At 43.8% G+C, this 144,179-nt stretch overlaps 2 protein-coding genes, 1 long non-coding RNA gene and 1 pseudogene across 3 annotated transcripts; 1 reads left to right on the top strand and 3 right to left on the bottom strand.

The window, feature by feature from the left end:
• The first annotated feature begins 32,780 nt into the window (after positions 1 to 32,780).
• On the top strand, positions 32,781 to 40,020 carry LOC125403876 (uncharacterized). Its single transcript, XR_007233099.3, has 3 exons — positions 32,781 to 32,888; positions 35,020 to 35,092; positions 39,656 to 40,020. It is a non-coding gene; the product is annotated as an uncharacterized LOC125403876 (long non-coding RNA).
• A 1,431-nt stretch (positions 40,021 to 41,451) lies between these two features.
• On the bottom strand, positions 41,452 to 49,181 carry Degs1 (delta 4-desaturase, sphingolipid 1). Its single transcript, XM_048439548.3, has 3 exons — positions 49,016 to 49,181; positions 44,306 to 45,048; positions 41,452 to 41,924 (listed from the first exon to the last, which is right to left on the bottom strand). The coding sequence occupies exons 1-3, from the start codon at positions 49,095 to 49,097 to the stop codon at positions 41,778 to 41,780; spliced, it is 972 nt and encodes a 323-aa protein (XP_048295505.1). The 5' UTR covers positions 49,098 to 49,181; the 3' UTR covers positions 41,452 to 41,777.
• A 2,087-nt stretch (positions 49,182 to 51,268) lies between these two features.
• Positions 51,269 to 74,185, bottom strand: LOC125403744 (transforming growth factor beta regulator 1 pseudogene; annotated as a pseudogene).
• Fbxo28 (F-box protein 28) lies at positions 73,162 to 105,380 on the bottom strand. Its single transcript, XM_048439547.3, has 5 exons — positions 105,093 to 105,380; positions 91,929 to 92,038; positions 88,777 to 88,915; positions 77,862 to 78,057; positions 73,162 to 77,512 (listed from the first exon to the last, which is right to left on the bottom strand). Exons 1-5 carry the CDS (start codon positions 105,357 to 105,359, stop codon positions 77,118 to 77,120), a joined length of 1,107 nt encoding a protein of 368 aa, XP_048295504.3. The 5' UTR covers positions 105,360 to 105,380; the 3' UTR covers positions 73,162 to 77,117.
• Between the last annotated feature and the right edge of the window lie 38,799 nt (positions 105,381 to 144,179).

Raw genomic sequence — 144,179 nt, 5'->3', positions numbered from 1 at the left:
AAAAGCCAGTGCTCTTAACCACTGCTCTCTCCAACCCCTTAAATGTGTCTCCCAGGCTGGCCTCGAACTCCAGCCTCTGCCTCCTTCAGCAAATCCTATTAGAGCGCACCATCACAACCAGCTAGGCGACATTCAAAGAGAGAAGAGGAAACTCTCTTGAAAGTACCCTCAGCATGAGAATTTCCCATCTACTGTCTCACCATAACCCCTACAGATCAAAGAGCTTCAGTAATTCCCCCCCATGTCCATCAAAGTAGAATTTGAGACACATAATTCTCCTCCAATTGATTTCTTTCCTTCCACTGTTCCCATCCACCTCCCTCCAGTTTTCAGTAGAGTTCTTAGCAGAGATCCAGCTGCATTCAGAGAGACAGCACCATGCACACAGAGATGGAGGAGGGAATGTAGCCACAGTGTTGGCCAGTGTTGGGGAGTCTCAGGCTGCCTCCAGCTTGCCGCTCCTGTGTCCTAACATGCAGAAAAGATGAAACAGAGGCATGTGGAGACAGTTCCTCTCTGGCCTCAGGGCTCATCGGGTGTCATCCTGACTCCTTTCATGGAAGTTCCTAGAGGAGCCTTATCTCTAGGTCTCCAGCACAAACCCTCAGGTTCTGGCAATAGCAGGACCGCACCTGTTAGGCGAGGTGTGTCTGAGCCCTCTGCACTGAGATGTTCTCTCAAGAACACCCAGGGGTGTTGGAAGGAGCTAAAATGACTTTGGTTTGTGTTGCATTTGAGTAGGCTTAGAAAGAGGCCTAGCTTTGAATGTCCATCTGAAGCCAAGGATGTGATTCTGTGGTTCCACATCCTACATCCTCCTAATTCTGTGACAAGGACCTAGCAGTTTTAGTATTTCAGGTTTTAAATTAAATTGAATAAAATTTAAATTAAAACCATGTCTAGGTTAAAGCTGTGACTGGCAAAAAGTCAGTAGGCGCCTCTATTGGCCACGGTGAGTCGGCTGGTCCTATCTGTGTCGTGGGAAATGGTCTCGAGTAGACATTAGGGAATGGTCTTCTCGTCATCCGGGACAGTCATGTCAGTGGCGGTGGCAGCGGGAGGTAGAGACTCCAGCAGTGTGTGTCTGCAGGTCAGAGGGCAGTTTTGAGGGATTAGCTCTCTCCCTCCACCGCAGTTCTAGAGAGCAGATGCAGGTGTCGGGCTGCGCGACAAACTCCCCAACCCTCACTTTTACTGTTCATATGTCTGTACATATTTAGGCTTTGAAACTAGAAGGAGCCATAGTGACAACACATGGCAGAGTACTGGTTCAAACTCAGATATCAGGACCAAGAAGACAGAACAGAGAACCAGAAATGAACTCACAGAGATATGACCTCTTAATATCTGAGAAAGTTGAAGAGAATAGACAGACTATTCAGAAACAGCATTGGCAAAAATGATATGTACCTACGGAAGAATGAAATTTGGATGTATAACTGAACACACAGAAAAATCAGCGTTGGATGAATCAAAGACCTTAATTTTAATTCTGAAATGCTCAGCCTGCCAGAGGGAGCACAGGGACTGCCTTTCAAACCCAGACAGGGGAAGCGGGAAAGCTGGGCTGTGGCAGTGCAAACCTGAAGTCTCAGTGCACCTGAGACAGCAGCAGGCACACCTCTGTGAGTTCAAGGCCTGCCTTACAAACCAAGTTCCAGGGCCAGTAGGACTACAGAAAGAGAGACTCTGGCTCACAGTTGGAAAAAAAAAAAAGACATCAGGGAACAGCTGGAGAGCTACTCAGAGATTAAGAGTACTGGCTGCCTTGTAGGAGGCCCGGGTTTCCTTACCAGCACCCACATGGTAGCTCCCAAATGTCCCTAACTCTTGGGATCAAGTCTCATCTTCTGGTCTCTATGGGTACCAGGCATACACACAGTGCATTTACAAACATGCAGAAAAAAATACACTCAACCAAATAAAAAAAATTTGACATAAAAAATTCCTGCACATTTATCTGCATAGGAAGCCATTCCAAGAATCAGGAAATGGGCTCCATGGAGTGAAATGTCTGCATGGCAAAGAAAGTTATGAGCAGAGTGAACATACAGCCCACAGAACGGGAGAAAGTCTGCCAGCTCTATGCCAGACAGGTGACCAAAACCAGAATCCATATTACACAACCAAAAAGAACAAATGCCCACCAACAAATGGGCTAATGAAATTCACGGAAACTCCAAAGAAGAAACACAAAAGCCAATCAGTGGTTTTTGTTTGTTTGTTTGTTGTTTTTTATGTGCTCAATCTTCTTAGCCATTAGGGAAATGCAAACTAAGACGACTTTGAGATCATTTTGCCTCAGTCAGCAGGGCAGTTCTCAAGGAAATGGACGCCACCAAATGCTGAGAGGACACGGGAAAGGAGGGAAAGGAGCCGCTGTGGTTCACTGTAGGGAGCGGGAACTAGAACAGCCGTGGGAATTGGTATGGAGGTTTCTCAAAACAATAAAACTCAAACTGCCAAAAGATCCACTCGGCATACATACTCGAATGGTGCTTCACACCACAGAGACACCTGCACACCCATATACTATTGCTGCGCTATTTTCAGCAGCAAGAGTGGGAATCTGCGGACGGAAAGACCGTAAACATGCCAACTGTGGCTGACATCCTTCCACCCCCTGTCTTTCAGGTGCCCCACACAAGTGCAAGCACACACCCGAGCCAGTGCGTTCCAGGAGAATACCTGCCTCCCTTGTCACAACCTCCTTTGAGTCACATTCCTGACTCTTGTCACAGTTTCTGAAACTTTCCTAAGAGCCTTTATTATAATAAGTTATGGAGGAAAAGTAAATTAGTGCGAGAAGATCCAAATGTTGCATTTTTGAGACCTACTTCAATTAAAAAAAAACTTTGCTAAAATATTTGCAATATTATATGAGCTCATGCATGCTAGACAAGCACTCTTTCATTGAACCATGTCCCTAGCCCTCCAAACTTTTAATCTGCCATTATAGGATGTGGTGACGCACACTGGGTAGATTAAAGTGTCTAGTTGTCATGGCAGGAGCAAAGCTGTTTTAAGGAGGCATGCATGTTCCTCCTTTCAGCTCTCAGATTACTGGCAGAATTTTCCCCAAAGAAGTATATTTTTTCCATGAAGCTTATGCTGGGAGGAAGATGTGGTTGGCATCAGATAGGGGAGGAGCTGGGCTGCCGGGAGCAGTTCTCACACGGTTCTCACAGCTCATCAGATTGTTTTGCAGGTGAGTTGGAGCCCAGATCTGATGGATCAGTAATAGGAGAGACCACACCTTGACCAGAAATGCTTAGTTATCCATATTCTTTGCCCTCTGTTTAAACCTAAACCTCATGTCAGGGCACAGAAGATGGCCTGGGGAATGAGGGGGCTTGTCATTAGACCTCTTGTTTTTCTTCCCAATGTGGAGACATTTGGGTAAATCTCCTTTTCTGCTTTTCACTATAACTTGCTTCTTCAATGGCCTCTGAGGTTTGACAATTGAGTATCCTAGATAGGGTTTCTATTGCTGTGATGAAGCACCAGGACCAAAGCAACTTGGGTTATTGGCTTACATAACACAGTCCATTGCGGGGAGCTGGGCAGGAACTCAAGCAGGGCAGGAACATGGAGGTCAGAGCTGATTCAGAGACCACGGAGGAGTGCGGCTTACTAGCTTGCTCTTCATGACTTGTTCATCCTTCTTTCTTATAGAACCCAGGACCACCAGCTCAGGAGTGGTACCATCCACAATGCAATAGGCCCTTCCCCACCAATCATTAATTAAAAAAATGCTCTACAGGCTTGTGTTGTGAAATATTAATTTAGCTGGCCAAATATGCATTACATTTGTTTATGCTGCATTTGTTTATTGATGTAAGGATATGTGTTTCATTATGTATTGATGTGTTACATCTATTTCACCTTGTCTGCCTAAGGTACCTGCCTGGTCTAATAAAGAACTGAATGGGCAATAGCTGGGCAGGAAGGGAAGGTGAGGTTGGAGGGCAGAGAGAACACACAGGAGGAGAAATCTAGGCTAAGAAAGAACAAGAAGACAGAGGAGAGAATGAGGGAAGGAAAAGAGACAGCCCAGGCCAGCCTGGCAGCTTCCAGTCAGCAGACTCTGAGTATGACGTACAGAAACAAAGGTAAAAAGCACCGAGGCAGGAGTTGGAGAAAGAGAATCAGGTTTATTTAAGTTAAAAGAGCTGGCCAGAAAGGAGCCTAAACTAGGCTGAGCACTCATAACTAATATTAACTCTCTGTGTCATGATTTCAGAACTGGTTGGTGGCCCAAAAGAAAAGGCCTGGTACAGGCTTGTGTGTAGCCAGATATTATTGAGGCTTTTTTTTTTTTTTCTCAACTGGGGCTCCCTCTTCTCCAATGATTCTAGCTGTGTCAAATTGACATAAAACTAGTCACTGCATTGAGCGGTGCCAATGATACAGCTGCCAGGCTCTAACAGACCAATCTGACTGCGCAGTGAGAGCCTGTCCTTTCAATTTCCATTGCTGTGGTAAAAACACCAGGACCAAAAGTAGCTTGGGGGAGGAAAGGGTCATTCGGTTATTTGGCTTCTACGGCCTGGGTCACAGTCTTTTGGGGGAAGGCAAGACAGGGATGCGAACATGGCAGAGGGCAGGCGTCTAGGGGGCGGGACTGATGTAGAAGCCGTAGAGCCTGGAGCAGTGCTTTCCTATGTGGTACCCAGGACCACCAGCCTAGGCGTGTCACTGTCCCAGTAGAGCTGAGCCCTGCACATCATTCGTCACCCAGGTTACAGTCCATGATTTCAGAGATGCCAAGGCAGATACGGAAGTAGCTAGTCACATGACATTCACCATCAGGAGCAGAGAGAAAGGAGAACACCCACACTGCCTGCTTGATATATCTGTGCGGCTCTTGTTTCTTGGGATTGTTGACTACTTGGTTCACGAGAGTGGAGAAAGTAGAAGTGGAGAACAAGGTTCGGACAGCCGTGGCTACAACAGAGACAGCCCTCCCTTGACAGACTTTAGTGAATCAGTTCAACTTTATTGCAGAGTATAAGGAATACATAGTATTGGGGAGCCTGGGGACAAACTCTAATTGGCATCAAGTTTCACGGTCCTGTTATATAACTGGATTAGTGAAAGTACGGTCTTATGAAAATGGCTACAACACTTGTCTAATTATCATCAGAGGAAGAACACTCACAGGTAACTGTGCCTTCAAGATAAGTCAGGCATCGTGGGCCTAGAGACATCCTCCAAGTAAGGCTAGATAAAGAGCAGGAAGCTTTTGCTGTGGACAGAGACTCCTCCATGTTGTCAAGCTTAGAGAAAGCTGCCAGGCTGTGGTAGATGGCAACCTCTGACCAGTCAGCAAGGTTTTCCAGCATAGTTGTTTCAATTTCTCCAGTCCTATGTAGTTTAAGTCCTATGTTCCTCGCTCTCCTGGGAACAATGCTGCTCACAGTGAGCTGGGTCTTCCTACATCAATTAACCATCAGAGCAGTCCCCCACAGACACGCACACAGGCCAACTCAGTCTAGGTAACCCCTCATTCAGGCTCTCTTCCCCGAACTCTAGTTTGTGCGGAGTTAACATTTAAAACAAATCATCCCAGCCTCTGTGTCTCCCTTCCCTATTCAATTGTGATGGTTCTATTGGAGAACAAATAGAAACCACTTTTTGTTTTCGCATTCAGTTGAGTCTTTAGGTTGTAAGGATAGAAGGATTCATCAGCTGCTTTTTCTTTTTCTTCCTTTATTTTTTTTTCTTTTGAGACAGGGTTTCTTTGTGTAGCTCGGGCTGTCCTGGAACTCACTCTGTAGCTGAGAGTGCAGTCAAACTCAGAGATCCTCCTGCCTCTGCCTCCTAAGTGCTGGGATTAAAGGAGTGCATCACCGCACCTGTCTTTACCAGCTGTTTTTTCTACTTGCAAGTTATGTTGCTGAAGCTGGAGAGTCAGCTTATTATAGAATGCACTCATGTACCCAATAAAGGGAAGTATGTCACTTTCTGTTACCTTATTTTTTTAATTACTTTTTTCTGAAGGGTAACTGTCCTAAGAATTAGAATACTTATCAGGTTATAGTGGGACACCCCTTTAATCCCAGCACTTAGGAGGCAGAGGCAGGCAGATCTCTGTGAGTTTGAAGCCAGCCTGGTCTACAGAGTGAGCTCCAGGATAGCCAGAGCTACACAATGAGAGCCTATCTCAAGAAATCAAAAAATAAAATAAAATAAAAAAGAAAATAATTTTTACAGAGAACCTCCATAATCCTTATGACTCTGCACAATTTGGCATGTGTATGATTAGAATCAGATGTATTATAGGAAGGCCGTGCAGTGTGTGAAATATTAGATGAGCCCGTCTATCAAAACAGACAACTGCCCTATTTGCCCCGGAGCAATCAAACTCCACCTTTTCTTGAACCCCATAAAACAAAGCCCCAAACCATCCTTGGGGCTCCTGGGTGCTCTTACTCCTATGCTCTGCCCTCGTTCTTGACAACATATTTCTTCTGATCAGTGCAATTGATTCACTTTTTAAGAACCTTTCCATACTGCTTTGAAATGTCTTTGTACCTTTATTTTAATCCTTGAATAAGAGGCCAAGAACCTGGAACACCCAGCCTAGACCCTACAGGTATAGAAAGCTGGTGATTGCTCTGAGGAGCACACAGCGATCTGCGGGACAGTGCCTTCAGTGAGATCCTGGCAACAATGCAGCAGGAAGCCTCTTGGGATGAGTCAGTGTGAGCCAGCCTGTTCTGAACAGTGAGTTCCAAACCAGGCAGAGCGACAGGTGGAGCACTGTCTCAACTTGCCTCCTCTCCTATCACCACCCGAACAAAAATAATCAAAGCCATGGTTGGAAAGGGCAGAGAAATGCTCTCCGCAGATCCTGGGGTATGAATGCCCATCCTCACCCAGAGTAGAGTTTAGGTATTGGGAAACACAAAAGACTTGTTCTCAGGTAATTTCTGGTGTGTTGGTTCCTTATGACTGAGCTTTTGTCTTAGACAGTTAGAGCCTTCGAGGTAAGGTCTAACAGCACATGGGATATACATGGAAGGGTTATATGCTGTGTGACAGTCGAGGCTGAGAAGCCCCCAACCCAGTCTCCTCCACTATTGGGCAGAGATTCTCACTATGGTGGTGTTAGCCACGTCATCTATCCACCTCGGCGACACTCGGAATGGTTCAGCCCTTCACTACAAATCCCCATGGCCCATGGTGTATTCAACACTGTGTAAGCAAGGTCCTGTCTCTCCAAATTTTCCATGGAATCACATGCTTCTCTGGATCAAATATCTTTTATCATCAAAACATTTAAAAGTTAACAGAGGTTAATGATCTCTCTGAAGGTCCACTTGGTTGTCCATCGGAACCTTCAGGTTTCGGTTTTCTGAATCCTAGAGTGATACCACCTTCTAATTGAGGCACAATACATGTACAGAAATATGGACACCCACAAAACGTTCAGCTTTACGAATTTCAAACAGTGCCTCAGGATCAAGAAAGGGAACATTACCTGTCAGACTGAAGGAAACTGACAACAGCAAGGACGGTGGCTGCAGCGAAAAGTAAGGAAATGAAGGAAGGGAGGGAAGAAAGGAGGGAAAGAAGGAGAGAGGGAGGGAGGGAAGGAGGGAGGAAAGGAAGGAGGGAAAGAGGAAGGAAGGAAGGGAAGGAGGGAAGGAGGGAGGAAGGGAGGGAAGAAACGAGGGAAAGAGGAAGGGAGGGAGGGAGGGAAGGAGGGAGGAAAGGAAGGAGGGAAAGAGGAAGGAAGGGAGGGAAGAAAGGAGGGAAAGAGGGAGAGAGGGAGGGAGGAAAGGAGGGAGGAAAGGAAGGAGGGAAAGAGGAAGGAAGGGAGGGAAGAAAGGAGGGAAAGAGGGAGGGAGGGAAGGAGGGAAGAAAGGAAGGAGGGAAAGAGGAAGGAAGGGAGGGAAGAAAGGAGGAAAAGAGGGAGGGAGGGAGGAAAGGAAGGAAAGAGGAAGGAAGGGAGGAAAGAAAGGAGGGAAAGAGGGAGGGAGAAAGGGAAGGGAGGAAAGAGGAAGAGAGGGAGGGAGGGAAGAAAGGAGGGAGAGAGGGAGGGACGGAGGGACGGAGGGTAGCGATGCCTTTCCATTGCCAAGGAGTAATGGATGCCCCTGAACTGGGCATTGAAAATGTTGGGATGGTAAAAGTATATGTGTGGTTTTGCCCGTCCTCTAAAATCAGAACCTGACCAGGTTCACAGAAGCTGCTCCTCTACTTCATTCTGCCCTTCGCTCATGCCCTCCCATCTGGGTGACCACTACTCTCACTGCGGGGTGTGGTGGTTCATGCCTGTCATCTCAGGACAGAGGCTGAAGCAGGTGGATTACTGTAAATTCAAGGCCAGCCTGGACTACATAGTGAGACTCTGCCCCCCCCCAAAAAAACCTTCAGAGAAATAAAGAGGAAAAGAAAAGGAAGAAAGTAAATGTGTAAATAGAAGCTTTTGCTTAAGCGCATTGCTCCCCCCCTCAGGTTCACAAGGTAACAATGAGCAGGATGACTGCCTGGCATCTCTGCCTCCATTTTGCATCAGTTTCTGTGACGTTAGGTCATGTTTAGGTTTGTTTGCTTGTGATTTTTCGTTTTTGGAGACAGGATTTCTTTGTATAGCCCTGGTTATCCTAGAACTAGTTTTGTGGACCAGGCTGGCCTTGAATTTAGAGATCCACCTGCCTCTGCTGAGATCCACCTGCCTCTGCTGAGATTAAAGGCGTACACCACCACTGCCCGGCCTCCAAGGTGGCCTCTTTAACTCACCATGCCTGGCAGTCTACAGAATCCCATCCTGGCAGTAAGACAGTAGTTTCAGGAGTGTTTGCTTATTGTTCTGACTCATGTTTTACATATACACTGTATTTTATAGCATGTGGGGCATTATGAATTAACTACTTAGGAAGAATCATGCACATACATTGTTCTAGGGAGCCCACTCAGAGAGTGCTTAGTTAACTGAAAGTCTTTATTCTGGCTAGCTGGGGTTACACTTCGGGACTGACATTTTACACTAAGATAAACTTAATGGTGTGGTGATTCGTGTTGTATCAAGTACAAGGCAGTGCAGAGGTTCCTCCATCTTGTATTCTTGTCAGGGCCATATTAGGCCCAACTCTTTCTCGTGTGCGTGCTTTTTTTTTTTTTTTTTTTTTTTGGATTTTCGAGACAGGGTTTCTCTGTAGCATTGGAACCTGTCCTGAAACTACCTCTTGTATTGAAACTAGCTCTTGTAGACCAGGCTGGCCTCGAACTCACAGAGATCCGCCTGCCTCTGCCTCCCGAGTGCTGGAACTAAAGGTGTGCACTACCAAATGCCTGGCTAGGCCCAACTCTCTTGAACTCCTTGATGGAGAATCCCATAGAAAATTACCTAACTCTATTCTAGAACCTTAGATCAAGATGCCCAAGTTAGCTTATCTTGGTTTCTGTTAAACTACTTGTTTGAGCAAGACCTCTCCCTGACACTATCAAGCAATATATCAAGATATAATTTTTGACTTTAAAAAACCTTTATCCTAAACACTTGCTGCTATACTTGGGTTCCAGATACCTGAGTGTAATCCCAGCTAGCCATAATAAAGACTTTTAATTAGCTATTAACTCTCTGAGTGGTTATCTCTGGTGGGCTCCCTATAAGAATGTGTGTGCATGATCTTCCTAAAATAGTTAATTCATAAAGTCCTACATGCTGTAAAATATAGTGTATATGTAAATCAAGAATCAGGATGATAAGCAAACACTCTTGAAACTACCATCTGACTGACATGCATTTTGTCCCTGCCAAATGTCCCTCCTGAGAATATGCTTTGTGTGTGTGATACATGCATTCAGTGTTGAAATTCGGGGACTGTTCTGATCTTCGTCATTTGTAGAATCTGATCTGATGAGCTAGGAGGGAATTGGCTCCAAAGTCAAGGCTGGGTTTTAGATGAAAGATCAAGAGATAACACATTGGGCCCAGGGCAGTTGGGGCTTTCAGAGCAGAGCTGGTTCCTCTGCGTCTCAGATGACTGGGCTCAGTCTTAACTCCCCTTCCTAGACAACTTTACAACGTTGCTTCCAAGCTGAGTGCTGCTTACGATGTCTGGGTTCCGTTTGAGAGTTAAGATGTTCAGCTCTGGTGGTTTTGTTCTTAGTGATGCGGAGTGATCTGTTTGTTTGTTTGGACTGCACACCAACTCATTCAAACTCACGAGCATTGGTGGCTGACCTTTACCTTTCCCACGCCTGGTGATGGTTTTCATCCTCATACCCCTGCGCTGAAATCTGTGGTATTCTACAGCACCGGTGTGGGAGGCAGTTCTATTCTGACTCAGCAGCCATTCCTCTTCATTAAGAATCTGTGATGTGGCTGGATGTGGTGGTGCACGCCTTTCATCCCAGCACTTGGGAGACAGAGGCGGGCGTGAGATCACAGCCAGTTGCCTTATCTCCATAACACGTCTCAGGACAGACAGACAGGGTTAGGGAGAGCGTTGGGAAGGAAGAAAAGACAAGAGAATCTGTGCTGTGGGTGGGGGTAGGGAGATGCTTGCTTTGTAAGCATGAGGACCTGGTTTTGAAATGTCAGCACCTCCATCAAAGCCAGGCAGAGCGGTATGAGTCTGTAACCCAGTTCTGGTGAGAGGAGGTAGGTGGGCCTCAGGGCCTGTCACTCAGTCTAGTCAAAACCATGCACGCCAGGTTCAGTGGAAGACCCTGCCTCAAAATGAGGTAGAGAAATGGTGAGACGGCTCAGGGGATCAAAGTTCTAACTGCACAAGCCTGAAAGCATACATTTAGTTCCCAGAACCCACGTAAGATGTGGTGGATACATCTGTAACCTCAGTATTTCTTTGGTGACTTGGGAGACAGAGACAAAATTGTCTGGAAGTTCAGGCGTCAGCTAGCTTGGAGTACCCAGCAGGGCAGAAACAAAGAAATTGCCTTTGCAAGGTGGGAGGAAAGAACCTACCCATGAAAGTTGCCCTCTGACCTCCACATATGGGTAATGTCACATATGCTCCCCACCACGTGTATGTCCACGTACACACACACACACACACACACACACACACACACCAGTAATAACAATGTTTAGTAATTATTAAATTGTTATTATAAAGATAATAATTAAAGTAATAAATATAAGATAAAAGAACAATTGAGGAAAATGTCTCAAGGGCAACCTCAAATCTCCACGTGGGCAAATGCACATGGGCGTATATGAGCATGCACACAAACACACACACACACCCAAGGTCTATGTATTGAGTGTGGTGGCTCACATCCTGGCATTTGGGCTGCAGAATGGAACCCTGTCTTTAAAAAGAAAAGTAACAAAGACTAAGAACAACCTAGGGGATGGCTTTGCGTGGGTGTTTAAGGGCTCGGCAAAGCTGGGTCTGATGTCCCGGCCTGGGATCCTCGCTCTTTGGGAGGCTGAGGCAGAAAAACTAAAGGCTTGAAGGGTGAGTTCAAGACCATCTTAGGCAACTTAGTGAGACCCTAACTCAAAATGAGAAAACTGTGAAAGGGCTGGAGACATAGTCCAGGGGTGGAGTGCTTGCCTAGGAGGTATGGGAGGGTCTCCATTGAATCTCCAGTGGGGAACAGGAGGGGAGCCCCAAAGAGGGGCATCAGAAGTAAATGTATAAGCAATGACTGAAGGTAACACATGGCACTTTGAGTTTTAAATGTGTTACCTCCCCCACCTACACACAACCCATTAGAAGGGGAGGGGCGCACACGCCGTTTCCCAGATTGTTGGAAAGTTAGATGAGGTGTCTATAGTGATATTTTATTTATGTCTTTAATAAATAAAGCTTGCCTAAAGACCAGAAGGGTAGAGCCAAGCCATGAGAGGCCAGGCAGTGCTATGTCGCACACCTTTAATCCCAGCCCTAGAGAGAATCTAAATGGGAGGCGCGAGGGGCTCAGGCTGCTTAGGCTGCTCGTCTGCCCAGTCTGCGCTCGTCCAGCCTCCACGGAGCTAAGACTTCTCTAGTGCCTTTGCTTTTTGGCTTTCAGGTTGAACCCCAATATTTGTCTCAGAGTTTTTATCATTCGTGCTACAGGTGCCCTATAGAGCACCCGCCCTAGTGTCTGGCGAGGCCTTGTTGATCCTTCAGAAATTCCTGGGAATGTCTCCCTCTCTCACAAGATGCCCCACTGCTGACCCTCCCTGACATGAAACTGAGGACATGTTTCATGACCAGCGGACAACTACCCTGGTGCAGTTGAAAGCGTGTGTAAGTGTCATGTCTTCCAACCCTTTGGACAAGTGCTCCCTGCGTGCAGTGCGGCCACCACAACCTCCGCTCGGGGCTGCCGTTAGCTCCCTTGTTTGTAGCTGCTGTAGTTCTGGTTTTTCTCCAAACTTTTTTGTTTGTTTTGTCTTCATACATTTTAAAGAAAATTTGTTGCCTAACTTTACCACTTTGGTATGGGGGGTGGGGGTGGGATGCAAAATCCCTCAAATTTAATTGAGAAATGCCGCCTCTGGCTAATCTTAAAAAGTCTTGATGATTGTCACTTGGGAAAAGAGCCAGGCCAAATCATAAGGGTCTCTCCAGCAAGAAGATGAGCATTTTCACCCTCAAGGGCTTCTAGGGCCTGCTGCCTAGCAACGTGGACCTAAATCAAGAATCAAGTCCTTGAGCAGAAAGATACATAACCAGTAATTTCCCGGCCTGACTGGGGACCGCCGCAGAACTATACATTCTTACGGGATCACCATCTAAGAATCTGCTGAATAGGTTTTAAGAATGTGTGACCAGGATATAAAGGTAGACCCCCTCTGTTTGAGGTGAATGGTGTCATTCTCTCCCACAAGCATTCCTGAAGGACAGGTCACATACTGCCTGGAAATCCTGCCTCTGATGAAAAGACAGTGTTCCTCAGTGCAGCTGGGGGAACAGTGTTCCTTGCCCCCTTTGAAGGAACACATCTCATCCCCTAATTGGGAGTCGAACCCATCCTAGTCTTTGATTAAATGATCTTCTTTGGGGGCAAAGCGTTCTAAGTGGTAGTTTATAGCTTCCCATGCTTTTCAGTTAGCGACAGGTAGTTCAGGGGCAGAAGTTTTTGCTGGCCAAGAGGTGCACGAAGGAAGTGACTCTTTACAAAGGGACTGGGTTTGCTGAGGGTACACACCACTGTCATCACGTCTGAAGAGGCACTGCCAACATAGCCTTCGGCTACCTATATCAGTTAAGGGCATCCGCACCCATGTTAGGCTTGATATCAGGGAAAATAAAGTCATTCTGAAGTAATGCTATAGGTTAGTGGCTAAAATGTAAGCTCTGTGCATTATTAGTAAATCAATAATTCAAGCTTCACATTTCCTGATATTCAAATCACATGACTAATGACACAATTGTTTGTGTGCTGGGGATGAAATCTGGGGACTTCCGAATGAGAGGTGAGTGACTTAGCTCCAAGGCTACAGCCCTAGCCCTTCCATTACTATGGACTTAATCTGAGGTCCACAACCAGAGTTTAGAACGATACTGCACCCTTTGGAGCCGACTATCAGCTGCAGAGAAGGCTAACATTCACTGAGTGTATAATATGGTTAGTAGAATCCCCCGAGTAGAGTACACAGTCAATAAAATTTAGGTGCTACTTCGGGGAACCATGGAGTTGGCTTAGCCTAGCTGCCCTGAGAAGCCTGTTAAAAGTTAGAGTCCAGGGCTCCTAGGGCACAATGTGCCTTCCAGTACTCTCTCAGGCAGTGAGGTGTTCACGCCACTTTGTGTTTCTCTGTCTGTTCCCTGCTGTGGGATAATGCTCTTGTACACTGTAAAGACTGTCACTCCTATTAGTTTAATAAGACACTGATTGGCCAGTAGTCAGGCAGGAAGCATAGGTGGGGCAACCAGATTAAGAGATTCTGGAAAGAGAAAAGGCAGAGAGAGTCAGGCACCAGCGAGACAAAGGGGAAGCAAGATGAGAATGCCTTACTGAGAAAAGGTACCAAGCCACATGGCAAACATAGACAAGAATTATGGGTTAATTTAAGTTGTAAGAGTTAGTAAATAATAAGCCTGAGATAATAGGCCAAACAGTTTATAATTAATATAAGCCTTTCTGTGTTTCTTTGGAACTGAACAGCTGCAGGACCAGGTGAGATAGAAACTTCCATCTATAGTTTCCTTAGAAGTCAAGGAAGCATGGAAGCTTGACAGGACAACTGGTCTCTTGCATGCCTGTATGGATTGCAGATGTCATTTTATCCTGATAACTACAATTCTACTGGTCCTGGCAATTGCCATTATATTCTGTTTCTGATAAAGGTCTAAAAAATTTGATTAATTTTAATAGAATTGCCACAGCTTAAGTTTTTCAGCAGACTCTCCAACCAGCCTGGTTTAGTTCCTCATGGCCATATCAGGTGACCTTGTCCGGATAGGTCAGGGAGGGCACTGGCATATTGTGATTGTTGTTTCTACAGCAGGAATGAGAAATGACTTGTGTTTTGTGGTTTCCTGAGAGAGTTTACTTCCACGAGTAGGAAACATTGATAATGATTGTACTGGTTACAGTTTTTAAGCTTTTACATTTCTGTTACTGTCCAAATTGTCTTTATTGCGGGTAGTAATTGCTTTGTAATTAAATTTTTAGTTAGCTTACAACATAATGGGTCTTCTTATGACATGTCCATGCATGTATATAACTACACTGTATTCACTTCCTAATTCAAAGGAGATTTGACCATTAAGTTAAAGCAATCACGGGGCAGAACCCAGTCAGTACCAGTGACTTCCACTGAGCTTAGTGCTAACACAGCTTAGTTATGGAATAATTATTTAAACAAAGGCTTATTTTCATATTTCCATTCAACCTCAACAATTATGTCAAATACATCAAAGGCTTTGGGGGCTTTGTATGTCCCCTTTCCAACTTGGAGCCCAAAGTGGCTTTTTGTGTAAAATTACTTTTGATATTCTATAATGTATAAACACTAGCATATATATATATATATATATACACACACACACACACATATATACATATATATTGTAATGTCAGCACTCTAACATAGTCTTTACTAAGTAAAATATTACAATGATTTATGTGCAGGCTTCTTCCTGCTGAATGGGTGTTTTATATTAAATTTAGCATGTACTTGTAAGAAAAGGTGCTCACTTCTTACTGTGTTGCTTCTTCCATCCATCTCATTCTTCCTAAAGGTTAAAAATATTTTAAGTAAAAACAGAAGGTCTTTCCTACTGATCTTTCTTAGATTCCCATGCAAGAGTCCCAGGTTTAATCTCCATTCAAAAATAAACTAATGGAGTCATTAGTCATATGTGAATCAAATATGACAAAAAAGATACATCGATTTAAGGAATTCTCTTTGTAATAAAATATCTATCTATCTGTTTATTTATTTTTATCTATATTCTGAGACAGGTATTCTCTATGTAGCCCTGACTGTCAGGGAATTCTCTCTGTAGACCACCTTGAACTTGAACTCAGAGATCTGTTGTCTCTGCCTCCCAAGTGGCTAACACCACCACTGCCTAACTCTGTAATAAAAGAATTTTTTGAATATTTGCTTTTATTTATGTGTGTGTTCTTGTGGGTTTTGTATGTGCATGTGTTTGTGCACATGCACGCACATACGTGTGTGTCTAAGTATGTGTTTGTGCAGGTTCTCAATAATCCTTATTGAGCTGGGCAGTGGTGGCATGATGGGGACCCTTATAGTAAAGAAAATATAATTAAAATATTTTGGAGTTATCCTGGGATTCTTTGACCTGCATCCTCACCCCTAAACTGTGGTACATGCCTTTAATTCCAGCACTCGGGAGGCAGAGACAGGCGAATCTCTGTGAGTTTGTGACCAACATGGCCTACAAAAGAGCTAGTTCCAGAACAGCCAGGGTTGTTACACAGAGAAATCCTATCTCAGAAAAAAAAAATCCTTATTGATTTGGGTTTTGTTTGTTTGTTTGTTTTGCTTTGTTTTGCTTTTTGAGACAAGGTTGCTATCATTGCCTAGGCTGGCCTAGAATTTACTATCTTCCTCAGCCTCTTGAATGCTGGGATTACCTGTGCTGCCTTGCTTGGCTTCTTGGTTGCTTAAAAATGTCATTTGACTTAGCGAAACTTCTTCTTGTACTCAGCCACCACAGAGTCCAGTCCGACAACATCTGGGTAGTACTAAGCCTGCACTCTGCCCTGACGGCAGGGTCAAGTGCCTGGAAACCAGCAGGGTCTGGAAGTATACCTGGAGAACTTGATCTGCCATGCCATCACATACATGGAACACAGCAAGTGCTAGGCAGTCACTTGGAGCATCAGGGATGGTTGTAGCCATGGACGTGGTCTATATGTTCAAGCAATAATGTCACAAGTTCTATGGCTTCAGCAGCTATGTCCACCATCTGCAAAAAGCCCTTTTCAGGACACACAAAAACTAAACAAAACAAAAGCCTTGTTTCTGGGCCTTAAGAAATATCTAAGAATGCAGAAAAATCGCTCATCATATTACGGGGAACATACCTCTCTGATTTGCCTCCAGAATCTTCTCTCTGCTCTGAGACAAGAAATACCAAGACAGTTGTGGGGAAATGGACCAGGTCTAAGCCTCTTGAAGATCTCTCAGTTCTAGTCTGTCACTTCAGATATTTTAGTGTGGACAAAGAGTCTTGTCTAGTGTAGATTTTCAGCATTAAAGTGGCATCCTTAGGGGCTGGAGAGATGGCTCAGCGGCTAAAAACATTAACTGCACTTCCGGAGGTCTTGAATTCAATTCCCAGCACCCACATGGTGGCTCACATCTGTAACAGGATCTGAGGCCCTCTTCTGGCCTGCAGGTGTACATGCAGATACAGCACTCATACACATCGCCCCTGTGTGTTTGACAACAATAGTAGCAAAGCTGTAGCTTCTAACAACTGCACTGTTCACTGTCACAGGCAAAGCCCCCCCCCCCACGCCTTCACCGTGAATTTGGTCCGCTTATCAATTCTTTTCCTAAAGTGATATGCACTTCGTTGTTAAGATTCAGTCTACATTTGAGAGGTCCCACAAGAAGACAAAATTGCAATCACTCTTCATATATTGAGAATTTTCTTTCAAAATATAAAGTTGGCTAGGGTGTGTTCAGTGGTGGCAGAACATTTTTTGAGCAGGTGTAAGGCTCCGAGTTCCACTTCTGTATAACCCTTGAACTCATTAAAAACCCATGTATTTCATCAAGTGGTGATTTGGGGGCCATTTCACCAGCCTGTGCCATCCCTCACATGTGAGAGCACCTCTGATTTTACTGTTGGGTGTGTGTCGTCAACATACATTTTGCTTGTGACTTTGCTTGTGACCGTATTCCAGTCACGCCATACACAGCCTGCTCAGCCACGGCTCCTGGAGCAGCCGTTTGCTCCCGCTGCAAGCTATGGCGTGTGCGCTTCACGAGACCAATGCCCTTCTCCACAGCTCCTGCGGGGACTTTAAGTGTGTCCTGATCTCTTTTCGTTCAGGAAATTTCTAAAAAGTTTCTGTCTGTGTTTGCATCATTTCCCATCCGCCACTTTGGCTTCCATGAATGTTAGAGCTGGACTTTGTTTGCAGTTACAGCTGTTATGCCCGCGTCATGAGCTCCCAGAGACCACCAAGGGTCCGAGTTTGTCTGCAAAAGCAAAGAAAGAGCTGTCATTGCAGGCTTGAGCTCGGGCTCTCTGTCCGTCCATTCTGATACAGCGGTTGGATCAGGGAGAGCCTTGAGCTCAGCTATGGCAGGGATTTTAAGGAGTAAAGGATGGGGGTAGGGGAATTCCAGATTCAGATGGGGATTGAACTCCTGATTGGGCAGGAGTGGGGTAACAGAAGTCTTGTCAAACAGGGATCGGTACTGGCGCTGCTACAAGGAAATTGGCCACCTATATACAAGTGAGGTAAGCTACCCTTAATGTTCTGGAGCATCTAGTACATGTTTGTCTCAATTCTGATTGGTCCCTGCAGGGTACAATTTGTGGCTTTTCCTGGCTATTGCAAGGGTGAGGCTTAGTCCCAATATTGTTAGTCTGCTGCCTGTCATGGCTGTACCAATGTTGAGGTGGGCATCTTCAACAGCAATATGTACTTAGCTTCATTATGAGTTCTTGAGTTTTGGGAGGTTTTGTTTTTGGTTAATTTTGAGATTTGATTATCTAGGGCTAAAGAAATGGTTCAGTGTTCAAGAGTATGTGCTACTCTTCCGGGAGACTTTGGTTCCACTCCCAGCACCTACATGGTGGTTCACAGTTGTCTGGAACTCCAGTTCCAAGTGGTCTGATTCCTTTTCTGGCTTCCATATGTACCAGGCACACACACGATGTACACACACATACACAAACACACGTAACATATTCGTTCACATAAAATAAAAACAAATCGATCTTAACATTTGTTTAGAAAGATTCAGTGATCTGAACTTTGTGTATCATACACTTCACGGAACTTCTTTTTGGGAACAGGTGACACATGAATAGACAAAATTAAAATACGCTATTTTAAAAAGTCAGCTTTATGCAAGGCATGGTGGCACACGCCTTTACTCCCAGCACTTGGAGGCAGAGCTGGTGGATCTCTGTGAGTTTGAGGCCAGCCTGGTCTACAGAGCAAGTTCCAGGACAGCCATGGCAACACAGAGAATCCCTGTCTCGAAAAACAAACAAAATCAGGTTTACTACCAGAGAGTTAAATATGATCGTTTCCTTGGTGTAGGTTTGGTGACTAAAAATCAATCAGTCCCTGTATATATACTAAAGCTACTACTAACAGTTTTCTCTAGATACTGTTTCTTATGAACACAGAAGAAACCCTGCAGGCCTGCTTCACAGCAGCTTTCCTTTCTAGCTCCATCTTCAGGGACTTGGCGCTGGCGTCAGATTGAAACTGAAATTGGAATGTTTCACTTCTGTTCGATATGTCCAATGCCAGTTTTATTTTATGTATGGCTAAATATACTGCCACAGCTTCCTTGCGGGGAGCTTGCTGCTTTATGGAGCTCTGGTATCACATAAATTGCCACGCTGATGTTCTAAACCACGTTGTGCTTGCTTGGCATTCAGCTTTTCATTTGTAACCACGTAACCAACAATGTAACCTTGTAAAGGATTCTAGCCGCCATCTAACCCAGCGTTGTGAGATTTTATATGTATATAAAATAGGCCATGATATTATAACTCCATAATGTCTAATTTATATTATTTTTTTACTTACTCTTTATAGAGCTCTGCTTTATTTTCAGTTAAATTTATTTGAGTTTTCCAGAAAAATAACCATTACTGTAAGTCGAGTAAAACAGCACAAAGAAAGACAACAAAGGGCGAGGGGTTTACGACTGGTGTGTCTCCTTGGGTGATACCGTATTAAAATCCAAGAGACGGAATAGATCTGATCTGAACTGTCACTTTTTGGGCAGGGGGAGACCAGATCTCTTTGTGTCTCCCTGGCTGTCCTGAAACTCACTCTGTAGACCAGGTTGGCCTCGAATTCAGAGATCTGCCTGTTTCTGCCTCTTGAGTACAGGGATTAAAGGCCTGCACCACACCGCCCCTCAGTCTCAGGGTTTTTATCGGGCATATTAGAATATTATTTGACCAGCTTTCTTATAATATCCAGAACCACCAGCCCAGGGGTGGCCCCACTCACAACGGGCTGGGCCCTCTCTCGGGAGACACTAATTAAGAAAATATTTTACAGTCTTGCCTACATCCAGACCTTACGGAGGCATTTTCTCAACCGAGGCTCCCTCTCTCAGATGACTCTAGATTGTGTCAGGTTGGCATAAAACTAGCCAGCACAAGCGTGGGATTTTTTCATTTGCTTATTGTCATCTGGATGTATTTCATATCTTTACGCTTTGCTCCTAACAATTCTGAGTTGTTTCTTTCCTTTGCCAGTTGGAATACAAGCTCTTACTTTGCCACGGACTGATAATCTTTTATCAGCTGTTCGCTGAGGCAATTTCTCCAGATCTGTAGTTCATTATTTTGTGCACTTTAGAGGCTCCTTTCAAAGAACAAAGCTTCTCTTGTAGATGAAGATCTAGTCACTGTTTATTTCTTGTGGTTTTTGTATCATAAGGAAATGTTACGTGTTCCGGGGGTAGTGAGATAGCTTATCAGGTAAAAAGTGCTTGCCACACAGGCCTGAGTTCTGTCCCTAAAAACCATGCAAAAGGTAAGGAAAGAACCCACAAGGCTGTCTTGTGACACCTCCTTATACACATCATGGCCCACCCCCACACTAATGATAGAAAAATTAATACATTTTAAAAAAGAAACTCGCAAAAGTTTTAATATGGCATTTTGGTGTGTGTGCAGGTGGATGTTGTTTTCTGTAGAAGTAGGAGATTTTGAACTTTTAGATTAAGATCTATGATCCATTTCAGACTATAGCCACCGCTCATAGTTTGGGGAATTGGTTCCGGAGCCTCTACAGGTAAAATCCATGGGCGCTAGCCTGCTATAGTACCACATTTGCAACAGCTTCTACAGAGTCCCAGCTGTGTTCAATCAGCTCTAGCTTTTCTGTAGGACCTAAGAGACTATGCGCATCTGTACGTCAGAGTCTCCTTTTGTTTGTTTGTTTTTGTTTTGTTTGAGTTGTGTATTTGAAAAGTATACTTTCTGTTGCTCTTCCTCTGTGTCTCCATCTGTCTCACTGGCTATAGAGAATAGCATCCTAGACTAGTTGGTTTCGAAAAGACAAGCACACATTGCCCATGGGTCTAGAGACTGAGAAGGCCAAGATTAAGGTTTGGTTTCTGACAGCCAGAGCTACAAAGAGAAACCCTATCTTGAAAAACAAACAAATAAAAAAAAAAGAAAAGGATCATAATAATAATCTTAGTCAAAGGATAAATGGCGGACGAGGAGAAAGAGCTGTTCCCATTACAAAGTGCTAGACATTGACAAGAAAATAACAGCTTAACCAGGAAAATGGAGAAGAGAACCAGGAGTGGGTGGCGCACACCTATAATGCCAGCACTCCAGAGGCAGAGACAGGAGGATCTATGTGAGTTCGAGGCCAGCCTGGTCTACAAGTGAGATGCAAGCTGTCCAGGGCTAAGAAAGTTGAGTCCCTATCTCAAAATTAAAACAAACCAAAAGTATAAAGAATATGGACAAAGTTAACAGAAGAGGAAGTGAACTTGTAGATCGACAAGGGAGTCTAATTACCTGTAAGGTCAGCAACTAAGGCGGCTTTTTAACCTATCAGCTGACAAAAGCTTTGATTTGGCTGTGATACGAGGAAGCCCTGGGCAACAGTTTGGCATGTGTGCCAATATTACAATCGATTATGAAATTCTTTGCTATTATTTTATCCCCGGAAATGTACCTGTAAGTACGCAATTATTAACTTGTTGGAGCGTTTTCATTTTATGAAAAATAAAAGACTCTGTAACTATGTAGCGAGTTGTGATGTAACTTTGGTAAAGAGACTGAATGACAGCTCTCCAAGACGGTTACACAAAGAAGTAAGAAGCATGTGTGGGATACGGCCCTGTTCATGTAAAAAGGAAGAAAAGAATGAGTTTTAGTATTTGGTTATGTATGCAGGGGACAATGTAAGGAGAGAGAGAGAGAGAGAGAGAGAGAGAGAGAGAGAGAGAGAGAGAGAGAGAGACTAGCTGGGTAAGGCTCTTTCATTTTTCTAATGTATGTATAGGGTTTTTATTGTTGTTTTGGGTTTTAGTGTTGGGAATGAAACCCAGGGCCTAAAACATGCTAGGGAAATGTTTTACTACTTCCAGACAAAATTTTCTTACTTATTTAAATTTTCCTACCCTAAAGAAACTTGAACATAATTGGATTTTTAAGAAACTTTTGATGATTGATAACATAAACACATTTTAAGTTTTTCCTTGGGATAAATAGGTGGGAGTAGCATTGCCGTCTAACGCTGGGAAAGGTCAATATGGTGACAGTGACCTTCTACTCCATACCTACTGGATTGACAGAACTTTGGAAGATTGGCTACAGCCAGGGGGTTGAGGATGTGAGATGCTAGATGTCTCATATTTTGTACTGGAAGCTGGAACAGTCATGTTGGGAGCCATTCTGGCAGTTTCTTGGAATGTTAACACACTTTAGAAGCGTTGGCTCTTGTCTCCTGTTTCCCTCCAGACTCAGGGTAGTTTACAGGTCAGTATCTCTGGGCCTGGTGTGCACACTTGCCTGGACAATGATGGAGATTGTGGCACATCCTGGAAAGGAGCAAAGCAGAATCACTGGGTCCACAGCTAGGGCTGCTGTGACCAGTGCCGAAGACGAGAGTCGTAAGCAGTAGAGATTGTGTTTTCTCACTGGTTGCAACCAGACATCTAAGATCAAGGTGCTGTCTCGTCAGAGTTCTGAGGTTTCCATCCCGCAGGTGTCGACTTCATCCTGTCTTCACATGTCCTTCCGCTGTGCATTCTGTGTGCAAACTTCCTCGTCCAATAACCACAGTCCTGCGGGACTGAGGCCACTTTCACTCTCTATTTTACCCTAACCACCTCCGCGGAAACCTGTCTGCGGGGACAACCACACCTGAGGTCCTAGGGGCTAGGGCTTCAATATAGGAGCTTTGGGGTTACTATCAGCAGAATACAAATACACTCTAGGACTAAATACCAAAAACTATTAAAAAGAAAGAAAGAGAAAACAGGGGGAAAAAACCATGGTCTTCCTTACAATAGCATGTTGGCTCTAACTACAAACTCTCTTGATGGAGGAGGGTTATCTGTCTATTGTGTTATTTTCATTGGTCAATAAAGAGACTGCCTTGGCCCATTTGATAGGACAGAAAATTAGGTAGGCGGAGAAAACAGAACAGAATGCTGGGAAGAGGGCTATGAGGCAGACGCCATGGAGCCAGCCACCAGGTCAGACATGCTGAATCTTTCCCGGTAAGCCGCACCTCGTGGTGTGATACAGATTAATAGAAATGGGTTAATATCAAGATATGAGAGTTAGTCAGTAACTAACTCTCTAAGAGATAATGGGCCAGGCAGTGCTTAAATGAATACAATTTGTGTGTTGATATTTCTGGGACTAAGCTAGCCATGTGGGAGCCGGGTGAGGCGAAAAGCAGGCCTGCCCGCAGTTCCTTACTACATATGGCGCCCAGACGTGGATAAATGAATCCACAGAAAGCCTGAGAAAGCTTGGAAAAGAATAGAGTAAAGTATGTTTTGTTGGTAGCAGCAATTTCTTGGGTCTACTTTGCTTGCTAGAGGCAAGCAAGCACTCTCATCTGAGAAAGGCTTCCTGACTCAGCTTTAGCTGCAAAACCTTGCAGCTCTTTAAAGAGGTCCTGCCGTGAAGCACTTAAACCGTGTTGATGAAAAGCGGAACACATGCTTTTCGGTTTTCAGTCGTAGCAGGAAAAAAGCTGCGCTGTTTTACAATGCCGGCTTTCTGGGCTGTCCTGACAGGGTAATCTCTGACTCTTTCAGGCAGGCAGTCTGAATGTGGTCTGTGAGCAGAATGCTGCAGCTTGCTTGCTGGCAAGGACCTTGAAACGCCATAGAGTTGTGGCAATGAACATAGCTCTGGCTGGTATCTCAGCTATGAGTCTGGAAAGCTAAGGAATGAGCTGGATCTAGCTGTCAAAGTCACAGCTTTCCATATTGCTTTGTAAATTAAAGGCTCATGTGGTCAGAAAAAGAGAGATAAACAATAAAGAGAGATTCAAAGAGGAAGAAAACCTCTAAATGGTTTACAATTTATATATGCAGGCTAAAAGTTAAAGTTCTTAAAGTTAAAAGGAAAGAAAGAGAATAGTTGGGTGTGGTGGTACACACCTTTAATCCCAATGCCTGGGAGGCAGAGGCATATTGACCTCTATGACTTCAAGGGGTAGAGGTAGATTGACCTCTGTGACCTCAAGGTGTGGTAGTACACGCCTTTAATCCCAATGCCTGGGAGGCAGAGACAGATCTCTGTGAGTTCAAGGTGTGGTAGCAAACACCTTTGAGCCTAGTACTGGGGAGGCAGAGACTGAAGGATCTCTGTAAATTCAAGGACAGCCTGGTCTACAGTGTTATTCCAGGACAAAGATATACAGAGAACCTGTCTCAAAAAGTAAAAGTAAAAATAAAAGAAATAGAGGTTAAAGTAAAGCCACACAAAGATGGAAAATACAAAGAGAATCTTGATACTGTATGCCATTATGCTCTCTTTGAATTGTTTGAATGCTGAGAAAGGAACAACAGCTGCTAAAGGACTGTTGTTTATAAATGTTACTGAACTAACCCAAAATAGGTATTTTGAAAATACCTTGGCTTCAAAATTGAAGTCAAAAGGTATGTTACTTTGGAAAAGAGATTCTGCTTTTGTTTCCACAGAAAACGAGAGGCTCTGGATTTATTCAGAGTTAAGAAAAATCATCTTTGACCAAGGGAGGCCACCTGAGCAATCTCCGACAGGAACAGATGGCCCAGATGTCTAAGTTCTACATCCAGAACAGATTCAAGACTGTTGCCTGAGATGATCAAGACTCACAGGATACTCCAGTCAGGACTTGATGATAATTCTAAATTTTCTTTAGGTCCCCATAAGATTATCAGCGCCCCCAACCAGCAGGAAGTAGCCTGAAATACTACGCCCACATTCCCAACAAATGGACTGTGGGTATTTTCCTTTGTTAAAAAAAAAAAAGAGGGAAATGATGCGGGAGAATTGTCTATATTCTGTCAATCATATTTTAATAAAACGCTGATTGGCCAGGCAGGCAGTATAGGTGGGAAAACCAGACAGGAAGTAGAGGTGATGCAATGAGAACAGGAGAATTCTGAAAAGCAAGGAGGTTCCTCAGCCACTCCTGCGCAGATCACTGAAGAGGCAGCATGTAACTTGCCCAGCTGAGAAAGATACGGAGCCATTATGGCTAACATAGATGAGAATAATGGGTTAATATAAGTTATAAGAGTTAACAAGAAGCCTGACCTAATGAGCCAATCAGTTTATAACCTTATGGAGTCCTATGTGTAATTTCTCTTTGGGATTTGCCGGCTGTTGGGGTACCGGGCGGGACGGAAACCCCAACAAGCTGGCCCTCATACTACACTCTCTGGCAGTTTAGTTCATTGCATGTTGCATAAGGGATGCTCGGGCCATTTTCTGCCCGCTCTGGTGTGGGACAAGTTGAACAGCTACTGAGCAGGAATGGGCCCGCTGATTCACAGGGGATGGTGCAGCTCTCTTGCAAATAGGAAGGAAGATGAACACTTTAAAGTATTCCCTGTGCACTACGGACACCCATCTATTCTGTTATGTATGCTCCCAATCCACAGTAGGACCGATGGCATTGTCTATATTTTAGCCAAAGGAACCAAGACTGAGATTGTTTAAAGTGACCTCCTCCTACAGAATAAATTATAATCTTTGCTGGTGTAAAAGATCCCCTCCTGGGTTCAGAAGTATCTGGAGTTACATCCATTGTGCTAGCATGGTCAAAGTCTCCCTCCCCCCCCCCCCCCCGATGTACTTTTGTGCTAAACATCGCTGAGGTGATGGGGAATGAATTCTGTTCCTTCTGCCCATTTTGGTGGGTGGGGCAGACATTGCCGACTGGACCCTGTCATCCATCTCCCGTTTCCCTAAGAAAGGCCCTTGTCACTAGGGCAGTGAGTGATGTCTGGTTGGTGTGACATGCACAGGAAAGATGGGAGCAGCTTCTGCATAGAAAACCCTAACATGGAATAACATGGAAGCTGCTCTCTAGCACTGACTGGAAGGGGCTAGTGCTACGTTCAGACACTGCAGTCTGTGGAGGAGAACCCCGCCTCCCTTTTCTTAAAGAACAACGCCTCCCTTTTCTTAAAGAACAACTTACAATTCTCCATCTGATCTTGCAAAAGCACTTTAAAGATTAAAAACAGAAAAGACTGGGATGTATCTCAGCGGTAGATTGCTTGTTTAGCATGCACAAGGCTCCGGGCTCAATCCCTAGCATTGTGGGAGAGATTAAAGACAACGGCTATATTAAGTGTTGAAACCTCTCCTCCCTCCATTCCCTCAGAGCGACAGACACAACGTTCATGCTGTCCTGGTGAGAAGATGACTTGGGCAAACATGAAGTGGCAACTGAACGTGGCCGGTTAAATCTCTCAGACCACACCATCAGTGAGTGCCATGCCATAACGTATGGTTAATTTTGCCCCAGCTTGGCCGACTTTGGAGACTGGTCTTCCTCTGATGTTCTGGCCAGCTCTACCCGACCTTCCCTTAGACTAAGGAGCCCATGTGCCCTAGGATGCTTAAGGCATTCGAAAGCAACTGTTTCTATGTGTCTGTCCCACAGGAGCCTTCTAAAGGCAGAGCGCCTGGAAGCTGAGAGGGTGGCTCTTTATTCCAACTCCAGTTCTAATTACCTTCTGTTGCCCAGACAGCCAAACCTGCTCTCCCACTCCCGCTAGGGGAGCCCAGTGGTGCACATGGACCTTCCCTCCAGGCTCCATGAGTGTGTGAGCTGAATTCACAAAAGCAATATTGCAAAAACCAAAAAGAGCATCACGGCAGCTAAGGGCTTTAGAAGGGGAGGTGCGGAATGACTGGCAGAGTTCAGGGAGCCTTAAGGGAAGCTGCCCCTCAAACTAAGAGGGCTAGTTTGTAAAAGGCATCGAGTCTAAATTAATTCAACACTTTCTGAGAAGATAGCTCAGGTCTGGTAGGTTTTCACTCCCTCCTTTATTCCCAGCTCGGATTCTTAAATCCTTCAGTTCTCTCTGCCTCGGTCTATAGTCCATTTTAGATTCATGTATTTAAATGAAGTTAATTGTGTCTGCTTTGATCTGGAGAGTCTGTGATTCCAAACTGTCAAAAGTCTTGCTGTTGTCTGGTGGCCTGGGGTCAGGGAAATGGAGAGAGATGGATTTGTGCCTGTTATCTTTACTAAGACACCAAAACCAAGGATTTGGTTTAGCTACTTTGGAAAACTAAACAAACAAACAAACAAACAACAACAACAACAACAAAAACCACCATTCCACGGAAGTTTACAGTGTTTGGGGTCAAAAGTCATAGAGGGAGGTTGTTATCTGTTACCAGATCCAGCATCCTGTGTCCCCACGCCCCAGTCCCTGCCTGTCTCCAACAACGACCGGCTCACACCCAGCTTTGTCCCTTTTGCTCCCTTCTCACTACGCCCCACCTTGGATTATTTCAAAGCAGATATGGAAGCTGTATCACGCAGCCCATGGGGTTTTCTTTTTTATTTCTTTTGGGGGACAGGAAGGGTTATGAGACAAGGTTTCTCTGTATAGTCCTGTCTGTCCTGAAACTCACTCTGTAGGCCAGGCTGGCCTTGATCCCAGATATCAGTCTTTGTCTCCCAAGTGCTGGGGTTAAAGGCGTGTGCCACCACCACCCAGCACCTGCATGTATTTCTACGTGACACATGCCAGAAGCGGTCCCACCACTGAGAGGCAGAAGAGGACCTAGGTTCCCACCCCTAATCTGTTTTCTCTAATGGAGTCTCACTGGAATCATTGTCCACACTCCAGGCAGGACCAGCACCAGGGGTGGTTGCCCTGCACAAAGCAAACTCACTGGTAGTTTTCAGATGTCTCACTTGACTTTGTCTGTCTGGGCACCTTTTTTTTTTTCTTACTGGTCTTTTGCTTGTTTATTTTGATTCCTATTTTGTGTGTGTTTTATGCTTTTCTCAATTTTTTTCTAAGAGAGACAAAGAACATAGAGTTGGCTGGATAGCAAGGTGGGGAGGGTCTGAGAGGAATTGGAGGAGGGAAAAAACATGATCAATATATATTTATACATTTTTTTCCAATAACAAAAAACTGTTTGTTACACAGAGAAAAAAAGTCTCAAAAAAAAAAGTCTGTAACTAACAGGGTTACAGTTTGTAGCGTGTCGCCTGTGGTTCAGTTGTCTTCTTATGGGAGTGTTGACTCAAATGCTGCAGAAGTCCTTCAGTCACCTATCTGTCAGCATTTCTTTGTCGTGTGTCCCAGGAATCTGGCCTCCACAAGTGCGACATGGCATGTGGCACTGGGTACACACACACAGATGAGAAGAGAAAATACATGTCAAACCTGAAAAGCCTCCCCAGGTGGCTGATGTCCCTCCACAACAGAAACTCCTGAGACCCCACTCTTCCAGTTTGAAGATGAGAACTATACCGAGGACCCAGATAGTGACCCCCCAGGAGCACACTAGCGATGCCCACACATGGGGAGCTTAGGCCCAGTTTCATGTTCCTTCTTGCTGTCTCCCTTCTATGCAGAGTTTTTTTTCCCCCTGATTCTGCAACGTGCAATGTGAAAGGAAGGTAGAACCAGACACGCAGGGTGTGGCTCCCGATGCCGCTCACGCCCTATGGGGACAGTCAGAGTGCAGTATCAGGACAGCGAGGGAACAGGAGAGGACCGACAGGTGTGGGCAGGGATGTAAAACTAGCTACGGGGACTCCCAGCATTCTCAGCGCTCACAAACAAGCTCCAATATATGGCTCTGATGTTGCTCTATAGTAGGTCAGGGGCCCAGGTAGGGGGTCTGATTCTTGGCCAGGACACTAGCTAACATGATAAGCACTAGATGGGCATCCTTTTTTTGTGGCACCCACACTGCCAGTCACACCGGCTTTTGATTACAGCACTTACCACTCCCACTGTCCATCTGGTGCTGACATAAATTACTCTAGACTCAATTCTTGACTCTGTGCTCTGAGACTCTGTCCACTTTGACGGGTTCTCTCCGAGTCCCGAGAGGAGAGGCAGGTCTGGGGCAGCAGGATCCATCCACATTCCTCCACCTCATCTCAGGAGGCCACTGGAGGATGCCTTCCATCGAAATGAGGAAGTGAATTGAGGGAAAAGGCAGAGAGCATTCCAGACAGACAGATGCGGATGCAGGACCTCAAGGGACACAGTTGCACTCCCCACATAAAAAGGGGGTCAGTGCAGAAGACCCCAAGTCATAGTGCAGCCTTGCTCCAAGTCATGGCCACCAAGCAACTGGCTGTTCTGATGTGTGGGTGCAAAATATTCAGGCGTGTCTGGTGTAGAACACACCCTGCTTCTTGGAGCACCTGAGGGTGCTGATGGTCCTTCAAACAATTGTTTCAGTGTCTCAGTGGTGACTAAGAAAACCCAAGACAGTTTTTGTCCTTTGACCAGATTTTTTTCCTAGCAGCACCTAGCTCATAGCACACACATCCTGGGGGTCTGAGCTCTTGGGAGAAGCCGGAATGCCAGAGGACTCAAACCTGGCAGCGCTTGCTCACTCAGCTATTCGGCCAGGGCTCCTCGCAGTCACCTTTCCCTACCTAGGGTGCTGTTCCCTGTGCTCCCCAGGCCCCGGGCTTCGCTTGGTAACACTCTCCCATGCACACACACATTTGACGCTCTCTCTGTGTTTACAGTTCACAATAAAAGCATTTTAGAGTTGAGCTTTACTCTTGGGAGATAACTCTAAACTTCCTGCTGAAATAACTGCTGAACGCGAAGTGGAGCGTGTCCTAAATTATCTGGATAATCTCGTGTCGCTGGCTGAAGTCTTAGCCCAGAGAAAGTAAACACTGGGCTTGTGAACCTTGGCAGCCTGCCAACCTTGACTTACTGAACAAATTAATCTTCAAGAACAAGGGCGATGTAGGTGCCCACTGGGGTCTTCCTAAGCACAAAATACACTTGGTGGATCCTTTAAGGTACAAAATAAAACACAAAACGGGTGGGTTTTGTGCCCACATTTTCCACCTTCCCTTTCCTTCTTGGCTTTTTCTTTCCCTGCAGCCAAGACTGTGAGCCAGTCCATGCTGCTGGCTGTTTTGCTGGGTCAACACATTACAAGAAAACGGCCCCATGGTCACCACAGGTGTTTCTGCTGTTGTTTCTTGCAGAAGGGATGGAGGGAGACCTTTATAGACTGGGAGTAAGCCAGGTGTGGTGACTCATTCCTTTAATTCCAGTACTTGGAAAGCAGAGGTAGGAGGATTTCTGTGAGTTCAAGGCCAGCTCGGTGTGCATAGTCTAGCAAGTCTCAGGACAGCCAGGGCTACATAGTATGTAGAGAAACTCTGTCTCAAAAAACAAACAAAAAAGAAAAACAACAACAACAACAGAACAAAAAAAAAGAAAAGAAAAAAAAAAAGAAAAAGAACGGGAAAAAGAAAGAAAGTCCAGAGTAGAGCTGCTCTGGCAGGAAGCATGAGCCAGTGAGAGGCAAGAGGGCAAGGGGCAAATCCCAAGAACCCCGTGTTTCTGCTCAGCATGTGACACAACTGGAAAAACTTCGGAGTGACTTTTGCTCCCTTGAAGAACTGCACCCCTCCCCCAACACATGCACCAGCATCCAGAACATTTGGGTAGCAGATTAAAATGAAGCCACCTCCATTTTTGGTGATTCTAATTTTTTTTTAAATTATCGCCAGGGTAAAACATTGAGTTCATAGTCCACCTCCAAATTGAAAGTAGAAGCAGGTCAGACAGAACTGGAAGTGGGAGGAGAGACTTCATTAGTTTGTTCAACAAATATTTAGTGACTGGCCGCTGAGGTGCTCGGCGGCAATGGAGCTACATAGCGAAGCAAAGTTCCTCTCTGATGGGCCCTTCTCCCCGGGGGAGGGGAGAGAAAGGAAAGAGGAAATGTGTGTATAGATATGTACAGACACATATGTAAAACGCAGCGAGTGTCACATGTGGTATGTACCGTGAAGCAGGCCTGGAGAAGCTGTACTGGAGCTGAGGGTGGTTGTGCTGCTGGGTCAGGACAGATCAAGTGGTGTCTGCAGGAAGCGAGGGATGATGCCCCTTCCGGTGCAGAAGCATGTTCAAGGTTAGCCTGGGCTATGTGGTGAGATCTCTTCTTGACAAGTTAAAAAGGGGGAAATACATTATAGGTGTCGGCGGTCTGCATGTTTGATTAAACCTCACAGCTCTTCCTGTGATGCACAGGGAAAAGCGCAGTGTTAGTGTTCCAAGGGGAAGGTTCTTGTCTTGTGAGGTCAGGAGGTGACTTTCCAGGTACCTGGACAGTCCAAGTCAAGGGTAGGTGTTTCGACCAGTTTGAACTACCACCAAATTCCTGAAAAAAAAAAACCAACTTATGTAACTATGACCTGAGGCCCACGTCCGAGGTGCCTGTCACGGCTTAACAACATAGCGGCTAAAGCTAACAGTGAAAAATAAATTAAAAGCTAGTGGAATCAGATGGCGTGACTGTGTTTTTCCTCAGCTTGGGTAATGCAAAGATGTCTGATGAATGGGGCATCTGCTGCTCATTGGTCTTTCTTGGGACCATAGGCACCACGAACATGAACACCTGACAGTTAAAGGAAATGCACTGCCTGGGATCGCCTCCTGGGGAGCAAGAGGGCCGAGCTGTATGCCACAGTTTTCATGTGGGCTCCTGGGGCAGCTCTAGGAGGGGTGAAGGACGGTGGTAGAGCTGGGCTGAATCCCAGCACTGCCGGAGGTTTCCTCCTGAGGCTCCCTTCACATCCTGAGGGTTGGGACTCCGTGCCTGAAGTGGGTGACTGAGAAGGACACGGCAAGGCGTCGACATATTCATGACACAAACCACCCATCTGACTAGAGACATCCTTAGGGCCAAACCTCACAAGAGGTCCAGTGTGGTCACTTTGAGGTTGGTTGGGCGTAACATGTACACCTTTTTGCTACCTCTCTGGGAATTCTCCACAGATTATCCACAGAGAATTGAGCGACTCTCCATGGGTATTCTGAGTGGCTCTCTAGAGCACGCACACTGGCTGCCCACCCTGTCCCCAACTCCCCACACTACAACAAGCTCAGGAGTTAGCATCGGCAAGAGAATGCAAGGTCCCTGTCCTTTCATAAGTTTCCCTCTCTGTTACTGGGCCAGGGTGGGGTTATATTTACACCATAAACCTTGACATTTTTCATGATTTGGGGTTTTTCCTTTAAGGTGGACCTTTGAGAGTCAGCTGTGAGTAAAGTCCCTCTACTGTCTGCTTGCCACTTTTTAGAAACCCACTATTTCAGGATGTTAGGGTCACCTCCGCCCCAGCGCCTCTGAGACTCGGGTAGAGAATGACATGGAGCAGACCCACTCAGGACAGGGACTCATGGTGCAGAGTCCTTCCTGGGTTTCTTTTTGTTTCTGGGTTTTCTCTGCTCTTGCCCCTACAGCACACCAGAAGTAACAGAGGGACAATGCTCAACAAAGAGGGGTGGAGCTTGGTGAGTGCAGGTCTCTTCTTCCACACTCCTCAGAGGCTGCCTTATAAGCATCTTGTAATGCAGGCTGGGGTGTAGCTTGATTGGTAGAGCACTTACCTAGTGGGTGTGAAGCCCTGAGCTGGTAATCCAGCGCTGCGTAAAACTGAGTGTGGTAAACCAGGCATTGGTGGCACACGCTCAGAGGCAGGAGTTTGAGGCCAGCCTGGTCTACAAGAGCTAGTTCCAGGACAGGCTACAAAACTACAGAGAAACCCTGTCTCGAAACACTAAACTGAAACAAAACAAAACAAACAAACAAAAAACCCAAGTGTGGTGGCCCATGCCTGTAACCTAGCATCCCAGAGGTAGAGTCGGGAACGGGAATTCAAGGCCATCTTTGAGTGCGCAGCTTGTTCAAAGCCAGCTTGAGCTACACAGCTCTGTCTTCAGTCAGTCTTATAAAGTACCAACCCAGAAAACCGCTCATCACAGAGAGCAGCTCAGTGAAGAGCTCTAAGCCTGTGTGACCACCAGGGGGACTGACCTGTCAGCGTCCTAGGAATTTCAGTGGAGGGAGCCCCCGTTGCCCACAGGGCCAGCCCTCCCTCCATCCCCAGTTAATCTGCAACTCTTGGGTGAAAGTGAAAGTCAGACAGTTGCTTAAGAAAGCCTCCTCCAAAAGACAGCCGAGAGCTGGGTGCTGGGAAGAACTCGGGTACAGGGCTGGGTCCAGGGTCCGCAGAGGAGGAGCTGAGGAGGCCCTGCCATGTCACAGTCTTGGGTATGTGGAATAAAAAAGAAGCTGCTGTGGCTGGTACACAGGGAGGGAGTGGCGGGGGTGGAGGGGTGGGGAGTGAGGGGTGGGAGTGGGTGGGGCTGTGGGAAAGGGGGAGCTGCCGCTCCCTGAGTGTGAGAGACCCTCCAGCTCACCACCTCACCGCTTCTTGACATGACTCTCACTCACACCAGCTCAGCTCTGAAACTGATTTCCTCAGTCTGATAAGTATCTATGCAAATAATGCAATTAAATAAGCAAATCAGACAAAGCCTGGCATGATAGTGCATGCCTATAATCACAGCAAAGCAGAGGTGAAAGCAGGAAGATTAGCTCAATGCTAGCCTGGGGTACGTGAAACCCTGCTTCAAGAAAACCGAAGCAATTTAACTAACAATTGCGTGACCATGAGCTACAGTGAAGAAACAAACATAAATGAGGAACCAGCTTTAATACACTTTAATATTGGCTTTAAATATGGAAGACTGGCTTCTACCCCCCACAGCTCAGCCCTGAGCTCAGAAGAGGGTGCAGGATCCTGAGGTCCAGTGAGCATCTCCCCCAGTCCTTCAACAGTGAGAGTAGTCAGCTCACCACAGATCACCACCTAGGGTGGCGGTGGGTGACTCCACCCAACTGCTACTTCTCCTTCTGACTGTGCATGTGACATAGGCTCAGTCTGTTACAGATGCAGAGAGACAAAGAGTTTAGACATCTTTAAAAAAAAAAAAATCCTCAGGTCAAAGTCATAGAAACAAGCCATACAACTTGGGTGGTTGCCAGGGGCTGGGGGAAGGAAGGCAAACTGTTTGATGGGAGTCCAATGTCAGTTTTATAAGTCCTGGGGACAGTTATTCAACTGTACATGCATGCACAAGTGTGCATGCATGCTTGTGCACATGCACACATAAGGTACCAAATGTACCCATGAGAGCCAGAAGAAGATCCCCTGTTACAGGTGGCTGTGAACCACCCAAAGTGGGTTCTGGGAATTGAACCTGGGTCCTTTGGAAGAGCAGCTACCAATTACTCTTACCACTGAGATCTCCAGCCCGTGCTATGCAGTTTAAAATGATAGCAAGTGTGCATTTTACCTATTTTTACAAACAAGATGTTCTTTTACAGACAAGAGTTGGGGCAGCAGCACTAACTGCTGTTGTCTGGTACAGCTGTGACAGATGTTGCTGTTGGTCCAGTTCTGCGGTCTAAAACTCCGATGCTCCCAGGGTCCATAGGACCCTGCACCTCTAAGGCACCTGCAGGCACAAAGACCCCAGTGACTTTCTCTGATCTCCAAGCCCCTGCAGTGCCCTTTGGGTAGCTGATAGATGGACGTGTGGCTGTGCTGACAGTCTAGGGCTCCACTCTAGGGCTTTTCCTAGGTTGGCCTGAGCAGTTGAGGTTCATCTTCCCTGCCTGAAGAGGATACCTTAACGTTAACTTAATGATCACCTTTCTTGCTCCTTGGCAAACTGGGCACCAGTTTGGCCTCGTTTCCCAAATGAGAATTGGACCATCTATACTAAGTTGAGTGGAGTCGTAGTCGTTATTGTAAAATCATTATGTGTCTAAGACAGCTCTGAGGGGAAAAAAAGTGATCATTTAAACTTGAACTCCAGGGCTGGAGAGATGACTCAGCAGTTGGGAACACTGGCCGCTCTTCCAGAGGACCCAGGTTCAATTCCCAGAACACACAAGGCTGCTTACAACTGTCTGTAGCTCCAATTCTAGGAGATCCAAGATGCTCATACAAATATACATGCAAGCAAAAACACACCAATGCACATCAAAACCAAACTAAACCCCTGAACTATAGGCCACAAGTCCCTCCTTTTCTGACTTTTAAGTCAGCATTTCCTGGCCAAAAGAGTGCAGAAAAAAACCGTGAAGTTCAGAAACCCTAAACCCAACTCGCTGCGGTCTACCCTTGCATTCCCTGGGAACAGCTGAATGGATACAAAAGACGGTCATGCGTTAGACTAATTTGGAGGATGTCCCTGAATTTGAGGGTGTCATTTGCTGTAAAAATTCTTTTCTACAAAGTTGTAGACTTTGAGTCTCTGTGCTGGATTTGAACTTGGGATGTCTGACTTTATACAAGTTATTTATTCTTTCCTGTTATTTTATTTTCTTGCAGGAATCACAAAGACAATGGCAAGCGGGCTCAGGACAGAAACCCCATCCTGTCTGTCAGTCGGGATTCTCTGGGGGTAAGCAGGCACATTTGTGGTCACTGTCCTTTAGTTTCTACGGTGTTTGACTTTCTAACATTATTCTGTGAGCTAGGTTAAAGTTCTTCCTCACTCTTGCTCCTGTTATTAATTTACAAGTCTTTCCAAGGTCAAGATCACCTTCGGCCAGGCCCAGACAGGTCTGCAGAAATGTTACCTTTTCCCTGGAAGTACAGACGTAAGCCTGAAGTGTGGAAGAGATCAACTTATAGCATTCACCTCCCCTCACCCTGGAAGCGGGATGGGTGTAGGGGAAGGGAGGGCCAAAAAGTGGAGAGAGCCAGCCCTCACTGTGTCTTTGCAATGATCACATCTCTGGCTTAGCATTCAGACCCAACAGGATTTACCACTGCCCAATTCCTTATTCCCTAGTGAGCAAGCACAAGTTTCCAGGTAATTGAAGGGCGGTGTTACAGGGTAGGGGCAGGGCTTGGATTGAATAAGAATGCTTCAAATTACCAGGGGTAGCTGGTTCTTCCACCACTCTGAGGCCAAGCTAACCAACTTAAGAAGTTACCTAATATCTTAGAGTCTCAGTTTGCTCCTCCTTTAAAGGAAGACCAGACAGTGTTCTTTCTAATGTGTGCATTCCGTGGTGATGGTCTTGCTAACTGGAAGGATGCCATTTCCCAAGACAAGATTGCACTAGTGTGAGATCCTTATCTATCACCATGCACAAAACTCAATGGATTAAAGACCTCAACATAAAACCAACCACACTGAATGAACCTCATAGAAGAGAAAGTGGGAAGTAGCCTTGAATGCATTGGCACAGGAGACCACTTCCTAAATATAACCTCAGTAGCACAGACACTGAGAGCAACAATTAATAAATGGGACCTCCTGAAACTGAGAAGCTTCTGTAAAGCAAAGAACATGGACAGCAAAGCGGTAGCCTACAGAATGGGAAAAATATCTTCACCAACCCCACATTTGACAGAGGGCTGATCTCTAAATTATACAAAGCCTCAAGAAACTAGATATCAAAAGACCAAATAATCTAATTAAAAAAATGGGGTACAGATCTAAACAGAGAATTCTCAACAGAGGAAGCTCAAATGGCGGAAAGACACTTAAGGAAATGTTCAACATCCTTAGTCATCAGAGAAATGCAAATCAAAACAACTCTGAGATATCATCTTACACCTGTCAGAATGGCCAAGATCAAAAACTCTGTTGACAACTTATGCTGGAGAGGTTGTGGGGTAAGGGGAACACTACTCCATTGCTGGTGGGATGCAAACTTGTATAGCCACTTTGGAAATCAGTATGGCAGTTTCTCAGAAAATTGGGACTCAACCTACTTCAGAACACAGCAATACCACTCTTGGGCATATGCCCAAAAGAGGCACACTCACACCACAAGGAAATTTCCTCAGCTATGTTCATAGCAGCATTATTCATAATAGCCAGAACCTGGAAAGAACCTAGATGTCTCTCAACTGAAGATGGATAAGGAAAATGTGGTACATTTACACAATGGAGTACTACTCAGCGGGAAAATCTTGAAATTTGCAAGAAAATGGACAGAACTAGAAAAAAAAAAAACATCCTGAAGGAGGTGGCCCAGAAAGACAAATATAACATACTCACTCATAGGTAGATAATAGAGAAAACAAAGGACAAGCAGCCTACAGGCCACAGTCCCAGAGAACCTAGGTAACTAAGAGAGACATACATGGATCTGCCAGGAAGGGGAAAAAAGACAAGAACTCCTGAGTAAATTGGGAGTATGGAGGGCAGGGGGAGGAGGGAAAGAGAGTGGGGAAAAATGTATAGCACATGCAATTAAAATGAGAAAAAAAGATTGCACTAATGTTGAAGTTTTTTAAGAAGGAGGTAATATAGGAACAAACAGACTGCACTGCCATGGTGCCCATTCGGGTAAACTCAGGGACCCTTCTGGCGCTCTCAGGCATGGTGGCCTGTGTCCGACCATCCAAACAGAATCAGGGCTCCAGGGTAGTGAGCTAAGAGCCAACTTCCTTTTCAAAAGAGCAGAGGTGAGTGTGTGGGGCTTCTAAAAACTTCCTTTCTCTTAGGCTGGAGAGATGGCTTAGTGGTTAAGAGCACTCACTGCTCTTCCAGAGGTCCTGAGTTCAATTCCCACCAACCACATGGTGGCTCACAACCATCTGTAATGAGATCTGGTGCCCTCTTCTGGCATGCGGGCATACGTGGAGGCAGAATGTTGTATACATAATAAATAAATAAATAAATCTTTAAAAAAAAAACCTTCCTCTTTCTTCCTTTCCACCCCAGTGGACTTGTGTGATGAGCTGGTGAGCTGGAACTGGGCCAGGGCTGAGTATGGGAACAAGGGCTCTTAGGGAAGGATGCACACGGAAGGTAACAGCCGCCATGCAGCAGGGACACAAGGCCTGATGCCTTCCAGGGCTGAGTACAGGAATGAGAGCTCTTAGGGAAGGACGCACACGGAAGGTAACAGCCGCCATGCAGCAGGGACACAAGGCCTGAGGCCTTCCAGGGCTGGCTGTAATTCGGTTTTTTACTTTGATGCTTGACAAGTTCTCTTATTTTTATCTAGTATTGCAATTGAAGGCCAACAGCACTGAACTAGAACCTGGAGTTATTTTAAATTCTGAGTCTTACAGCGGGGCGGGGACATAGTTGAAGGAGCTCCCACACTGGTTTATGATCAGATCTCTACGAAGAGACCCCATAGATGATGCTTGGGCTTCTCAGCACTCCATGGTCCTGCTGGTTGATGAGACTAGACAGGAGCTATGCACAGAAGCCTACTCCTAGCACGGAAGCCAGGACCCACTCTGGAAGACAGTAATGGTCGGAGGGTGAAGAACCTACGCTGGGAGGTCACATCCACAGTTCTTTAACTGGCCATGTAAGCGCTACTTGGGGCTTCAGCATCCTCCTGGTGCTGCTGGATCGTTATGTGTTCGAATCTGGAAAGCTGACAGGAAGTGCTTTCTCTGAAGACGACAACAGGGGTGAACGGACTTCCTAGCTGAGGGGACACCAGCCTGGAAGGGAAACGCGGATTCTGGCTAAGTGCTTATGGCCACCAGGGAGACTGCTGTTCAGAGTGTACAGGACACACCCACTCATGCAGGTGGAAAACCTAGCTACTCACTCTGATGGGAATATGAGCCCAAGCCACAAATTGGACAAATGAAGTTCACTTGCATCTTATTGAACCATTCCCAATGGCCAGGAAGTGCAGCCTTTGAGAATTACCTAATACAGAAGCAGGATTAGGGAAACTCTCCTTGCATTAGAGATTGCTGACCAGCAGGATCTGGAACATCGCAGAGAGCACGTCCATTCTTGCAGGCCTCGGTCACAAAGCACCCATTTATCTCTTTACAGAGGATTATATGTACAATGATGTGTGCCCAGTCACCATTAACCCATGCTTGACTACAAAAGCAACTTATATTTCTGTGGTCCCACCTGTCTTTCCAGAAGGTTCTGTTCCAACTGTTCCCACCCCATGCAGCCATGAATCACGGACCCTCTGGGACTCTGCTCTCACCCTTTGTATCTGTGTCCCAACACACACACACACACACACACACACACACACACACACACACACACTCAAGAGGCAGCATCTTCTGACCCACAGTGATGCTCGGATCTGATAGCTTCCAAAGCCTCCCCTGGAAGTATCACTGACTTCCTGACCCATCTGCCAGGTCAGACTGATCCTGGCACAAGCTAAGCTTTTGTATTTCGCGTGAGGATCCCCATTGTTTCCTCTGCTATGCCACTGCTTTTTCAAAGAGCTCACTGATCTGACCTGTGGAGCCACTTCTTGTCAAATCCTACCCCTTCCCAAGGCAGGACCTCCCGACCTGGGCTGTGCCCTGGTAGTGCTGACTAGCTCCAGGCCTCTCCCTTCAGGTAGCTGTCATCCTTTGCAGACTTAAGCACCTTTGCCAGATGCCTCAGCTGAGCTGACCCTAAGTATGCAGGGAACATTTATGGACGTGTTATGCTCTTTCCTTTCTTCTGGGCTAAGACTATTCCTTCATTCCAAATGACAATAGCTCCTAGGTTCTCTCTGACAAGAAACAAAATATCCCTTGTCCAAAGGACAACAACAAAAGTCTTCCAAGTCAGCAGCAGGTGGGATAACAAGAACACAGGCTTTGACAGTTGGGACAAACCCTCACTGTTACCATGTGGCCTCAGGCTGCTGCTCACCTGTGACTGAGCTGAACAGTAGAGATGGGTAAGTTACCCATCAGGCTGACGTGGACTAGAATGTCTGCCCTAGGTCTGGCAGAAGGGAGGACAGATAAATGTCCTCACCCCATCAGGCCACATGCTGACCCTCCTGCCTGTGTGAATTCTGCTGAGCGGGACATGTCTCCTGGCATGAAGTAACCAGCACATCTACCTGGCACTACACTGTCTTTTATTCTTATTATCCTGTGTGATGCCTGGTGAGGAATCTATAGAATGACTGCACCTTTGCTATGGATTTAAAGAATGTTTCATATTTAAACCTTACACTGTTGAACATTATCTTACTTTTATTTCTGTTGTGTTCAAAAGCAACACAGAAGAGGAAAGGCGTTCACTTGGCTTACAACTCCGGACTACAGTCCATTACTATGAAGGAAGTCAAGACCAGAACCTAAAGCATCGTGGACCCATAACCAATCTCTTCTAACTTTAGGTTTTATCTACAAAATGAATTGGTACTATGTACACATACACATCTCTATGTGTGCACAGAGATGCACAGAGATGCTGAGAAGTTATAAGAACACTGGAGATGGGGGAGTAGCTCAGTGGGACTTGCCTAGTGTACGTGGAGCTTTGGGTTCCATCCCCAGTGCTGCAAACAAGAATAAATTAAAGATAATGGATGGACAGCAAACACTGAAAAGATCTCAATAAACGTCCCTTGTTTTAAATATATTGCATTTATCTAAAGATTATAAACACACACACTGTCTTTGGTTTTTAGATAAAGCTCAGTAACATTCCAGAGCTCCAGTCTCATCCCATTAACCAAGACCGCAGCCTAGCACTGGGCCTGCTCAGTTGGTGGGACAGAGATGGAGTCGCCACCTCAGGGGAAGCTAATGGCACATTATACAGCATTAGAGCCATGAAGGAAGTGGCCACTGGAAAAGTGGCTCCTGACCTGCTGTGGCCAGGGCTGGAGCAGGGAAGGCTGGCCTAAGCCAAGGCAGACGCAAGAACGGGGGTGAGGCTTCCTACTGCCCCACTTGGTGAACTCTGGAAGAAGGGGAGTGTGAAGGCTTGCCCATCCCACAGAGGATTCTCTATTCAGCTGTCTGGGCACCCTTACCAATACAGTGGACATTCTAAAGCTATCTTCCCGTATCACATTGCATTTTCTCCATTGACACTTTTGGGGTAACTGGGGCTACTGGTCTTGAGGCACAGGATGTTAGCTACTAGAGACCAACTAGTTACCATTAACCCACAGTGTTCCCACAGCAATGCAAGAACATAAAGTTTGTCAGCTGTTTCTGATCTGAGAGTCAACCCAGCAGAAAGAGGAAGGAAGTAGAATATGGGTATGGTTAAATTTAGTAAAGACTTTATTCAGGAGTTATCAGGGCCTAATTTAGATGACATGGAGAATAGTAAAAATTGTGAAGAAATAACTTGCCAATTGGTACACACCTTTAGTCCCAGCACCTATGAGGCAGAGGCAGGTGGGTCCCTGGGAGTTCAATGCCAGCCTGGTCTACAGAGTGAGTTTCTGGACAGCCAAGGCTACACAGAGAAACCCTGACTCAAAAAAACAAATGAAAACTAACTCAGTAATTCACAGAGAAAACCATTTCATCTCAATCTTTTATGCTTACAGAACTTTCCCAAGGGAGACATGAACAAATGTCTGTTGATGACAGTTTGGGTACCAAAGGCAGATCGAAGAAATGGTTTTACCTGAGTCTAGCTTAGTAAACCAGTGAGTTTATTTGGGTTACTTAATTAGCAGCTCAAAGGCAGTTGCATCAATGAAATGCCCAGCCTGGGTGACAAAGTCACAAAATCCACATGGAATCTTTGGTGATCCCTGCAGGACTCACGGACAGCTCCTCCCTGCAGGACTCACGGACAGTTCCTCCAGAAAGTGCTTACTGCGTATAGATCCTTGAGGAGGGCTTCACAATGGAGGAGTCTATCAGCTTCCTGAGCCTTATAAGCCTCCTTTTTCCCCTCAGGAATAAACATTTGAATCAAGAAGAAAGTCACACAATGTTACATGAGCTCAAGTCAAGCCTTTAACAAAATTTTAAAGTTCTCCAACTTCTAGTGCTATAGCATACAGTTAGTGAAATACAAAAATGGAATGAATATTAACATACTGTGATTAACAGTTTGGTTTATTAGTTGTTTTAATAAAGTAAAACTCTATAGTGAAAAATAACACAATAGGCTTTTATGATACGCTTACAGTATGACAGACGCAGGTGGACACACCTTAGTAACAGTTGTACAACGCATGAGCACAGGCGAGCGAGCACAGGAGCCGGGCTGTCTGAAGGCTGAGCAGCCTCTGATACCAGAGATCCTAGTTTTAAAGTATGCCAGTGCAGCTTCTGAGGATCACTCATCTTAAGCTAACAAGATAAAAATTCCACTTTATCAGCTATTATGAAGCTTTGGAGAGGAATTCCTTTGGCTGTGATATTTAGTCCTGAATCTCATTCCCTTTTAGAGGCCTCTTCATCCGTGAGTAGGGACTTATTGTGTCGTCCGTCACAAAATCATACAGTACTTTGATCCAGGAGTTGTACTGGGGGAGTTTATCGTAGTACTCAGATGCTATTTTCCTTACCTAGAAGTGAAAAACACAGCAAGGTGAAGGCCTCGAGATGACAGACAGGGGGACAAACACCAACTCAGCCAGAGGGCACCGCCTTGCTCATGGTCCTCCCAGACTCCCTGCCGTTGTTTGTGAGACTGAGAATGCACTGATGGTCATCATTAACATAAGAAGTCGATGCACTGTAGACATTATAAAGACATAAAGCTAAAAAACTGAAATCCTGAATGCAAGAATTAAACCTTGGAATCTGACAGGTGTCTGATGCACACACTGACACATGATGGCTGTGATTCTTACAAAACTGTGAACAAACTGAAAAAAAAAATGCATGCTTAAAAATTGCTTTGGTCAGGTGTGGTGGTACACTCCTTTAATCTCAGCACTCAGGAGGCAGGCAGATCTCTGTGGGTTCAAGGCCAGCCTGGTCTAGAGTGAGTTCCAGGACAGAGCTGTTATACAGAGGAACCCAGTCTTGGGGAAAAAAAAAGAAAAAGAAAAAAGTTTATGTTGGAGCTAGAAAGATGGCTCAGTGGCTTAGAGTGCTGGCTGCTCTTCCACGAGGCTGTGTAGGGTTCCCAGCACCCACATGGTGGCTCACAACTGCCTGTAATTTCAGTTCCAGAGGCTCCAACACTCCCTCTTGGCCTTTGAGGGCAACAGACATGCACACAGTACACATACATGCTTGCAAACATACATACACGAAAAATAAGAATTACAATCAAAAATGCTTGTGAACTGCAGAACTCATTAAAAATATGTAAAAACCCTTTAAAAGTTAAAATACTAAACATACTGTCAGGTGATGAATGACAGGGAGTTATTGAATAAACAAGTTCTCAAAGACAGACATCGTAGCAAGAACAGGAAAGGCAGGGCTTTCAAACTCTAGGGCTGTTTATCATGTATTAACAAAGAATAAGGATACCAAGGAAGAGCAGGAAGTGAGTGTGCCAAGTACTGTTTCAGTTGCTTAAGGGTGGACTGACTCTTCTCCTTAAATCGCGATCCTTTTTAAAAAATATGAATTCCCTCATCACAGAAGAGGGAAGATGGGCCACAAAAACTGCCTGCCAGCACACCAGCAGCATGGCACCGAGGGGCGGGGACAAACGCCACCTGCGCTGTCTGCACAGACTTGGTGCTGCTTTCTTGCCAACTGAAAAGCCAAGAGGACAACACGGAAAACCTCATGTGCTCTTTACCTGTCTCCCAGCTAGCCCTTTGGCACACTTACCTCACATGTGTACCATGTAGGTAACAGAAGCACACTTCTGCTTTCTTCCTTTATGCCAACTCCAAATACTGCAACACTCATTTCCAAAGGAACTTGTCCTACAAAACCCTATCACCCTTATACCTGGGAAATCTAACCTTGACGTATATTTTTTACAGTATGGATTACCCACTGAGCCAGTATTTAGTCTTCCTTAACCAGATCCAAAGAAATAATCACATGCTACAATTGGTTGTCCTGTTGTATGCAACTTTTCAACAGTGTTTCAAACTTTGAGTGGGTAAGTATGACATCATGAAGTATTCGTTAGGATTCCCTTATATATAGCATGGCTTTGCTTTAAAAAGTAAAGAAAAACTAGTTTTCATATATGTTACCATCTTTTTTAGAATTATGGCAAGTTTTTCTCCCCCCCCCCCAAACAAAACAGGCTACTCACTTTGCTTTTGCTTTCTGTTTTTTTGAGACACGGCTTCTCTGTGTAACCGCCCTAGCTGTCCTAACTTGCTCTATAGACCAGGCTGGCTTCAAATTCATGGAGATGGTCATGCCTCTGCCTCCCCACTGTTGGGCTACTCGCTTTGAAGATGAAAAGGCTGGTGAGAAGGCTCAACAAGAAAACCACTGAAGTTAGGAGAGCCACTGGTTGTGGGAAAGATGGAAAGAATGAAGGCTACAGTGTCCTTTGTTTACCCCACACACAATACACTAAGGTCGGTCTACTGTCCAGAGGCCCTGCAGGGAAGGGTAACAGCATGGGCACTGATGCTGTCCGCTCCACAGATCAGCTGTGCAGGTCACCTCACCCATGTCACATAAGCAACACGCAGATGAGTTATGCAGGTCACCTCACCTTTGTGTGTTACAAAAGCAACACATCTTAGCCAAGTACAACAGCTTAACAGTGCTAAGTGTTCCGTGAAGGGATGCTTCCTGTACAGGACCTGTGTGCTAGTTTACCAGGTAAGAGGTTTGCACATTCCCCAACACTTCTGAACTCTAAGCATGACCACTAAGTCTAAGGACCCAGACAGATCTGAATCTCAGTCAAGTTAGGCTGGCAGACGAAGGATATATGTTCTCCCTTTTTTCAATCTGACAAAACAGATTAGACACCTTCTAAAATAAGCCAAGCACCAAGTCCTTCACTTACCAGGGGCAGGTTTTTTCCAGGAACGTTGGGGAAGTCATGGTGTTCATTATGATAGCCCACATTGAAGGTCAGCAGATTCAGAGGCCCATAATACGAGTATGTTTCGTGTCCCTTTAAGAACATGTAATGTTCAGCTATAAAATGCCCAGAAATTGGGTGCAAACCTAAGCCAAGCAGGGAGGCTGCCAACATGTAGACTAGAGATTTAATTCCAAAAACATAGTAAACTATAATGTCAAAAATGATCTGGGTCACGGTATTGATGATTTCCAGATAAGTAATTGGTTTGGGATTGATGAATAGGGGTCTAAAAGCATAAAAGAGAGGCTGAAGGACAACCCAGACAAGCTTCCTGAAGGTGGTGCAGAAGAACCAGCCCTCAAAATCGGTAGGAATATCCACATCGATGCCATCAGCTCCGAGGTATCGATGATGATCCATGTGGTATCTCTTAAATGAAACCGAATATGGAATTCCAATAGGGAGGTTAGCAAATATTCCAAACCAGCGGTTCCATACCGCCTTGTGGTGGCCGAAGGGGAAATTGTGGGAAATCTCATGGATAGCCAGAGTCATTGAGTGGTTAAGGCAGCTGCCAAAAACATAGGACCAAAATATGACCCATTTCCAGTCCAAGTCTTTCACCAAGTAAAGTGAGATCAGCTGGACGAGAAGCATCGCGGTTATGATCCAGATCAGATTGGGGTCAGGTTTCATCAAGGATTTTATCTCTGGATACTTTGCTGTAAGAAAAAAATAGAGAAAATCAGGAACAAAGAAAAGCACAAAACAGTTCGACAACTTTAAGTAATGCAATTTGATTTTTCCCTTTTCTAAATCATAATACTCCCCCCTTATAGACTTTACAAAATACCCATTTCTTAAAGGGAAGGACTATATTCTGGTAGTAGTCACAAAATAGCATGATACAACAATTTATGCAAGAAAAATTAAACAATCTGGACATTCCACATACTTTTGTATTAAAATAATCACATCTATGTTTAGACAAATAGGCACGTTTTCTTTTAATATATTTTTCTTATTTTATCTGTGTGTTCTGCCTGCATGTATGTCTATGGGTCATGTCAGCTCTGTCTACTGAGGTCAGGAGGGTATCGAATCCCCCTGACTAGTTACAGTGGGAGCAACTACGGAGCACTGGAACTGAACTGTGTCCTCTCAAGAGCAACAAGTGCTCTTAACCACTGAGCATCTCTCTGACCCAAGCCCTGGCATATTTGTCTTATATAAATGGTTAAATTAGCACAACCGACACAAGAAAGAACATAACACTTATTTTTATAGGACCTACAAATCTTAAAACTCATTATCATGGTTCTCTCAGACCAATCAACTTCCTTCAAGTAAGTCTATTCTGAATTTTCACAAAACTTTAAAAGCAACTGGGTACAGCGGCACACACCTAAAATCCCAGCATTCAGGAGGCTGAGGTGGTTAGTAAACTCCAGGCCAGTCTGTACTACACAGTAAGATCATGTCTCTTAGGACAGGGAACAAAGCAAAACAAACTCCCCAGACCCATATATAAGGGCCTCATATCTTCAGCAGGAATGCACAATGCTGAAACACGTGCTTACCAACATGAGAATAGTCAAGCCAGACCAAAGCCACACACCAAAGCCCCTAACCTGAGATGGATCATAGGTCTGTCTAACTAACAAAACTGTAGCACTCAAGAAAAAAGGAAAAATATATTGAAGCTGCATTAAAATCTTTTTTGTATATAACAATCTGTCAAAAAGCAGGTAACAATCTGACAGGCACACTTGCAATCGCCTACTTCATAAAAGAATCATATTCAGAATATATGAGAGCTTAAAACTATTTCAACTAATAATCCACCTTTTTCTTTTTCTTTTTTGTTTTTGCTTTTCGAGACAGGGTTTCCCTGTGTAACAGTCATAGCTGTCCTGGAACTAGCTAGCTCTTGTAGAACAGGCTGGCCTAGAACTCACAAGGATTCACCTGCCTCTGCCTCCCGAGTGCTGGGATTAAAGGCGTGCGCCACCACCGCCCAGCAATAATCCATCTTTTCAAAGGCAAAAAAACCCAAAAAACAAAAAACAATAAAAGACAGAAACAGCTCCTCCCCCAAAAACCACATGAAAGATATTTGACATCATTAGGAAAATATGGAGACCATAAAACCACTGTAATTTAAAGACAGCTGTAGCTCAATGGTAGAGCATTTGGGTTGCATGTCTGAGGTCCTGGATTAAAATTCCAGTAGAAGGGAGGGCTGGGGCCAGGAGGAGAGTTTAGTGGGTAACCCTGAATTCACACGAAAGCACGGGGTGGCGGTGCACATCTGTAATGCTGGCAGCACTGAGCAGGGAACTTGCTGAGACAGGAGACGGCTCCAGAAGCCAGGACGCTCTTGGGCCAGCTGGCTTGGAATGCCTAACATAGACGCAGGACAAAAGAGATCCTGCCTCAAAGCAAGGTGGAAGGAGAGAGCCGACTCCTGACCTCCACAATGCACACTATGACATGTGTGTGACGTGCACAATTGGGGGCTCCCCCACATGCCTGTACACAAAAAGACAGGTGATAACTAGGCTGTAAAGAAACCAGAAGCCTTTTTTTTTTTTTTTTTTGGTTTTTTGAGACAGGGTTTCTCTGTAGCTTTGAAACTAGCTCTTGTAGACCAGGTTGGCCTTGAATTCACAGAGCTCACCTGTCTCTACATTCCGATTTGCTGGGACTAAAAGTGTGTGCCACCACTGCCCGGCAAAACCAGAATCTTCAAACATTGCTGATGTAAGTGTAAAATGGTGGGCAAGAGAGATGGCACAGTGGTTAAGAGAACTGACCCCTCTTCAAGGGGACCCAGGTTCAATTCCCAGCACCCACACGGCGGCTCACAATTGTCCGTAACTCCAGGATCCACCGTCTTCACACAGACATGCATACAGGTAAAATGCTAATAAAATAAAAAGAAATAAATTTTTAAAAATGTAAAATGGTTTAGACTGTTTGGCATCTGGCCAAAATGCTAAACAAAGCACTGCCAAGGATCTCCAAATGAAAAGCACCCATATCGTGCACAGGAATGTTCAAAGGCACATTGTTAACTTGGAGGAGGACACAGCTCAGCCGTCTATCTGGTACCTACTAAGTAAAATGTGGGAGCACCATACGAAAGAATATTACAGGCTTGGTCCCCAGTTGATGCATTTAATCCGACCCAATCGACAGACTAATCTCCCAAAGAATTCACAAAATGATGGCATGTAGGGAGGGGAGTTGGTCACTGGAGGCATGCCACAGAGGACCCGCTTCCACTGCTCTCTTTCTGCTTCCTGGCTGGCAGGCTGGGGAGTCAGCTTTTTTCCTTCAAAACCCCTCCACCATGATTTTACCACCCACCCACCCACCCAAAAGCAAGGGCAGCTGTGGCCACCGATTGATGGAAGCATTCAGCCAAAATAAGTTCTTCTTTCCTGGGGCGCTCAGGTATTTTTCACAGCAGAGAGGCAATGACTAGAAAAATCTAAGAACCCAAGGTGATTGACAGCATGGCCAGGGAAATTTCTTCACCTTTCCAACCCAGTCACTCCATTCACGCTCTCCATCAGAAGAAGCCTGGGCTGCAGCACAGTGGTGGAGGCCTACTAGCACCAGGAATCCCGGAGTTTGCGTTTCAGGACTAGGGGGAAAAATCTATTTTGAACGGCAACTATTCAGTCTTATTCGTGACACATGACATTTCTAAGTTTAGCTACACTTCTGCTGCAGAAATCAGGGCCTCATCCCGCCAATGGGCGAAGATTTTTAAAATGGCGGGTATGAGACAATTCTTCAGATTCAATGGCCTTTCATTGATTTCCTCAATTTTTAAAGAAACAGCAAAAGTTAAAACAAAATAAAACAAAAAATCTTGAAATCTCTATCTAGCACCAGAAGGAAAAAAAGCGTACAGTTTTCGCCTGCAATCTAACCCGGACTGGAATCGTCTTCACATTACCTATTTTTTTTTTAAATGCCGGCCAGATGAAGTACTGAAAACGAAGAATTAATTGAATAATATATGCAAAGCTCTCAACCCAACAGTTTACCATTACCCTTAAGAGCAGTGATAATGACTTTTCTATCCCAGGCGGAAACCCCCAAAAGTCTCCACACTTAGGCCTAGCCTGTCCTCAAGCCCGGGAGGCTAAGCCTCGCGCCTTTCCTAATCCAGCCAGTCCCGCCGATGACTGGGATAAGGAAGAACGCACCGGAGGAGCCGTCCAGTCTAGGAAGCCTCGGGCTACCGGTAGCTGGTCCCCCCCCCCCCGCTAGGCCTGCGGTGGACTGGACCACGTGATCAAGGATCCCGGGGCCCGGGGATGCCCCAGGACCACGCCCTGAGCCTAGCGAGCGGTCCGGCTCTAGCCCACTCTCCCCGGGGGACGGAGGGAGCGGCGCTCGGTCGTCGGGGCAGGAGGGGGCGAGCTCGGGTCGCCCTACCGGGGGCCGCCATCGCCTGATCACCGAGGGGCCAGCGGCGCGCAGGGACGCGTAGGCCCCCATCCCCCGGGCCTTGGGCCTGCCCGGAGTCCGCCCCGCGCCCCGCGGCCGCCGGCCCTCCGGCGCGGGCGGCCGAACAGCGGAGAGGCTGGAAGGAGCCCCGGAGGCCGCGCGCGGAAGGCCGCGCAGGGCCCGCACACGGCCGCGCGCACATAACGGGGCGCCGGTCCTCACCCAGGATCTCCCGGCGCCGGTCGGTGTGCGGCTGGTCCGTATAGACCCACTCGAACTCCTCTCGGGACACGCGACTCCCCATGGCGGCGGCTCGCGGACCCGTTCAGCCTCACTCGCTCGCGTCCGTGCACTGCTGAAGCGGCGGCGGCAGCAGCTGGTTTCCCAACTCCAGTCGGTCAGCCGCGGGGACGCGGGCGGGGGCGGAGCCTCAGACCACGCCCATGGTGACCACGCCCCACCCGGCGGCCTGCGAACCGCAGCCGGGTGATGGATAGGCGGGGCCTGAATTGAAGGCCAAGAACTTTTCCTGCCAGGAAGCCTGGGAAAAGGTGAAAAGGGAAGGAAAAGTCTCCGGCCGGATAAGGCTGCCGCTTCAGCGCCTCCGTGCGAGGAGCACGGCGGGGACGGCTACCTCTCCACGAGTCCAGAAGATCACCGGCCTGATTAAATGGCAATGGGCCCAAGTTTCGTTTAATTTTTAATAGCATATTATCCGTTGAGCCATGACTGGTTGCCTTCTGGAACTAAAACCTCTGGAAAAAATAAAAACTTTGCTGATTGCTCTTCTCTCTCTCACTCTCTCTTTCCCCTCCCCCGATGTTTGCTGTGTCTACTTTGTCTTTATTTGTTGAAGCCTAGGCTGTTCCTCAACTGGTGGTCCTGCCCTTGCCTCCCAGTGGAATTTTAAGCTTGTCTCACCATGGTATCCAGAAAATGAAAGGGAGACATGAGGTGGAGTTTGTGGCTTTAATGAATCTCTTGGTTGCTTAATCATATGTGTAACAGAGTGATCATCCAAAACTTCCTGCGCTGGGACTGATTTCAAAATGCGTTACCCTTTCTTCTCTAAGGAACTTTAGAGATTGGAGATGTAGCACAGTGCTGGACCACAGGCCAAGTAAGTAGATAGGCTAGAGCCAGGCAGTAACAGGAACTGCTAATTAAGACTACAAAAATCGGGCTGGAGAGATGGCTCAGCGGTTAAGAGCACTGGTTGCTCTTCCAAAGGTCCTGAGTTCAATTCCCAGCAACCACATGGTGGCTCTCAACCATCTGTAATGAGATCTGATGCCCTCTTCATATTACACTGTATATGTAATAAATAAATAAATCTCAAAAAGAAAAGACTACAAAAACCAAGCTGGACAGTGGTGGCACATTTAATCCCAGCACCCCCAGGCAGAGGCAGGCGGATCTCTCCGTGAGTTCCCTGGTCTGCAAAGTGAGTTTCAGGACTGTTACACAAAGAAACATTGTCTCGAAAAACAAAACAAAAAACAAAAACAAACAAACAAAAAACCAAGCAAAACCAAAAAGATTAACAGACTGGATGAGTCTCCCAAAGAAGCCAGTGCACACGAATATAAACCAGACACAGGGGTACGTTACTGTGTATGCTATACCCTAACAAAAGAGGTCTGGAGACAGACGTCCAAGACTGATGAGTCTGTAGCTACAGCTGCTAATGTATAGAAAACTATAAACAGAAGAATCTGCTAAACTACACCACAGGATGCAGTCAGCAAGAGCACAACAACTCAGTGTTCTCTCATTTAAAAAAAAAGAGGGGGGATAATAAGTTTCCGGACTTAAAAAATAAACTAACCAGCTGTGATGCATTGGTCTTATTTGTTCCAAAGGACTAAAAAAATGATGTGATGTTATTGAAAAACATCTTTAGATATACAAACTATAGATAGATAGATAGATAGATAGATAGATAGATAGATAGATAGATAGTGTGTTGCACACATGTGCACATGAATGCAATTGCTTTCAGAGGCCAGAAGAGGGTATCAGATCCCTTGGAACTGGAATTACATGCAGTTGTGAGACACCTTCCCCCCCTCCCCATGTGTGCTAGGAACTGAACTCTATAAGAGCAGTAAGACACTGTTTTTAATTGTCAAAAAATATTTCTTACTAAAAATAAAAGCAACTGAAGTTTATCCTGAGGTACACTGTCAGCACAGGAATACCCATGATGAATTGTGTTGATACCTTCTCAACTGCCACCATCTTCCACATAGAGTAAGTTTTAGTTTAAGTTAAAAACTCATGATGGGGCTGGAGAGATGGCTCAGCGGTTAAGAGTACTGACTCCTCTTCCAGAGGTCCTGAGTTCAATTCCCAGCAACCACATGGTTACTCACCATCACCTGTAATGAGATCTGGCGCCCTCTTCTGGTCTGCAGGCATACGTGCAGACAGAACCCTGTATATATAATAAATAAATATTTTTTTAAAAAAACCTCATGATGACTGAATTGGGTTACACACTGATGGACAATTCAGGTGCTGCCGGTTAATGTCCACTAAGGACAGACCTCTGGCTGGTAGGATGACTCAAAGGCTTCCTGCTGAAGCTCAGAATGGAATCCTCATGATCACCACCAAAGGTCTGTGTCTAGAGGGCTTCAAGGCTCACAGCTGCATCGTTCCCAGGCAGCTCCCGGAAGGGCCACCGCTTCCTGGCTTTGCTGTATCAAATTTCCACCCACTGATAACTGCACAGTTTCAAGCTTCCAGACAACTCTGAATCAGGGTGTGAAACGTTGACTGAGAAAACCCAGAGGAATCAGCACCACATGAAAGTGTCCCCATTGTGGCCCTGCACAGTTCTTCAGAACAGGCATCTGCAGAAGAGCGGACGCTGGTATTCTGGGGGTCCTCTTCAGGAACAATTCACACTGAGGCTCTACACCACCATTCTCGGTCTGACAGGTCCATAGACACTTCTGGTCTGGACACCTCCTGCGGGCATACACTCACGTACAGCAGTAGCCCACAGAGTAGAGGATAGTCTCATCATGGAAGCCTGGTTGGTTGGTGATGACCTCCCCCAGGCTATGTACTGTTAGACTCCCTAGTCCAATGGGAGCGGGGAGGACACACAAGCCAACTGGTGAGGGATCCAGAGCAATGGGACGAACCCATAGCTTGCGAGCACCTCCCTCCGTTTTCCTTTCCTTGGATGTTTTCTTCAGAGCTTCCAGTTTGCTCTTCTCTTTGCCCTTCTCTTTTCTTCTCCTTCTTGGATTTCCTCCCAAATGGTTTTGTGGTCCCCGGGCTGGGCCCAGCTCTCTGGATAGTTCCCACAGAGCTGGCCACACCCTAAGCCAGGCGCAACTTGGAGCCCTGGGAAGGAACTGCGGCTTGTGGTTCCCCTTCAGTTAGAGCCTGAAGCTGAAAGAACTTCTTTAGCAAGTATCTTCTTTGGCTTTAAGAAAATTTTACTCAAGACGAGCAATTTTATCACAAACAGCAGTATTTTCAAACACCGTGACCTTGGCTGCTTTGCGCAGCTCTTTTTAGAGAGCATTTTCATCCTGGCCAGCTGGGTGGGAACTATCCACAGCTGGTTGCAGGGCTGGGAAGCCAGGCTGCCCAAGAGGCTCATGACCCGGCCCCAGCCCAGGCGACTTTGGGCTGCTGAGGGCTTGGAGGGGAGGTAAAAGCCGCTGGCGTTCACACTAGAGATCCGTCTGCCTCTGCCTCCCAAACACTGGGATTAAAGGCATGCACCACCATTGCCCGGCTCCCACTAGGCACTATTAACCGCTGAACCATCTCTCTTGTTCCTGATGTAACGTTATTTAATTGAAGTATCATTTGGACAGATGAAGGTACTAAGAAATTCTTGCTGGGCATGGTGGCCCAGAAGCCTAAGGCAGATAGATCCCAGGGTCCAGGATTGCCGAGCCTACAGAGCAAGTGCAAAGCTACTCTGGGAAAATCAGAAAAGTCAGTCTTCCCCAGCTTGTAGCAAAGAGAAAAGACTGGAGATAGAGTTCAACGGCAGAGTGCCCAGTAAGATGCTAGGTTCAAGACCCACCACCACCAAAAAACAAAAACCCTATAATGTATTATAATCGTGCTTATTTTTTCCAAGAAGTTCACACTAAAGAAAAGAACCAAAGCAACTGAAATACATATTTCAGGCTATGGTGTGCTGCACTGTACAGTGGTTCTGCCTAGAAATGTAAAAGAATGGGGCCGGAGGGGAGTTCAGTGGCAGAGCTTCTTCTGAGTACCATACACACGGCCATAGGTTCTACCCCCAGTACCTAAAGCGTGGGGATGTCAAGGAACCTGGAGTAGTGGTCGTGCCGCCCTGTGGTAATAGCGTTCGGGATGATGAGACAGGAAGAGAGTGAGTTTGAGGCCAGGCTGTGCTACATATAGAGAGCCTGTTTCAAAAATTAAAAAACTAAATAAAATGAGATAAACAGAGAGATTTTGAGTTATAGTTATGGGTACTACTTTAGTTACAGCTAAGTACATTTTCTTAGTATAGTTTTATTTGATCGATTGATTGATTGAATGAATGATTGATTGATTGATTGATTGATTAAGATAGGGTTTTTTGATTTTTGGGGATTTTTTTTGTATAGCCCTGGATGCCCTGGAACTTACTCTGTAGACCAGGCCAGCCTCGAACTCACAGAGATCTGCCTGTCTCTGTCTTCTGAGTGCTGGGATTAAAGGTGTGTGCCACCACTGCCCAGCTTACTCTAATTTTTAATATTTATTTATTATTTTACGTAGATGGGTGTTGTGGGCCTCCATGTAGGTACTCAGAGCTGAACCCAGGTCCTCTGCAAGAATAACAACGGCTCTTAACCATTTCTACAGACTAGTGTAGAGTTTTTCAAGTTCTTGATGTATATACATAGAAAAGTGAGCAGAAGCATAAATTCAAGGCTTTGGGGTTAACGAGTTCTTATTTTCCTGTCTTTCACGCCTTTTCCTTAACCCTTACCCAGCAAACTGCAGTCAGGTCATCACATCAGTTACTCTGAACCCTGACTCCTGCTAAATGCTCTCTGCATCCGCATGGTTCTAGCTGCGCATCTCAGGTGAGATCAGCCATTGTAAACACCGTCTGCATCTGCATGGTTCTACTGCATTTATAGTATATTTTGATGCTAAAGAATCTTTAATTAAACCTTCAACTTAAATTTTTAAGGCTCAAACTTATCAGGGCTAAAGTTATAAAATTCTTAATCTTATAAAAACTATTAACTTGCAAACTGTTATGTAATTCCTTTAGTGACAAACTTTATTTAGTTTCCTGTACATATTCTCAAAGTTAAGCCTAAAATTAGGTATACATAATAGATGGCCCTCAAACTCTTCAGTGTCTGTTGAATATGACATTTAAAAATATTTAAGTTTCTATGCTGGAGAGGATGTGGGGTAAAGGGAACACTCCTCCATTGCTGCTGGGAGTACAAACTGGTACAGCCCCTTTGGATATCAGTTTGGTGATTTCTCAGAAAATTAGGAAACAACCTACCTCAAGACCCAACAATACCACTTTTGGGTATATACCCAAAGAATGCTCGTACCACAAGGACATGTGATCAACTATGTTCATAACAGCATTGTTTGTCATAGCCATAACCTGGAAACAACTTAAATGCCCCTCGACTGAAGAATGAATAAGGAAAATGTGGTACATTTACACAGTGGAGTACTACATAACAGAAAAATAATGCCACCTTGAAATTTGCGCACGTTGAGTGAGCTAACCCAGACCCAGAAAGATAATTATCATATGTACTCACTCATAAGTGGCTTTTAGACATAAAGCAAAGAAAATCAGCCTACAATTCACAATCCCAGAGAACCTAGACAACAATGAGGACCCTAAAAGAGACATTCATGGATCTAATTTCTACGTGGGAAGTAGAAAAAGACAAGATCTCCTGAGTAAATTGGGAACATGGGGACCATGGGAGAGGATTGAAGGGGAGGGGAGAGGTAGGGAGGGGAATAGAGAAGAATATATAACTCAATAAAAACAATAAAAAAATTAAGTTTCCCTGAGTGGTAGTGGCACATACCTTTAATCTCAGCACTTGGGAGGCAGAGGCTAGCGGATCTCTGAGTTAGAGGCAGCCTGATCTACAGTGTGAGTTCCAGGACTGTTACATAGAGAAACAAACCCTGTCTTGAAAATCAAAAAAATGAAAATAGAAAAGAAAAGAGGAGGAGGAGGAGATTTAGGTTTCCCATTAGAGACATGCCTCTTCCTACTGGGAACCTTATGATCACCAAAGAAGATAGATGGGCACAAGAACTCCACCTGAACTGTAAGCACTAACTACTGGACAAAACTGCACAATGCCTTGCCTCACCTGCCAGGGCTCTGTTCAAACTGTGGACACTTTGGGGTTGATGTCCTATTCTGCCTGGTCAAATAAGGTTCGTACCCCTGGTTCCTCCTATGCAGGAAATTCTCACAGACCTGGATTGGGCAAGGCAGCTGAAGATTAAATGTGGTCCTGCATTACAGCTGAAGATGGCCCACTTCGCCCAACGGAGCCCTGGAGACCAGGGCAACCATCTAGGTAATGGGAAAGACTTTGTTATTTATAAATGATACAGAAGTCATTTGGATTATAATTTATCTTTCTCAGATCTTTGGTACCATTGATGACTAGGCTAGTGAGAGCTTTGTCATAGTGCAGCTTGCAGCAGCAAGCACATCGGTTCCTCTCCCAAGGCTTCAACTGACTTCTCAGTTCTCTCCATATGTAAATATCAGGGTTAGAAGTCCACTGAGTAGTTCTAGCTGAGGAAGACAATTTATCAGGCTACCGGACTCTGAAAAGAGATAAACTCACAAAACAGGTTTCAATGTAACTTTTTACTATTCCCTTTTAAAGGAACTTGCTTTACAACGACTGCTCTCAGTAACCAACTACCTGTGTCTCTTGGTAAATGGTTAGTTGGGAAGAAAAAGTTTAAAGTTTATTTCAACTCTAAAGGTCTAAGAAATTTCTTAAGGTTTGTAAGGTGTGTAAAGGCAAGTTGTACAGATCTGAGAATGAGAACGTGTAAGTTGTGAGGGTCTATGGAGGTGTTTAAAGCGTGCAAGTGCAATTTGTGAAAGTATGAGAAAGTGCTTTAAAGCATGTAAAAAATAAGGAATGTTTCAGATTTCTTCCCTTCTCTATGCTATTGGTTTATTAAGGCTTCAAAAGTTCAGAGTTTAACATTAGTCAGCTATTCATCTAGCTCTGGTAAGCACTGACTGCTATTATCATTTTCGTAAGTTCGAGATTTTAAATTTCCTTTAGTTGTAAGAATAGACTTAAAAGTGCTTCTCGATCGTGCTGAAAACACCTCAGTCCAATCCATATATTCAGCCCTCTGGAAAGAGTGTTAATGCTTTTAACCCCAAATCATTTTGGCTCCCCAAGTCTCCTGTAGCTTCAAAGGCACGAGTCTATTACAATACGGACTACACACAGTGGTGATGGTAACATATCCAAAACTTTTATCTCTTTGTAAACTTAAAAGAATTCATGTATGCTTCAGGGAATCGAGGGAGTCATAAGACTTGGATTCACCTCTCACAGGTCAAATGGACTCCAGATCAGTCCTCCTAAGTTTCCCCACCTGCCTATTTCTGAGTGTGGGATCTTTCTCTCTTCCCTGGTTTTGGGACTTTTCTCCCCCAACTACCAGGACTGTGGTCCTGAAAGTTTCCCATGTACACCCAAGACAAAAAAAAATTCCCCTAAACTCCTTAACTTTACCTTCTGTGTCCACTACATATGTGTTCCAGTAGATTTCCAATCAATTAAAAACTGCAAGCGGCTCCATTGCAGCCCACACTTCCCTACCCTAGATGGTTCTGGAAGAGCCTGAATGAGTGAAACAGCCTACTATCTTTAGCCTTGGCCAGTCTTCCAGCTTTTTTGGGCCCCCGGAGATGTTGACACCCCTAGGCAACAGCAAGCAGTCTGAACAGCATGGTACCCTCACTCCTGCCTCACTATCACCACAGTTTCCTATTTCCTCACCTTTTATAATAAACAAAAGGGAGAACTGTTAGTCAATTAAGAACCACCCACATTCCAGAACCAGGTGCTCCCTCCACCCCCACCTGCCTTCAACCCATCATGACTAATGTGTTATAAGAGGAGACCACTTGTTTCCTGGTCGCCCGGCGTCTTAGACCTGAAAATAATCACACAGAAACTATATTATTTAAATCACTGCTTGGCCCATTAGCTCTAGCTTCTTTTTGGCTAACTCGTACATCTTAATTTAACCCATCTCCATTAATCTGTGCATCACCACAAGGTCGTGGTCTACCAGCAAAGTTTCAGCATGTCTGTCTGTCTCTCTCCGGCGGTGGCTCCATGGCTTCTCCCTGACTCCACCTTCTTTCTCCCAGCATTCATTTAGTTCTCCCCCCGCCCCCGCCACCTAGCTCTGTTCCCCTATAGCTCTGCTATAGGCCCAAAGCAATTCCTTTATTAACCAATGATATTCCCAGCATATAGAGGGGAATCCCACATCACTAATGCAACATGATCCTACCGTCTTGTGTTTCCCCTATGCATGGGCTCCATACCCCTATAAAGCCAATGCCATCATGGCCAGGCTCTCTTTCTCTTTTCCACCCTTGTTTAGAGTCAGCCTTTTGTGTCCTCCCCTTTCCCAACAAATCTCTGTGTGATGTCTGTTGTGTGGTGTGACTTTTGAGACATTCCTTGGCCCTGATCACCAAGGTACTCTTTCTCAACAAAACCCTTTTTGAGCTTTTGCAGAGGTCCTGGGTTCAGTATCAGTACTCACACTGGGCAGTGCGCAACTGCCTGTCCGGAACTCCAGTTCTAGGGGATCTGATGCTGTCTTCTGGATTCTACATGCAGCACATGGTGCGCATACAGACAAGCAGGCACAAACATGGATTTATAACGATAAATTTTTAAAAATTTAAAGAACACAATAATAAGATAATAATATTCTGTCTAATAATAATAAGATAGAATAGAGGGTCTAGAAATAAACTTTGCAAATTTGTGGAAGTATAAGATCAGCAAAGAAAAGAAAAAAACATCAAAAACTACATTACATTCTATGTAAAATTACTATGGTTTAAGTGTGGGGGAGAAAACTAAACAAGTTTTTATTTAAAAGGATGTGTTATTTAGGAAGTTTGGGGGATTCTTTCTGAGAACAAACTGCAAAACCCACACACCATCAGGGAAATGTGTTTTCTATATTGAATTGGAGAACTGGTCACCAAAAAAAAAAAAAAAAAACCACTATTTTAAAAAAAAGTTTAAGCCAGGTGATGGTAATGCATGCCTTTAACCCCAGCACTCAGGAGGCAGAGACAAGTAGATCTCTGTGAGCTCAAGAACAGCCTGGTGTATAAGAGCTAGTTCCAGGACATGTTCCAAAGCTACAAACCCTGTCTCAAAAAACAAAAAAAGAAAAAGAAAAAAGTTTAAAAAGAACGCAAAGCCATGCATGGTGGTACATATCCATGATCCCAACACTGGGGAGGTGGACGTGTGATCTTCAGGAGTTCATGGTCATCCTCCGCTCTGTAGCAAGACAGCATGAGAAAGGGACTTTGTAAAAGAATGTGAAGACACATCATGAATTGTGTAGTGTTAGTGTTAGTATTATGAAGGGCCAGTAAAATGACTCAGCCAGTAAGGTTGCCTGCTGGCAAGACAGGTGACCTGAATTCAATACCCAGTATTCACATGGACTCCTATACATTATCCTTTGACATGGAATGCGCGCGCGCGCACACACACACACACACACACACACTAAATCATATAAAATGCATGAAGAACTCTTAAGAATCAGTAAGGCTAATGTGGGTGGGAGGAGGGCAGAAGAATGAATAAAATGAAGAATTTCTCAGAACAGGAAGCCCTGTAAAAATATAATCAGTTGAAGCCTAAGTTGGGAAAAGAAAACATTGCTCAAAACTCATTTACAACACAAGGAATCTATTACAATAGATTGCTAACTCAGATGCCAGGAGTGAGAGCCAAATATGGGGACAAGGAAGACAATGTCCCTCAGTTGAAAGGCCTTCTCCTCAGGTAGGAAACAGTAGGATCTCAGTACCACATTGCCCAGTGACAGCAGGACCAGAGAGAGCCTGTCCAGCAGGAACCCAAACCCCAGCAGCCTGAGGCAGAGCAAGGAGAGGGCAAACAGTCCTGTTTACTCCCCTCCATCTTTTCTCTCCTATGTCACCCATTATTCTGAATCCAGTTACTTAGAAACCTACTGAAGAGCCTGCCTTTCTGCAGGAAAACCCAGAGGAATGGATCTGAGAGCCAACAGGCAGGGGCTAGTGCAAATGGCCTGGGGTGATATAGGAAAGGTATCTTTGTTGCAGGAGAATTGTTCGTACAGCCATTCCACTGTGCCAATAAAGGCTCCATCAAAGGATGGAGTTGGTGATGGACTTACTGAGATTGGCCATAGAGTTCTTGGGGGGCTGAGGATGTCTGCTAGAGAGGACAGGGATTTCCAGGGTCTGGTGGTTGGGAGAAATCATGAAGAGGTCAGCCAACTGACTCTCCCCTGACCTTGGATTTATCAGATCTTTATCTCAATTTCTGACTCCCGAGTTCTTATTATATAGAAACAATTTAGATATTCATTACGTGTCTTTATTGGTTATCAAGGGCATTGTGTTGGTCAACTTTTTGTTGTCACAGATACCTGAGTTCGATTGGGTTCTAAGTGGAAAGGTTTTTTTTGGTTCATGGTTCCAGTAGTTTCCATCTGTAATCTGTCCTTCCTTGACCTGTTGTCATGCAGTACGTCATGATGGGAGCACAGAGCAGAGGAGACCTGCTCATGATGGGGGGGAGAGGGGAAGGTGTGGTGGAGACAGAGGGTAGAAGAGAGAGAGAGAGAAAGAGAGAGAGAGAAAGAGAGAAAGAGAGAGAGAGAAAGAGAAAGAGAGAGAGAGAAAGAGAGAGAGAGAAATAGAAATGGATTGATTTAGTTTTAAAAGCTAGTTAGTAATAAGCCTGAGCTATTGGCTAAGTATTAATAATTTATATTCAGCCTCTGAGTCAGATATTTGGGCCTGGGTGGTCAGGACAGGAAAACTCTGCCTACAACTCTGTGGACACACACACACACACACACACACACACACACACACATAGCTGCCATCACCACCATATCGAAACAGTCACAACAGTGAAAGTTTAACAAAACTATAGCAAGTATTAAAAGTCTCCAGACTGCCGGGCAGTGGTGGCACACACCTTTAATGCCAACACCCAGGAGGCAGAGGCAGACAGATCTCTGTGAGCTCAAGGCTAGCCTGGTCTATGGAGTGAGCGAGTTCCATGACATGCTCTAAAGCTACAGAGAAACCCTGTCTCAAAAAGCCCCCTCCCCACAAAAAAAAACCTCTCCAGACTTGGCAGAACCAACAGAGTGATTGTTGTGCTGGGTGTGCACCTGGAATCTGTGTGTAGCAGGTGTCTTCAGTAATTCTTTGCCCATCAAACTGGGGAAATGACTGTCTACCATGAACTCTGGTTCTGTAGAAAGGTTCCTTGCATGCTTTGTTCTGTGCTGGGCACAGAGGGGTGTGTGTGTGTGTGTGTGTGTGTGTGTGTGTGTGTGTGTAGCTGAGGTAATGAGAGTTGAGGGCTTTCTTCAAACTTGACCCTTTTGGTACCTCCAAAAGCCCTGAATGCAGCTCCTTTAGACCCCCCACCCCCCGGTTGGAACTGTTTGTGTTAAAGCACTGTATAGTTTCTTCAGAGGACATCTTCTCAAGGACTAGGGGCTAGGTCACGGAATTCTGATCTTGGCTATTCAGAGAAAGCAGCATGTCCTATCCAATGTGACTGATCCCTAGAGAGTGTATCAAGTTTCTAAGTGTGTGCATTATACAGATACAAAATATACAGTGCCCCCCTCCAGAATGGAGAGGGGAAAAAGTCTCCAGAAATGTTCTAGGAGCACACAGAAAACCTGAATCCCAGTAAGGAGAGTGACTGTCCCTGATGCAGATGTGGCTCAGAACAACACCCTTACCCTCAAATTTTAGGCAAGTATTACAGTCTCCCCAGAGGGGCAGAGGAGGCAGGAGGGGGGCAGAGGGGAGTTCCACACCCCCCCCCCCGCTTCTGTGGTCCACATTGCTGTGGCTAGGTTCCAGGGAAGTGGAACCAAGCAGACAAGGGCTCTGTTCAGCCTCCCATCCCTGATCCAGCAGAGGAGGCTCCACTCCAGCTGTGGAGGGCTGGGAACCCAGGTCCATCCTTTCACTCCACTGGCTCGAAGGAAGCAAATTCAAGAAAGGAAAAGGTAGATCAGATGGCCAGAGCAGGCAGTTCAGCCAATCACCAGTCTCCAGAGTAGGGAGGGATGTCCGTCAGAGGAGAAGCAGTTGCTGCTTTTGCCTTTAAGCCCAGAGCAACCGGTCAGGGTTCGATCCCCTGGGAGAGGCAGACCACACACCCGGAGGGGCTCTGAGGCCCTTCCTAAAAAACAGTCTTTAGAAGCCCGCCGCCTCTGCTCAGCATGGATGGAGAAGACTGTGACAACGAGCACATATGTGCCAGCAAAACTGGGGAGAAAAAGAAGCAGAGGTTCACGTGCTGTGGAGAGAGGAGACTGGAGGGTAGTGAGGAGCAGGCTGATGGGAGTGCCCTGTGCTGCCACTGAGGGCCATGTCTGGGTCCATGGCTCTACTGCAGCCTGGGTCTGTGTTGATGTTTGTGGCGCATGTCACCATCAGAGGGCACGAGGATGCCCTTTGGTTGGTCTGGATTGTTGCTTAAAGTCATGTTGATGTCCAAGGGCCAGTGCTGAGTTGACCTCACCTCTCAACAGTCCTGGGAGAGCTTGGCCCTGAGAAAGCTGACCTCACCCTTGGCTGACTGCCTCTAGCTAGGAAGCTGACCTTGTCCCTTGCCGGCTGCAGCGTGAAGGTGCTGGAGCATGGGAGAGCTGGCTCTACCTCTTGCTGGCTGCCTGGTGTGGGAGTTGGGGCAAGAGAGAGCTGGTCCTGCCCCTTGCCTGGGGAGGTCAAGGTGGAGGCCCAGGTTGGCCAACTCAGCTACCGAACATACACCTCCAGGGCTTTGAGTTGACAGTCCCAAACATCTACCCCAGCTGTAATTTGTTGGAGTGCATGAAGGGACTGGTCCAGCAGAACCAAAGCCACAGGATCTCCATCACTGGGGCAACAGCGGGAAAGCCAAGAGGATTCTCCATGAAGGACTGTGAGTGATAGGGCCTTCATGTTGGACTTCAGAAACTGTGAAGTCCATGTTGGACTTCAGAAAGCATTGTCATAACAACCAGTTCAAAGAATCTGAGGAAAATATTAAAGAAGGAAGGTAAATTGACAATGCCACATCAGAGAGTCCTAATAAAGGGACAGAAATTATAAAGACCCAGAGGGAATTCCTAAAGTGAGACGCTAATGGCATAGATACAAAACTCACTAGGGAGGCTTCATAGCGGATCTGAGGTGGTGGGAGAAAACATTATCAAAGATAATTTAGCAGAGCTGATGCAATTCAAAGAAGAGAAAAATTAAATATATATACATATATGTATATATACATATATATGTATATGTGCACACACATATATAAACAAACACAGGTGGGATTGTATATAGATGGAGAGACAGCCATCCACATGTCAAGGAGAAAGATCTGGAGCATTCACCCCTCACAGCTTCTAAAAGCTACCAACCCTGCTAAACCCTCAATTTCTTAGCTCCAACTGGAAGACAATACATATCGTAACAGACCCTGAGACTTTAACACAACTGATTCCACAACGAAACGAAACTCAGCACGTAGACAGCACCACCTGCCAAAAAATGAAAACAAAGACCTAATCCATCAAAGTCCGGAGTTCTGGGAAAGTCTCTAATGTCCTAACCTTACTTTTTGGCTCCTGTAGTTCTGCTTCTGGCTAACTGTTCTTGTTAAATGAAGTGTGTCAACCCAGGATATGTTTTTTGTTCTGGAAAGCTCACCCTGAGAGAAGCTCAGGGTTGTACTGGGATCTTGAACCTCTAGTGTAGTGGCTTAAGAAAGATATTCTATTGGCTTAAACCCATGCCTGAATAGTCTTCTCTGGTGGGTACCCCACAGCAATATCTGTTATTTAAACTGTGCTAAATATAGATCTGCCCTAGAAAACCAACATACATACACAATTGCCATCCCTTGCTAATACTTCCAAATGTATCTGAAAAACTTAGCATTAAGTTTTTTTCTTTTCTCCTTCTCCTTTTTCTGACAGAGTTTCTCTGTGTAACCACCCTGGCTGTCCTGGAACTCACTCTGTAGACCAGGCTGTCCTCAGATTCTCAGGGGTCTGCTTGCCTCTACTTCCCAAGTACTGGGATTAAAGGCATGAACCACCACCATCCTGCAACTTTGGCTTTTCAACTGAGAAAAAGATACAGTCAATTCAGATGACTTTTTGAAATAATATCACTGTGAGTAAGAAATGCTTCTCAGGATGGGCTCATGCAGAAGATATGAAACCCATTTGTGAGCATTCTTTCCCACACATCCCTATATTGGAAAACAAAGGTTAGGTAGCTTTTATAGAAGAAGAAAATACTCTCATGGGAAATTACTGAGAGAGCAGAGTGGAGAAAAAGGCCATTGTATTTCTACACACATTCCTTCCATCACTCCTACAGGAACCGGACACCCTCACACACACACACACACACACACACACACACACACACACACACACACGCGCGCGCACGCACGCACATCAGTGTATCTGAGGAATCTTCTAAGAAGGTTCTAGAGGTACATTTTTTCCTCCTACTCTAGCAGACAATGTGGAGATTGTGTCCTGCCACTTCCTTTTGCTGAGAGTAGTCAGATATCTTTTCCTGTTGCTCTGCTCTTGAGAAAAGCCCTCCCGTGCATTTTCAGGATATGCAGGAAGCAGTATTTGTGTTGATCCCAGCTTTTCACTTGCGCACAGGCTAGCAGAGAAGAGGAATTCAGACTTGCCGTGGAACGCATGGCAGAGTCAGGTTGAAAGTATACACTTGTAAGTCTAAATATACTGTGTGATTGGGTAGAACGCTGGGTTTTCTTTTTTGTTTGTTTTTAATCCGACACTTCCCAAATTAAAAAAAAAAAAGATTTACTTATTTGTTATGTATTCAGTGTTCTGTCTGTATGTCTGCACAGCAGAAGAGGCACCAGATCTCATTACAGATGATTGTGGGCCACCATGTGGTTGCTGGAGATTGAACCCAGGACGTCTGGAAGAGCAGCCAATGCTCTTAATCTCCGAGACATCTCTTCAGCCCTGAGGCTTCCCAAATTATGAACATCAGGAACAACATGGTAAGACATTCCAGGAGTCCTCGTCTTTTTTGGTGGTATGGCGAAATTCTGTGAAGTGGCCCATAGACAGTCAACATTTCTCTGTCATAGTTCTGGAGCCTAGCCGGCAGTCAGAGCCTGGGAAAGGTCTGCTTCCTGTGCTCTCCGGGGTCTGTTTTCTCCTTCCTCTGTTTTTGTGTGTACTTGGAGTTTGTTGTTGCCTTTGTTTGTTTTTGAGAAGGTTTGACCTTGAATATCTCAGCCTTTCAAGTGTGGGGATTGCAGGCATGTGCCACCGTGCTGGCTCTGGGGCCGCTTCCACAGGATAGAGTGACAGTCCTCACTTCCCATAATGACTCCCTCTCTTTCCCTCTCTTTTAAACAAAGGCAATTATTTTCTTGAAGTTATATGACTTTAAGTCAAAGAACTTCTATGTTGTTCTGTCCTAAAGGAGAAAACAAGGTTAAAAATGAACTGTAGTTGTTATAAAAGGAGCAGCGGGCTGTGTCCCATCACCTGAGAGGAGCGCGGGCCCTTTGTTCTGTCCCACCCGGCTAGCTTACACCCAAAATAACCACATGGAAAATGTATTAATTAAACACTGCCTGGGCCATAAATTCTAGCCTCTTATTGGCTAACTCTCACATCTTGATTCAACCCATTTCTTATAATTTGTATGTCACCACGAGCTCGCGACTTACTGGGAAAGATTCAGCATGTCTGACCTGGCAGCTTCATGGCGGGCAGCTCCCTGTCTCTGCCTCCTTTCTCCCAGCATTCTGTTCTGTCTACTCTGCCTATCTGAGCTGCTGTCCTATCAAAAGGCCAAGGCAGTCTCTTTATTTAACCAATGAAAGCAACATATAGAAAGAAGACCCTCCTACACCACGTAGTGATCCAAGTCTAAAATCGGCTGCCTTTGGAGACAGAGGGAGTAAGAGATAATAACAGGAACTGATAAGGAACTATGTTTTTGGCTTTTTTTTTGTTTGCTTTTTTAAATAGGTCCAGAGTTTCTGGTGAAGATGATGACAGCTTTCTGGAAATAAATACTGATGGTTGGTGCACAAGACTGTGAATACACTTAGTGGCACCAAATTATAGACTTTTTTGTTTTATTTTATTTTGAGACAGGATTTCTCTATGTAGCCCTGGCCATGCTGGAACTCACTATGTAGACCAGACTGTTCTTGAACTCACAGAGATCAGCCTGCTTATGCCTCCCAAGTACAGGGATGAAAGGCATGTGCCACCACACTGGGCTGTGGTCTTAAAATCGATTAAAATTGGGCTGGGTGGTGGTATTGCACACCTTAAATTTGAGGTCAGACTGGTCTACAGAGCTACTCCCAGGACAGACAGGGCTAGGCAAGGAAACCCTTTCTCAAAAAAACAAAACACAAACAAACAAAAAATGAACAAATTAAAATGGGAAAATGGGCACTTTTCCCAAATTGAAAAGTTTGGAAGACCCAAGGAAGATCTGCAGGTGCCTCACCAACCTGTGGAAGGCTGTCCTGTGTTCATTTGCTGTTTTAGTTAGGGTCTCTGTTGCTGTGATGAAACACCATGACCTAATGCAACTTTGGGAGCAAAGGTTTTATTTGGCTTACACTTCCACATTGCTGTTTGTCACTGAAGGAAATCAGGACCAGAACTCAAACGGGGCAGGAACTTGAGGCAGGAGTTGATGCAGAGACCATGCATGGGTCCTGCCTATTGGCTTGCTCTTCACAGCCTACTCAACTTGCTTTCTTAAAGAGCCCAGCCCCACCCAGGGATGGTACCACCCACAATGGTCTAAGCCCCCCCCCCATCAATTGTCAATTAAGGAAATGCCCTACAGTCAGATCTCATGGAGGCATTTTCTCAGTCAAGAACTCTAGCTGGTGTCAAGTTGAATAAAATTAGCTAGGAGGTTAGTTGTAACATGAGGGCATGAGGGCCGGCTTGTTGGGGTACCTGTCCCGCCTGGTACCCCACAGCCGGCAAGTCCCAGAGAAAATCAATCACACAGAGATCTCTATAAGTTATAAAACTGATTGGCCCAGGGCTGGAGAGATGGCTCAGTGGTTAAGAGCATTGTCTGTTCTTCCAAAGGTCCTGAGTTCAATTCCCAGCAACCACATGGTGGCTCACAACCATCTGTAACGAGGCCTGGCGCCCTCTTCTGGCCTGCAGACAAAATACTGTATACATAATAAACAAATAAATAAATATTTTAAAAAAAACTGATTGGCCCATTAGGTCAGGCTACTTCTTAGCTCTTATAACTTATGTTACCCCATTATCCTTATCTACGTTAGCCACACGGGTCAGTACCTTTTCCAGTGGGGCAGCTTACATCTTTCCTCTCCGGCGGTCTGGGCAGAACTGCGGAGGGAGCTTCCTGCTTTCCAGAATACCCCCAGTCTCTTTGCTCCACCTCTACTTCCTGTCTGGCTTTTCCGCCTATACTGCCTGCCTGGCCAATCAGCGTTTTATTAAAATACATGATTGACAGAATACAGATAATTCTCCTGCACCATTTCTCTCTCTCTTTTTTTTTAAACAAAGGAAAATACCCATAGTCCATTTGTTGGGAATGTGGGCGTAGTATTTCAGGCTACTTCCTGCTTTTTGGGGTCGCTGATAATCTTATGGGGACCTAAAGAAAATTTAGAGTTATAATCAAGTCCTGACTGGAGTATCCTGTGAGTCTTGATCATCTCAGGCAGCAAACTTGAATCTGTTCTGGATGTAGAACTCTGTCATCTGGGCCATCTGTTCCTATCGGAGATTTCTCAGGTGGTCTTCCTTTTTCGAACCTGATTTTTCTTAACTCAGAATGAATCCACTGGGCATCAGTGTGACTGTGGAGGAAGTTATGGGAAGTTTTATAGAAACCATACAAAGAAAGTCGTAAGTCAAGACACCTTTTCAATAACGTTGGTGGGCAGATTGGGTAGGCAGATGATGAAAACTGGGGCCCTCTGCGGAGGCCTCGGTTGCTATTCGATAGCTATCTTAGTGGAAGTTGGGAATCTGTCCTACATTCAAAAACAAACAAACAAACACCCCCCCAACCACAAAAACACACACAAAAAAAACTCTACCTAACCCTACCTATGTTAGATCATAGATAGAGGAGGCAATAAATGGGGTCTAATTACAGCCCAAGACAAGTTGTAATTAAACTTCTAGTTGTAATTAGGACTTGCAATATTATACCTCTTCACAATCATTGAAATTTTAACCTGTTAATCAGTCTTTATAGAAGGTTCCACGTAGGGTACAGTTTTGTTCTAGAAACTTTTCTTCACAGTATATAAAAAACTTTCTCATTTTATAGCTGCCTAATTATCTTTACAGGGATGTACCACAGTTTATTTAACCGATTCCCTATTGATGGACAATGTGCTTTTATCTTTACAGTTTCTTTATTCTCAGTATTTGTTTTCTGATTTGTTTATTTATTTTATGCTATGTGTGTGAGGGCTTTCCCTGTATGTACGTCCGCGCTCCACGTGCTTGACTGGTGCCCCCAGGGGCCATAAGAAGGCATCAGCTCCCCCGAGACTGGAGTTACAAGTGGTTGTGAGCTGGGAATCCATCCTGGGTCCTCTGGAAGAGCAGCAAATCCTCTACCTCTGATCCATCTTCCCTCACAGCGCAGGTTTTAACAGAAATTTCTTTCTGTAGCATTGAAGGAGATGAAATGCTCTCTTGTTTGGTTGGCTGATGGCTCTGTGTAAACGTCCCTGGCCAATGTCTAATTTTGTGTTTTAACAGCATCGCAGGCTGGCCTTAATCTCCCCACTGTGGCTGGGGATGGCTAGGGATATCACAGGCACGTACTACCACAACCACACGGATACGAGGGACCAAACCCAGGGCTTCAGGCAATCCAGGCAACTTATTCTGCCAACTGAGCTACAACCCCAGTCCCTGATACCAGATTTCCTACTTCTTCCCTTCCTCCTTCCCAACCCTTTTGTTCCTACAGTGATAGCGAGCAAGGACTTTGGAATATTTAGTTTCTGAGTCGCTGTGCCAGCTAGTGTTCTGTCAACACTGCACAAACTACAGTCACTGGAATGCAGGGAGCCTCAAGTGAGAAAATGCTCAGTAAGACCAAGCTGTAGGCAGGCAAGCCGGGAGTGCATTTTCTTAATTAGTGATTGACGGTGGTGGGCCCAGCCCATTGTGGTGGGGCCTCCCAGGCCCTGGTGGTCTGAATCCTATACGAAAGTAGGCTGAGTCCGCCACAAGAAGCATGGCGAACAACACTTCTTCCATAGCCTTTGCGCATCAGCTCCTGCCGCCAGGTTCCTGCCCTGTTTGAAATTCCTGTCCTGACTTCTCTCAGTGATGAACAGGGCTGTGGAAACATGAGTCAAGGAAATGACCCTTTCTTCCCCAAGTTGCATTTGTCACGGTGTTTCACCATAGCAATAACCACCCTGACTCAGCCAGCCGAGAACGTGTCCTTGGCTAGTGCTGTTAGCCAATGCTCAACCAGGGAGCTTGTTGGAATGTAGATTTCCATCCAGAATGTGGTCTGAGGATCTAGAGTTTGGAGCTGCTCCTTAGGAGCTAAGGCTGCCGGTGTAAGACCCTGACTTAACACAGGGGCTCGTGTGTAACCACACGACTCAGCAAGCTACTTGGCACCAATTGACACGGACTGCCACTTTCTCTGATGAGCACAGCTTGTTAGAATGTTTTTTAAAAGTGAAGTTGGCGAGCCAGTTTATTAACCTACTGAGCCAGTCACCTGTGTTGATGGCTTTATCCTGTCTCTGGCTCAAAAGTGGGGCAAGTAATTTGCTTAACAATCTCAGGATGTCTGTGTCAACTGGTGTCTTAGTTCGGGTTCCTGTTGTTAGGGTTTCTGTCTCTCTGATGAAACACCGTGACCAAAAGCAAGTTGGGGAGGAAAGGCTTTATCAGCTTACACTTCCACATTACTGTGCATCACCAAAGGAAGTCAGGACAGGAACTCAAACGAGGCAGGAGCTGATGCAGAGGCCACGGAGGGGTGCTGCTTACTGACTTGCTCCTCCTCATGGCCTGCTCAGCCTGCTTTCCTATAGAAGCCAGGACCAACAGCCCAGGGGTGGCACCACCCACCAAGGGCTGAACCCGCCCCCATTGATCACTAATTGAGAAAATACCTTACAGTTGGATTTCTTGGAGATATTCCCTCAGCTGAGGCTCCTTCCTCTCTGATGACGCTAGCTTGTGTCAAGTTGACACAAAACCAGTCAGCACAGTGGGTAAGTCACTGACTGTTGTTCCCTCCAACCGGAAGCAACACAGAAGCTCAGAGCCTTCACCACAGGGCTTTTTCTCTTTTAAGTTGTCTCCAGGTCTTGGTATGAATGGGAACTCCTCTCATTGCCTGCATATCTGTCCTCCATGCTTCAAAGCCGCTGCTGTAGGGCAGCTTCCTGAACAACTTGTTCCTCGTGGGAGAGAGCAAACAGTAGTGAGTCAGGAGGAGGAGTGGAGGTTAACTCACCTGAACAACACCTGCAAGTCCGGCTGTACGAGAGAGCCTCAGAACATTGCCAAAGCGTCCGTGCCAGGGCCCGGGGTGCTAGCTTACTGGAGAAATTTTAAATTATATAATTTTAAATATATATATATATATGTGTGTGTGTGTGTGTGTGTGTGTGTGTGTGTGTGTGTGTGTGTGTATAGTTTTTTGAGACAGGGTTTCTCTGTATAACAGCCCTAGCTGTCCTAGAACTAGCTCTTGTAGACCAGGCTGGCCTCAAACTCACAGATATCCACCTACCTCTGCCTCCCGAGTGCTGGGATTAAAGGTGTGCGCCACCACCGCCCAACCAAAATACACTTAGCTTAGACAGGGACTAGAGTAAACCCATGTAGCATTGGAGACTAGTAGCAGAAACCTGCCCTGCTCCTGGAGCTGCTATGGGCTTGTATCACTGTGTGAGCTCTATTCCGTCACTACATCTATGTATTTTCGTGTATGCAGTACGTTCAGGACAATGTGACCGCCTGACATTGCCCCTGGAACAAGCTAGGTAAATTGCCTTTTCCAGATGTGATCCCTGCACTTAGGGTCATAGAATTCAACCCTTTACAGAGCAAGTGCTTCTGATCTTGCTCCAACCCAGCAGAAGAAGAGCTAACCCTGCTTGCCCTTTCTTAGTCTGACAGAGCAGGGGTGTTGTTTTCTCTCGACACAGAAGGTGCGCCCCAGCTTTCCTAGTTCCTAGTTCCCTCAACACAAGAGCGCCCCAGCTTTCCTAGTTCCCTCAACACAGAAGGTGCACCCTGGCTTTCCTAGTTCCTATTTCCTATTTCTGCTGCTACTCCACAGACTCAACAAACCAGAGCCTGACAAGTGTAGAAGGAATTGAAAATACAGAAGAGGGACCAACAAGATGGTTCAGTGGGCAAAAGTGTTTGCTGTATGAAGTTAAACCCACGAGTTCAATTCCCAGAATCCACGTAAAGGCAGAGAGAGAACTAGTCTGCAAACCCGTCCTCTGACCTCCACACACGCAATGTCCCACGTTATGCACCGGCTCGGTGGAAAGCACATTCCCATATATACCAAATAAACAAGATAAGCAACCAAAAGAACGAAGGCCGAGGGTCAACAGAATGGTTCAGTTGGTCAAGGCACTTGTTGCATGCACCTGACGACCTGAGCGAAATCGCTGGGACCCATTTAAAGGGGGGACCTGACTCTATAAAGTTGTCCTCTGACTGCCACACCAAAGTTCACCTCTTGGTCAAGTGTTGAGTTTGAGGCCAGGATGGGATACATGAGACTCTGTCTCAGAAGAAAAAAAAAGTTGAGATCTACAGTTGTGTTTATATGAATGCCATTTCCTTAAGTGCATTTTGTTTTGGCATGCTGGAGACTGAACTGGGGCCTTGTGCATGCATGTACGTTATCACTGAGCAGTGTCTCCAGCACTCTTACTTAGAGATGGTTTTACTAACTTGCCTAGAACTCAGTCTGTGGCCAAGGCAGGCAGTGAACGTATGACCGATCCTCTTTTCGTCAGTCTCCTGAGGTGCTGGGATCACACACCTGTGTTACAGGCCTGGCTTGAAGCTCATCCTTGATCTATGTTTCCTTTCTAATGTAATTTATGCTTTTAGCTCTGACATCCACCCCTTCGGTTTTGTGTCCTTTACTTTCCTCTCATTTTGCTCTGAGATGATGCACTTTGAAATGAGATGATCATCTAGGATAGACCCTGCGGGAGTGACTTCAGAAATTAACCAGGGGGAACTATCATAGCGTAGGGTTTGCTTCGATATTGGGGATGGAAACCAGAAACCAAACTCTAAACACTAAGCCTGGGCTCTTCACCTGCCTGTTTTGGGATTTTGAGTCAAGATCTTGCAGTGTATTCCAGGCTGGTTTCAAACTCATGCCCTAATCCCAGAAGGCTAATTCAGGATTGCTGTTGAGTCCAAGGTTAACCTGGGCTACCTAGTGCACTTCAAGGTAATGTGGGCTACAGAGTTAGACCCTCAAAATAAACAAAATGAAACAAAAACTACACTGAGATTCTATCTCACTCATCAGATTGGCATCAAGAAAGAGAAAATAACAAATGTTGGCAAGAATGTGAGGGGAAAGGAGCTCTTCCACACTGTTGGTAGCTTCTGTGGAAAGGAGTGGGGAGGGCCTAGAGAGATGGCTTAGTGTTTAAGAGCACTGACTGCTCTGGATTCTCAGCCCTCATATGGAGATCAATTTTGTAACTCATTTCAGAGGAACTGATGCCCTCTTCTGGTCTCCATGGGTACTGCATGGAGCACAGACATGCAGGTGAAATACCCATACACAGAAATAAAAACAAATCTCAAATTAACAACAACAACAACAAAACCAAAAACCGAAAATAGGACTACCATACAATCTATCCATACCACTCTTAGGCACATACCTGAGTCGGGTCACTACAGAGACACCCACATTTATCTTACTTCACAACAGCTAATGAAAGGGAGAAACCTGGTATCCATCAGTGGATGAATACAGCAAATGTACATAAGCACCAAGGACCTTTACTCAACAGTGAAGGATGCAGTTGTGTTCTCTGCAGAGCTGGAGATCATGTTAAGTGAAATAGGCCAACCTCGCACCCATGATTTCTGTGCGGAGTCCAGGAAAGCAAAGGACAGGAAAATTAAAAGGGGGGTGCTAAGTGGAAGGAAGTGGTGAAGGTCAAGGAGGGTAAGATTAACATAGGGCTGAATACATCAATGTGTACTGTATGCATGGAAAAATAAATATGAAACCTCTGTATAGTTTATACTAACCCCAAATGATCTGTATGAGTCCAGCTCAACAAAAATTCTTGTGTTGGGAGCAGGAAGAATTTTGAAAAAAAGTGCTGTTGTTCCTCCTTGGCAGGGCTTAAGAACTTACGGGCCCTGCTAATAGACTAGCAACGTATACCACAACAACCAGAGCTTTTGGTGGCCTTGGACTGAGAAGTCAGCAAGTCTTTTACTTGTACACCTTGGGGAAACTACTGTCAGACCACTCCATGACAATGCCTCCAAGCCTAGTCCTTTTCCCAGCACTGGGGATTGAACCCAGCACCTTGCAGATATATACTAATAGACAAGTGTTCTACTGTCCTTTATCCCCAGAGCTCCTGGCCCTTTCTCTGTTAATTCTCCCACCAGTGGCTTTGCACCACTTGCTTTGATTGAGAGGGTATCTGGAACGACCATCCACATGGCATCTCACTGCTCCCGCACTTTTTAGAATGGTGTGTGGCACAGCAGGGAGCCAAGCTTCAGGCAGGTGATAACCCCCCCCCCCCCGGAATTCTCATCCTTGTCTCAATGCTGTGGACGTGGTGCTCACAGGGTTCAACCACCCCATTGGTTCAACCACTCAGAGTCAAACCTGCTCCGAGCGATGTGTGAACACAGGGCAGTGGCTCAGGACAGTAGCTACTGAGATACTATCTGTCTCTGGTTGTTCCAAACTCTGGTCGTGAAATAAAGAAACAAGTAGACCTGGTGACAACACATTTATTTCTGTGCCCTGCTGTGTGACTGGGAGGGGCTTTTTTTCACCTTCCCATAATTGATTAGGTCACAACAATGAAAATTCCAGAAGGTAAACTAGTGGTTTATTGTCGCTCATGAGCATAAGTAAACAGACATATGGTACCACATAAAGGAATCTTCAACACGTTAAACCTTTTGGCAGTATGAATCACTAGACTTTGGCAATAATAGCCTGGTTGGATTCCTACGCTAAAGCATGTGGCTATCTTCAGACACAGCGGTAAAAGGTGGATTTAGTGCTTGAGTTTCAGAAATATAACTAGGATTGTTAGGAAATTGGGAAAAGCCAACATCACTCAAGCTTGCCTTAGTTCTCGGCTGTGTGATGCGCAGCCGGCGGCCACACTCCACCAGCAGTGGTCACTGTTGCTTTATAGTGCTTGTTGAAAACAACTTCCTGCAGATGGTAGGCTCTATGTTTTAAGTAGTTTTAACTGAACGTCTTGTGTCCAAAAGAAACTCATGCAGGTCTCAAGCCAAAGCATAGAACAGTGAATTTCCTGTTAGAACCAGTCACTTCCAGGCAGCCGTGTCACTTCCTGTGTCCCTTTCAGGTCTTCTCTTCCTGCTTTGAAATCTCACAGTGTCTACTTTCTGAGGGTTCAGTTTAAGAAAAAAACAGGTAGTCACCGCTAGAAGAGGATCTAGGACTGGGCTGACCACCAAGGATGAGGTTTACACTAAATTAAAATGTTACGCTGTTGGAAACTGAGGGGACACGAGTTCTCAGCTCCTACAAAGTATTATGGCTAAAGAAGCAGAGAACTCAATGAGGAAGGCAGCTAAGGAAACTAACTCAGCACAGAGAAATGATAGGATTAGTGCCGTCTTAGGAATGAGCTCACCAACTAGGAACGGGCAGCACACAGCATTTCTTTGGAGGTTAAAGTGCAGGCTATGAAATGGCATAGAAAACAGTGCATGAAACAGTGCAACCCCACGGTGCCATCGTTTCCGTTCATGGCGCATAGCCTATTTCTTGTACGTCCACTTTCTCTAAAAACCCAGCTGCAGTGACACCTTTTAGGCATTAAACTGTTTTACCCATTCTTGGGCTACATAGAATATTTTAACATTTCAACACATAGACTAGTAGCACATACCTCTTGAAACTACTAAATTAAGGCAAGCCCCTGTGAAGTTCAGTACTCCAAAAACATGTTTTACAAAAAAAAAAAAAAAAAAGTTGATTCTAAATCATTGGCTTTTGACTTGGGGTACCCCAATAGTCTACAACAGTAAGGTTACTGTTAATTGCCCCCATTACTGCCAGGCTCTCTACATCAGAAGGGAAGTCTGAAGAGCGTCGTGACCACGCTGGAAACAGTTGAGCAGTCAGTGTGGGAGGTGAGCAGGGCTCTGCGGGCCAGGGGCCAGTCCTCTTCACCTCCCATCCATGTCTTGTCATGTTTGTATGCCTGTGTGTAGTGTGCACCATGGGTGAACTTATACATGGGAATGAGTCATTCACACAGAGGAACCACTTCTCGGTGGGGATACTTTCTGAAATGTGCTGTCAACTACCCACAGCAGGTAAGCTTCTGCCAGGAAATGCAAGATGTCTCTCTCAGGAGGCGGGCAAGTTTTCCCATGGCAAGTCAGTTTTAGCTATTAATAATGCGTGCTTTGGAAAACTCTAAATGCTACTATGCTATTCCAAAGCACTGTATTAAGTGGAGAAGACAACTGCCTGACCTGTGTTAGTTACTCCAAGGAAAGCTCAAGACAAGCGGGCTGTAGTACTTTATTCTCATAGTTACGGATACTCATGATGCAAGTGCAAATCTGATGGGCAGACCACAGGCGTGCGGCAGACATGTCCCTGTACCTTCTTACTGTGGATGCTCACTGTGAAAGCCAGGCATTCACATCAACTAATGGAAGACTGGTGATTACATTTAGGCTAGTTAGATGTAGTTTGAAAGAAACTTTTAATAATTATTGGAGAACTAATTTGAGGCTTATTTCTTTGATGCATAAGGATTATACTCTGAAAACCTGTACTTTGATGCTTACCAAAGTCTTCTTCTACCACAACGGTAGACTAAGAAAGTCAAGCTCTGAGTGCCCAATAGGCCTCCTCCAAGGCTACGGTGATATGGCTACATCCTAGAACTGCAAAAGTGAGACCTGCTGAGAAAACAAGTTCTAGACAAGGACCGTTATGGATGACCTGGGCTGACAAATCTTTTTAGGAAACTGTTTATTTTAAAATTACCTTACCAACAAACCATGAGACACTTGGATGCCATGTTATGTATTCTCACTGAAACACACTACATCGTAAACGGACCTTCAAAGCCAGACTTGAACGAAACCCAAGGGCACGATCATGAGGGGACAATATTAAGAATGGGTAGGAAGAGTCACTTGGTGAAAGTGTCCTAAAGGATGCAGGAGCAGGACACATCGTGTTGGACGGATGACACCCTTGTGCTTCCCTCCCACTGCGGGATTACCAAACCTTAGTTTTCCACAGGTGTCAACTTTCACCTGGTAAGGGATAGTTTTAACTATCTCACAGCTAAATTACTATAAATAACTGAAGCCCAAAGCAACAGATGGTTAAAAGAACAAAACTACATAATTTAGTACATTAAAATAAAAATAGGACAGTGATTGTTGGATGTTTCAAAAATATACAACAGGGAAAAGAACCATTTTACACAATTTGGAGAGTGTGAACCACTCAGAAGGTTGGACAGTGCAAGACACACTTTTCCAGTTACGAGCTCAAAACAGAGTGCAAACAAATCTAAATCTTTAGATCGCGGGAGCTCGGAAAACTAACGGTTCTGTCAGAGTTATCACAGGAGCTCGAAAGTGGTATTCAAAGGCTTCGGCAAAGCCCTTAGATATGAAATAATCAAACTAATTTCACGGCACATTTTCTTCAATGAACTTTCCTTCAGTTGGGTCCCTATTCGTCATGGTTGACCCATGAGCACAGTGACAAGTCAGCCTCATGACTGCTTCCCAGAGGTCTGATGTCTACAGAAAGAGGCTTGGATTTGGGGTTCTGTCTTGGCCAGTGTACCTGAACCCTACAGAGAAGAGACACATCAATGGGCTCTACAGTCTCTTGTGCCTGCGAAACCGGAGGACAAATGGACCGGCAATTCTCCCCTTCCAGGCAAGCCGCTGCAGAGGAAGACAGTAAGCGAAGGCGCAGATCTACAAGTGGTGCAGAGGTCAAGATGGACACCAGTGCAAGAGCTGACTAGGCAATGCATGCACCCATCCATGCAGATGTAGGCCATGGCCCCAAGGAAAACTGAAAGCATGTATCTAAAAACTGGAAACATCCCTTGCCAGTAGCTTATAAAAATATAGTCAGTACTGTAGAGCCCTTCTACAGCAACACTCTGTGGGCCTTCCCTTACCCACCGCTGCAACAGCACAGTATTAACTACTTAGACATTCCAGACAAAGGTCACTTATAACAAACAAAAAGTCAACCTTTTTTTTTAAAAAAAAAAAAAAAAACAAGATAGTGTCCATTTAAAAAGTAGATTTTTTTTTCTTTCAAGTGAACAGGACATCTTATGTATTAAACTTAACTTTGAGTCTGTCAAGAATGGTTTGTTAAAATCCGTATGTAATGTGCATATATGCTGAAACAGACAAACTTAACACATCACCTGCACAGGAAAAACGTTAGCTCCCAAAGATGATAGCATGGGTCTGGTTAGTACAGATCTATTGCAGAGTAAGAGGTTCTCTGCATCAGCTCCACCAGAGAAGCGCGAGAAGGGACGCCAACCACAAGAGCCAAGTGTAAGTTGTGTTTTGATCGCCTGGAAGCCTAAGGGACACCACGTTGCTCCAGTATCCTGACAGGAAGAGCTGCTTAAACTCCCGGCCACAGACATCTTCCCCAGAGCTACAGCCACATTCCAATTTACTTCCTGTTCCGAAGTCGTTTGGATTTCCTAAGAGAGTCTATGGCTTCTGTCGCCTTCCTTCGTTTCCGAGGAGAGTCCTCACCCTGCCCAGAACCTGAGGATGTTCCTACTGCACTTTCCATGACTTCTCGAAGCTTCCGTTCCAGCTCTGCCAACCGTGCATTCTGTTCACCTATGATCTGGGTCTGCTCTAGCAGTTTCTGGTCTTGGTCTTGAAGCTGTTTCTGCTGCTCTTGCACTTTGGTGCGGAGCTCAGAAATGTCACGCCTGAGGACAGTCACGCCAGCACCATTGGTTTTAACCTGCTGCTGAAGCTTGGTGACCTCCTGCCTCGAAGGGTTCTGCTTGGAGAAGAGCTGCATTGTTGTCAGTGCTGCAGATGGTCCGGGAACTGTGGAGAAAGCATCTGAAGGGTTAATCATTTATGTTCCCTACTGGGAACACTTCAGCTTACTTTAGGTTTTTGGGTTTATTATAATAAAAATTCACTTTAAGTCAGTAGTTGTGGTCTCATGCAAAGAATTAGCCATGAAATGGATCTAGAGAGCATAATTTAAGCAAAACAAACAGAAACAAACAAAAAACTGAGACACATGCCAAGGGGAGCTGCTGTGCTGTGGTGTACAGCCATGTTTCCAGCACTCGAGAGGCCAACATAGGCTATACAGAGTTGGTTGCCAGCTTGGGGTACAGATACATAGTGAGACCCTGTCTGCAAAAGAAAAAAACCAAAAAGATACCTGGAGGGGAGCCCATGAGTCTTCCAGACACATCTGATCCTGGTAATTTCCTCTTCAGAATTGGAACAATCTTCTCATCAAAGTACTCCATGGCCATGGAGGAGATATCCCGTAACTCCTGTAGCACTTCATGGGCTCGCTGAGGGGCTCTGGTAGAATTGACGTATCTCAGTACACGGTAAATCTCATCAATCACCTACAGAATGAATCTTGTTAGCACTTTATAAAGTTGTAAAAAAGAGATCAGCTAAATAGTAGAGAGGGGGTGACAGCTGCTGTGAAGACTCAGAGCATTTAACTCAGGAGCTCAGCACGAGCATTCACAGCACAGGCTCTGCACCTACACAGCACTTTATGCCTAGACTTAGCAAGCATCCTTACTGCATCAGGGCATTGTGTTAAAGCTAGAGTCAGAACAGACTACACCCCCGTCCTAAGGGAAATCGGAACAACCAGGGAGACACATGAGTATACACCATACAACAAGAGCCACATGCACTGCTAAAGAAATTAGGATTGAATGCAGACATTACATTCTGCATGGAGTAGTGGCAGGGAACGGTGACCCAAGTCTATACTCAAACCTGATTCTGTTCCCAAGCCCCAAGAACTCAGTCTGACTCCTCTTTCTCTTGTGCACTGCCACCATATGCTCTACCCCTTAAAACTTTGTTTTTCTAAGAGTTGACACAGTGTGGCCACACTTTCTCATCATTACCAAAGGGCAGCAGAATGTCCTTTTCTATTTTAATTGCAATGGGGAAACTGAAGGCATAACGTCAATGAAAAAGAAACAAGTGCTTACCACACTGGTTTCTAACCCTCTCCTCTCCTACTTAAATAGTAACTGAACATCCTTAGTCAAGCATGCTCTGAGCTTTACGCCCTGCCAGGGTATTGTTCACACACTGTAGCTTCAACACAGACCTGAAAACAGCGATTCACATCTTTGAAGACCACAGTTCAAATAATGTCTGTTGCAATGGACTCTATCTCACAAGAACTGGGGGCTATTAGCCAAACCATTATGCCATCATAGTCTCAAACCTCCCTGAATATCATTTTCCTCTCGCTGCATTCATTCCAACTCTAGGTCAGTCTTGTAATCTGCCTTGTCTTTTTGAATCAGAATAAACACACACAGAATCTAGCCTAGTAGTACCTGGACAAAGCCTAGCCCTTAATGTTTTCTTGATTCAAGATCAAGGTGCTGATTCCTGATCAGTCTAGAATGACTTGTACAGTAAGTATCGGCAAAATTAAACTGTTAGGAGGAATGGTCCTTTGTATAAACATAAGATGACTTCACTGAAGTAGTGGCCAGTTCTGTGGGCAAGGACTGACTACGAATGAATCAAGTAGTCAAAGGCACAACCAAAGAACCAATGGCTAGTGCTATATTTTTCTGCCATTACTATTCCACACAGAACTCATGGTAGAAGAAAATTAACTTTTTAGCAGGGTGGTGATGGTGCATGCCTTTAATTCCAGCACTCGGGAGGCTGAGGCAGGTGGATCTCTGTGAGTTCGAGGCCAGCCTTGTCTACAAGAGCTAGTTCCAGGACAGGCACCAAAAACTACAGAGAAACCCTGTCTCAAAAATCCAAAAAAAAGAGAGAAAATTAACTTTTTTCAATAACTTATTCAACTACCATGCTAGAAATTCAGTATATAGTAAAATGAAATAGCAAGCCTACAGACAGACTACAGTGAGTTCCATGTACAAATTAAGCACTAAGTGAGACACAGACGGCAAGGAGGTGAGACTCAGAGAACTGGGCAGTCGAATGAGGCTTTGGAAATAGCAACAGGTAAACTTTCAGCAAATATGGGAAGGCAGATGATGGAGGAGGGTTATCTGTCTATTGTGTTATTTTCATTGGTCAATAAAGAGACTGCCTTGGCCCCTTGATAGGACAGAAAATTAGGTAGGCGGAGTAAACAGAACAGAATGCTGGGAAGAGGGCGATGAGGCAGAAGCCATGGAGTCAGCCACCAGGTCAGACATCCTGAATCTTTTCCGGTAAGCCACCACTTCGTGGTGCTACCCAGATTATTAGAAATGGGTTAATATCAAGATATGAGAGTTAGTCAGTAACTAACTCTCTAGAGATAATGGGCCAGGCAGTGCTTAAATGAATACAATTTGTGTGTTGTTATTTCTGGGACTAAGCTAGCCGTGCGGGAGCTGGGCAGGATGAAAAGCAGGCCTGCCCGCAACTCCTTACTATAAATGGCGCCCAACGTGGGTAACTGAATCCACAGAAAGCTTGAGAAAGCTTGGGAAAGAATAGAGTAAAGCATGTTTTCTTGGTATGGTAGAAGCAATTTCTCAGGTCTACTCTGCTTGCTAGAGGCAAGCAAGCGCTCTCGTCTAAGAGAGGCTTCCTGACTCAGCTTTAGCGGCAAAACCCTGCAACTCATTAAGAGGTCCTGTCACAAAACACTTACGGTGTTGATCAAAAGCTGAACGCATGCTTTTCGGTTTTCAGCCATAGCAGGAAAAAAGCTGTGCTGTTTTAAAATGTTGGCTTTCTGGGCTGTCCTGCCAGGGCAATCTCTGACTCTTTCAGGCAGGCAGTCTGACTGAGTGTGGTCTGTGAGCAGAATGCTCCAGCTTGCTTGCTGGCACGGACCTTGAAATACCATAGAGTTGTGGCAGTAAAAGGCTCCAGTGGTACCTCTACCATGAGTCTGGAAAGCTAAGGAATGGACTGGATCTAGCCATCAAAGCCACGGTTTTAGACTCATGTGGTCAGAAAAAGAGAGATATACAGTAAAAAGAGATTCAAAGAGGAAGAAAACCTCTAAATGGTTTACTATGAGTTAAAAATATATGCAGGTTAAAAGGTTAAAGTCATTAAAAACAAAAAAGAAAGGGAGATATAGGGTGTGGTGGTACACACCTTTAATCCCAATGCCTGGGAAGCAGAGGCATATTGACCTCTGTGACTTCAAGAGACAGAGGTAGAGATTGACCTCTGTGACCTCAATGTGTGGTAGTACACGCCTTTAATCCGAATGCCTGGGAGGCAGAGACAGATCTCTGTGAGTTCATGGTGTGGTAGCACACACCTTTAATCCCAGTGCTGGGGAGGCTGAGACAGTGGGATCTCTGAGTTCAAGGACAGCCTGGTCTACAGAGTTATTCCAGGACAAAGATATACAGAGAACCTGTCTCAAAAAGTAAAAGTAAAAATAAAAGAAATAGAGGTTAAAATAAAGTCGCACAAAGATGGAAAATACACAAGAATCTTGTTACTGTATGCTATTATGCTCTCTTTGAATTGTCTGAATGCTGAGGAAGGAGCAACAGCTGCTAGAAGATATTTGTTTATAAATGCTGCTGAACTAATCTAAGATAGATATTTTGAAAATACCTTGACTTCAAAATTTGGATGTAAGGATAAGATACTTTGGAAAAGAGATTCTTCTTTTGTTTTCACAGAGGATGAGACCCTGTGGATTGCTTCTATCCCAGTATGGTATGATAGACCACGTCCTCCTGAAAGGTTGCTGTGAACACCCTCAAAAATTTATTTCATTCATCTGCCAACTGAGATGAACCTAGCACGCAAGTTTTACTGTGAAAGACCTGATTAACAGCGCCCCCATACAGCAGGAAGCAGTTTGGAGAGAAAAAACTGCGTCCATGTTCCCAAATATTGTTTATAAGTGTTCTTTTACATTTAAAGGGGGATATGATATAGATATGAATAATTTCATTGGTATGGATTTTAAGGTCAATTTTGTTATATGTATATATATTTCTGATCTTGATTGAGGTATTGTGATTGTGTAGTTCATTTAAAAATGTAATGTATAATTAAAAATATAGGTTGTTAATGGATAATCATTGATAATAGTCAAGCTTGTAGTAATGTTAGTTTGATTTTCTAGATGTGCATAGATATATTTCAGATATGCATTCTTCATATCTTTCAAAGACTACAGAACATGGCATTTAATGTTTTAATAACTTAGGACTTTTCATGACAATGAGACACGTCTGCTCCTGGCAGCACCAATCTACTTCAAGAGGAAGATGGGCATCGAAGAGGCTCCTTATGGAGTTTGATAGCCATTTTGGGCAAGAAACTGCTCTTGCCTGGACTGTTGTATAAACTGGACACAGAACCCGCAGAGAGAGGACTGCTGAACTTGCCTAAAGGTGAGATGATCTTTCGGGGTTCCTGATTCATGAAAGAGTCTGCGAGACATTCTGCAGGACACAGCAGATAGTGACTGAACTGCCTTTGAAATTTCCTGCTTCATGGAAATGTCTCTGGATATTATGGGTCTGAAGGCCGAAGATGGGTGCCCCAATGATACAGAGGAACTTTGGGTGACTGTCCAGGCAGCGAGATGTCTCTGTCATTTCTAGAGTTTTGGAAGTTGCTTACTTCTTGTTTACTTAGGTAATATTATATCATTCTGGAGTCTTTGATGGAGTTGAAGAATGGATAGTCATAGTTATAGTTTTCCATTATTATGATAAAGGTATAGTTATAAATATTGTGACTGTAATTCTTGCTTGTTAACTGTTTTGTTATATGTAATTTTACTATGTTAAAATGAAAGCCTTTCTTTTTTGTTTAAACAGAAAAAGGGGAAATGATGGAGGAGGGTTATCTGTCTATTGTGTTATTTTCATTGGTCAATAAAGAGACTGCCTTGGCCCCTTGATAGGACAGAAAATTAGGTAGGTGGAGTAAACAGAACAGAATGCTGGGAAGAGGGCGATGAGGCAGAAGTCATGGAGCCAGCCACCAGGTCAGACATCCTGAATCTTTTCCGGTAAGCCACCACTTCATGGTGCTACCCAGATTATTAGAAATGGGTTAATATCAAGATATGAGAGTTAGTCAGTAACTAACTCTCTAGAGATAATGGGCCAGGCAGTGCTTAAATGAATACAATTTGTGTGTTGTTATTTCTGGGACTAAGCTAGCCGTGCGGGAGCCGGGTGAGGCAAAAAGCAGGCCTGCCCGCAGCCCCTCACTACAGGCAGAGAAGACAGAAGGTTGAATAAAAACAACAGTCAGGAGTGGTGGCCAAGTCTGCAACCCCAGTGCTCAGGAGGCTAAGGCAAGAAGACCACAAGTTCAGGGCCAGCCTAGGTTACCTAGTAAGATCCTATTTCAAAAGAACATATGAATGAATGAGTACAACAAAACAAGGAAAAATAAAGGAACGGAGCTGAGGCAGGTGGATGGCCTAAAAGGAAAGGTGACAAGATAGGCAATTAACTAACATGTGTGATATTGTATCTGAGGCATTTATTCTAGGGTATGTTTTTAAAAACAATCATTAGCTGAGCATTAGCCTAAGCCTTTAATCCCAGCATGCAGGAGGCAGAGGCAGGTGGATCTCTGAGGTTGAGGCTGGCCTGGTCTACAGAGTGAGTTCTAGGACAGCCAGGGCCACACAGAGAAACCGTCTCAGAGCACATCTGCTCATTTCTCCTTAACAGGCTAAGTCTAGTGGGGCACACCTGTGACCCCAGCACTCACATCTCAAAACCAACAACAATAAAACAAATACTTCTTCTGGGAGGGAGAAGAAAGACAGTGGACCTCAAGGGCTATCTAAAGGCTGTCTGTATGCCTTTGAATCAATATACCACATACCAAACCCTAGCAAGGCCTGAAGCAATAAACTACGTCTTCAAGAACAGTTCTGTATTTAAGAAGTTTGGCATAGTCCCCATGTGAACCATCATCATATTTCTACACAAAAACTTCACTGCACGGAGCACACGTTCAAACTGTAAAGTAATGACACCGATCATCCACAACTTCAGGCTTTTAAGGACAAGAGTTTATCTTTTCAAGTCTACTGGTGAGCTTCCACTGGAATCCTTCTACCACCTCCATCCTTCTGTTCTACCTGTGATTTCTTTACATTGACCTCACTCTTCCCACTCTTTTAATTTTTAAAAAATACCTTCTGTAATCAAAATGGTTCTGAGTATTCCTTGTATGGCATGTGTTTGTCTGAATCCCTTTTCTTATTTCACTTAGAATAATAGTTTATATTTTTAATCCTTTCAGGAGCTCCTCAATTGTTTATCCTGTTTCACTGTTACCTTTCAGTCTAGTGAGCCTTTGTTGTTTGCTTCTACTTACGACTACAACACATAAAAAGCAAATCCGAACTTCCTAGTTATCCAAGAAGGGTGCTTAAGTGAGGACCTGTGCAGCCACCTGTACTCCATTTCCGGTCTCTGCAGGCACTTACCCCACATACACCTTTGTTTTTTAAAAGACCGTTTCTTCATTTAAAGGCTTACATCTTTAATTTGGACTAGTTACAGTAAAATAAAAAAATAATCCCAAGTAACCTTATGTTTAAGAGCATTTCATAAGAAATCTAGTTAAAAAGAAATCACGGCATTTCAGATACCAGATAAACCTGCATTGTCACCCTTCATCATCACTGACCTGTGATAATCAAGAAACTGAAGACTGCCCGGCGTGGTGGTCCACACCTTTAGTTCCAGCATTTCGGAGGCAGAGACAAGCACATTTCTGTGAGTACAAGGCCAGCCAGGACTACAGAGTAAGACCCTGTCCCAAGAAAGAAAGAAGAAAAGAAAGAAGGAAGGAAGGAAGAAAGGAAGGAAAGAAAGAGAGAGAGGGAGAGGGAGGGAGGACAGAAGAAAAAGAAAGAACAAATTATACCCAATTATTTTAATTACTTAATATTAATTATTTGGGTATGGTTGTGCACATCTTTAATCCAAGTGCTCAGGAGGCAGAGGCAGGCAGATCTCTGTTCAAGGCTTCAAGGCTGACTTGTTGTACATTGCAAGTTCCAGGACCTTAGAAACAACGAAGGAGAGACAGGGAGGGAGGGGGAGAGGGAGAGGGAGAAAGAGAGAGAGAAAAAGAGAGAGAGAGAACAGAAAACCACAAGGAAAGTATTACTGTTACATAATATCTGAATATAAACTGTCAAGGATAAATAAAAGTATTTTATTAACGCTTAATTTCTTGGTTTTCTACCTGCATTGTGGTTATGGAAGAAAGACTGCTCTAGTTCTTAGGAAACATAGAACATATCTAGAAACCAAGGATTACTAATATCTTTAACATATTTTCAAATGATTCAACAAAGAGTACACATTAAAGAGAAAATTGGCTACAATTGCTGGACCTGGACAACACTATTGGGCCCCTATAATCCTCCTAGAATATGAATAAGAAACCAATCACACCCAGTGTGTACATTTTAGGTCTGTTTAGACATTTGGTCAGTTTCTTGGCCCTGCACAACCATTCTTACTTTGAAAACCCTCTCTCTGAGGGCCACTGAGTTCCAACAGAACACAGCGGTTATCAGGACTCCAAGTAATTGCTAGGAGCTGCGCCTACCCATGCCACTCTTCCTTGCTGAATCGTCAGAAGACCAGCTGCCCCCCATTCACCCAGAAGAGGGCAGCCTTAGGTCTGAGAGAGGAGTACACTATGAGAGGGGTGGGGAGGGCGGCCAGCTACAGCCCGTTGGGTCTGTGTATGAACATATCTAGTTCTGTACTCCACGCTGTCCAGTTGTCACTCAGACCTGGAACCAGAAAACAGAGCCAAAATGATGACTCTCTAGTTTTCACTGAAAAACACAAGCTGATCCTTCCTCTAGAAGGCAAAATCTCAATATTGTGATGTCTGGCAACCTAATTTAAATCACACTTTTGTTTTTCTCTCTTACTTAAGCAACTTAATAAATTACTGACTATACACCCCAATTTCAGTGAAAGGGATATAGTATAATAATATAAATGAATGTAATCTTGGGGACACAAAACCATATACTAAATCAAGTTTACAATTAATAGGAAAATTAGCTATTAATGTGTCTAGAGTGGCCTCAGGAGGCTCACATATGAAAGCCTTGGTTTTTGGTTAGGTGTCACGTACAAGTCTGTTAAGAGGTGAGGTCTAGTGGAAGGGGTCTCATTAGGGGAATATCCTTGTTAAATTAACCTTTTGGGGGGGCACTTGAGACAGGGTTTCAGGATTTCTCTGTATAGCCTTGGCTGTCCTAGAAGTTGTTTGGTAGACTAGGCTGGCCACTAGCTCAGAGGTCCACCTGCCTCTGCCTCCTGAGTGCTGGGATAAAGGTATGTGTTACCACCACCTGGCTTAAATTAGCTATTTTAATTAAGAAACATAAAGTAACAGCAATATATATATATATCCACATATATATGTATATATATATTTTAAAGATTTATCTATTTAATGTATAAATGCTCTATCTGCATGTATGACTTTATGCCAGAAGAGGGCATCAAATCACACTATAGATGTTTGTGAGCCACCACATGGTTGCTGGGAATTGAACTCAGGACCTCTGGAAGGGCATTCATTGCTTTTAACTACTGAGCTGTGCCTCTAGCTACAGCAACATATTTTTAAAAAATAACAATTATTGAGTATAATGCTGTTGTTTCAGGCAAAACATAATATAGCACAAATTCTAATTGGTCTTAATAATAAAAACTCAAGTCAGCTATCAGGGGTGAAAGCTGAAGGATCAGAGAAGCAGAGCAGCCAACCTAGAGAGTTCCTGTCTCTACCAATGTTCAGACCAAAGGGACGATTCTGTCTCAGGAATCCTGACCGGATCTCTTTAAGAAACCTCAGACTGCCTCTGAGCTCCTCCACTCCCTGCCTTATATTCCTTTCTCTGCCCAGCCATATCAATCCTGTCTCCACCTCCCTAGTGCTGGGGTTAAAGGAATGTGATCCCAAGTGTTGGGATCACCTTTGTGTGAGCTCTTGTTTCTCTTTTAGACAGAATCAATCTCATGAAGCCCAGGGTGGCTTTGAACTCACAGAGGTTTGTTTGCCTTCGTCTCCTGAGTGCAGGGATTAAAGGTGTGTGAAACCACTGCCTGGACTCTATGGCTGATTAGTGGCTTATCTCTGCACGCTGATCTTCAGGCAAGCTTCATTTGTTAATTACAAACAAAATATCACCACAACATAAGCTATTAAAGAAGGTAACTTTAAGAAACAATCAAAATCCAAGTATGAAAAACCACTGATTTAAATAAAAATAAATATTAAAATTTTTGGTTGTTTTCAGTCAAGTACTCGTTTGCTGGAGAAAAAACCCTGTGGCAATGGATACACAGTGAGGATGGCTGTAAGGATGCAGTAGGTGTGTGAGACACCATGCTGGAGTCAGCTCTGCTGCAACCAGATTCGCTGTGAGGAGCACAGGTGCGGGAGCGCATAGGAAAGGTGCTCTGACAATGAGCATGCGCTTCATGAATGCCCAGTGTGGTAACAAGAAAGGGAGAGGAGGACTGTATCTTCCCAGGTGAATGTCACACAAAATTCCCCTCGGATGAGCTCTACTGTGGGCAAATGAAGGCCCAATGTAGGAGCTGCCTAGCAATGCTGAGAACCACAGCACCTGGAAACCTGAAGATGTGGCCACTGTTGCCCACTGGTTTGATACAAGAATTTAAACTGAAAAGCTAACAAGTGGTTTCCGAAGAGTAGAACTCAACTGGTCTTCAGGGCAGTTACTCAGGCAGTACAAATCTATGCTTCTGGCACATGAACTCAAACAAGAATGGCTACAATGTCTGTAAAGGTCAGACAAAAAGCACTCATCTCTGCAGGCCCCCAATCCAGTCACAAACCTCTCTGTTAGAACAACTGGCTGTACTTTCTCTGACTGTAGGAAACTGGAAGCTATGTCTCTATTGCTCCTATCATTAAAATTGAGATGCAAAGTGAAAATTGTCTATTGGAGAGGGCAAGTCATGTAGGCTCAAAGGACTTTTCAGCAGCACACAGAGTTAAGGGCTGTTCACAGATAAAATCTGAAGCTGAGGCTGGAGAGCTGAGTCAGGGGTTAAGAGCACTGGCTGCTCTCCCAGAGGACCCAGGGTCAACTCTGAACACACACATGACAGCTCACAACTACCTGTAACTCCAGCTCCAGGGGATCTGACACTCTCACAGAGACATATATGCAGGAAAACACCAATCCACATACAATAAAAATAAATAAAAATAATCTGAACCCAGTTTTTAGTTAGTCATGCTCTTACAGTATCTTATATAAGCATTTGTAGGTCATATGGAGAAATAAGATACAACAAGGAAGATTCGAAAGCAAAGTATAAGCCATCAAACCAGGTGTTATTGCACACTGAGAATGGGAACAGTATCTGCATACACTATAGACACTATAAATTGTTTCTGGAAATAATTTCACTAGGTATTAAGAAATTCCCACAACTGAAAGGACACTTTGCCAAGGTCCATCAAGATGCAAAATGATCTTTAAATCCATTTCCAGTGCTTCTATATCTCACTTGAATTGACACTTTACTCAACAAGTAGGACGCTTCCACAAGTGTCAGTTCATGCAGTGCGGTGGGGAAAGGGAATTTAATTCTTAATAACTGTCTAAGTCCCATACTTAGTGTGGTAAGGAGGACTCCTTAACCCTGGTATATTCCCACACAACAAATTACTACTCTGGTTAAATACACGCTCATCATTACCAAACATTTCTCAGACAAAACCAAACCCAGCAAACCCTCCATCCTACTTTTCCCCAAACTCTAACAATCTTGAAGGCAGCACAATCTGTATTTTGTTCATTGTGGCATTTCTGGTATTTTGACCATAAAGGTCAAAATGTTTTCTTAACTATGAACCCCCACCAAGCCTCTCATTTCTAGTGTGCATTTTACAATTAGACTTTTAAATGTCAACATCACACGAATGATGCATATTTATAATTGTACAGAAAAGCTAAGTATAGCCACTAATAAAAACTCATTCAGAGAAGTAATATTTCTGACACCACAAAAAAGTGTTTTAACATTTGTAAGACTTAGTTTACACAGGGCAGCCCAGCTTTCTGGGTATGCGGCACTGGTTACCTTTCCTGGTATGAAGCAACAGAGGTTGGAGTCCACATACTTCATGAAAGTCATATTTAACAGTGACAGCCTTGTTTCCACGGCAGCAAGGATATCTGCATGACGAGCTAAGGAATGGTTTCTTCTTTCTGACTCTCTCCTGAAATAACAATAAGTCATTAAAGCAGTAGTGTAGAATACAATGTTAGCCAAACAAAATATCTTAATCAAACAGACGAACATGTTCATTTAGACATTTGCAACTGGATCATAACTGTAATGCTCATATATCTTTAACAAGAACGACTGCTAACAAAATACCTATTTCTTAAAAAACAATCACTTTGCTTGAAGATACAGTAACAGCTGGCAGTGTAGCACAGAGGTAGACCACTTGCCCAGTACTTGTGAGGTCCTGAGCTTGATCCCCAAACCTCCCTATTCCAATCTTTTCTAATAGTTTTACTCAGAAGTAACTCACACACAAAATTCAGTATTTCTTTATTTAGAAGGCAGTTGGGCACACACTGTATCAACGCGACAACCTATTTCGTATGTAGTTAATCAGAGTAGATTCTGTGTATTTAAAGTGGCATCACCATTACCATTATCTAAATTTGGCACACCATCACCATGAAAAGAAAACTTGCAGCCATCTGCTAACTCATCTACCTTCTGTTTCTATGATCTCCTTAGTCTGAACACTGGAATAAACAGGACTGTGATGGGTAGCCCTTTGTGCATGGCTTTTCCCATTTCTATACTCACAGTTCACTGATGCTCTAACACTGACCTTTTAATTGCTGAATAACACCCCCTTATACTTAGATATCATCCCTTTACACATCTGGGTTGTTTCTACATTTCAATTATGAATAAAGATCCTAAGGACATCTGTATACAAGTATGTATTTTTGTTGTGCTGGGAACCACGTGTGGTGGTTTGAAAGAAAATGGCCTTCAAAGGAAGTGGTGCTATTAGGTGGTGTGCTTTGAGGTTTCCTCAGAACTCAAGGTACTCCCAGTGAGACAGACCACTTCCTGTTGCCTGCAAGATGTAGGACTCTCAGCTACTTCTCCAGCACCATGTCTACCTGCATGCTACTATGTCCTGGAATGATGATAATGGATTGAACTTTGAAACTGTAAGCCACCCCAATGAAATCTTTTCCTTTATAAGAATTGCTGTGGTCATGGTGTCTCTTCAATAGAAGTCAACAGCAATAGAAACCCTAAGACAGGACCTTATACAAGGTAGTCAAGTGCTCCACCGAGCTATAGTCTTCAAGATTTGTATGGACACACATTTTAATTTCTCTTGAATATTTGGGGCAAGCTACTTTATTGTAATGTGTCTGTTTAACTTAATTTGGTTCACTTTGTCTTTTACAAAAGGATTTAATCTTATGTGTATGGATATTTGGCTGCATGTATTTATGTATATCATGTGGGTGCTGGGAACTGAGTCTGGTTCTCTGTAAGGGCACAAATGTTCTGGACTGCTGAGCTATCTCTCTAGGCCTCAGCTTGTCTTGAGACAGGTCTCATCACATAGCTTAAGCTGCCTTCAAACTTGCTTTGTAGATAAGGCAGGCCTCCAGCTTGTGACTCTCCTGCCTCAGTTTCTTGAGTTCTGAAATTAGAGGCATGTACTATACTAACAAGCTGGTGAAGCCACTCTTGCTTGTAACATTATGTGCTCTAGGGGTTCAAGAGCAAGTGTAGTTACCTAGAGTCCTTTGCTATAGAGTGCGGTAGTGGCCAGCTTTATATGCACAAGTTTTTGCTTTAGTCCCAATTTCTTAAACTTGTGTGTGTGTGTGTGTGTGTGTGTGTGTGTGTGTGTGTGTGTGTGTATGGCAGAACAACCTGTGGAAGTCAGTTCTCTTTACATCATGTAAGTTCTGGGGATAGAACCAGGTTATTAGCGCCCTTACTTGTGAGTAACCTTGCTGACCCCTAAGTCCCAATTTATATTATTATTATTTTGAGACAGGGTCTCTCTATGTAGTCCTGCTATCCCAGAGCTTGCTATGTAGTCCAGGCTGGCCTTGAATTCAGAGATCCTTCAGCCTCTGCCTCCCAAATGCTGAGATTGAAAGCATGTATCATATCACCTCGCCTGATCCAATTTTTAAAAAACATCATTCTTTCTCCAGCTGAACTTTCTTGGCATCCTGCATCCTTACTGGATATCAAATAAGTACACAAGGGTTATTTTCCAGACTCTCTATTTTATTTCATTGATCTGTGTCTATAATTATACTTGTATCATACTGTTTTGATTACTGTAGCTTAGTACTAAGTTTTAAAATCAGGAGGTATTAGTCTTCCAACACTGTTACTCAAAACTGTGTTAAGTTAATCTGGGTCTCCTATATTTCCACAAGAATTTTAAGATTAGCTGTCCAAATTCTAAAAAATATGTGTGCACAGAGCTGAGCCTTGGTCAAGACTATGTGTGTGTAAAATACATGTGTGTATGTATATATGTAATGTATGTATGCATGTATGTATAGGCAGAACTGAGAAACACTGTCACATTAAAAACAGAACCTTCCAGGCTGCAAACATACGTGCTCTTCTATTTATTTATGTATTTTTTTCTTCCCCTAATCTCTCTTTTCTTTCATTTTGTGTTTTTGAGACTCATGTAAACCAGGCTAGCCTCAAATCTGCTAATGAACCTAAGGCTGGCCTTGAATTCCTGACCTCCTGCTTCCACTGCCAAGAGCTAGGATTATAGATGTGCACCATCACACCTGACTCAATTTTTCTTTGTTGTTTTGAGACAAAGTCTCTCTACAGAGCCCTGGTTGTTTCAAAACTCACTGTGTAGACCAGGCTGGCCTCAAACTCACAGAAATCTACCTGCCTCGGACTCAAGGACTGGGATAAGATCACTTGCTACCACTGCCCAGTCTGTGACTCTTCATTATTTTGGCCCTCTGCAAGAACAAATGAGTTATCTCTCCAGTCTTCTTCTTTTTCCTTGTTTTTTGGAGACACAGTTTCTCTGTGTAGCCCTTGCTATCTTGGAACTTGCTCTGGAGACCAGGTTGGTCTCTCCTCCCAAGTGCTGGGATCAGAGGTGTGCCCCACCACTGCCTGGCCTGATTATTCATTTCTCACATAGCAAACCCGTGGTACCCCCAACACTAACTAGAACGTACCTTGGCAGTTGTGCTTTAACTTGCTTCTGACATAGATTGTGGTACCTCTCCACTTTCAGAAATCCCTGATTCAACATTCTCTGACAGACCAAGTCCATTCTTTTACAAACCTATAGGCAGAGGGAAGACAGAATTTAAAAGATAAAACTAATAACTAAAGCATTAATATGAACTTGGATGGGATGACTGAGGTGACTTGGTACAATCACCAAAGTGCTGTCTAACACAACTTACTGCCACTGTCATCAGTGCCATGGAGTTATTATGGCCTCTCACTAAGAAATTAATGTTTGGGCAAAGAACTATCACTTACTTAGGTGTGAAGAATGTCCTGTCGCAGTATAGAAGATCAGTAAAATGATACACCTGGAAGCCTTTAGTAGTTTGAAACTCTCTTTTATCAAAAAAAGTGTAAATTCAAATTTTAGTCTAATCTCAGAAATACAAGCAGAGTAAGAATCTATTTCTTCTAGTGATTTGGGTCATGATGTCCAAGGCTTTCAGATGAGAAGCTGTTATGTTCTCCAAAGCATCTCAATGTACATCACAAAGGCAACCACTTCTAGGTGCTGAAGAAACGGGGACTGTCACTACACAAGCAGTGTGCTGAGAGTCTGAGACCTGATCTGTGGCTGTGGACGGTATCTAGCTCAGAAACAGCTGAGACAATCACAGCAGTGAGATTAAATCACACAGGCCAATACCTTTGGAAAACTCTAAACTGTTGCAAAAAAATTGTTAGGTCACCTTAAAATGAACCTGAAGCCTCTGTTCTACAGACTTAATTTCTGTATTTCTGAAAGACCCTAGAATCTTTCTTATCTTTTAATATCTGTCACATAAAACTTAGTGGTTTTAGTTTTTTTTTCCCCCTGAAAATTTTATAATGGTTTGATCTTCAACCTAAAGGTTACTTCTCACTGTATAGGCCAGATGCTGGAGACCACAGCCATTGAAGGTCATGCTGTTTTCTATCTGTCCTATTCCATCACAGCATCTATGCACAAATACCTGCTATGTATTTGTCAAGATGAAGAGCCTAAGCTTATTTCTCCTAGGAACAAAGGAAGACAAAAATTCCTGTACATTGAGCTGAATTTCATGAAGATTTTCATGTTTTAATATTGAATCACAGTGTGCCACATGGAACATATTAGTGAAAAGTTATTTTCAACTGTATAATAAAGTAAAAAATAAATTGAGGGTAGTGACACACCAGCATTCAAGAAACAAGAGGCAGGAGAGTTACTTCAGGTTTGAGGAGCACAGAATGAGTTCCAGGTCAGCAAGGACTATGCAGCAAGATCCTGTCTCAAAAAATTCAAATCACTGCTTTTTAAACCCACTGAGGGATCTGTTCATTCAAAGGTAAAGAGTAATTGGGTTTTAGTTTAAGGAGAAGGCAAAAGAATATTTTGAATAAAGCACAATAAACATTTCTACTTTACAGTAAATAAATTTAAAAGTGAGGGTTTAATGTCATACACACATATTGAGAAAGACAGGCAAGGTCGCACATAACCAGGCTGTCCCTGAACTTATTATGCATCAGAGGATGGTCTTGACCTCCTGATCTCCCTGCCTCAACCTCTCAAGTGCTGGGATGGCAGGCATGTGTATCACACCTGATTCTAAACATCCCTGCATGACTATGCGCATGTATTTTAGACAGAGGTATACATGGTGTGTTTTAGACAGAGACTATGTAGCTTCAGTGGGCTTGGAACTCATTACATAGACTAGGCTAGCCTCAAACTCACAGAGATCTTCCTACCTCTTAAGTGCCACCCCTCACTTGACCTTTAACATGTTTTAAATGAAAATTTCTTTTTAAACCATATTTAGTGAGAAGCACTATTTTACATTTTTCAAAGTTCTTTGATAAAAGAAAATTCTAAAAATTAACTTCACGAGGCTATATGAGTAATTATTTTAGTTGTTATTAATATATAGACAAGCTCACAGGCCACATAAATACTAGAAAAATGCTATGGTTATTTTAAAATAAGGAGTGAGAAACATAGTGTCTCATTAACAAAAGTATCTGCAGCGTTTAGCTGCCCTTCCAGCACTCACATGGTGGCTCACAACTCTCTGTAACTCAGTTCCAGGGAATCTGATGTTCTCTTCTGACCTTCCTGAGCATCAGGCACAGAGATGGTGCACAGATATACATGCAGACAAAATACCCATAAACATTAAAAACAAAATCAAACCATAAGAATAAGTTATCTGCAATCTTACAGAGCCATCTTGGAAACCTCTGTGGACTCTCTAGAATACACTTTTGGCACTCAATAACCTAATCTGGAATAAATACATCACCACAAACATGAGTACTGAATTATTTTGTGAAAAACGTGAGGAAGAAAAAGACAGTATATTTATGTGTGATATGGAAACAGAGAGGGCTAAATTCTCATCTTCCAAAGCAGAAAGTTAAGAGAAAACATGAACTAGAGCAGTCAGAGTGGTACATCTGGAGTAAGAACTGGGACCAGAAGAAGGCAAGACACTATTAAACCCCTCTCTGTCAAGTTAAGAGGCTATGTCTTGTCTCTGCAGACTCTGCAACATTACTAAGTTCTGAGATGAAGTAATTTTTTTTGATTTACAAAACTCATAAGGTCAATCGATTTTTTACTGTAACATTTGTAAGGTAATGTTGAAATTACTTGTTCTGAGTTTTGTTCCACTGAATCTAGCTGGTTCTAAGGGTCCCATTGCCTTTCTTTAACCATGCATTATTAATTTAATAATGTGAATTCTTTACTAATCTGAGTAGATAAGATTCACTAATGAGAACTCAAGTACACACAAAGTCAACCAAGGGAAAAGACACCTGACTAAAGATTTGAATTAAGCTTCTCAGGGAGAATTACATTACAGGCAATCATGTCTGCGAAAGGACAAAGTCTGGAATGAGCAAAGCACCATGTAAGCACTCCTGAAAACAGACCAGATGTATAGGGATAGTGAGCGATTTCCTAAATCTTGAGATTGGCAATCAGATAATGAGAAATCTTGAAAGAGATCTAATACTGGGACAGTTGGCTGGTTATTTCTGTAAACATTGTAATATTAGGGTTAAAAAATGGACTTCTGGAAACTCACCAGAGACAGCTGAAATCAATATGGATGAACCCCAGAGGAAAAAGGAAAAGATTAAAAAAAAACAAAAAATGCTTATAAATGAAGCCTCCACTGATGTCTATAAATGGAAGCTAACAGAAAGGACAAAAATAAAAAAAGCACATCACAAAGACAATTTAGAACAGCAACCACAGAAGCCAACATCAAAAACACACGAAGCATCAGTCAACAGCGTCTCACATGCAGTTTTATTGGTCCTTCTTTCATGAATGTTCAATAAACACTGACAGCACAGACACAAAGAAATGACACACTCATTCTTTGTTTAGGATTCAGAAAGAGGTAGTCATCTTAGGGAAACTTGATTATACCGAATTTCCCCATAGCAAGCAATTTAATGACCACTTTTGCCAAAATATGCTATCTTGCAACTCTAATCACCATACTTAGGGTAAGGAGGTAGTACGGGGTAGAGTGCAGAGATGCTGGGTTCAGCAGCACACCACACTGCACAGCAGAAACAATTCCCAAACGGCCTCACCTAAAGTGCAATTCTAAATTTAGGGGTATGTTAATAATTTTCCAAGGCTCAAGGAAAAAAAAAATGTTTCTTTGGTTCCTAATATCAATGAAAATCCTAGCAAATTGGCAGTATACTTAAGACACAAATTAAAAATACAGAGCATAATAAACAAGGATGACGCCTACGTTAGAAACCATTGGGGTTCATAAATAGGATAGAATGGTACAAAGGAGAGGCTGAGAAGGGTTGAGTGGGGTGGGAAAAGGCTAACCAAGAGTCACTAAGCTCCATTTAGAGGCTGTAGTTACCTGACTGCAAGGTAACTACAGACAGCGATCATATACAGTGCACTTATAAAATGTCAGTCAAAGATTTTAAATGTTTCCACTATAAAAGAAACTCCAAAGCTTTGAGATCCATGTTTATCCTAATTTGGACATTACACAACAGATACGTATGTACAAACCTCCTCCAAGCATCAGTGGTACACGCCTGTAATCTTAGCACTTGGAAGGAAGAGCTAGAGTAGAGTTCATGGCTAGCCTGGGCTACATACTAAGTCCAGGCCAGCTTGGACTGCACAGTAAGACTGTTTCAACAAACTAATTAACTAATAGTTTTCCAAATATGCACAACATGTATGCATCAACTTAAAAAGAATAAAGACTGTGGTGGGGGAATGAAGTAGGAAACAGCTTTTGGCAGCACGCATGGTTTTTAAAAGTCATAGCCGATTTAAACATGCTAGTCATAAAGATCAGTATACATAACAGATGTATCCGTTAACATTTTTCAAGTTATTTTATATGTATAGGTTTTGTATGCATCTATGCCTGTGTACTATGTGTAGGCATGATACCTACAGAGGTCAGAAGATCCCCTGAACTGGAGTTACAGGTCGTTGTGAGCAGCCACATGAGTGCTGGGAATGGAATCCTGGTCCCCTGGAAGAGCAGCAAGTGCCCTTACTTGTTGAGCTGTCTCTCCAGTCCCAGTTTTTCTCATTTTATTGAGAAGAAAAAATAAATGCTACATAAGAATATTTGGAAAATATAACCCCCCCAAACAAAACAAAACAAAACAAAGGGAACTAATGAAACCCACCATTGTACAGGAATGACAATGCTGTTTTAGTATTAGGAAACAGATGCAGGTTTCCCCAATTCATTAATTAAGCGGGATTTAAAATGTCATATTTATTATCCTTTTTAAAAATCATTTTTAACATAAGTGGCAATAAATTCTTTTCTTCATATCTTTGTTTTTTTAAAAAGATTTTTTTTCTTCTTAAATTGGTGTTTTGGCCATATGTAAGCCTGTGTGAGGATGTTGGATCCTGGAGTTACAGACAGTTGTAAGCTGCCATGTGGGCTCTGGGAATTGAACCTCGGTTCTCAGGAAGAATAGTCAGTGCTTGTAATGGCTGAACCACCTTTCCAGCCTCCTTTCACATAAATTTTTTTTTAGAATTTTCTTAGACTTGTCACCACGGCCATTCTTGACAATGTGAAGCAACTACATGATAAATTTGTGAAACTTGCAATTTTCTTCTAATATGTCTGAAATCAAGTTTTAGTTAATTCTAAGGTGGACACTTGGCTGAGCAGCTTATAAAATGATGCCTTTTAATTTGTAGCATGTCCTCCTCTGATGACTGAGCTGTCTTCAATCTTAAGACACTGTAAAGACTTTCTATGTAACTCACAGATTAAAGTAATAACATACAGTCGATGAAGTGACATTCCGATTTCATAAATATTGAGTTATGAAACGCTAGCTTGGAATCAAGAAAATTGTGTAATATAGCTCAGTTTTTATACTATATTCTTTGGTGCTCTAGAGGTTTTTAAAAAATGAAGCACTTGATGTTTTTCTCTAAATAACTCAAAAGCTATCATTAAAGATTCACTGCCTGAGTCCAAATTACTGACAGAAGTCTAGAGAGTAGAACTCCCTTTCTCACTTGTTCTAACTGGGACAGGGTTCTGAGTATAGCCCAGGCCTATTTGAACTTGGAGCAATCCTCCTGTGTTAGCTTTTCAAGTGCTGAGATTACAATTATGTGCTACTACATCTGACTTAAACAGATTTTACAAGTTATATGCTTTGAACATTCAAAAGATCAATAGCAGAAAAGAATGAAAATGTGGAATATACTAGAGCTTAATTCTTTATCAGATCTAAGATGCTCCTCCCCGCAAAGAAAGCTATGGAAGACATTTTGAGAAAAACTGAGAAAGCTGAATATAAGATGGTATGGTAACTCCCTGGAAATAGATGACACTGGTTATATGAAGCAAGTATTTAGAGGTACATTTTATATGGGTTAGTAACAGGCGAGCTCTATCTTTGCCTGTGTTTGTGCACCTAAAGTGCTCCACCCCCACTTAGAGCAAGACAATGAGCAGACAAGAGAGGGAGCCAAGGCAAATGCCCCTGAAATGAATGACAGATGAAAAGTCATTTATAAAATGAATAATGAATGAGGACATCCATTCTGCCTGCTTTCTTCCCTATTTACTTTTTCAGGGAACTCATTTTCATTTCCCTCAACCAAAAGAGAATCAACTTCCCAAGTCTTACATAACAGTATTTTACGTCTCCTAAAAAGTGATGTCCACCTTACAGACTGCCTCACAGCACTTGAGCTAGTGCATAGTATATTTATTTATATGTTTGGGTGATTTGCTTGCATGCATGTCTTGTGCACCATGTGCCCTTGGAGGCCAGAAGAGGGCATCGGATTCTTGCAATTGGGTCATGGACAGTTGTGAGATGCCAGCCTTTGAGCGCTGGGAATCAAACTCAGGTTCTCCCGAGGAGCAGCCAGTGCTCCTAACCACTATGGTGTATTATACACACCACATGTACATCACAATTCTCAATCAGCAGCAGGCAGAATTATAAGAAATATTTTATCTTGGGTGGTTTGTCCCCTAGATATTCACTTGAAAGAAAATATAAATTCTTTCACATTAGTCTAGGAAGAGTCTATTCCCAGGATTCCTGTAAAGTCAGAGGAAAGACTTTCGGATTTCTCTTGTTATTGGGGCTGTTCTCAGTAAAGGAAGTGAAAACTGATTAAAATGAGGGTACTTTATGCATCATTAATCGTTTATACTATGCTAATTTGGTTTCAGAATTTTTGGGGGAGGCTAGAGAGACGATGACTCAGCAGTTAAAAGTGCTCTCTGTTCTTCCAGAAGACCGATTTAGTTCCCAGCACGCCATAAGGGACTCATAGTTGCCTGTAACTCTAGCTACAGGGAATCTAACACCTTCTGGCCTCTACAGCAACTGCATATATGTGGCCGACACAGACAGAAACACACACATCTAAATAAAAGCAAAACAAATCTTAAAACATGTTTTCCTTGAGCTAAGAATAGTGGGGTGTGCTTGTAACTGCAGCTCTTAGGCAGTTACAAGTAAAATATTTTTTTTATGTTGGGGGTGAATTAAAAATCTGAAAAAAAAAGATCTAATCTAGTTTAGGCAAATAATAAGCATCACTTTTTCAGAAGTTAGTGTAAGTTATACAGAAAACTCCATCTCACAATGATGTGACTTTCTACTGTTTATTCACAACAGTGAATGTTTTCACAACTATTTTGTTCAACGCACTGAAACCTTACACTGTATCACAGACTCTGGAAGGCCCAAATGAGGTGTGGTGAATAAGGGAGACCAGGGATAGGGAGGATTACCAACACTGACCTTATTTCTCCCTGGGTAAGTGCACCTACACAGGTGAACACACATGTGCACAAAACAGGAAGAGTCATGTATATAAGAAGTCAGATGTATCTGCACTCCGTGTACTGTCATTGTGATCTGGAATGTCTCCCAAATCAAAGTCCATGTGTGGAGACTTGGTCTCCAGCTTGGCACTGTTAGGGGCTGCCCAAAATGTTAAGACTTATGACCTACTAGTGTGTTTTAGCTCACAGGAGCTATATCCTGTTTACGGATTGTGGAAACTCAGCTCCTCTTCCTCCTCACCTACCACAGAGTGAACACTTTGCTGCAATAGGTCCAGGGGTGCAGTATGTTTGCACAGTAAAGAACTAGAACCCCAAGACTCCCAAGATAAACCATTTTCTTCTCCAGCCAATTTCCTCCTGGCCTCTTGTGCTGACAAGAAAGCTGACCACCACCTTGATAGAATGAATGATATGGATTCTTACACCACTGCCACTGAACAAGCTACTATATTAAAATTATAGCCTATGCACATAAATCCAATTCAAAGATTTTAGAAGCAAAAGAGACCATTTCATAGAAGTTTCCTCCAAACTCCTGCTTCTAGCATTTTGTACTTAAGACAGAGTAAACCCATCAACTCAAGCCTGCCAGAGCACAGAGGCTCCTGACTTCTTTGTATGAGTTGATGACACCTCACTAAAAGGTTCTGTGATTCTCTTCTGGACTTCAGTCAGCATTCCTAACTTCCTTTCTATCCTGATTGTACTCACTACATTAGAATTACTTTTACAAGAGTCTGCTTTTCAAGTAAGTTTAAGCTCCATGAGGGTAAGAGGGTTCAAAGGATCCAAGGTTCAAGGTTACCCTTGGTTACATAGCAAGTTTGAAGTTAGCCTGAGCTACATGAGACCCTACTTAAAAACAAAACAAAAACAAAAACCCAAAGCAAAAAAAGTTTGTTTGAATCCTTCATTTTTAAAAATTAATCTTGGAGAGCTGGGGAGATGGCCCAGTGCACAAGCTAAGAACCCGAGTTAGGACAGCCAACAACCACTTTAAAAGACCCTGCTTATGCAAACAACCCTATGTAAAATCAGTGACTTGACAAGAGTTGAAAACAATACTTGACAGGGTTGGAAGATGGACACCCCTCCATGAGGACTCCTACACCCCCTTTGATAATACAGATCCAGTGATCCAAGACTCTAGCAGGTACTACTTAAAACTTGGGCAGCTCCTGAAAGTGCCAAGCTGGAGACCACGTCTTTAACCCATGGATCTTTAGGAGACATTTGAGATCCAATGACAGTACAGAGGATACAAATATACAGCTGGCTTCTATGAAACGATTGAAGCCGTTTCCCCTTCTTTTCTTGTATGCATGTGTGTTCACCTGTATAGGCACACATGCATGCTAAGAAGTAAGGTTAATGTTGGTAAACTTCCACAACCTCTCTTCCTTTATTCTTTTGAAGCACAGTCTCTTAACCCAGGGCTGCCCAATACCGGCGAGGCTCATGGTAGCTTGTTTCAGGGATCTCTCCCTAAAGAGGCTAGAATTAAAGTGGGCTGTTATGCCCACCTGGTATATGTCTGGGTTTGGGGATCTGGTGTGTGTGTGTGTGTGTGGTTTTTTTTGCAAGACAGGGTTTCTCTGTAACTTTGGAGCCTGTCCTAGAACAAGCTCTTGTAGACCAGGCTGGCCTTGAACTCAGAGATCCGCCTGCATCTACCTCCTGAGTTCTGGGATTAAAGGCGTGTGCCACCACCGCCCAGTTGGTTTGGGAATCTGAATTCCCATTCTTCTGACTGCTAAGCAAAAGTTGTAACTGAGTCCACGTCAAGTCCCCATTCTGCTAATGCTCTTAGATATTTCCCCTCATCAAAGGCTGTCGACCCTGGAGACTATCAAAAATAGTTTCTTACATTTCACTGTTCTGTGGAATAAAGTTCAAGTATAGGTGGAAACTACCCAACAGCACATTTAAAACTTTATACTCCCAGATTCAAGCTCATGCCAACCCCTTTCAGCCAACCTTCCAAGGTTCTTCAGTACTTTCTAGGGTTTACTTGCAGGTAATGTCCTACTTGTACTACCTGAAGAAAACCATGGTCGTGAAGAAGTTTCCCTGCTTAACTTCAACACTCTGTTATTTATGCTTTCTGCCTTTATTACTCTGGTTCTTCGTAACTATGTTGGGAAGGGTATGTCCATTACGTCTCCATAATGACACTGTGACAGGATTGCTGGTTGAACTCCTTTGAGAGTTGTCAGGAAAAATGAGCAGAGGGAGAAACTGTCCTCATAGATTACTATGCCTTACCTGTACGTAAGAACCTGCTGCAGAGAGCTAGGAGGAAAACAAAACCCACAACATACATTATGTAAACAGGGCGGTGGGAGCCCTGGGGTTTCTAAGGCCCGTTCAGGACATGGACAAACTATTCTCATAATGAAAAAGAGGAGATTCTTTCACTCACTCCCAGGTATCCAGCCGAGGTTTCTAGAGCAACACATTATGTGATGCATCGTTACTCTGACAGCTAATGGATGTGTGCTTTGTATTCTTCTGTTTTATGGGATTTTCTAAGGAAAGCTCTTGGGAATCATCAATAACCTCCAGAAAAGAGTACAAAGGTATACTGAGAGATCAAGCACTTCTAGCATACAGTGAGAAACAAAGCAAAGCAATTGAAAAATTGCTATTTCAAAGCAAAATAAAAAGGCCTCTGCATTGTTCTTCATATTCTTCCTACCAACCCAAACTATAACTAAAGCTTTCTAATATGTTAAAAACAAACAAACCAACCAACCATGAAAGGAACTATAAACAGCAGAGTCTACTCTCTAGGGTGATCTACACAAGTCTCTTGGGGCACAGCATGGCTTTACATACTTGGTTGCTGCCTGAAAATATCTAATTTCAGGCAATAAGAATTCTTATTTCTTTAACACACAGTCATATTTATGCTCTGAAATACTAACAGTTCCACTTTACTCTCAAGAACACTGCTTGAATTACAGGGAAAACCACAGACAGTATCTACTGTCTTGAAAATCTTCTCCTGGACATGTTCAAAGTTAACTTGGATATGCTCCCTCAGGGTAGAAGCTCAATTCTTACCCATGGCTGCTTGTTTCAAAGTAGTCTCTCAAGCACTGATTAAGGGGTCTGGGTAACACACTAAAGCTGTATCAGACTAATTTGCCTGTCTTACTGGGAAAGCAACCAACTCAAAGAACATACCTTGCCATTAGAAAAGTTGTATTCAGCCAAATACATTATAGGAATTAAATATTTAAAACTATTTCTGTGGAACCAAAATTTTTCAGGCTGCTTATGTTTGGGGAGCAAAACTTAGTGATAGAAAGAGAGCCATTTTAATAAGGCATTCAGACAGACCCTTAGAAACCAGAAGACTGGAAAATCAAATTTCAATTATTTATGGTTACAGGAGGGAAAGACTATCACCAACTAACCTGGAAAAATAATTAAAATATATTCTTGTAGCAACTTCAGGTCAGAGATCTTTTATAGAAAATACAGAATACTGAGTACTTGGATTATGTGCCTGCCCTTTAAATTAGGTGCTAGAATAGGGAAAACTGACGACCTAGAAGACAAGATCTACCTCAATGATGCATAGAATAGCCCATGGATCACAATTTTGTTTTGTGGAAGCTAATTGTGTTCTTAATATCACTCCCTTCTTTCTGAGCTTAGCCAGCCTTACTTCTTACTCAAAAAATCACAATGGAAGGAATTTAAGTAATATATATATCAGATGCCAGCACACACACTTAAGTCTCTTGATTTTTTTGGCAAATAATTTAGGTAAAAATAACCATTTAAATTGAAACAATATATACAAAGAACCTAATCAGACACTGTTTCTTTTCTATCAATTTCACAAAAAGATAGTAATTAAATTAATGCTGACACCTAGTGACAAGAAAGAACATTTGCATTTTGTGTTACTTGGATTGTATTTTCTGAAACCAATGAATCTAAAACCAAAGATCCATCTAAGGCCACAGAAAAACCCAGGAACATTAGGTAAAGAAAGGAAAGAGATCTCCTTGTTTCCAAAACCGTATGTGCAAGTATAAACTGACTGGGAAGTGGGAATGGGAGCACCAGAGGAACTCCTGATGAAAACATCTTAAATGATAAATCTGTAACACTAGGCCAGGAAAAAAAAGTTTAAGATAGAAAAACGAGTTCTAACTGACAGGACACTCATCTGGCAAGTTCAAGGCTGAGTTTCACTCCAGGGCAGTGAAAAAAACAGTAACAGACACACAACAAACAAACAAACAAAAATGAATGAAAGAAGAAAGAAAAACTGAGGAAAATGACTAATACAGAAATAAAACCCAGTTTTTCTCGACACTTAACAAAACAACTGCGAACATCCCAAGGTTCCCAAAGCCATTGTCTGGCCGACCGGCTCAGTTCAGTCAAATGCTATGCCCAAACGCCATGTACATAAAGCAAAAATCGTGCTCAGATGCCAGTCTTTATAAAATATAAAGTAATATTTATGATTCCACATCAAATTCTAGGATGATGTTCTGAAAATCAAGGACACTGTATTCTGAAATACCTACTCCCAACTGAAGAAATTTTCCCATTCTGGAGACTGGCATGGTTGAACTGCTGTATGGACCAGGGGAAAACACACACACACACACACACACACACACACACACACACACACACACACACACACACAACCTGCCCACCGTTTGAATGAACGATTACAGGCTGTTGGATGCTGATTTCCTCCGAAATGCGATTACCATCCATTTGGAGCTGAAGTACAGGTCTAAAATATGGCATATGGATTATTTAAGAAGGTGCTACACACAGCACATTCAGGAAGAAGTCTTTGTCCTTTTATAAACAATTCCGAAGACATCAAGTGACTACATAGAACGAGCTCGTAATCACTTCAAAATGTTCACCTCCTTCAATTTCCTGACTACTTAAAGGATAAATTCACTGGAAGGAAGCGAGAGACCTCCGTTCTAACCATGGAATTCACCAAATCCTCGGTCAAATCAAAGGCATTTTTTTTTCTTTTTAAATCTCTGATAGAACGTGTTATTTTTAGGGTATAAATAAACCACTCCGACGGCGGGGGTGGATGGGCTTGAAGCACTTGTTTAAAAAATGATAGCAAGACCTGGGGGAGGCGGGTAACAGCTTGTCGAGGGGCAAGTTGCTCCATTCACGATGGCTAGACAGGAAGTGACAGGAAGGCAAAGCCGAACTGGTCATCTCCCAGGGCTTTACTTAGCGGTCAGCTAAGGCTCGGGTTAAAGCCACGAAAACACTATGCAATTTTAGAACTTCGACAGGGGTTCGCGGGGAAGGGGACGGGGGTGGGGTGGGGGATAGACCAAACCTACTGCATCCTTTTCAACCAGGAAGCTTGGGCGGCTGGAGTAACAATACACTAGTCTTGCAACACAAGCCCAGTAGCTGGGATCCTCTGCCTACTTGGGGAGTGTGCTCCCGAAAAGCCGGGCGCTGGGGACGGGGAGGGAAGTCAAGGCAGGTCGCCAGCCCCCTCGGGGATCCCTGCTCCGCCGGGCGGCGGGCAACAAGCCTCAACTCCGTTACTTCTCGCCGGCGGACGCGTCCCGGGCTGGGGGCGAGGAGACCCCTAAAGGCGCGGAGCCTCGCCCGCCAGGGACTCAGGATGCCGGTGCAGAAGCAGTAGAAGCAGCCGGCCGGCCGGGCCCAGGGACACTGCCCGGCAGCAGGAAGGGGTGCGCTCCGGGTCCCGCGCCGGCCGAGGGTCGCGGGGGTCCCGCGGGGGGCGGGGAGGCTCACCAGGCGGAGTTGGCTAATTTCGTCGTAGGACATAAAGCTGAGTATGTTCTCGATGGCTACGATGGGCAGCGCCACCAGTGTGTTGTTTTGAGGCAGGTGGTCCGGAGCCAGCGCGGGCGCCGCGGGTGCCTGGGAGCCCAGCTGCGGGGCCTGCGACGGGGTCGGCGGGGGCTGTCGCTGAGCGGAGCCGGAGGCCGAACAGGCGCCGCCATCGCCGTGGCTGCCGCCTCCTTCTTCAGCCATCCGCTCCTCAGACGCCGCCGCCATCTTGGGAGTTTGAGTCCTTCCTCCACTGTAAAGGGACCAGGACACTTCCTGTGCGTCACTTCCTCCTTCTGCCTCCTCGGGGCGGGGGTGGGTGGGCAGAAGGAGAGGGAGGAGCTTGTGGGATGACAGAAGGAGAGGGACCAGCGCTTGCTGTGCATCCCATGGAAAGGAAGATGCTGTACACCTCAAGGAAGGTGGTCTTCGCAATAATCAAAGACTTGTAAACCCCGAGAAAGGCGGTCATCAGGGTCCCTTATCTGATTGGAAACTACCTGAGGGTAGCGGAGCGTGCCTTGTTAAACTGAAGGAAACTGGACCAGTTTTTAGTTCAAAGCAACTCGACAAAGGACGAGAAAAACCATGCTATCTTCCTAAGTTTAGATGGAAATTTGCATTTAGAGCAACTTTTCCCAAGAGTCATTGTAATAATTTCAGCATAAAAAAGGAATAAACTACCGCTACGTAAAAACTACAAGACAGTAGACGAGCCCTGAAAGCATGTTAGTGAAATAAAAACAGACTCACAGACTGTAGGACTGCTTTTAGATGAGATGTCTCATATAGGCACAGCCATAGAATCAGGGGCCAGAGAGATGTCCCAGAGGTTAGAGCACTTGCTGCTCTTTAGAGAACCTGAGTTTGGTTCCCAGCATCCACAATGGGTGGCTTGCTCAACTGAAACAGAACATCTTAGTGGTTGCTGGAAACTGAGGACAAGGGAAGTGTGGAAGACGACTGACAGTTAGCAGGTACATCGTTTCTTTTTGTGGGTAATGAGAAAGTGGGATTAGAAGCCAGGAAAATGACTTAATGGGTGAAGACATTTGTTACTAAACGGGACATCTGAGTTTGATCTCCAGGACCCACATGGGGAAAGGATAGAACAGACACACGCCCAAACAAATAAATATAATTTTAAAATGAGAGTAGGGGCCTGGTGGCATGGCTCAGGGGTTCAGAGCACTCGTTGTTCTTGTAGAAGACCTGCGGCACACACCAGGCAGCTCCGTGCAGAGATATACATGGCAGCAAAACACTCGCACACATGAAATAAGTCTAAAATACGCTTTAATGGAATTAAACAGTAGTGGATATACAACCTCGTGAAAATACAAAAACCACTGCCTTGTATGCTTTAACGACTTGTTTTAAATTTCTGTACCTATGTACTTATGTACACATGAGCATGGCTTTGTAAAGATTCCAGGAGAGGGGGTTAGAACTCCCGGAGCTGGAGTCACAGGCAGTTTGAGCTGAGCAATATGGCCGCCGGGACCCAAACTCAGGTCTTCAGGAAGAGCAGCAGGTGCCCTGAGCCTCTAAGCCATCTCTCCAGCACCCAAATTGTATGCTTTTTAAAAAAATGACTATTATTCTATGTGTCTTATCTAACAAAACAATCGATTTAGACAACCACTGAAAAAAATGCTAAAAATAGAAAGCTAGCACGTGGGAAGGTGCAGCACACAGTCTCAAAATAAACCCCCGCGTGATACATATTAATTGCAAAAAGGGAAAAGTATGATACAGAAATTCAACAAACAGGTTCATAATCAAATGATTAAGAATATCACCACAAGCTGTAGGAGGAGCCAACAGCACATGCCTCTTACTGGGACCCCCTGTCAGTGACTCAACATAATGAAGTAGTCATACATAAAAATACAAAATCTGCATTTGAAGGAAACAAACTTAGGTTGGACTTTGTAGTGGTTTAGATGAGAATGTTTCCTAGAGGTTCAGGCATTTGAACACTTAGTTCCCACTTGGTGTTGCTGTTTGGGGATCCTTTGGGAGGCGGGGGCCTTGCTGAAGGAAGCTGTCAGTCACTAGGGCTGGATTCTGGTTGTCGCCTCACTCAACTTCCACTTCCCTTTCTGGTTTGTGCTTGCTCCTATTGCCGTGCTTGCCTCTTGATGCATGTCTCCTCACCACGGGGGACTCCTTTTTATATATGTTGCCATAGTCATGGTATTTTATCACAGGGACAGTAGAGTAACGAACACAGACTTGAACTTGTGAGGTCTCTGCCACCCATGATTCCATTTTTTAAAGGTTTCATCCATGATGATCAAGGTTACAGTGCATGTGCCGTGATGAACACACTCAGACCGGACCCATATCATAGAAGTGATGGTTAGCATTCGATAGGTATTTTATGTCTATTTGTTTCTAGATGTTTGCATATTTATAATGTGTTCATTTTCTCTCCTCTAATAGACTGCAATTTTACTTTTGTGCCTAGGGCATTGCTACCTCTTAGGAGAACCAGTTGCAATTTACTCTAAATTGAAATAATTTTCTACCTAGTTTAATCAGAGTTGGAAGCTTTCTCCATGGGTTGAGTTGAGACAGAATTTCTATAAGTGGAGTCATGCTTTAAGTACATTATGGGAACTCTCACTTAGAGGAAACACACAGGAAATCTTATGTGGAGGGCCGCAACCACATTCTCCATTGCTTCAAGGGACAAAGGTAGAGATTGACCTCTGTGACCTCAAGGTGTGGTGGTACACGCCTTTAGTCCTGATGCCTGGGAGGCAGAGGCAGATTGACCTCTGTGACCTCAAGGTGTGGTAGTACACGCCTTTGGTCCCAATGCCTGGGAGGCAGAGACAGGCAGATCTCTGTGAGTTCAAGATGTTGTAGCACACGCCTTTAATCCCAGCGCATGCATGTGCTTGGTAACTCTCTACTGCTGCATCCCTGCCTACTTCCGAGGCATCATCTGGGATAATGGGCAGCGGACCAATCCAAGAGTGACACGTCAGAAGTGAGGACTGTTTCCTTTATAAGGGCTGGGTTCCCCTCATTCTGGGTCTCCGCTTTGGAAGCTGATGCTCTCCCTCTCAAGACGCATTAAAGCTTTACTGCAGAAGAATCCTAAGTGCCCCGCGTCGTTCTTGCTGGCGAGAAGGTAGCGCGGGACAATCTTATAAGAAGTGAATCATCATTCTCTCATTTAACTCATGTATTTTGTTAATCGACTCATTACACCCAGTTGTTTGTATGAAGTGAGACTACAAAAAGCAATCCTATTCCCATAACTCTGCGTGTGTGAATGACTGGTTAGTAGCCAGGTCTGTGGTCTGAGCAACAGGACACTAGTTTGGGCATAATTTTAATTAGTTCTTGCCACTCAGACCACTCATTTTTCCCTCTCTCTATAGGCACTAGATTTCCACCCTAATGTTTTCTGTGCTTGTTTGGGGTTATTATTTGTTTCAGAGGCACGCAGGATTGAACTCACAGCCCTGTGTGTGCTAGCCAAGAACTCTGTTATCCAGTTATAACCATAGCTCCTACCTGGTGTGGGAGAATTGTCTGTATTCTTTCAATCATGTATTTTAATAAAACACTGATTGGCCAGGCAGGAAGTATAGGCGGGTCAACCAGACAGGAAGTATAGGCGGGGTGATGAGAACAGGAGAGGAGAAGGCTAGGAAGAAGAAAGTCCCTCCGCCATTCCTGTGCAGACCACCGAAGAGGCAGCATGTAACTTGCCCAGCTGAGAAAGGTACGGAGCCATGTGGCTAATGTAGATAAGGATAATGGGGTAACATAAGTTATAAGAGTTAACAAGAAGTCTGACCTAATGGGCCAATCAGCTTTATAATCTTATGGAGTCTTGTGAGTGACTTTCTTTGGGATATGTGGCTGTGGGGTACCTGGCAGGAACAGATATCCCAACAAGCCGGTCCTCATGCTACACCTACCAAATTTTCCATAAATAAAATTTCAAAGCAAATGGTAGTTTTGTTTTAATTTTTTTTAAAAAATCAATCTTTATTTTGGATATACTTCCCAATCCAAATGAATATGTGCACTCCTAGGAGAAGTTCTGCAGTCCAAATGTAGTTTTGGGTCAGTCTGCTATCAAAGGTACTTACAAGGCAGGGGATTTGAGTAGGGGATGGGAACAAACTTCTCAAGAACCACGTTTCCCAGTGTCACACCTGTGAAAATGTGAAAGAGAATAATACCTTCCTCACACAGCTGGTGTGAGTGAGTGGCGCCTTTATTTATTTATTTACGTGTTTGGTGATGGGGATGGAGTTCAGGAACTTGCCTGTGATAGGCAAGTACTCCCCAGCCTTATTTGTTTATCAGTTTATTTCTGCTTTGTTTTGTGAGATAGGGATTCTCTAGCCTCAAGCCTGTAGTCCTCCTATATGCTAGGATGCAAGCTTGCGCCACCATGCATAGCATTAAAACCAATTTACAGTAACGTGGACACTGTGAGTCATTCTATCCGCTCCATTCCCATCTTCATGTCTTTCGGATCAGGGTATTTGAAGGGGGAGGTGGTGAGACTGGGTGTGGTGGGAGGTGATAAGGGGAGATCTGTCTTGTCCAATTGCACTTCCACATGACGTTGGGTTTATGTATAAAAGAGAAAGAGGTAACTGTACCTTTTTTTCTGATGCATGGTAGCAGATCTGTAATGTATTAAGAAGGAATAAAGCTTTAACTCTCATTCTCAATAATGAGGCTTTGTATTCTTGTGAATTTTAATCACCTACTTTAAAAAAATTTTATCTTTCATTTTATGTGTGTGTTTTGCCTATGTATATGTCTTTGCACCATTCCATGCAGTACCTGCAAAGTCCAGAAGAGGACGTCAGATTTCCCCTGGAACTGTCCAGTTACAGTAGTGAGTAGCCATGCGAATGCTAGGAACTGAATTTGGGTCTGCTAGAAATGCAGCCAGGGATCTTCATTGCTGAGTCATCTCTCCAGCCCCACCTTTATTTTCAAAGATCAATCTTTTGGAAGACAGCTCAGTTGGTAAACTGAGTTTGCCAAGCAAGTGTGAGAACTTGAGTTTAGGTCCCCAGGGCCAACCTAATAAACCAGGCCCTTCAACATCCTGGCAGTGGGGAGGTAGAGAGGAAGAATCTTGGGCTTGATGGCTTAGCCAGTCTAGCTCCAGGTTCAGTAAGAGGTACTGCCTCAAAAAATAAGGTGGAAAACAATTGAGAAATACACCCAACATTGACCTCTGGCCACCACATGCATGTACATTTGTGCAGGCACATGAATGCACACACATCCCACTCCGAATCTTTTGACTAGAATAGACAGTTCCTGTCTTTGCCAATATTTAAAACTGAACTATTAAATGCATTTTGAAAATTAAAGCTTTGACTCCAGAGAAAGAATCCACTAAATGTTCAGTTCAGGAAATGTGGCTGGGAGGGTAAAACGCTAGGAGGATGCTAGGCTATGAATAATGTTTCTTGCAACTGGATATGCGAGGAGTCTGGCTGCAGTATCAGCTCCACAGGGAGGAGCTGGATTGGTCCTGTTGGTCTGGCTGGCTGGACTGGCATCTTCTTATTTCTCTAAAAGAACTCTTGCTGAAGTTGTGTATTCAGAAAGCGACTCAGCTAACAGTGTTTCCCTGCCTTCAGAAAGGTGTGCAAACACAAGACACAGGGGCATGCAAAAAGAAGAGGCTACTTCTTATCTGAAGGATCAGAGAAAGCGCCACACAGGAGGTTATATGGTCACAGAGAAGACGCCACACAGGAGGTTATGTGTACACTTTGGCCTCAAGGGGTGGCAGTGCTATCATTCTGTCACCATGACAAAATGCCTGAAACAATCATCTTATAAAAGAAGAAGCGTGTATTTTGGCTTGCCATTTCGGAGCTTTGGGCACAAGCTTAGTTGGTCCCATTGATTTGGGCTTGTGCTGACACATATATGAGACAGAGTAAATTATGAAGAATAGAGAGAGTTCTTAGTCTTAAGAGCATTTTAATGGAAGATGGTAAGAAACAAGTTGATGTTTGAATCTCTGTATCTCAATTTAACCACAGACCATGTAGACACACTCAGTCCCTATGCCCTCGTGTTCAGAGTTGATCAGAGTTGCTCAAAACCATGGCCAGAAATTACCACCGAAAGCACCTCAAGTGTTTGTTTAAAATGAAGTTTCCCAGGCCTTGCTCGAGACTCACCAAATCAGAAACGGCAGAAAGCATGTTTTCTCAGGTGTCTCCACTGTGCATGAGCCCACACCTGTCTCATGCACGTATTTACAGAGTCCAAGCTTCTATTTCTGTGTTTGCCTCCCACCACCAGTGAGAGTTGCTGTTTTTAGGTTGTATAATTGCCCAGTTGAGTTCACAGTACTTTAGTGCTCAGATTTGCTGAGCAGTTAACTAAAAATATTTCTTTTGGCCACTTCTTGCTTTTAGGCAATGGCTCCCATCTTAGCTTTCGCAAAGCTCCAGGGAAGAAATAAACCTGACTTTTTTGTTTAATGTACTCCTGTATAGATTTGTAATTCTTCTCACAACCTTGCCTCAGTTGTCTCTGAATGCCTCCAGTACGTGGCATGATGTGCTGGAATAGTGGAAGCTTGTAACTCTCTGTGAAGTTGGCCTCAGGAGATGGTTCAGTAGGTAAAAGTGCTTGCTGTACAGTCCTGATGACCTGAATTTGATCCCTGAATCCATGATAAGAAAAGTCAGATGGGGCTAAAGAGAGGGCTCAGCAGTAAAGAGCACTGATCACTGTTCCCGGGTCCAATTCCCAGGACCCACGTGTCAGCTCACACCTTTCTGTAACTCCGTTTTAGGGGACTCAACACCATGGCAATGCGCATAAAAATAAAATAAAGCTGGACAGTGGTGGCGCACGCCTTCAGTCCCAGCGCTTGGGAGGCAGAGGCAGGTGGATCTCTGTGAGTCTGAGGCCAGTGTGGTCTATAGAGCAAGTTTCAGGACAGTCTAGGTTAGACAGAGAAATCCTGTCTCCACAAACCAAGAGAGACAGAGACAGAGAGACAGAAAGGCAGAGAGAGAGAGAGAGAGAGAGAGAGAGAGAGAAGTCAAATACAAATGCAGTGATGTGTGTCAGTAATCCCAGTGCTCCTAGCATAAAAAGAGAGGCAGAGAAAGGAGAATCAACTGAAAGTTCCTGCATACACCACAATGTCAGAAACAAGAGAGACCCAGCCTCAAAACAAGGGAGGACAGAATCAATCCCTGGAAAGTTGATCCCCACTTGCCCATTGTAGTATGAACACACACACACATACACACACATTCACACATACATGTGCACACACATGCCCACAAGCACACACATGCACACGTTGTCACACTCACCATACACACACTCACACACATGTACACACACGCACACATACTCACACGTATGTACACACACACGCACACATAGTTACACACACAACCCATACACACACCTTTAAATATCTATGAATTTGTAGTTGAGATACTTGGTCATGAGCCATTTAGAAAAGAGATGGATGTCCTGCTGTCTAACAGTGGAAGACAACGGCCTACCATTTTCAAGGCTTGAGCAATGGTAAAGTCGCTGTCAGCCGTATGGACCACAAGTGATGAATAGATAACTTGAAGGACATTATTTTCCAAGCCAAGTCCTAACCAGCCCAACTTCAGGATCACAAATGTTTCTGACTTAAGACTAACTAAAACATGCTGTCTACTGAACCTTTGACAAAATATATGGTCCCGGAGATGACATGTCTCATTAACTGCGCATTTTTTTTCTAAATGTGACTTCATTGTTTGGGATGTTAAGCCATAAGTGATGGTTTAACCACTAGGTTGATTCTACAGTGTTAAATTGAAGGTAATCCCTACAGCAACAATTCCAGGTTAGTGTCTTCTGTCTGTCCTGTACCACTGCTGGGGGCTTAGTTTGGACTTCAGTATCAAAACCAGATGCAATAAGAACACTTGAAAGGGCAGATCAAGCTCAGTGAGTTTACCATCTATCAGGACAGGGAAGCCAAGAGTTGATACAGGCGGAGTGCAGAGCTGGCGGCATGAAATAGAAGAAGCCATAGGAAAACAAAGGAGAGGTGGAGGTGTCCGAAATGTTTTCTTTTTGTAAAAGTTAAATCGCTTTCTTTCAGTGTGTGTGCACACACACACACACAGGTAGGCACACACCTCAGCATATGTGCTGAAGTCAGAGACTTCTTTCAAGAGTCGGGTCTCTACTTCCACCGTGCGGATCCTATGATCTGAACCCAGGTTGTGAGCACTGGTCACAAGACCTTTTACTCACTGAGCCATTTTGCAGGTCCTGAAATATTTCTTAGTCTGGTTGACAGGGTCTGAACTAATAGTTATGATTTGGATGTGAATGTATCTTAAAAAACAGAGGTCAAGAGACCCTTATAAAAAGCTAATGTCTCCTTTCCTGCCCAGGTTTTGAGCCTCTTAAAGCATTGTTTACTCTAAAATTTAAAAGATTCATTGCCCTTGAAAGGTATTTGATGCACAGCACTGTCACGAAATGCTACATACACACAGGTAGCACACATTCTGAGTGCCAGTCAAATGGTGTTAGTGTATCAGTTATCTTTTATGCTGGGATAAAGGGTATTAGATACAATGTAGAGGAAAAAATGCCCATTAGGATGGAGCAGCCAGCAATCGAGTATTGTAGGGGGGCCTCACAATCTTAACTATGTTATTCTTTTCACAGGACATCTTGCCTAGTAGTTGGGAGCGCTATTTGTCAGAAGGATAGTTTCAGAAGTCACCATGGAGAATGCTCAGCCACAAACGGTAATATTGTGCAAAGATCATCAAAGAAGAAGGGGAGGAGATGGCAAGAGCCAGAGGTCCAGGAAGGATGGGGTGAATCAGTGTCCTCTGAATCTGACAGGCCTGCTACACTCATGAACTCCCAGAGGCTGTGGTTGCCGCACAAGACAAATGCGAGATCAAGCCAACCGACATTCCAGCATGGACTGGGGAGAGGCACATGAGTCCCATCACTGTCAGAGGAGCTACTGACAACTGATAGCTTTTAGAAGAGGAAGAGTCACTTTTCTTTTAGGGAGTGGTCTCTAGTAGATTACTGTGCTCTAGTTGATGACCCTAAACCCTTGGGAATACGGGCAATACAAATTTAACTACATGGATTCTATAAAAAAAAAAGATACAGAGATAGGAGAATGTTAGGACTAGATATGGAAGGAGTTAGAGGGAGGAGTAAGAGTGAATATGTTAATATATTTTTTTGTAATTATAAAATCCTATAATAATAATAATAATAAATAAATAAATCTCTGCAGAGAACAGGAGGTGATGGGCTGATGAGAAAGGCACAGGTTCTAGACTGGACTCCGATACTAAATGTGGACTTGCAGCAACCAGAACAGGAAGAGATCTAATTTTATTGGTGGGACCTGCAGGATAAAAGAAACAGGAACATTCTGTACAATTCCCCCAAAGAGAGGAACGCTTCCTTCAAAGTCTTAACCACTGAATCTCCTGGACTGTTTTGTGTTCTGTTTTTTTCTCTTGACTCTCCTATTATATGCCACACAGCCCCTTCCATTTTTTTTTTTTTTTGCTTGAGAATGAACTCAGAGCCTTGTGTACACTAAGCTACATTCACAACCTCTCATAGTTCATTTGACAGGTGCTGCAGGATATATGATTGTACTGTAACACCCCCAGACTGTGTTAATAAAGTTAACCTTGATTCAGGGGGTGGAGTTAGCTACTATTTGACAAGAATTAGTCATAGAGACTACAGAGGATCCAGGATACAGATAGAAAGGCACAAGAAGGAATAGGGAGGAACTTGGAGATTTGAGGGAATTTTTTATTATCCCTTTTTGGTCTGAGAAGTATAAAAAGGTCAGTTGGTTGCTCCTATCACTTTTCTGGTCTATCAGGTTTTCAGCCCAATATCACACTACTGAGTCGTTATTGGTAATAGAACAACTAAGGTAACACAACATTTGGTGCCCAATGTGGAGCACGTATATTCTAGCATAGAGCAGCTGGCACACTAACCTTGCAGGAGACCAGATAGAAATGCCTGCTACAGTGTGGGCTCAGCAACTTCCCAGAGCTGGGGAGGTAAATGAGGGTCCTGGCTGATGCTCATAGGCATAAGGCTTGGCTCTCACAAACCCAAGGAGGGAGGAGTCTTTTGCCAGCACCGTGTGCTAAGTAGAGTTATAGAGCCTGCAGGTGCACAGAAGGGCTTTGCAACATTTTCTCAGTGTCAAAGTGTGCATACCCTGAAGTATGCTTGCTGCTTGGGACTGCCCCTTGGGTTGGTTAGAGCAGGTAGACTTGGGTTGGTTAAGGTTTAGCACATACAGTCAGGGAACAGCATAAAAAGTCAAGTAGCTCTGAACAGGTACAGAATGCTTGAAAATGTGCTTAGATCCTAAAGAAAGAAAAGAAAATGGATGTAAACAGTCATATAAAAATAGTTTAAAATAATAAAATAAAATCTTTAAAGAATGAGTAATGTAATATAAAAAGAATAAGCCACATAAGAATGGGAAATACACAGGCTGTCTAGATCCTGTAATGGTGTTTTATTAATTTAAATTTTTTAAATGCTAAAGCAATAAACTAACAGCTGCTAAGAGATATTGGGTTATGGAAACTGCTGAACTAAAACAGTCTATATATTTTAAGAATGTTTTAACTTCAGAATGCAAGTCAAGAAATGTGCTGTTTTGGGGAAGTGGTTGGTTATGCCTTTGTTTCTACAGGAAATGAAAAGCTATGGATCAGATTAATAAAGCTAAGATTTGACCAGAGGAGACCTCCTGAAAATCTTGGCTACAGATATAAAGAAAAAAACTAAGAAAACCTCCAAGACAGGTGACTTATATGCTGATTCCTCTACATGGAGAAGCTCTGAGACCGGGTGGTTACAGAGTCCTTGTGACTTGATATTACATGCCATCCTTTCATATGGCATGGATGGAGATTTATATCACAGTTTGATTATATAGTCCAAATGGATTTTAATGCTGACAAATACCTTTTACCTTTTAAAGTGTAGAATAGAGAACCATCTTTAGCTGATTTGTGCACATTGCACGGGCCATACTTGTGTTAATGCTGATATGTATGTTACCTTTAAAGTTTATGTGTTCTCAGAACAAAAGGACTAGAATGAATCCTGATTGAAGACATGTAGCCCAGGTGATACAGTCTCTCAGAATGTCTCTGTTGCAGTTTCCTGAAAAATCTGCATATAGAACTTCAAAGCAGTTAGCTGAGATGACCCAGTTTCGCAGACTACTCCAGTCAGGACATCAGATAAGCCTTGTACTTTCCCATCAAACAGAGACTGAGCAACACATGATACAGTTACCTCTCCCAGGACTTGACCATTATCCCAATTTTCTCAGGGTCCTCTAAAGATGCTGTTGCCCTCAGATAATAGGAAGAAAATTTAAAGCATGATGTGCATATTCCCAAGAGATGTGGTAGGAGGCTTCATGTTGTTTGGTGGGTTATGAATGTTTATCAGTGTTTAGGGGGGTTGGTTACAAGTTATGATTGATCACGGTCACGGAAGAAATTAAACAAAGAAGGTAAGATTCAGGGATCTCTTTATGAAAAAAGAGAAAAGGGGGGTATGAAAGAAGGATATGATAAAAGGCTAGATTATTGAATTTACTTTTAGACAAAATAAATGACTAGTTTCAAATTTTTACATTGGTATGTTTTTTGTATATTGCTACAAATTTAAGGTTATTTTTATTACAACATACTGTAAAGTATTGTACCTATGCAACTCACTTAAAATTATAATGTAAAGTTTTAGTCTTTGAAAGTTACTATTACAAAGTATTTAGGATAATGAAGCTAATAATCAAACTTGTAGTAAGAGTATAGATATAGATAGAAATAAGCTTTATTTAGCCTCATATATTTTAGATAAATAGGTGATCTTCAAATACTTTAGAGATCTCCAGAATATGATGTTTAAGATGTTTCGATAACATAAGGCTTTTCATAACAGTGAGACACATCTGCTCCTGGCAGCACCAATCTATTTCTAAACAGGAAGATGGGAATCAAAGGATCTCCACATGGAGTTTACTTTCAATGTGGTAAATCTAACTACTGGATAAAACACTGCCCTTGCCTCAGCTGCTGACAATATGCTGTCCAAATGGGACAAGCAGGACACACAGAAAGTCAACTGCTGAGCTTTGCCAAGACAAAGTAGGACAGCCTTTCAAAATTCCTGCTTCACAGAAAAGTCTGTCAGATATTCTAGATCTGTTAGCTGAAGACGGATGCCCCAGTGTTACAGGGGAAACTTGGATGACTGTCCAGACAGCCAGCTGTTTCTGCCATTTCTGTAGTTTTGTAACTTGTTTGCTTTGCACTTTCTGTTTACTCGGGTGATGTGTTTTATCCTTCTCAGGTCCCTGATGGGGGTTGAAGAGTAGATAGGTATACCATTTTTCTTTGGTACCAAATTCAGAAAAGAAACTTACAAAAGAGATGTAAAGTTTATAAGGTTGAGAAATATAAAGGCTTAAGTTATTTATCTAAGAAAATGTATTAAGGTCTAAAAAGATATTTTTAGGTTGATAATACAAGTTAAGCTAGAAAGTGATTTAGGTACAAACTTTGGATTCACCAAGATAGGATAGATAATAGAATACTTTCTCCAAATTTGAATGTAATCCTTTTTGTTATTTTTTGTCTGTTTGTTTGTTTTGATTTGTTTTGGGTTTTCAAGACAAGGTTTCTTAGTAGCTATGGAGCCAGTCCTGGAACTTTCTCTGTAGACCAGGCTGACCTTAAAATCTGCCTGCACCTGCCTCTCTAGTGCTGGGATTAATGTGTGTATCACCACTGCCTGGAGTGAATGTAATTTTTAACTGTTGATTGTGCTTATTCTATATAGTTTTACTGCATTAGAGTTAAAATCTTTCCTTTTTATTTAGACAAAATGGGGGAAATGTTGTGAGATATTTGATCACACTATGACACCCCAAGACTTGTTAATAAAGTTAACCTTGGATCAAAAGGTGGAGACATCAACTACTTGACAAGAATTAGTCATAGAGACAAGAGAGAACCCAGGATACAGAAAGAAAGGCACAGGAAGGAGTAGGGAGGGACTTGGAGATTCGTAGGTTTTTTTGTCCTCCCGTTTTTGGTCTGAGAAGTGTAGAGAGAAGGTCAGTTGGCCGCTCCTCTGCCATTTCTTTGATCTATCAGGTTTTCACCCTAATATCTGACTCCCAAGACTTTGCTGGTAATAGAACTACTAAGGTAACACAGCAGACAGACTATTGAATACCCCTATATGACCATACATTGGATCTGCTTCACAGAATTTAGCCTAGCAGCCCTTGAGTTGCATTGCTTGGCAGGCTTCGGTTACTTGGCCACTCGACCTGGCCTTGGGTTGCAGATGTAAAGGAAGTGAGACAGAGAGATGCTCCTCTTCACAAGATCAGATCTGCATTCTTATTTACTCCTTTCCATCGCTGCCCTCTCCCTGGTCTGTCAATGCAATCATTTTAATGCCATTTAAGGAAACAAGTTTGTTTTTTTCCCCTCTGCATTCAGATGCCTTAAATACTATCTTGATCTACTCTATACCTGTAATTCGCCGAGTAACCCAAGTCAGGCTCAGATTTCCCTTCTGATACCTCCTATTACTTAAGAACATTGCTACCTTGTGAGCACCCAGAAGAACCAGGTTGTGGTTCTTTAATCAGAGGGATGAGTGGAAAGAGAAGCGTATACTTAAGGGGAAAATCAATTGGTGGACTGAAGAGTATATTGACTCTTTCAAGTCATGGTGACGTCATTTGGTGCCCTAAATTAGTGGTTGCCAAATCATCAGTGCTTATTAAAGACAAAGCTTCCTGGGTAACTCCCTTGGAGATTAAGGTTCAGTGGATCTGACTGGTCTGGGTCCTGGGAACCTGTATATTGAACTAGAAGAAAGTCTTGGGCCTCAGCAGGTTTGGAAAATTCTGTCTTTAGGAAGACATTGCTGAATAGTGGCCTCAGGAGATGAGAATACATTTTATTTGTTAACACATTGTTTTCTTATGAAAATGTATTGACTCAAAATTAAAGGAAATTTTAAAATGTAATCTTCTTATATTTCTACCATTATAATATATCAGTTTCACTTTTCTGTAATTCCTTATAACTCTATTCATTTGTACATATAAAGACAAAGGATGCACATTCAGATTCTTCTTGGCTTTCCTCTTCTTCTTCTTCCTCTTCTTCTTCCTCTTCTTCTTCTTCTTCTTCTTCTTCTTCTTCTTCTTCTTCTTCTTCTTCTTCTTCTTCTTCTTCTCCTTCTTCTCCTTCTTCTCCTTCTTCTCCTTCTTCTCCTTCTTCTCCTTCTTCTCCTTCTTCTCCTTCTTCTCCTTCTTCTCCTCCTCCTCCTTCTTCTAAAACAGGCTGACCTTGAACTTGCTGTACAGCCAAGGCTAACCTTGTACTTCTAAAGTCCTCCCTACCATGCTGGGGAACAGAATCCAACCCAAGCCCCTGTGAATTCAGGGCAAGCACTCCACCAACCGAACTAGATCTCTAGGCTTTGCCCTTTACATTAAACATAAGAAATACTTTTCCTTTGAAGTCACATAAAATTGGTGACTTGGTCTATTTAGGTTACTGTCACAAAAGCATTATAAAGTGAGTGGTTCACCAGAAGTGTGCTTCTGACAGTTCTGGAGGCTGGGGTGTAGAAGATCTGGCTCCCTTGGGCCCTTTAATAGGGCACCATCCTCATGATGGCTCCACCCTCATGAGGTAATAACTTATCAAGACCCTCACCATTTGTGTGTGTGTGTGTGTGTGTGTGTGTATACGTTCATGTATGTGCATGTGGAGTTCAGAAGTTTGGTGTCCATTGTCTTTCTTTTTATTTTCTTTCTTTTTCCTTTGGTTTTTTGAGACAGGGTTTCTCTGTATCTTTAGAGCCTCTCCTGGAACTAGTTCTTATAGACCAGGCTGACATTGAACTCACAGAGATCTGTCTGCCTCTGCCTTCTGAGTGCTGGGATTAAAGGCATGCATCACCGCTGCCCAGCTCCACTGTCTTTCTTAATGTCTGTCAACTTTATTTTTATTTATTATTATTATTATTAATTTTTGTTTTGTTTTTGAAACAGATTCTCTCTACATATCCTTGGCTGTACTGGAACTCACTATGTAGACCAGGCTGGCCTTGAATTCACAGAGATCCTCCTGACATTGGGAGTAAAGGTGTATACTACCATGTCTGGCCTTTATTTTTTAATTTTTGAAATTACATATACAAATTACAATTATTTGTTTTGTTTGTGAATGTGTGAGTGTGCATAAATGCACATGTGCACATGCACACACACACACACACACACACACACACACACACACACACACGTTTCCCGCCACGATCAAAGAACAACTTGCAAGAGTTATTTCTTAGCCGGGTGATGGTGGAGCACACCTCTAATCCCAGCACTCAAAAGACAGAGATAGACATATTTCTAAGTTCAAGGCCAACCTGATCTACAGAATGGGTTCCAGGACAGACAGGATTACCCAGAGGAACCCTGTCTTGGAAAGCAAGACAAAAAACAAACAAAAGAGTTGGTTCTTTCTTTCCAACATCTGGGTCCTAGTGATTGAAGGCAGGTTTGCAGGTTTGGCAGCAGGACTTGAGACAGGGTCTCCCACTGAACTGAGAGCTTGCTAATTCAGTTAAATTGACTGGCCAGCAGGCCCTCGCCCCGGGATCTTCTTGTTTCTGACTCCCCAGCACAGAATTACTGGTGTGCACCGCGGTTTTGGGCTTCTTGATGGATGCTGGTGATCTAGATGCAGGTCCTCATGCTCACACAGTGAGCTCTTTACCAGCGGAGTCATTGCCCAGCCCCTTCCCACCTTCCAAAATTGTCCTGTTGGCAATTAGGTTTTGACATATGAATTTAGGAGAACACAAATATTCAGACAACAGCAATCAACCATTATAGCATTAAGCGTCTGCAATTATTCTGTCTATCAACTATTGAACACTTTTGTTGTATTTAAGTTTTTGTTGATATTATAAATGATATAATAACTTATATCTATTATTCCTACATAAGACTTTTTGCACTACTGTAGATAAATTTTTGCACAATTTTTCAGGAACAATATTAATAAGTCAAGAAGTCTTAATATCTTAAATCTAGAATGTCTAATATTGGAACACAACATGCTTCATTGCTGACAGAAACTGAGCAACTAGTTTTATTCTTAAAATTCTTGTAAACCTTCTGCAATATATTTCCTCCACATCTTTACATTTAAAAGTGCATTTCTTTTGTTTGTGTAACAGCTATTTTGTGGCGTGCAATTCCAATCAAAACACTGTGGGGTACAAAAAAAGAAAAGGTCCCTGCGGAGCTCAGATGGAGCAAGAGAGACAGTAGGTGATTGTTCAGAAGCAGAGGCAAGGCAATTTTAGATAGCAATGGCAGATTGCATGATATGTGGAACTTAGCAGAGACTGAGTGGCTTCAGAGGGCAGTAATGAGAAAGCAAGGTCATGCTGTGACCTGAATGACAAAGAAGGAGCCAAATGCAAGGTTGTGTTAGAGTTCTTCAAAGATGCAGAACCAAAATAATGTGTACCAATACATACATAGATTGCTAGGTATATGTATGTATGTATGTATGTATGTGTGTATATATATATGACAATTCACAATTGAAAACAATTTTATCACACTGAAAATTTGTGCCTTTTTGTAGCGCATTTCCATTTTTAAATCCTCTTGCCACAGCAACCACTGATATCCATACTCATTATATAATTGTCCTAAAGCTTTTGTTTGCATGAGATAGGTTTCTCTCTGTACCCCAAGTTGGCTTAGTACTTGCTATGTAACCAAGGCTGGTCTCAAATACATGTCAATTCCTCTAACTTAGTCTCCCAGGTGCTGGGATTGTAGGTGTGAGACATTATGTCTGGCTGTCCTAGAATTTGACATCAGTAGGGAGCTAGATGAATGAGATGTCGCACACTGTCTGGTGCAGGCTTCACTTCTTTTCAGTTGCCCAGGAGCTTGAGTTCTGCCACTTGCCACATCCTTGGCATGCGTTCGTTCGTTTCAGACAGCTTCTCTCTGTGTGGTTCAGGCTAGGCTGGAACTCACTGTCTCACCCAGGCTGACGTTCATCTTGAGATTCTCTTGCCTCTACCTAGCGAACGCTGATGTTACACGCAGGTGCCGCCAAGCCTTGCTCCCATTTTTCAGCTTTGAAGTCTTTATTCTTTCTAGATAATGATAGGACTCTCAAGTCCTGCCCTAACAGACTGTGCCTGGTCCCCATTCCTCCTACTTTCTTATGGCCTTCAGAGCCAACCTTTCTCTGTATTTTCTGTATCCTAACAGATCTTGTTGAGCCTTATTTTAAAAAATGTTACAGTAAAAATATGCATTTCCCTTCTCACTAATATGAATATACTGTAGCTTTGCAATGTGAGTTCACACTTCTTGAGAACTACTCGTCTATTCTAATGATCACATGCTAATCAAAGACACTGACCTGCTACAGGGTGTTCTGGAAAAATATAGGGTAGCATTCCCTCGTCCTACCTCTCCTTAAGTGCTTGTCTTTTATGGATACCAAATATTTAATGATCCCAAACCAAAGCAATTACTCATGTCTTTGTTTTACGTCCCTTGGCTTCCTGATATTATTTTTAATAGCTCCTCCATAACCATCTAACAGCTTCATTTCTAAAAGGTCACTGGGCTCCAGGAAATAATGACCGTTTAAATAGGCTAGCCAATGACTTCAAATAGCTGCGTGGGGGCAGGAGCGTCCCCAGCTGGGCTGTTGAGGTTGGCGATGGAAGACTGAGATTTCACAGCAGAGATTTAAAAATAATCATGTTGCAGCCACAGAAAGGGAAGATGTAAGTGTTGGAATCTAGTGGGCTTTAATAGTGAAATTGCTGCATGTAGCGAGCACGCGTGCACACACACACACACACACACATACACACATGTATGCACACACAGGCTTACAGAGGAAGTTTAATCTGAAGGGAAGTGGTTCATTTCTGTAGGAAACTACATCCTCTTTCCCTTCTCCCTCTTTTGTGCGGAGGGCATGCGCTCATGAGCACGTGTGCAGGAGGTCAGTCAATGTCAGGTGTCTCCTGTAATTACTCTCCACTTCATCATTTGATACAAGGTCTTTCGCGGAACCTGGACCGAATTTAGCTGGCCAGTGAGGACCAGAGATCCACCAGTGTCCACCTCCCCAGCGTTGGGTTATAGATGCACTCCACACTCTAGGCACTATGGGTCACACCTTTGGCGCTATGGATCACACTCTTGGTGCTATGGATCACACCCTCAGTGCTATGGAGCACACTCTTATTTTTATCACTATGGATTATTGTAGAAGAATTCTGATACTTTACATTGACTTTGTAAACAATGATAAATAAAATAAAATTTGGAAAGGGGAGTTACTCATTTTAATAGGAACTTTGGGGCTGGCCTGTTTTTTTTTGTTGTTGTTTTGTTTAGTTTTTGTTTTCTGATTTGCTTGTTTGTTTGATACAGGGTTTCTCTATATAATTGCCCTGGCTGTCCTGAAACTCGCTTTGTGAATCAGGCTGGCCTTGAACTCACAAAGATCTTCCTGCCTCTGCCTCCTGAGTGCTGGGATTAAAAGCATGGGCTACCACATCCGGAGTAGGTCCTGTCTAATTAATGGGTAATTTACTATGATTTAACCTCTAATTGGAAGCAATCTATTGCAGTGTTTTAATGCATTTTTTTTTCTGAATTCCAGCTAGTGACAAGTTCAAATCTTTGCTAACACCAGGGCAGCATAATGAGACCTTGTCTCAAAACAATAACAAAATTAAAGCAACAACCAAACCAAACCAAACCAAAGTTTCTTAATATCCTGATTTATCTAAGGTATTTAATCTCATGCCTCAGTTTCTTTGTACGCAGTAACAAAAATAACAATTTTTTAAATTAAATTAGATGAAAAGCATGAAGCACATAGAATGACTGGCACTCGGTTTGAGGTGAGCATTGCTAGGTGCGAGGAGTCACTGCCAAGCTCTTCCAAGTTTTCTTGTGAGACAGGAAGCTCAGACTCTTTATCGTTTTGAAATAAAAAGTCTGGTCTTTACTTCTGGCTCTTAAGAGATAGCCGCTACCTCCTTGGGATTTCCGAGTCACAGGAGTGACTGTGTTAGTCACTGTGAGGCCCCTCAACCACACCCGAGTTAGCTGAGGAGTTGGCTCATTTCAGGGCCATACAGCTTCAGAATCCAGGGTGCTAGATTGGAAAGAACAACCATGTGATTAACCAGGGAAGAGTTTTCAACTGACCTTCAGGAAAGAGGCAAGGTTAGTGTGTGAAGTCCCTCAATCACATGACCAGTGATCCAGTGAACCATGCACTTATTATGGAAAGCTGATGAGACCTCTAGGCAGTGAAGTTCAGGTACATTTCTAGCTCCTGACCATGTTGATGTGTCAGAAGATTGACACATCCTGACTCTGTAGAACGAGCTCAGCACGTAGCAAACTGAGAGGAGATGCTTGAGTTCAAGGCCAGCTTGAGTTTTGAAGTGAGTTTGAGGCCAACCTGGATACATAGCAATACTCAGTCAAACAATAAAACAACAGCAGAAAATAAAACAAACAAATGAACAGAAAACAAATAAAACAAAACAAAACTCACAGTGACTCTGAAGAACCACGACATGTCAGAGACCAGCACAGGGACAACAGAAAGGTAGGATTGTTAGCAAAGCTTATAGGAAATACTGGTAGTTTTACTTTTTGGGAGAACAAAAAGAATCACTTCTTTGGGATTTATGTACGCATCAAAATGTTTGCATTTCTTTTTTATCTTTCCCTGACTATGGAAAGTCAGCTGCCACAACATCCCCTTGATTCTTTACACAACAGACAACCGACACAGAGGGAGGTGAAGTAATTTGTTTCAGGTCGGAGGTCAAACCAAGACTTGAAGTCTGTTGGACCCTTCTGGTGCCCACTGATACCCCATCCTCCACTCATTAGCCTGGCAACTCCTGGACACTGGCCTTGGAAATGTCGTTACTGGGGGTGGCACTACACATTGATTGCTCTCCATGAACAGCACAGATAAATGAATCAGGTCTGTTTCTACCAGACAGGTTGGTGGATGGCTGCTTGTTGACATCAGAGCTTAAGAACATTTGTGATTACTGGAGATAACTTGGGCAAGACCCAAACATCAAAAACCTAAACTGAGATTGCCATTAGAATCCAGAAAGACATGCTTCAAGCATTACAAATGTTAAAACACAGTTTCCTTCCTAATTACATTTAAATAGTTCTGAGACCTAAAACGTCACTGAAACTTGAACTTGGGAGTGGCAGTGAAGAGCTGTGGCCATTCAAGAATAGGGCTTCTAGCTGGTTCCCATTGCGCTGACCCAGGAAGAAGAGCTTCATCCTCCCAAACTTCCATTTCCTATATATAGCAATCATAAAATAAAACCACCAGTGTAATGCTCTCCCCAGAGAGTCAAGGTGATAAACACCAGAACTGTCTTAAATGCAAAAGAAATTTGTGGTTAGGTTAGACTAAGAGGCCGTCAAATGATAAATGTTCTTAAAAGTTCTTTCTAGAGTCAGTTGCTGGTCAGTAGTTCATGTTAGTTGGGTTGTTTAATGGCCATATTCTTAACTCTTGCAGCAAACTGTTCTTACTCAATGCTTGACACACCCTGATGTCACAGCCCTGGGTCTGACAATATCACCTTCATCTTCATAGCTTGGAAAAATCCCCAACACTTCCTCCAAGTATTTACATAGCACACAGTGTTCTCTCATCTGCAAAGCATCGGTCCCAGTGCGCATATTTTGAGTGTTATTCTTTAGGCACAGTGAACTGCTGAATGCCACTTTAGTGTTTTCCTTTGCGGGTTATTTCTATTTCTTCTTCCTCCTTCTTCCTCCTCCACTCTTCCTCCCTCTTACACCTCCTCTTCTCTCCTCCTTTTTCTTCTTTTTACGAATCCTGGCTTGTGCAATCCTTCTGATGCCATAGTTGGGCTTACAGGTATGCGCCTGTGTGTCAGCTCACCCTGCAGTTTTAAAGCCAGTGCTGTTCTCGTTTGCTATCTACAACCTTGCTTTTCTGTTTGTCAGTCTTTATTTCTGCTGTGACTTAGTTAGGAGGGGAGGGGAAATTTGCTTTGAGGGACCCTCACTTGTGGTTTACTTTATCCCAGAACAAAGTGTTTGCCAAGACAAGGAAGAGAGGGGAACAAAATAATAAAATAAGGATAATGTTCTTAGTTGGTCATGATGGCGAGTGTGGGCAATCCCAACATTTGGGAGGTGGAGACAGGAGGATCAGGAACTCAAGGTCATTCTCAGCTACATAGTTTGAGGTGCCTTACTTAAAAAATATATCATCAGGGCTGGGAAGATAGCTCAGTTTGTAGATCTGCTTCGCAACATGGAGGGCTCACTGACCGGCCAACCAGCCTACTTGACTAATTCCAGGCCATCAAGAGACCCTATCTTAAGGAAAATAAATAAATAAGGGATGTTATCTAAGGAATGCCACCCAACATTATCCTCTTGCCTCCTTACATGAGTACATATATGTTAATGTACATCCCCCAAACCTGCATCTATGGGCACATACTTGTACACACAGACACACAAGAGAACACTTTAATTCAGGGAGGCTTTTTCTGTGTGACAATGACTTGGTGTCTATGAGGAGAGCCTGATACGAAATGCCCATGACCTAGCATGTATTGTTCCCTTAGAATCTCTCCAGGAGAGTCTAGACACAGGCGAGTCCTTGTAGTATCTGCTGGAAAAGGACAGATCAGTCCTCTGGTGTCACAGCTACTTGCTCCTCCTGCCTTCACAATGTTCAGATTCCTCAAGCAGATCTGTTTCTGGTCCCTCCAGATTCACTAACTTGGATACAAATCCAATTTCCACAACATGAATAGAATCTAGGGCACCAAGTTCTTCCGAAGATGAGGTGGTTAGTGCACAAGAAGTACTTGGAATCTTGCCATGAGGGTTATATAAACCTCTGATACCATCATATTTTATTTTGACTAACTGACCGTAGCAACCCCCTTTCCTCCTTTCCTATTCTGTGGGGAAAGGATATTTACTGGAGAGTGTAGAATCTCACGAGTGTTAGACAAGCTAACTACTGAACTAACATCCTCACACCCCTTTGGTTCTCTTTCTTCTTTCCATATGCTTAAGGGTGTGTATGTATGGATGTTCTTAACTGTGTACGGGGCTGTGAATGCACATGTAGGCACATTCATGTTGAGGCGTGAGTTTGGTGTGAGTCATCTTCCTCCAGCATTCTTCCACCTTACTCTTCTGAGGCAGGGCTTCTCAGTCAAGCCCAGAGCTTGTAGATACGGCTACCCTCACTAGCATCTTGCCCTGGGGATCCCCGTCATCACCTTCTGAGGCTGGAATTACAGACATCGATGGACTGCCATGCCCACCTCACACATGCACAGGTTCTGGAGATCCAGACTCCAGTCCTCTTGCTTTTGTGGCAAGCGCTCTAACCACGGAGTCACCTCCCCCTTTCTTCATCTTAAAACTGACTTTGTTTTGAACTGGTCCCACTAAGTCTGCTTAGCTGGCATTGAACCTGCAACCCTTCTGCCTCAGCTTTCCCAGTAGTTGATATTACAGGCATGTGTCACCACACCTGAAAAAAAAGTCTTACTAATTTGCTGAATTTTCCTTAGCAAACAGAATAGGCTTAGGCACCAGGCACTGGTGGGCACCTAGGTCTATTCAACAGTCATAGATCATTTTTTTGCTGGGCAATAAGGTACACAGTGAGTGTGACAAGGAGTTTCCTTCTTCTGGCAATAGCTCCAGACCTGGCCAATAGAATTTTCTTGTCAATCCTTTTTTTTTTAATTGATTTTATTGAGCTCTACATTTTTCTCTGATCCCCTCCCTGCCTCTCCCCTTCAACTGTCCCCGCAAGGTCCCCATGCTCTCAATTTACTCAGGAGATCTTGTCTTTTTCTACTTCTCATGTAGATTAGATCTATGTTTGTCTCTCTTAGGGTCCTCATGTTGTCTAAGTTCTCTGGGATTGTGGGCTGGTTTTCTTTGCTTTATGTTTAAAAACCACTTATGAGTAAGAACATGTGATAACTGCCTTTCTGTGTCTGGGTTACCTCACTCAAAATGATATTTTCTAGCTCCATCCATTTTCCTGCAAAATTCAAGATGCCATTATTTTTTTCTGCTGTGTAGTAATCCAGTCAATCCTTTTGGCCATAATAACCCGAGGCTGGCCCATCCACTTGTTCCTTCCTTCTGGTACTGGGGTAGCGTCTGGCAAACTGAATCGGTTCTTCTCAGGATTCTTCTGCTGGAGGCAGAAAGGAAGACCATGCTGGTTTTCAATTCTCAGATCCTAAAGCTGGAAAGATAAGAAACAGTGCAGAGCGTAAGACCTACTCAGAGAACAGAATGGACAGAGCGAGAGAGGGTAGTTCTTCCTCATCTTAGCATGATGACATTGACTGCACTCCAGGGGACAGATGGGTTAGTTGATGAGTTCTCGTGTGTGAGCTGCTGTGAGGTGGAGAGCTGGCATCGTGACTAGTCAGCTCACAGCTAATAGATTAAAACAGACACTGCCCTGGCTTTTATAGAGCTCTGTCCACGGGGAGAGCTCTGGATGCTGGAGTTAAGCTGTTGCATACTCTGACAGAGCTACAGAGCTCTGGGTAGGGGAAACCTACCAGATCAAGTGGTCAGAGAATGTAATATAGAGTCACGTCCCAAAGGATGCATAGGAACTAGGCAGGTTATGGGGCTAGCGTGGAGAGAAACAAAGGTAAAACGGAGGAAGGGCACCATCTTTGTGTGATGAAGCAGTGTAGGACAAAGATCCTAGAGAGATCATTCAAGAGTTCTCATCTCTTTCTGATCACTTGGTCTCCCACAGAGGTCATGAGAAGCTGTTAAAATATTTGGTCTGGGGGGCAGCAGGCCTGAATTGCTATTTTAGAAAGGGTGTTCTGCATAGCGTAGTGTTACTTTAACTTTGGCACAGTGGCTGTGTCTTAATCTACTGTAATTTCAGCCAGCAACTGTGACTCTGTTTCTCTGGTAGCGGCCTAGTTGCTCAGGCCACAGCCTGGCAGGAATTCTGTTCTTGCAGGCACCAGCCCCGTTGCTGACACTATATGTGGCTTTAAATAAATCTCTATGATTCTATTTATAAATGAAACTCGAGACTCAAAGACTAGGGTGAAAACCTACTAGCTCAGAGATGTTGAGTGTCACCTAGCTAACCGTCTCTCCTTGTTGGTATCTCCCAAAGAGTCCATCCTTCTGCTTGACCAAACAACAACAACAAATAAAAAAAATGTGCCACTCGAAACCCCTCCCTACTACTTCCTGTGCATCTCTTTATCTCTTCCGGATGCCCTCCGAGGCTCTGTGATTACTTTCTGTCAATTAGTTGCTAACTCAGCCTCCTGTCCCAAGGTCAATTTTATTTAATTAATGCAAATGCAAACTTGGGGTTCACAGTGTGATGGAATATCCTCCAACAGAGTGGACAGGAATTGCACAAGCCTAGAAGCAGGGAGCATTACCAGCTATGTAGGACATTGATACTGATGGCCTCGGCTAAGGAAAACAAGATGGAGTTAGAGCAAAGAGCACAAAATTGAGAATTATACGGAAGATGAACTTAGCAGTCAGTAGTGACTGGTCCTGCCTCCTCTTTACCATAAATCTAGTTATATATTTAAACATGGGTCTTCACTCCAAGCTTCATTTCTGGCCCCTCTCAGTCTTGAAGTATTGAACTAGTTCACTTCCCTCTTTATCTACCATTCTAGACCTTTCTTTCCAGCTGTTTTTCCTTGTTGGTATTTTCATTCAATTGTTTTTAAATAGATGACTTTCTTGGTTCCTTCATTCACTTATTCATTCTTGTTTCAAAATAGGTTTTTGTGTGTGTGTGTGTGTGAGGCATGGTGGCTGTTGTTGTTGTCTACAATTCCAGCACTTAAGAGGCTGAGGCAGGAGGATAACTACAAGTTTAAGTCTAGCCTTGCCTTCAGAGTGAGACCTTATATCAAAAAAACAAATAATCCCAAACTTAGTTTAAAAACTTTATTGTAGCTATTGTACAGGTGCGGTCAAATAATCTACACAGCTTGCTACCAAACATGCTTCGCCAGCCAGAGAAAGTTTGTAAATCTTTATTTTCTTTGGTGGCTATCTCCTCCTCCCTCTCAGGCCTTAATCACACTAAGGATTTATTCTCCCACTGAACTTATCTCAGCCCAGCCTTCCTTTTTCTAAATACCATGGATATACTGTTATTCCTTAGTATTTCTATTTTGAACATAATTAACTTTCTACCATGAAAGAGAAACTTTAAGTTCCGTTCCACCACTGCCCCTTGTCAACATTACCATCTACATATGTATGTCCCATTGTTCACATCCCAGCACGAATCTGGACCAAGCCCATCCCACTATGGCGGGGGCCAAGATTTCACATAACCCTGTAAATGATAGTTTCGGATGAGCCACGTGGCACACTGTGATCACTTGCCCCTTCTTACACAACATTTTATTTTCTCTGAGGTTAATAATTGCTGTGTTCTTCTTCCCTTAATGTCTTCTAAAGTGTAATTAATTTAACAACAAACTCCCCGTGGTTGTCCAAACCCTCTCCCTGCTGGCTCAGACTTAGCATTAATCTCTCATTTTTGTCTTTTTAGAGAAATCTTTCCTGTGTTTTCCCTCTTGCTCTGCTCTGCCTTGGCTGCTCTCTGAGCCTCCTAGATGGCTCTCTTCCCAGGACACTTCCTCAGCATGATCCTAGCAAAACTCATTGCCTGTGTCTTGAGTTGAGTCTTATTTCTTCTGTCTTCTTCTGTTGCCTCCTCATTTTGCTGACAAATGTTTTACACGAACTTTCTGAGAAATGAGGGTCAGGGTGTAAGTTCAGACAATTCATGTGTGAAAATAGAAAACATTTTCATTCTGGCTTTATATCTAAGATCATTTTAAAATTTTGTTTCCATTTGTGTGTATGTATGTGTGCCTGCATGATTTTCTGTGCACTACATGTGTGCAGGGGCTCACAGAGCACAGAGGATGTTAGATTCTCTGGAACTGAGTTATGGGCAGTTGTGAGGGCCCAGTGTGGGTGCTAGGAATCAAACTTGGGTCTTCTGCAAGAACAATACTAAAAACTCTTAGTCACTAAGCTATCTCCCCAGCCCTCTGGTTTTATATTAAGTTGATGTACAAGATCGAATTTTGAGCCACAGATAATTTTCTCTCAGATTTCTGAAAGCAGAGCTCTGCTCTCCCAGTTCCCAAAGCACTCTATCTTTGGATTTGGATTCTTTATGTCACCTGCTCTCTATTCTGAAAGTTTTTACCATCTTCCCTTTATCTCTGGTGTCTTGAGTAGATGTGGGTTCTCTCTCTCTCTCTCTCTCTCTCTCTCTCTCTCTCTCTCTCTCTGTGTGTGTGTGTGTGTCTGTTTTTTTCTTTTTAAATGGAAATAGGTATTTTAATTAATTTCTGATTTAGTCTACAGCATAGGTCCATATGCAGAGATGATTCTGTCCAATGTGACCTAATGCATCATCTTCCTTCTTACTGCTGCCGAATGTTACATTTTGTCTTCCCATTGGTGTTGAATAACCATGGGTGTGCTTTTCCTTGCAGAAGACTATTTATCCTGCTCGCTCAGCATTCCTTAGTTGCCTCTAGTTATTTGTGTAGGGCTGAGGCATTCTGGTCCTTCCCCTGTGCTCTTTGGATATGCATGTCTATGATGACCCTTGTCCAGCTGGTATTTAGGCAGCCATGTTGGTGAGACTGTATGGGTATAGAATATGCCTCTTTTTAAAAAGTTATTGTTCTGTACATTGTCTGGATGTTTTCCATTTGATAACTGAAAACTTTCTCTTCTGAGAAATTTCTGGGGTTATTATTTCTCTGATTTGTCTTATTTCTTTCTCTGTTAACTTTCAAAACCTTTTCCTTATAATTTTTCTTGTTAAATGTTAGGTGTTCCTGAACACACACACACACACACACACACACACACACACACACACACACACAGAGTAGCATACATACACATATATATTATATATAATATATTATATATTGTATATATTATATATATAGCCTGTAAGCTGAAATAAACCCTTCCCTTCCTGAGTTGCCTTTGGCCACATTGTTTATTCCAACAACAGAAAACAAACAAGGACCTTCCACTTTTTTGAAACTATTTCTTGTTCCTTCTTCCTTGAAGGTCATTATTACATTCTCTTAGCCTTGAACTCTTCTTATAGGGTTTTCAACACTAACAAGATGAAATCCAACAGAGGTAAAGTGCAAAGCTTTGCATTCAGAAAGAAACCAGCAATTAAAGGATATAGAATTCAAGAATGACTGCTTAATCTCTATATAGGGGAAAGAAGCATCATACAGGGGGAAGAAGATCAAAATAACTCAATGATATGATATGACCGCCCCTCAAATGGCAAGAACGCGATGTGGGCTACATTAATAAGAGCATGACGCTCGGAACAGTGGAGAAGTGTGCTCGGAAACGGTTCCTCTATTCTTGGTGTTTGTCAGTGAACTCTGGGGTCTCTTCTACCCGACTCTTTGACAAGGACAATGACAGCTTATGGCAGAAATATAGAGTAAGAGAACTTCAGATGAAGAATGGGGAAGCCAGTGATGACACAGCGTTTGAACCTGGAACACAGGAGGGAATTGCAAAATGTCACCTGACTTGAAGGGGTGTGTTTGGGTGATGTCATGTGAAAGGCTAGAATTTGTGTGGTGCCAAAAGGAGGGCATCTGCTTAAAACACAGAAGCCTTTGCCCTACTAAGATCTCTCCAGAAAGGGTGCGGGTAGGTAACCAGGAAACCTCTCTGTCTCTGGAAGGTTAGCGGTTGAACTGAGTAACATCTGAGGTATTTTCTGGCCCTGAGTATGATCTAGAAACACCTCCCCCTGTTTTAGAAAGAATTTGGAGGCCATCTGATCAGTGCCTGGGCAAGTTCTCCAGTCAAGCCTTCTGTTCCCATTGGAACATTCCTTCTGAAACATTCCTTCTAACCTTTTATTCTCCAAACTACCTTTGTTATTTCAGACAGCCTAACACATTTGAACACCTAAAACAAGAGCACAACCATGGGGACACATGTGCGATTGTTCACTTCAGCTTCCTAGCACTCAGGTCTGAAAGGAACACTAAGTTTAATGTCTTATGGCATTAAGTGGCATTGTTGGCACAGCAAGAGGCTAACTGTGTGATCCTGCCTTGGGAGTAAACACACACTTTTAGGAATATGCTTTGTTTGTATGTACTGAAACTGAAAAGTCCGTCACCTTTTAGTCCGTCTGAATACTGCCTATGATTTATGAAGCTTGTATATGTAATAAGGAAAATGAAGTTTGTATCCATAATAAGGAAATGTACGCTTTCATGTGAGCAGTTGCACGCTCACTGAACCTTGAGTAGTCTCTCCTCGTTAATCATGGACTCTGGATTTGGCTATTTCAGACTAACAGTGCCTCCACTGTCCTCACATGGTAAGGACTGACTGGGTCCAGGAGGCCAAACGTGAAAAGGAAGAACTGAGGCACAGGCAAGCTGTGGGCATGCAAAACAAAGGCTAAGGCATGCGCCATGGCTAGAGATAAAACCCCAGTTAGCTGCTGCAGAGAGAAGCCTGAAGGGAAGGAGCAGACAAAAAGTTCTGACCCAAGCGGCCAGGATCCAGCACTGGGGCGAGGCACACATCTAGCAGCAGGTGAACATGAGCCTCCCAGAAGCCATTTTTCTCTGTGGTTATCTGCTCAGAGAAGAGGTCACATTCTAGGTGGGGTCTGCGGACTCAGTCAGAAAATAGGTCTGAGAGAATGCTGCGCTTCCTCTTAATTAATGAGGAAGATGCTGTATGGCGACCTCATAATTTATAATTCTCCTACCCCAAACACCAGCTAATTTCTTCCCCGACACTCCAACGAGGGAAGGCAGTTGTAGGGTGCAGGAAGAGGGAAGTCTTGATGATAGATTCTCATGCTTCAGTTTTTGGTCGTGATGGGCAAAATTTGAAAGAGTTTGTTCTGTTGGGCCATCAGAAATAAGCCGCACCCCTTCAGGGCCAGACCCAACTCCACCAGCTCCCGCATGCAGGTAAACCCAGAGGACCAACATCTTTTGGCAGGTCACGGGTCAGGAGGTTATAGCTTTTCTATGCATGACTAAAGGCCCTTTTCTTCCTCGGCAGGATGGAAGCCCACAGATGAAACACTCTAAGCCGTGGCCAGGCCTCTGAATCATCTGGCTTGAAATGACAGGCTATTAGAGCAGGCCCCACAGTGATGAAAGGGGGCCAGAGAGGAAGTGCGGGCCACTGTCTCTGTGGAGCTTTTCATTTTCTCCCCTTAGACTAGGCTTATTTTTAGGCAGTGTAGTTATTCCTCTTGACCCAATCAAGTGGCTTCTTTTCTTACAATTGCTTTTGGCAGGACTTGAGTAGAATGACCGTGTCCCCAGAGCCTTCCTGGATGTCTCCAAAATGAGAAAGAAGGAAATACGTAAAGTACTATTTCAAAAGCATGGCTGCAAAAACTTTGAGAGGGTATTTAATTAGCTTTTCTGAGTCACAGCCTCTCCTGAACTATTTCAGAAATTGACTTTAAAAAATCTCTCTCTCTCTCTCTCTCTCTCTCTCTCTCTCTCTCTCTGTGTGTGTGTGTGTGTGTATATTTATGTGTGTGTGTTTTTCTTTCTTGCTGTTTCTCACTCTCTCTCGCAACCCAGGACTTTGTGTATCCTAGAAAAACGTTCTACTGAATTGCACCTCTAACCCCTGAATTGCTTTTCTAGAAGATTCCCACAGTGGAAATCTTACCCATGCCAGCCCCATAGGCAAGCACTTCAGACTCAGGCTTCCAGTGAACTCATCCTACTTCCTTCTTGGAAAGGTTAAAAAACACAACCACCAATAGCCCCAAGAGCCCTTCTGGTGTTACATATTCCACAGGAGAAGGCACCAATCACACCTTCTGCTGGCCTCATCTTGATGTTGGTACGACACCATTTGAAAGTGGGTTATCACTATGTTGTTCAGAGTGGCCTCAGATCCTGGCTCGTGCAATCCTTCTGACTCCATAGTTGGGTTTACAGGTATGCGCCTGTGTGTCAGCTCACCCTACAGTTTTAAAGCCAGTGCTAGGAGATTTGGACAGCTGTGTTTAGCAATTAGAGAAAAAGTAGAATTTCAGAGACCTCTCATGCCATTAGGCCATTCTGGTTTTCAGACAAGGTTGATGCTTCCTTTCTGGGGAAAGACGGATCCAGACTGCGGTATCTGCAGGTGGAGAAGAGTTCCCGGACAGCCTTTCTTTTAACCCACAAGCTTAGAATCCACGGTGTGAAGCTGGGAGTGATCTGGGCTTGACTTAGGCAATTGCAGAGAGTTTCCCATGAGACAGGTTTAAAACTGGATTTGAAAGACATTAGGCAAAACCAAGCAAAAACCCTCATAAAAATGATTGTATCTCTCTTTAATTCTCACTTCAAGAGGACGAAACAACGATGTCAAAAAGGGTCCATGCTATGTGTACCTGTATGAATCATAGCAAACATTTCCCCAAGAACAAGGCCAATAAACAAGCGTTGTATAAGCTGGGGTTGTACCTCTGTGGTAGAGCACTTGTCTAGTTCTGGGTTTGATAAAGGTGGGCATGGGAAGAGAACGGAAGGACAGATGGACAGATGGATGGATGAATACATAGTAGGTTTTCTAGCCATCAAAGACATTTTCAAACTAGCATCTCTTTTGCGTCCCAGACTGATATTAACCTATATAACTGTGTCTCATGCAGTTCACAGCAAGGTGAGCAGGAATTGACCTCACGGAGCCAGAAATGCCCAAGCAGACTTACTTCAGTTTAGACCTGCTGTTGCTGCTCCTTGACCTCACCAAAGCCCTATGAGGAACCCAAGCCTCGAGTGTAGAAGGAAACCTGTCTTCTGGCATGGGGGACTGGAGCTGATGAATGCAATGGAATTATCGTTTATCAGCTGCCTGTATGCAGGGAGGGAGTTTTTTTTTTTTATCAGTTTGTGCAGGATGCAGCTTCCCAGCTGCTTTCCTTTCCAGCATTTCAGGAGGTCGCCAGGGAGGCGCCATGTGGGGGCTTCCTGGGTATCGATGGCACTCACTGGTACCCTTCGTAGATGTCTTTTAAGGTCAGACTTCTGAAGCCTTTACAACCTCTTTTCCTTCCTTCCTTCTCTGTTTTGGTTTTCAAACAGAGTCTCCCACTGAAGCATGGGGCCTGGAATTCACTGTGTAACCCAGGCTGGACTCAAACTTGCCGCTGTCCTCTGGTCTCCGCCTCCCAGGTACTGGGATTACAGGTTTGAGGTGCCACACCTGGAAGACTCTTTTCATGTCTTCCTCAGTGGACCTCTGTTTAACCATGCACACTTTGCCCTTTATGAGTCAAGATTTACTAATCTTTTTGTCTTAGTTTATGTCTGCCCAGAACATTACTGGTCCTACAAACCTCTTGATATTTGTTATGGCCATCATAAATGACTACTCAGAACAGAAGCCAGACTTTGCGAGCAGTGGCCTCAGAGGTGTCTGGCACACTCTCATAAACATAGGGCAGCTGTGCCTCTGCCAGTCAGCTTAGTGACTTGATCCAGCATCTGCTGGCCACTTGGAAGAAAGATGTCAGCCTTCTCTGTCTGTCACCCAAAGCTGTGTCAAACCAGAATTCACAGCTCATTTCCCCAACCCTCTTTCCCTTAAATTTCTCTGTAGCCCTTGGGTTTGAAATCTCTGCTCCTCTCCCCTGTTAAACTTCCAAGGTCCTATGAGTAGAATACTTGCAAAAACTGAACTAAACTACAAACAAACCTGATTTTTTTTCTTCCTTAACCTCTCACTCCCTCCTTTATTCCCCCTTCTCTCTTTCTTTCTGTTTTTTCTTGGAGATAAGGTTATAATCTATCTCTTGCCACCCTGGTACTTGCTATGTAGCCCCAGGTAGTTTCACGCTAATTCTGCCTGAACTTCCTGGGTTCTGGGAATTGCAGGTTTAAGACAACACAAGAAGCTTGTATCTGTCTTCTACAACAACAAAAATAACAACAAATAGGGCCAGTAAGATGACTGAGAAAGTGGGGAGAGCACTTGACGCATGGGCACAGGAGGTCACTTCGTAAATAGAACCCCAGCAGCACAAACACTGAGAGAAACAATTAATACATGGGGCCTCCTAAAACTGAAAAGCTTCTGTAAAGCAAAGGACATGGTCACCAAGACAAAACAACGGCCTACAGAATGGGAAAAGATCTTCACTAACCCCACATCAGACAGGGGTCTGATCTCCAAAATATACAAAGAACTTAAGAAATTGGTCATCAAAAGAACAAATAATCCAATAAAAAAAATGGAGTACAGACTTAAACAGAGAACTCTCAACAGAAGAATCTAAAATGGCTGAAAGACTCTTAAGGAAATGTTCAACATCCTTAGTCATCAGAGAAATGCAAATCAAAAACAACTCTGCGATTCCATCTTACACCTGAAAGAATGGCCAAGAACAAAAACACTGATGACAACTTATGCTGGAGAGGTTGTGGGGAAAAGGGAACACTCCTGCATTGCTGGTGGGAATGCAAGCTGGTATAGCCCGTTTGGATTTCAGTATGGCGATTTCTCAGAAAATTAGGAATAACCTTCCTCAAGACCCAGTAATACCACTTTTGGGTAAATATCCAAAGGATGCTCAACTGTGCCATGAGGACATGTGCTCAACTATGTTCATAGCAGCTTTGTTTGTCATAGCCAGAACCTGGAAACAACCTAAATGCCCCTCGACCGAAAAATGGATAAGGAAAATGTGGTGCATTTACACAGTGGAGTACTACACAGCAGAAAAAAATAATGACATCTTGAATTTTGCAGGAAAATGGATGGAGCTAGAAAACATTATTTTGAGTGAGGTAACCCAGACACAGAAAGACAATTATCACATGTACTCCCTCATAGGTGGTTTTTAAACATAAAGCAAAGAAAACCAGCCTACAAACCACAATCCCAGAGAACTTAGACAACAATGCAGACCCTAAGAGAGACCCTAAGATCCAATCTACATAGGAAGTAGTAAAACACAAGATCTCCTGAGTAAATGGGTATCATTGGGACCTTGAGGGGAGGGTTGAAGCGGGGAGCCGAGAGGCAGGGAGGGGAGCAGAGAAAAATGTAGAGCTCAATAAAAATCAATAATAAAAAAAAGATGACTCAGCGCATAAAAGACCCTGTCACACAAGCCTGACAACCTGAGTTCGATCCCTCAGACTGTAGGTGTAGGTGGAGGCCAAATCCTGAAAGCTGTCTGCTGGTTTCCACACACACAATAATAAAAGTAAAATAGAATAAAATTTAAATCAAGATTTGGTTGGATGTGGTTCATACCTATAATGCTAGCACTCAGAAAACTGAGGCAGGAGAATTGCTGTGAGTTCTAGTTCAGCCTAAGCAATATGGTGAGTTATAGGATAGTATGGCAGTGCAGGCTACAAAGTGACACTCTTGTCTCAAAAAATAAGTTTTAACTCCCTATTTCTCACAACTGAGAAACATTTATGAGCTTCCTATACAGCCATGTAGCAGCTTAGGAACAAGGAACGTAGCTCTCACAGTTCATAAATTAACTATGAATGCCAAGGGATTTGTCTCTCAAATCAGATACCTGATCTACTAGATTAGACAGAAAAAGAAAATCCTTAGATAACATCAGTGCCCAGGAAAACCTCCATCCCCTGGTCACATCTCTCTCGGCCATGATCGATTTATCCAGGGAGTCGGGATGCTGGATTCACCCTCTTTCTCTTCTTGCTTTCAACCCTGCCTTTGTTTCCCTAGTTGTCTGTGGAGAGGAAGGCAAGGGCTGACACATGGGGGGTTGTCTTCTGCCCTCCACACATGTCACGGCACACGCACACACCCGCTGCACACAGATTTCCTATGAAGCTAACCAAACTAAGCTATGTGTCTTTCTTACTTACAGAAAGAATATATAGAAGGTAGATGTGGAAAAATCTAATTTCATTTTTGTTTTGAGACAGGGTCTTGTTGTCTAGACCTAGGCTGGTCTAGAACTCTTGACTCTTTTTCCTCGGCTTCCCAAGTCCACCATATCTGGATCACGATGCGTACCTGGAAGTGGTGTTTCCTTTCTGGAACATGCATCCTGGTACGTTCTTCCTGATGAGACTCACTGTCAGTTTGTCCCACTCCTGGGGATGTTACAGTTTTCTGATGCTTCATCACTGACAAGCGAAGGAAGAAATGCAGGAACAGAGTGTCAGGATCCTATTAGGTGGAAGGATTTCTTAGACACGTGTCATGCGTTCTTCTGAAGATGTTTTCAAGGGGGTGGAATGGAAGTGTCACTGCCTCTAATCCGTCCTTTTATTATACCTTCTACATGTCAGCTAGTCTAGACAAAGTGAGCCTGTGTAGCCCTGCAGCAAATGCATCTAGTATAGAGGTTTTACAGAAGTTCCTAACTCGGTCCAAACGGATCAGCTTGGAGAAACAGATCAAGGACCCAAGGGCTCCCCATCACTGAGTCTGCAGGTGTTGCCGAGCACAGAGATGGGGAGGGTTCATTCCAGCTTGGGATTTCCCAAAGATGTAGAGACGCCCAACGATTGGAGCTTCCTGGAAATCATGCTCCAGTTGGCGTCCTGCAGTCTAGCTGGATGAATTGTTGCTTTCGATGCCACTTCACACAAGCACGCTGATTTAAACGGGTGGGAAAAGATGAAAATGGCATCCTTGAACTTCTGCTTCAATCTACGTGTTTTCGTGACAGATCGGTGAAGAATGGCCCACCCAGTCAGCAGAAAGGGAAGTCAAAATTGAACCAAAGAAATGCCATGGGGAAGAACTGCAGAGGAAAGGCAGATGGCGCCAGCGCTTTTCACGAACTACCGAGTCTCCTTGGTATGCAATGTGTGTGTGTGTGTGTGTGTGTGTGTGTGTAGCTGTGCGTGTCCATACATGCAATTGTGGAGGCCAGACACCAATGAGTATCTTCCTCTATCACTGTCGACTATATTTTCTGTTCTCATGGACAGGAGTTCACCGAATGGCTAGACTGACTGACTGGACAAAAAGCCCTTAAGGATCCTCCTGCCTCTGCCTCCTGGGGCTGGGATTACAGGCACATACCCCCACAGCCAGCTTTGATGTGGGTGCTTGGGTTCTCAACTCAGGTCCTTGTGCTTGTAAAGCCAGCGCTGTACACACAGAATGTGCTCCTCAGCCCTCTGAGTGCCGACTTTCGATCATTTATCCACCTAGAGTAGTGATGTATTCTGCGCTTAGCATTTTCAGGGAGATGAATTGTGTTGATTGAGAGCGACAGCGTGACTGAGGACGCTGGCTATCACGACGAGGAAGGAACAGGATTTGGAGGAGATATTGCTGGCCAGCCTGGAGCTGATTGCAATGCTCTCGTGTGCAAGTGAAGCTGGCTGAACCAAAGAGCCTGTTTAATTTTTCCTACACTGGTCCTCAGCATCGTCTGAGCTGTCATTTTCTCACTCAGCCACCAGATGGCTTTTGATTCTTTAACTCTTGCACACAGGGACAGGTCCAGTGGGGCTGTGGACAGTTTGTCATGGGGACCTCAGGTGGTTTAAGCATCCTTTGCTCTGCCAGGAATGACCCATTTCGAAGCCCATCTGGTCCCCCTTGCCTTGCTGTCACGCCTGCCAGATGGACAGACTTTCCTCTAAAAATTTAAACAACCGTTTGCACAAAGCCTAATGAGCACTGTGTTATAAACTCTGTTGCTCCAGGTTCATTTCTGCCTTTGATGAGCTCATGAAACCATGACAAGTACTTCACTACTTAATGGTCTGGTTGGAACAGCATGCCATGTCTCGTGTTAGGACTACTATTGTCTGTATGGCGTAATTTTAGAAAAATAATGTTTCAATATGCTTTGTGTTTTGCTGTGACTATAAAGAGTGCTGATAAGAACATGGGAATTTTGTATTTCAGTGTAAAATTAGCAGGCCCAAGAATGATTTCGTAATTCGTGCTATGCATTCCTGTTATAAAAATGGTTTTTGGTCACCACTTTGCCCAAAGCCTCTAAAACTTGGCTAAATAATAAGTTGTTAGGGGCTGGCTGACAGGCTGGCTGAGCTGGTAAAGACTCATCTTACCAATCCTGATGACCCGAGCACAGTCCCCAGGACCCACGTGTTGGAGGAGAGAATTGACTCTTGCAAGTTCTTCCCACCCCGGGACAGGGCACGTGCACACTCGCTAAAATGTAGTGAAAGAAGTGGTTGGTGTGGGCATCTACCTGCCTCATAAAGGGCTCCCCCAGTCATTACTTCTTTTCATTTTAAATTGATTTATTTTGGGGCTAGCACACAGAATAGTGGGTATCATGATGACATTTTTCTTACCTGTGTAGCCTTATATTTTGCTGATATTCATCCTATCATCCTCTCTTATTCCCTCTCTTCTGCTTTTTTCTTTCTGTAAAATGATTCAATGTGTGAACTTGTTCCTCCTGAAAGGGTATATTGCATTTTCAGATTGTATTTTAATGTATTTCTGCAGAAACACAAACCCACAAAGAGGTGAAGCCTAGTGGGAGATCTTGGTTATCGAGGAGAGAAGGATACATCTTCAAAGAGGACTGTGAACCCACAGCCTTTCTCTTCCTCTTGTTCCCATTCCGACTCTGAGGTAAGTAGCTTTCTCTGTCTCCCACATTTTTCCCGCCATGATGTATTGTGTCTCTACTGGCCCAAAAGCAACATGGCCAGTCATGGAAACCGACAGAACTATGAGCCAAATCACCCCCTCTCTCTTTTAGTTGGCTATCTAGGTATTTACTGCCCTAACGGAAAGCCAGCTAAGACCACTTTCCTGTGGAAATTTGAGCATGCACTTTCAGCAGTTTTTATTACATTGCTAAGTTGTGTTTTCCATCCTTATTTCTTTAATTTCAAAAATTTTATTTAAAAATTTAAGTTGTATTCTTCTGAAGACACTATTTTAAAAGTAAATATTTATTTTCAAATAGGTAGTAAAGTCCAAAAGAGTAAAAAAGGAGTCCATATCCCACTTCAGTCTCCCAGTTTCCTTTCTCTAAGGCAACCACAGGGTAACCAGCCCCATCCTGAGTGGATCTGAGCTGCACTCCATGGCAAGAATTCACATCTGATACAGAAACCTTGTCAACAGCCTGTGATCAGGGAGGCCACCAGCCCTAGTAGGAACCTGTTGGTGTTATTTTGCTAAAGGGACATGATGTACCCTTCTAAATGCCCTCTATGTGTTGATGCTTGTGCCTGCAGGTTACTGCTACCATCAGGCTTGGTCACAGGAGCTTCTTTCCGTAGTGGGCAGAGACTGATAACTGCTCAGAGTGCTGAGATTAGATACCTGTCAAATGGTCAGCCATAAACAGGACCCCTGCCAAGACTCAGGGAGCGTCACTGAAGGAGGGGAAAGAGTGTCAGAACAGACGGGAGGGAGGAAGTGGCGGAGCATGAGCCATTGCTTCCTGGGCATGCCATAGCGATTGTCAACATTCCATCATGAAGGAGGGAGAGGCTCTCTCTGAGAGCTATAGATAGTTAATGGTTGTTGGGGTGAGAAAGAAGTATTTTCTTCAGTGGTGTAACCGTTGGTAAGTTGACAGGGCTGGCTTTGAAGACTCGAGAGATGAGGTACTGTCCTCATGTTGATTTTATTCCCCTTGTAGCGAGGCCAGTGGTCAGAAGCTGCGTTCAAAAGCTCCTGACGCTTGCTCCCCTTCTCACCGAGGCCCTTCCTATCCGCCAGCAGTGTGGTGTTGTCAGAAGTTAGAGGTGTCTTAGGAACAATTTGTCTGTTTCATAAGCATTGTCTGCAAAAGGACAGCATCACACACTACCTACTTTACAGATATCTTTTAGAAATGTGGTTGTGGTGACAGTCACATGGTACATCGCTTATTACTTTGGTATGTGTGTGTGTGACAGTAAACATTTTATTGTAATGTAACATCCATACAGAAAGATACAAATCATGAATTTACCTCCATGTTCTCCACCTCGATCAAGAAAGAGAGTGTTTGGAAATGGGAGGGTGGTGAGATGATTTTAGTTGGTAAAACCAAGCTATATCTCACAAACATGAGGACCTGATGCCCACCTTCAGAATCCATATGAAAAGGCCAGATGTGGTGCAGCCTCTTGTAATCTAAGAGGTTCGGGGAGGTAAAGGCAAGAGGATCCCTGGGGCTTCCCTTCAAGTCAGTCTAGACTAACAGGTCATGGAGAGAGATTGGATGGCCTTCCTGAGGATGAGACTCAGTGTTGGTTGCTGACCTCCATACACCGGTGCACATACACCTGCACACACACACATAAAAACACACACACACACGCATAAGCAAATCCAGGCAGAGAGTTCAAATGGAAGTGTCACTGGTCTCTGAAGCCTTCACTGTTGCTTTACCTTTTCTTCCCACCCAACAGGAATTACCATCACCCCAACTTCCATGACTTGGATTAGATCTGCCCAATTTGAATTTATATGCAGCGTTATGTAAGGAACGTGGAAGGAGGCCTTTCTCATTCCTACGTTCTAGTTTTTCTCTTTTGTTCTGTCATTGTTTGGAATTTGGGCTCTTTCCAGTTTCTTTTTTCTATAAATAGTGTAGCTAGAAATATTCTTGTGTATGACTTTTGTGAATATATATTTGCATTGCTATTGCGCAAATAGCATGTGGATTGCTTGATTGTTGGACAGGTAGATTTTCGGATTTGAAAGAAATTGCCATTTTCCAAGGTCATTGTTGTCAACAGGCAGATGTTTCTTCTTCTAATTGTTATTCATAGATGCTCTAA

The sequence above is a fragment of the Myodes glareolus genome, chromosome 5 (genome assembly GCF_982192425.1).
Source record: "Myodes glareolus chromosome 5, mMyoGla1.1, whole genome shotgun sequence".
Lineage (NCBI taxonomy): Eukaryota > Metazoa > Chordata > Mammalia > Rodentia > Cricetidae > Myodes > Myodes glareolus.
The sequence above is the reverse complement of the archived record's forward strand: the minus strand, read 5'-3'. Positions and strand labels throughout refer to the sequence as shown.

Coding starts and splice junctions, on each gene's coding strand:
- Degs1 (XM_048439548.3), bottom strand. CDS start 49,097: ATGGGGAGTCGCGTGTCCCGAGAGGAGTTCGAGTGGGTCTATACGGAC. Junction 45,049..49,015: donor CCGGCGCCGGGAGATCCTGG/GTGAGGACCGGC, acceptor TTTTTCTTACAG/CAAAGTATCCAGAGATAAAA. Junction 41,925..44,305: donor CTGGAAAAAACCTGCCCCTG/GTAAGTGAAGGA, acceptor TTTCACTTCTAG/GTAAGGAAAATAGCATCTGA.
- Fbxo28 (XM_048439547.3), bottom strand. CDS start 105,359: ATGGCGGCGGCGTCTGAGGAGCGGATGGCTGAAGAAGGAGGCGGCAGC. Junction 78,058..88,776: donor GTTGCTTCATACCAGGAAAG/GTAACCAGTGCC, acceptor TTCATTCTGTAG/GTGATTGATGAGATTTACCG. Junction 77,513..77,861: donor ACTCATGGGCTCCCCTCCAG/GTATCTTTTTGG, acceptor CTTTCTCCACAG/TTCCCGGACCATCTGCAGCA.